This window comes from Leuresthes tenuis, unplaced genomic scaffold (genome assembly GCF_036924035.1).
Source record: "Leuresthes tenuis unplaced genomic scaffold, fLeuTen1.0.hap1 SCAF_1, whole genome shotgun sequence".
NCBI classification, from domain to species: Eukaryota; Metazoa; Chordata; class Actinopteri; order Atheriniformes; family Atherinopsidae; genus Leuresthes; species Leuresthes tenuis.
Genome location: NW_027325355.1, coordinates 41699798 through 41836563, shown reverse-complemented (window position 1 = coordinate 41836563; position 136766 = coordinate 41699798). Strand labels below are relative to the sequence as shown.

Below are 136766 nucleotides of genomic sequence, written 5' to 3'. Positions count from 1 at the left end.
GCACAGAACCCAGGATACCCACCGCAGGGACAACCACGCATCCACCCAGAAGACAGCAGTGGAAGCCCCCGGACAGAGCCCCCATAAGCATAGGGCAGAGGCGCCCGGGAGCCAGGGGCAACAGCCCACCGACCCCACCAGGCCCCAGCAGCCCAGACATGGGCCGTGCACCGGACCCGGCCCCAGGAGCCCGAGCGCCCCAAAACCCCCCGGCAGAGGCCCCACCCAATACCCGGGAGGGCCAAGCGCCCCAGACAGCCATGCAGTGGGTCAGCGCCTGCCTCAGTGCCCCTGGCCAAGAGCCCTGGCAGTCAAGACGTGCCCACAGGTGGGTGAAGTCGCGAGGAGTGGGGAGAGGCAACGCCGCCCCCCCATTGGGAGAAGCACAGGCAGGCCAGGCGACAGCAAGTCCCAGACCCAGGCCCAATCATCACCACACACACTTTCACGTCCCATACATCCACACGTCATCCCTCCCTTGACTCCGCTGGGGTCTAGCACAGTGGGCACACCATGGGGCCAGCAGCCCCCCAGCCACCACAGACCCTGAACCAGCAGAATAATTAATTCCTCCTGGCCACTCCTTCCCGAGCAGCAACCAGGAAGCAGGGGTGTGAGAAGACCCCTCCCCTCACCCTTCTGGCTCTTCAATATTTTCTAATAGTGAGCGATTAAAATTGAGGGGCAGCCAACCTTGTAGAACTGGGAGCGCGGCCCTCTGGGCAGCCTACATACCCAAAGAGCCCCGTCCACCAGATGCCACTCAGTGCAACCACCCCCCAAGACCTAATGTGTGTGTGTGTGTTTGATAAGTAGTGATGTCTAAGGTGTAATTAAAACAGGGGCGGGGAACTGCAGAGTGCAGCCAAGGGGACCACTTACGTGGCCCCATCCACTACACCCCACAGAACACACACGCCCCCCAAAACCCTTCATGTGTGAGTGTGTGCTGTGTACAGGAGCCAAAAGGGAGAGGGTATGGGGATATACACCGGGAGAGCTACTCTCCCCCGGAGAGGGCAGCCAGGGACTGGCAGCAATAGGCACCCCCGCTACCTGGGACCCAGCACAGGGCAGGAGGGCCTGATGTCCACCAGGCTCGGGGCTTGCAGCGACCATATTCCGGGAGCTACTGTACCCCCAGAAGGTACCCACCCCGCCCCACCCCACTCAACCCAACCCCACCCCACCCCGGAGGACCTCTACAAACAAACACACAAACAACAACAAACAAACCACCCGGTCACACCAGACGCAGCAGCCCGGGCCTGAGACCCACCATCACCCTGGCCCCCCCCCCATCAGGGGAAAAGCAACCCCCCCACCGCACGCCCCAACACCCTAAAGAAAACAACCACCTGCGGACACCCTGGAGGTCCCAGAGCAACAAGCCTGGCACCAGGACCTGCACTAACCCACCCATACTGTGGCATGTCCAGGGCAACCCAGCCCCCCCGGGCGCAAGGCAGCGCCCAGCCACCAGGTCCCAGGCCCAGCACTACTACCCACGCCAGAGCGGCCCGGCCACCCGGTACAGAGCCAGCAGCCTACACCCCAAGGCCCCTAAGGGACCCCGCCCCACACAGCAAGACAGCCCCACCCGCAAGCCCCCAAAACTGCCCTCCAAGCCCGACACACAGTCCCCCCCAGCAATGACCAACCCGGTCCCCACGACCCGAGAGACCACCAGACGCCCAAAGCCACACAGCCCCCCCCAGCACACACCCAACCGCCCAGAGCGACGGGACAGCAACCCACCACCACCATTATGTGATAAAGCTAATCAGCGGGGACCAGAGAGAATGAATATCAGCCAATTGATGTTTTGAGGAGGCAGACATTGTTTCCATGCTAATATAATCTAAAATAACATTTCTAAACTGCTTAATACACAGACTGTTTTTCGCTTTCCAGGTCATGAGAATAGTTTTCTTTGCGATACATAACACTGCGAGGACCATGCAAACAAGCAGAGAAAAAACAAACACACAAACAAACAAAAACAAGCACAAGTAGTGGCAATCGCATACAACACAACTGTGCATATAGATGACCTGAGGCGACATGGTAATACATCAACTGCTACTGGACTAATGAATGTGTATTGTGTGTGTGTGTGTGTGTGTGTGAGAACATGCAACACCCATGGCACAGGACCTACATGATAACCGTTCTTACTTATGAGTGTATAAGTGTACACGGCCACAATCCACAGCCCCCCCAAGCAATCAGAAACAGGCAGAGAGGCCCACAAGACCCAGGCCACCAGCAGCCCCCACGGAGCACAGAACCCAGGATACCCACCGCAGGGACAACCACGCATCCACCCAGAAGACAGCAGTGGAAGCCCCCGGACAGAGCCCCCATAAGCATAGGGCAGAGGCGCCCGGGAGCCAGGGGCAACAGCCCACCGACACCACCAGGCCCCAGCCGCCCAGACATGGGCCGTGCACCGGACCCGGCCCCAGGAGCCCGAGCGCCCCAAAACCCCCCGGCAGAGGCCCCACCCAATACCCGGGAGGGCCAAGCGCCCCAGACAGCCATGCAGTGGGTCAGCGCCTGCCTCAGTGCCCCTGGCCAAGAGCCCTGGCAGTCAAGACGTGCCCACAGGTGGGTGAAGTCGCGAGGAGTGGGGAGAGGCAACGCCGCCCCCCCATTGGGAGAAGCACAGGCAGGCCAGGCGACAGCAAGTCCCAGACCCAGGCCCAATCATCACCACACACACTTTCACGTCCCATACATCCACACGTCATCCCTCCCTTGACTCCGCTGGGGTCTAGCACAGTGGGCACACCATGGGGCCAGCAGCCCCCCAGCCACCACAGACCCTGAACCAGCAGAATAATTAATTCCTCCTGGCCACTCCTTCCCGAGCAGCAACCAGGAAGCAGGGGTGTGAGAAGACCCCTCCCCTCACCCTTCTGGCTCTTCAATATTTTCTAATAGTGAGCGATTAAAATTGAGGGGCAGCCAACCTTGTAGAACTGGGAGCGCGGCCCTCTGGGCAGCCTACATACCCAAAGAGCCCCGTCCACCAGATGCCACTCAGTGCAACCACCCCCCAAGACCTAATGTGTGTGTGTGTGTGTGTTTGATAAGTAGTGATGTCTAAGGTGTAATTAAAACAGGGGCGGGGAACTGCAGAGTGCAGCCAAGGGGACCACCTACGTGGTCCCATCCACTACACCCCACAGAACACACACGCCCCCCAAAACCCTTCATGTGTGAGTGTGTGCTGTGTACAGGAGCCAAAAGGGAGAGGGTATGGGGATATACACCGGGGGAGCTACTCTCCCCCGGAGAGGGCTGCCAGGGCCTGGCTAAAATAGGCACCCCCGCTACCTGGGACCCAGCACAGGGCAGGAGGGCCTGATGTCCACCAGGCTCGGGGCTTGCAGCGACCATATTCCGGGAGCTACTGTACCCCCAGAAGGTACCCACCCCGCCCAACCCCACTCAACCCAACCCCATCCCACCCCGGAGGACCTCTACAAAAAAACAAACAAACCACCCGGTCACACCAGACGCAGCAGCCCGGGCCTGAGACCCACCATCACCCAGGCCCCCCCCTCAACAGAGGAAAAGCACCCCCCCACCGCACGCCCCAACACCCTAAAGAAAACAACCACCTGCGGATACCCTGGAGGTCCCAGAGCAACAAGCCTGGCACCAGGACCTGCACCAACCCACCCATACTGTGGCATGTCCAGGGCAACCCAGCCCCCCCGGGCGCAAGGCAGCGCCCAGCCACCAGGGCCCAGGCCCAGCACCACCACCCACGCTAGAGCGGCCCAGCCACCCGGTACAGAGCCAGCAGCCACCACCCCAAGGCCCCTAAGGGACCCCGCCCCACACAGCAAGACATCCCCACCCGCAAGCCCCCAAAACTGCCCTCCAAGCCCGACACACAGTCCCCCCCAGCAATGACCAACCCGGTCCCCACGACCCGAGAGACCACCAGACGCCCAAAGCCACACAGCCCCCCCCAGCACACACCCAACCGCCCAGAGCGACGGGACAGCAACCCACCACCACCACTATGTGATAAAGCTAATCAGCGGGGACCAGAGAGAATGAATATCAGCCAATTGATGTTTTGAGGAGGCAGACATTGTTTCCATGCTAATATAATCTAAAATAACATTTCTAAACTGCTTAATACACAGACTGTTTTTCGCTTTCTAGGTCATGAGAATAGTTTTCTTTGCGATACATAACACTGCGAGGACCATGCAAACAAGCAGAGAAAAAACAAACACACAAACAAACAAAAACAAGCACAAGTAGTGGCAATCGCATACAACACAACTGTGCATATAGATGACCTGAGGCGACATGGTAATACATCAACTGCTACTGGACTAATGAATGTGTATTGTGTGTGTGTGTGTGTGTGTGAGAACATGCAACACCCATGGCACAGGACCTACATGATAACCGTTCTTACTTATGAGTGTATAAGTGTACACGGCCACAATCCACAGCCCCCCCAAGCAATCAGAAACAGGCAGAGAGGCCCACAAGACCCAGGCCACCAGCAGCCCCCACGGAGCACAGAACCCAGGATACCCACCGCAGGGACAACCACGCATCCACCCAGAAGACAGCAGTGGAAGCCCCCGGACAGAGCCCCCATAAGCATAGGGCAGAGGCGCCCGGGAGCCAGGGGCAACAGCCCACCGACCCCACCAGGCCCCAGCCGCCCAGACATGGGCCGTGCACCGGACCCGGCCCCAGGAGCCCGAGCGCCCCAAAACCCCCCGGCAGAGGCCCCACCCAATACCCGGGAGGGCCAAGCGCCCCAGACAGCCATGCAGTGGGTCAGCGCCTGCCTCAGTGCCCCTGGCCAAGAGCCCTGGCAGTCAAGACGTGCCCACAGGTGGGTGAAGTCGCGAGGAGTGGGGAGAGGTAACGCCGCCCCCCCATTGGGAGAAGCACAGGCAGGCCAGGCGACAGCAAGTCCCAGACCCAGGCCCAATCATCACCACACACACTTTCACGTCCCATACATCCACACGTCATCCCTCCCTTGACTCCGCTGGGGTCTAGCACAGTGGGCACACCATGGGGCCAGCAGCCCCCCAGCCACCACAGACCCTGAACCAGCAGAATAATTAATTCCTCCTGGCCACTCCTTCCCGAGCAGCAACCAGGAAGCAGGGGTGTGAGAAGACCCCTCCCCTCACCCTTCTGGCTCTTCAATATTTTCTAATAGTGAGCGATTAAAATTGAGGGGCAGCCAACCTTGTAGAACTGGGAGTGCGGCCCTCTGGGCAGCCTACATACCCAAAGAGCCCCGTCCACCAGATGCCACTCAGTGCAACCACCCCCCAAGACCTAATGTGTGTGTGTGTGTTTGATAAGTAGTGATGTCTAAGGTGTAATTAAAACAGGGGCGGGGAACTGCAGAGTGCAGCCAAGGGGACCACCTACGTGGCCCCATCCACTACACCCCACAGAACACACACGCCCCCCAAAACCCTTCATGTGTGAGTGTGTGCTGTGTACAGGAGCCAAAAGGGAGAGGGTATGGGGATATACACCGGGGGGGCTACTCTCCCCCGGAGAGGGCTGCCAGGGCCTGGCTGCAATAGGCACCCCCGTTACCTGGGACCCAGCACAGGGCAGGAGGGCCTGATGTCCACCAGGCTCGGGGCTTGCAGCGACCATATTCCGGGAGCTACTGTACCCCCAGAAGGTACCCACCCCGCCCAACCCCACTCAACCCAACCCCATCCCACCCCGGAGGACCTCTACAAAAAAACAAACAAACCACCCGGTCACACCAGACGCAGCAGCCCGGGCCTGAGACCCACCATCACCCAGGCCCCCCCCTCAACAGAGGAAAAGCACCCCCCCACCGCACGCCCCAACACCCTAAAGAAAACAACCACCTGCGGATACCCTGGAGGTCCCAGAGCAACAAGCCTGGCACCAGGACCTGCACCAACCCACCCATACTGTGGCATGTCCAGGGCAACCCAGCCCCCCCGGGCGCAAGGCAGCGCCCAGCCACCAGGGCCCAGGCCCAGCACCACCACCCACGCCAGAGCGGCCCAGCCACCCGGTACAGAGCCAGCAGCCACCACCCCAAGGCCCCTAAGGGACCCCGCCCCACACAGCAAGACAGCCCCACCCGCAAGCCCCCAAAACTGCCCTCCAAGCCCGACACACAGTCCCCCCCAGCAATGACCAACCCGGTCCCCACGACCCGAGAGACCACCAGACGCCCAAAGCCACACAGCCCCCCCCAGCACACACCCAACCGCCCAGAGCGACGGGACAGCAACCCACCACCACCACTATGTGATAAAGCTAATCAGCGGGGACCAGAGAGAATGAAATTCAGCCAATTGATGTTTTGAGGAGGCAGACATTGTTTCCATGCTAATATAATCTAAAATAACATTTCTAAACTGCTTAATACACAGACTGTTTTTCGCTTTCCAGGTCATGAGAATAGTTTTCTTTGCGATACATAACACTGCGAGGACCATGCAAACAAGCAGAGAAAAAACAAACACACAAACAAACAAAAACAAGCACAAGTAGTGGCAATCGCATACAACACAACTGTGCATATAGATGACCTGAGGCGACATGGTAATACATCAACTGCTACTGGACTAATGAATGTGTATTGTGTGTGTGTGTGTGAGAACATGCAACACCCATGGCACAGGACCTACATGATAACCGTTCTTACTTATGAGTGTATAAGTGTACACGGCCACAATCCACAGCCCCCCCAAGCAATCAGAAACAGGCAGAGAGGCCCACAAGACCCAGGCCACCAGCAGCCCCCACGGAGCACAGAACCCAGGATACCCACCGCAGGGACAACCACGCATCCACCCAGAAGACAGCAGTGGAAGCCCCCGGACAGAGCCCCCATAAGCATAGGGCAGAGGCGCCCGGGAGCCAGGGGCAACAGCCCACCGACCCCACCAGGCCCCAGCAGCCCAGACATGGGCCGTGCACCGGACCCGGCCCCAGGAGCCCGAGCGCCCCAAAACCCCCCGGCAGAGGCCCCACCCAATACCCGGGAGGGCCAAGCGCCCCAGACAGCCATGCAGTGGGTCAGCGCCTGCCTCAGTGCCCCTGGCCAAGAGCCCTGGCAGTCAAGACGTGCCCACAGGTGGGTGAAGTCGCGAGGAGTGGGGAGAGGCAACGCCGCCCCCCCATTGGGAGAAGCACAGGCAGGCCAGGCGACAGCAAGTCCCAGACCCAGGCCCAATCATCACCACACACACTTTCACGTCCCATACATCCACACGTCATCCCTCCCTTGACTCCGCTGGGGTCTAGCACAGTGGGCACACCATGGGGCCAGCAGCCCCCCAGCCACCACAGACCCTGAACCAGCAGAATAATTAATTCCTGCTGGCCACTCCTTCCCGAGCAGCAACCAGGAAGCAGGGGTGTGAGAAGACCCCTCCCCTCACCCTTCTGGCTCTTCAATATTTTCTAATAGTGAGCGATTAAAATTGAGGGGCAGCCAACCTTGTAGAACTGGGAGCGCGGCCCTCTGGGCAGCCTACATACCCAAAGAGCCCCGTCCACCAGATGCCACTCAGTGCAACCACCCCCCAAGACCTAATGTGTGTGTGTGTGTTTGATAAGTAGTGATGTCTAAGGTGTAATTAAAACAGGGGCGGGGAACTGCAGAGTGCAGCCAAGGGGACCACTTACGTGGCCCCATCCACTACACCCCACAGAACACACACGCCCCCCAAAACCCTTCATGTGTGAGTGTGTGCTGTGTACAGGAGCCAAAAGGGAGAGGGTATGGGGATATACACCGGGGGAGCTACTCTCCCCCGGAGAGGGCAGCCAGGGACTGGCAGCAATAGGCACCCCCGCTACCTGGGACCCAGCACAGGGCAGGAGGGCCTGATGTCCACCAGGCTCGGGGCTTGCAGCGACCATATTCCGGGAGCTACTGTACCCCCAGAAGGTACCCACCCCGCCCAACCCCACTCAACCCAACCCCATCCCACCCCGGAGGACCTCTACAAAAAAACAAACAAACCACCCGGTCACACCAGACGCAGCAGCCCGGGCCTGAGACCCACCATCACCCAGGCCCCCCCCTCAACAGAGGAAAAGCACCCCCCCACCGCACGCCCCAACACCCTAAAGAAAACAACCACCTGCGGATACCCTGGAGGTCCCAGAGCAACAAGCCTGGCACCAGGACCTGCACCAACCCACCCATACTGTGGCATGTCCAGGGCAACCCAGCCCCCCCGGGCGCAAGGCAGCGCCCAGCCACCAGGGCCCAGGCCCAGCACCACCACCCACGCTAGAGCGGCCCAGCCACCCGGTACAGAGCCAGCAGCCACCACCCCAAGGCCCCTAAGGGACCCCGCCCCACACAGCAAGACATCCCCACCCGCAAGCCCCCAAAACTGCCCTCCAAGCCCGACACACAGTCCCCCCCAGCAATGACCAACCCGGTCCCCACGACCCGAGAGACCACCAGACGCCCAAAGCCACACAGCCCCCCCCAGCACACACCCAACCGCCCAGAGCGACGGGACAGCAACCCACCACCACCACTATGTGATAAAGCTAATCAGCGGGGACCAGAGAGAATGAATATCAGCCAATTGATGTTTTGAGGAGGCAGACATTGTTTCCATGCTAATATAATCTAAAATAACATTTCTAAACTGCTTAATACACAGACTGTTTTTCGCTTTCCAGGTCATGAGAATAGTTTTCTTTGCGATACATAACACTGCGAGGACCATGCAAACAAGCAGAGAAAAAACAAACACACAAACAAACAAAAACAAGCACAAGTAGTGGCAATCGCATACAACACAACTGTGCATATAGATGACCTGAGGCGACATGGTAATACATCAACTGCTACTGGACTAATGAATGTGTATTGTGTGTGTGTGTGTGTGTGTGAGAACATGCAACACCCATGGCACAGGACCTACATGATAACCGTTCTTACTTATGAGTGTATAAGTGTACACGGCCACAATCCACAGCCCCCCCAAGCAATCAGAAACAGGCAGAGAGGCCCACAAGACCCAGGCCACCAGCAGCCCCCACGGAGCACAGAACCCAGGATACCCACCGCAGGGACAACCACGCATCCACCCAGAAGACAGCAGTGGAAGCCCCCGGACAGAGCCCCCATAAGCATAGGGCAGAGGCGCCCGGGAGCCAGGGGCAACAGCCCACCGACCCCACCAGGCCCCAGCCGCCCAGACATGGGCCGTGCACCGGACCCGGCCCCAGGAGCCCGAGCGCCCCAAAACCCCCCGGCAGAGGCCCCACCCAATACCCGGGAGGGCCAAGCGCCCCAGACAGCCATGCAGTGGGTCAGCGCCTGCCTCAGTGCCCCTGGCCAAGAGCCCTGGCAGTCAAGACGTGCCCACAGGTGGGTGAAGTCGCGAGGAGTGGGGAGAGGTAACGCCGCCCCCCCATTGGGAGAAGCACAGGCAGGCCAGGCGACAGCAAGTCCCAGACCCAGGCCCAATCATCACCACACACACTTTCACGTCCCATACATCCACACGTCATCCCTCCCTTGACTCCGCTGGGGTCTAGCACAGTGGGCACACCATGGGGCCAGCAGCCCCCCAGCCACCACAGACCCTGAACCAGCAGAATAATTAATTCCTCCTGGCCACTCCTTCCCGAGCAGCAACCAGGAAGCAGGGGTGTGAGAAGACCCCTCCCCTCACCCTTCTGGCTCTTCAATATTTTCTAATAGTGAGCGATTAAAATTGAGGGGCAGCCAACCTTGTAGAACTGGGAGTGCGGCCCTCTGGGCAGCCTACATACCCAAAGAGCCCCGTCCACCAGATGCCACTCAGTGCAACCACCCCCCAAGACCTAATGTGTGTGTGTGTGTTTGATAAGTAGTGATGTCTAAGGTGTAATTAAAACAGGGGCGGGGAACTGCAGAGTGCAGCCAAGGGGACCACCTACGTGGCCCCATCCACTACACCCCACAGAACACACACGCCCCCCAAAACCCTTCATGTGTGAGTGTGTGCTGTGTACAGGAGCCAAAAGGGAGAGGGTATGGGGATATACACCGGGGGGGCTACTCTCCCCCGGAGAGGGCTGCCAGGGCCTGGCTGCAATAGGCACCCCCGTTACCTGGGACCCAGCACAGGGCAGGAGGGCCTGATGTCCACCAGGCTCGGGGCTTGCAGCGACCATATTCCGGGAGCTACTGTACCCCCAGAAGGTACCCACCCCGCCCAACCCCACTCAACCCAACCCCATCCCACCCCGGAGGACCTCTACAAAAAAACAAACAAACCACCCGGTCACACCAGACGCAGCAGCCCGGGCCTGAGACCCACCATCACCCAGGCCCCCCCCTCAACAGAGGAAAAGCACCCCCCCACCGCACGCCCCAACACCCTAAAGAAAACAACCACCTGCGGATACCCTGGAGGTCCCAGAGCAACAAGCCTGGCACCAGGACCTGCACCAACCCACCCATACTGTGGCATGTCCAGGGCAACCCAGCCCCCCCGGGCGCAAGGCAGCGCCCAGCCACCAGGGCCCAGGCCCAGCACCACCACCCACGCCAGAGCGGCCCAGCCACCCGGTACAGAGCCAGCAGCCACCACCCCAAGGCCCCTAAGGGACCCCGCCCCACACAGCAAGACATCCCCACCCGCAAGCCCCCAAAACTGCCCTCCAAGCCCGACACACAGTCCCCCCCAGCAATGACCAACCCGGTCCCCACGACCCGAGAGACCACCAGACGCCCAAAGCCACACAGCCCCCCCCAGCACACACCCAACCGCCCAGAGCGACGGGACAGCAACCCACCACCACCACTATGTGATAAAGCTAATCAGCGGGGACCAGAGAGAATGAAATTCAGCCAATTGATGTTTTGAGGCAGACATTGTTTCCATGCTAATATAATCTAAAATAACATTTCTAAACTGCTTAATACACAGACTGTTTTTCGCTTTCCAGGTCATGAGAATAGTTTTCTTTGCGATACATAACACTGCGAGGACCATGCAAACAAGCAGAGAAAAAACAAACACACAAACAAACAAAAACAAGCACAAGTAGTGGCAATCGCATACAACACAACTGTGCATATAGATGACCTGAGGCGACATGGTAATACATCAACTGCTACTGGACTAATGAATGTGTATTGTGTGTGTGTGTGTGAGAACATGCAACACCCATGGCACAGGACCTACATGATAACCGTTCTTACTTATGAGTGTATAAGTGTACACGGCCACAATCCACAGCCCCCCCAAGCAATCAGAAACAGGCAGAGAGGCCCACAAGACCCAGGCCACCAGCAGCCCCCACGGAGCACAGAACCCAGGATACCCACCGCAGGGACAACCACGCATCCACCCAGAAGACAGCAGTGGAAGCCCCCGGACAGAGCCCCCATAAGCATAGGGCAGAGGCGCCCGGGAGCCAGGGGCAACAGCCCACCGACCCCACCAGGCCCCAGCAGCCCAGACATGGGCCGTGCACCGGACCCGGCCCCAGGAGCCCGAGCGCCCCAAAACCCCCCGGCAGAGGCCCCACCCAATACCCGGGAGGGCCAAGCGCCCCAGACAGCCATGCAGTGGGTCAGCGCCTGCCTCAGTGCCCCTGGCCAAGAGCCCTGGCAGTCAAGACGTGCCCACAGGTGGGTGAAGTCGCGAGGAGTGGGGAGAGGCAACGCCGCCCCCCCATTGGGAGAAGCACAGGCAGGCCAGGCGACAGCAAGTCCCAGACCCAGGCCCAATCATCACCACACACACTTTCACGTCCCATACATCCACACGTCATCCCTCCCTTGACTCCGCTGGGGTCTAGCACAGTGGGCACACCATGGGGCCAGCAGCCCCCCAGCCACCACAGACCCTGAACCAGCAGAATAATTAATTCCTGCTGGCCACTCCTTCCCGAGCAGCAACCAGGAAGCAGGGGTGTGAGAAGACCCCTCCCCTCACCCTTCTGGCTCTTCAATATTTTCTAATAGTGAGCGATTAAAATTGAGGGGCAGCCAACCTTGTAGAACTGGGAGCGCGGCCCTCTGGGCAGCCTACATACCCAAAGAGCCCCGTCCACCAGATGCCACTCAGTGCAACCACCCCCCAAGACCTAATGTGTGTGTGTGTGTTTGATAAGTAGTGATGTCTAAGGTGTAATTAAAACAGGGGCGGGGAACTGCAGAGTGCAGCCAAGGGGACCACTTACGTGGCCCCATCCACTACACCCCACAGAACACACACGCCCCCCAAAACCCTTCATGTGTGAGTGTGTGCTGTGTACAGGAGCCAAAAGGGAGAGGGTATGGGGATATACACCGGGAGAGCTACTCTCCCCCGGAGAGGGCAGCCAGGGACTGGCAGCAATAGGCACCCCCGCTACCTGGGACCCAGCACAGGGCAGGAGGGCCTGATGTCCACCAGGCTCGGGGCTTGCAGCGACCATATTCCGGGAGCTACTGTACCCCCAGAAGGTACCCACCCCGCCCCACCCCACTCAACCCAACCCCACCCCACCCCGGAGGACCTCTACAAACAAACACACAAACAACAACAAACAAACCACCCGGTCACACCAGACGCAGCAGCCCGGGCCTGAGACCCACCATCACCCTGGCCCCCCCCCATCAGGGGAAAAGCAACCCCCCCACCGCACGCCCCAACACCCTAAAGAAAACAACCACCTGCGGACACCCTGGAGGTCCCAGAGCAACAAGCCTGGCACCAGGACCTGCACTAACCCACCCATACTGTGGCATGTCCAGGGCAACCCAGCCCCCCCGGGCGCAAGGCAGCGCCCAGCCACCAGGTCCCAGGCCCAGCACTACTACCCACGCCAGAGCGGCCCGGCCACCCGGTACAGAGCCAGCAGCCACCACCCCAAGGCCCCTAAGGGACCCCGCCCCACACAGCAAGACAGCCCCACCCGCAAGCCCCCAAAACTGCCCTCCAAGCCCGACACACAGTCCCCCCCAGCAATGACCAACCCGGTCCCCACGACCCGAGAGACCACCAGACGCCCAAAGCCACACAGCCCCCCCCAGCACACACCCAACCGCCCAGAGCGACGGGACAGCAACCCACCACCACCACTATGTGATAAAGCTAATCAGCGGGGACCAGAGAGAATGAATATCAGCCAATTGATGTTTTGAGGAGGCAGACATTGTTTCCATGCTAATATAATCTAAAATAACATTTCTAAACTGCTTAATACACAGACTGTTTTTCGCTTTCCAGGTCATGAGAATAGTTTTCTTTGCGATACATAACACTGCGAGGACCATGCAAACAAGCAGAGAAAAAACAAACACACAAACAAACAAAAACAAGCACAAGTAGTGGCAATCGCATACAACACAACTGTGCATATAGATGACCTGAGGCGACATGGTAATACATCAACTGCTACTGGACTAATGAATGTGTATTGTGTGTGTGTGTGTGTGTGTGTGAGAACATGCAACACCCATGGCACAGGACCTACATGATAACCGTTCTTACTTATGAGTGTATAAGTGTACACGGCCACAATCCACAGCCCCCCCAAGCAATCAGAAACAGGCAGAGAGGCCCACAAGACCCAGGCCACCAGCAGCCCCCACGGAGCACAGAACCCAGGATACCCACCGCAGGGACAACCACGCATCCACCCAGAAGACAGCAGTGGAAGCCCCCGGACAGAGCCCCCATAAGCATAGGGCAGAGGCGCCCGGGAGCCAGGGGCAACAGCCCACCGACACCACCAGGCCCCAGCCGCCCAGACATGGGCCGTGCACCGGACCCGGCCCCAGGAGCCCGAGCGCCCCAAAACCCCCCGGCAGAGGCCCCACCCAATACCCGGGAGGGCCAAGCGCCCCAGACAGCCATGCAGTGGGTCAGCGCCTGCCTCAGTGCCCCTGGCCAAGAGCCCTGGCAGTCAAGACGTGCCCACAGGTGGGTGAAGTCGCGAGGAGTGGGGAGAGGCAACGCCGCCCCCCCATTGGGAGAAGCACAGGCAGGCCAGGCGACAGCAAGTCCCAGACCCAGGCCCAATCATCACCACACACACTTTCACGTCCCATACATCCACACGTCATCCCTCCCTTGACTCCGCTGGGGTCTAGCACAGTGGGCACACCATGGGGCCAGCAGCCCCCCAGCCACCACAGACCCTGAACCAGCAGAATAATTAATTCCTCCTGGCCACTCCTTCCCGAGCAGCAACCAGGAAGCAGGGGTGTGAGAAGACCCCTCCCCTCACCCTTCTGGCTCTTCAATATTTTCTAATAGTGAGCGATTAAAATTGAGGGGCAGCCAACCTTGTAGAACTGGGAGCGCGGCCCTCTGGGCAGCCTACATACCCAAAGAGCCCCGTCCACCAGATGCCACTCAGTGCAACCACCCCCCAAGACCTAATGTGTGTGTGTGTGTGTGTTTGATAAGTAGTGATGTCTAAGGTGTAATTAAAACAGGGGCGGGGAACTGCAGAGTGCAGCCAAGGGGACCACCTACGTGGTCCCATCCACTACACCCCACAGAACACACACGCCCCCCAAAACCCTTCATGTGTGAGTGTGTGCTGTGTACAGGAGCCAAAAGGGAGAGGGTATGGGGATATACACCGGGGGAGCTACTCTCCCCCGGAGAGGGCTGCCAGGGCCTGGCTAAAATAGGCACCCCCGCTACCTGGGACCCAGCACAGGGCAGGAGGGCCTGATGTCCACCAGGCTCGGGGCTTGCAGCGACCATATTCCGGGAGCTACTGTACCCCCAGAAGGTACCCACCCCGCCCAACCCCACTCAACCCAACCCCATCCCACCCCGGAGGACCTCTACAAAAAAACAAACAAACCACCCGGTCACACCAGACGCAGCAGCCCGGGCCTGAGACCCACCATCACCCAGGCCCCCCCCTCAACAGAGGAAAAGCACCCCCCCACCGCACGCCCCAACACCCTAAAGAAAACAACCACCTGCGGATACCCTGGAGGTCCCAGAGCAACAAGCCTGGCACCAGGACCTGCACCAACCCACCCATACTGTGGCATGTCCAGGGCAACCCAGCCCCCCCGGGCGCAAGGCAGCGCCCAGCCACCAGGGCCCAGGCCCAGCACCACCACCCACGCTAGAGCGGCCCAGCCACCCGGTACAGAGCCAGCAGCCACCACCCCAAGGCCCCTAAGGGACCCCGCCCCACACAGCAAGACATCCCCACCCGCAAGCCCCCAAAACTGCCCTCCAAGCCCGACACACAGTCCCCCCCAGCAATGACCAACCCGGTCCCCACGACCCGAGAGACCACCAGACGCCCAAAGCCACACAGCCCCCCCCAGCACACACCCAACCGCCCAGAGCGACGGGACAGCAACCCACCACCACCACTATGTGATAAAGCTAATCAGCGGGGACCAGAGAGAATGAATATCAGCCAATTGATGTTTTGAGGAGGCAGACATTGTTTCCATGCTAATATAATCTAAAATAACATTTCTAAACTGCTTAATACACAGACTGTTTTTCGCTTTCCAGGTCATGAGAATAGTTTTCTTTGCGATACATAACACTGCGAGGACCATGCAAACAAGCAGAGAAAAAACAAACACACAAACAAACAAAAACAAGCACAAGTAGTGGCAATCGCATACAACACAACTGTGCATATAGATGACCTGAGGCGACATGGTAATACATCAACTGCTACTGGACTAATGAATGTGTATTGTGTGTGTGTGTGTGTGTGTGAGAACATGCAACACCCATGGCACAGGACCTACATGATAACCGTTCTTACTTATGAGTGTATAAGTGTACACGGCCACAATCCACAGCCCCCCCAAGCAATCAGAAACAGGCAGAGAGGCCCACAAGACCCAGGCCACCAGCAGCCCCCACGGAGCACAGAACCCAGGATACCCACCGCAGGGACAACCACGCATCCACCCAGAAGACAGCAGTGGAAGCCCCCGGACAGAGCCCCCATAAGCATAGGGCAGAGGCGCCCGGGAGCCAGGGGCAACAGCCCACCGACCCCACCAGGCCCCAGCCGCCCAGACATGGGCCGTGCACCGGACCCGGCCCCAGGAGCCCGAGCGCCCCAAAACCCCCCGGCAGAGGCCCCACCCAATACCCGGGAGGGCCAAGCGCCCCAGACAGCCATGCAGTGGGTCAGCGCCTGCCTCAGTGCCCCTGGCCAAGAGCCCTGGCAGTCAAGACGTGCCCACAGGTGGGTGAAGTCGCGAGGAGTGGGGAGAGGTAACGCCGCCCCCCCATTGGGAGAAGCACAGGCAGGCCAGGCGACAGCAAGTCCCAGACCCAGGCCCAATCATCACCACACACACTTTCACGTCCCATACATCCACACGTCATCCCTCCCTTGACTCCGCTGGGGTCTAGCACAGTGGGCACACCATGGGGCCAGCAGCCCCCCAGCCACCACAGACCCTGAACCAGCAGAATAATTAATTCCTCCTGGCCACTCCTTCCCGAGCAGCAACCAGGAAGCAGGGGTGTGAGAAGACCCGTCCCCTCACCCTTCTGGCTCTTCAATATTTTCTAATAGTGAGCGATTAAAATTGAGGGGCAGCCAACCTTGTAGAACTGGGAGTGCGGCCCTCTGGGCAGCCTACATACCCAAAGAGCCCCGTCCACCAGATGCCACTCAGTGCAACCACCCCCCAAGACCTAATGTGTGTGTGTGTGTTTGATAAGTAGTGATGTCTAAGGTGTAATTAAAACAGGGGCGGGGAACTGCAGAGTGCAGCCAAGGGGACCACCTACGTGGCCCCATCCACTACACCCCACAGAACACACACGCCCCCCAAAACCCTTCATGTGTGAGTGTGTGCTGTGTACAGGAGCCAAAAGGGAGAGGGTATGGGGATATACACCGGGGGGGCTACTCTCCCCCGGAGAGGGCTGCCAGGGCCTGGCTGCAATAGGCACCCCCGTTACCTGGGACCCAGCACAGGGCAGGAGGGCCTGATGTCCACCAGGCTCGGGGCTTGCAGCGACCATATTCCGGGAGCTACTGTACCCCCAGAAGGTACCCACCCCGCCCAACCCCACTCAACCCAACCCCATCCCACCCCGGAGGACCTCTACAAAAAAACAAACAAACCACCCGGTCACACCAGACGCAGCAGCCCGGGCCTGAGACCCACCATCACCCAGGCCCCCCCCTCAACAGAGGAAAAGCACCCCCCCACCGCACGCCCCAACACCCTAAAGAAAACAACCACCTGCGGATACCCTGGAGGTCCCAGAGCAACAAGCCTGGCACCAGGACCTGCACCAACCCACCCATACTGTGGCATGTCCAGGGCAACCCAGCCCCCCCGGGCGCAAGGCAGCGCCCAGCCACCAGGGCCCAGGCCCAGCACCACCACCCACGCCAGAGCGGCCCAGCCACCCGGTACAGAGCCAGCAGCCACCACCCCAAGGCCCCTAAGGGACCCCGCCCCACACAGCAAGACAGCCCCACCCGCAAGCCCCCAAAACTGCCCTCCAAGCCCGACACACAGTCCCCCCCAGCAATGACCAACCCGGTCCCCACGACCCGAGAGACCACCAGACGCCCAAAGCCACACAGCCCCCCCCAGCACACACCCAACCGCCCAGAGCGACGGGACAGCAACCCACCACCACCACTATGTGATAAAGCTAATCAGCGGGGACCAGAGAGAATGAAATTCAGCCAATTGATGTTTTGAGGAGGCAGACATTGTTTCCATGCTAATATAATCTAAAATAACATTTCTAAACTGCTTAATACACAGACTGTTTTTCGCTTTCCAGGTCATGAGAATAGTTTTCTTTGCGATACATAACACTGCGAGGACCATGCAAACAAGCAGAGAAAAAACAAACACACAAACAAACAAAAACAAGCACAAGTAGTGGCAATCGCATACAACACAACTGTGCATATAGATGACCTGAGGCGACATGGTAATACATCAACTGCTACTGGACTAATGAATGTGTATTGTGTGTGTGTGTGTGAGAACATGCAACACCCATGGCACAGGACCTACATGATAACCGTTCTTACTTATGAGTGTATAAGTGTACACGGCCACAATCCACAGCCCCCCCAAGCAATCAGAAACAGGCAGAGAGGCCCACAAGACCCAGGCCACCAGCAGCCCCCACGGAGCACAGAACCCAGGATACCCACCGCAGGGACAACCACGCATCCACCCAGAAGACAGCAGTGGAAGCCCCCGGACAGAGCCCCCATAAGCATAGGGCAGAGGCGCCCGGGAGCCAGGGGCAACAGCCCACCGACCCCACCAGGCCCCAGCAGCCCAGACATGGGCCGTGCACCGGACCCGGCCCCAGGAGCCCGAGCGCCCCAAAACCCCCCGGCAGAGGCCCCACCCAATACCCGGGAGGGCCAAGCGCCCCAGACAGCCATGCAGTGGGTCAGCGCCTGCCTCAGTGCCCCTGGCCAAGAGCCCTGGCAGTCAAGACGTGCCCACAGGTGGGTGAAGTCGCGAGGAGTGGGGAGAGGCAACGCCGCCCCCCCATTGGGAGAAGCACAGGCAGGCCAGGCGACAGCAAGTCCCAGACCCAGGCCCAATCATCACCACACACACTTTCACGTCCCATACATCCACACGTCATCCCTCCCTTGACTCCGCTGGGGTCTAGCACAGTGGGCACACCATGGGGCCAGCAGCCCCCCAGCCACCACAGACCCTGAACCAGCAGAATAATTAATTCCTGCTGGCCACTCCTTCCCGAGCAGCAACCAGGAAGCAGGGGTGTGAGAAGACCCCTCCCCTCACCCTTCTGGCTCTTCAATATTTTCTAATAGTGAGCGATTAAAATTGAGGGGCAGCCAACCTTGTAGAACTGGGAGCGCGGCCCTCTGGGCAGCCTACATACCCAAAGAGCCCCGTCCACCAGATGCCACTCAGTGCAACCACCCCCCAAGACCTAATGTGTGTGTGTGTGTTTGATAAGTAGTGATGTCTAAGGTGTAATTAAAACAGGGGCGGGGAACTGCAGAGTGCAGCCAAGGGGACCACTTACGTGGCCCCATCCACTACACCCCACAGAACACACACGCCCCCCAAAACCCTTCATGTGTGAGTGTGTGCTGTGTACAGGAGCCAAAAGGGAGAGGGTATGGGGATATACACCGGGGGAGCTACTCTCCCCCGGAGAGGGCAGCCAGGGACTGGCAGCAATAGGCACCCCCGCTACCTGGGACCCAGCACAGGGCAGGAGGGCCTGATGTCCACCAGGCTCGGGGCTTGCAGCGACCATATTCCGGGAGCTACTGTACCCCCAGAAGGTACCCACCCCGCCCAACCCCACTCAACCCAACCCCATCCCACCCCGGAGGACCTCTACAAAAAAACAAACAAACCACCCGGTCACACCAGACGCAGCAGCCCGGGCCTGAGACCCACCATCACCCAGGCCCCCCCCTCAACAGAGGAAAAGCACCCCCCCACCGCACGCCCCAACACCCTAAAGAAAACAACCACCTGCGGATACCCTGGAGGTCCCAGAGCAACAAGCCTGGCACCAGGACCTGCACCAACCCACCCATACTGTGGCATGTCCAGGGCAACCCAGCCCCCCCGGGCGCAAGGCAGCGCCCAGCCACCAGGGCCCAGGCCCAGCACCACCACCCACGCTAGAGCGGCCCAGCCACCCGGTACAGAGCCAGCAGCCACCACCCCAAGGCCCCTAAGGGACCCCGCCCCACACAGCAAGACATCCCCACCCGCAAGCCCCCAAAACTGCCCTCCAAGCCCGACACACAGTCCCCCCCAGCAATGACCAACCCGGTCCCCACGACCCGAGAGACCACCAGACGCCCAAAGCCACACAGCCCCCCCCAGCACACACCCAACCGCCCAGAGCGACGGGACAGCAACCCACCACCACCACTATGTGATAAAGCTAATCAGCGGGGACCAGAGAGAATGAATATCAGCCAATTGATGTTTTGAGGAGGCAGACATTGTTTCCATGCTAATATAATCTAAAATAACATTTCTAAACTGCTTAATACACAGACTGTTTTTCGCTTTCCAGGTCATGAGAATAGTTTTCTTTGCGATACATAACACTGCGAGGACCATGCAAACAAGCAGAGAAAAAACAAACACACAAACAAACAAAAACAAGCACAAGTAGTGGCAATCGCATACAACACAACTGTGCATATAGATGACCTGAGGCGACATGGTAATACATCAACTGCTACTGGACTAATGAATGTGTATTGTGTGTGTGTGTGTGTGTGTGAGAACATGCAACACCCATGGCACAGGACCTACATGATAACCGTTCTTACTTATGAGTGTATAAGTGTACACGGCCACAATCCACAGCCCCCCCAAGCAATCAGAAACAGGCAGAGAGGCCCACAAGACCCAGGCCACCAGCAGCCCCCACGGAGCACAGAACCCAGGATACCCACCGCAGGGACAACCACGCATCCACCCAGAAGACAGCAGTGGAAGCCCCCGGACAGAGCCCCCATAAGCATAGGGCAGAGGCGCCCGGGAGCCAGGGGCAACAGCCCACCGACCCCACCAGGCCCCAGCCGCCCAGACATGGGCCGTGCACCGGACCCGGCCCCAGGAGCCCGAGCGCCCCAAAACCCCCCGGCAGAGGCCCCACCCAATACCCGGGAGGGCCAAGCGCCCCAGACAGCCATGCAGTGGGTCAGCGCCTGCCTCAGTGCCCCTGGCCAAGAGCCCTGGCAGTCAAGACGTGCCCACAGGTGGGTGAAGTCGCGAGGAGTGGGGAGAGGTAACGCCGCCCCCCCATTGGGAGAAGCACAGGCAGGCCAGGCGACAGCAAGTCCCAGACCCAGGCCCAATCATCACCACACACACTTTCACGTCCCATACATCCACACGTCATCCCTCCCTTGACTCCGCTGGGGTCTAGCACAGTGGGCACACCATGGGGCCAGCAGCCCCCCAGCCACCACAGACCCTGAACCAGCAGAATAATTAATTCCTCCTGGCCACTCCTTCCCGAGCAGCAACCAGGAAGCAGGGGTGTGAGAAGACCCCTCCCCTCACCCTTCTGGCTCTTCAATATTTTCTAATAGTGAGCGATTAAAATTGAGGGGCAGCCAACCTTGTAGAACTGGGAGTGCGGCCCTCTGGGCAGCCTACATACCCAAAGAGCCCCGTCCACCAGATGCCACTCAGTGCAACCACCCCCCAAGACCTAATGTGTGTGTGTGTGTTTGATAAGTAGTGATGTCTAAGGTGTAATTAAAACAGGGGCGGGGAACTGCAGAGTGCAGCCAAGGGGACCACCTACGTGGCCCCATCCACTACACCCCACAGAACACACACGCCCCCCAAAACCCTTCATGTGTGAGTGTGTGCTGTGTACAGGAGCCAAAAGGGAGAGGGTATGGGGATATACACCGGGGGGGCTACTCTCCCCCGGAGAGGGCTGCCAGGGCCTGGCTGCAATAGGCACCCCCGTTACCTGGGACCCAGCACAGGGCAGGAGGGCCTGATGTCCACCAGGCTCGGGGCTTGCAGCGACCATATTCCGGGAGCTACTGTACCCCCAGAAGGTACCCACCCCGCCCAACCCCACTCAACCCAACCCCATCCCACCCCGGAGGACCTCTACAAAAAAACAAACAAACCACCCGGTCACACCAGACGCAGCAGCCCGGGCCTGAGACCCACCATCACCCAGGCCCCCCCCTCAACAGAGGAAAAGCACCCCCCCACCGCACGCCCCAACACCCTAAAGAAAACAACCACCTGCGGATACCCTGGAGGTCCCAGAGCAACAAGCCTGGCACCAGGACCTGCACCAACCCACCCATACTGTGGCATGTCCAGGGCAACCCAGCCCCCCCGGGCGCAAGGCAGCGCCCAGCCACCAGGGCCCAGGCCCAGCACCACCACCCACGCCAGAGCGGCCCAGCCACCCGGTACAGAGCCAGCAGCCACCACCCCAAGGCCCCTAAGGGACCCCGCCCCACACAGCAAGACAGCCCCACCCGCAAGCCCCCAAAACTGCCCTCCAAGCCCGACACACAGTCCCCCCCAGCAATGACCAACCCGGTCCCCACGACCCGAGAGACCACCAGACGCCCAAAGCCACACAGCCCCCCCCAGCACACACCCAACCGCCCAGAGCGACGGGACAGCAACCCACCACCACCACTATGTGATAAAGCTAATCAGCGGGGACCAGAGAGAATGAAATTCAGCCAATTGATGTTTTGAGGAGGCAGACATTGTTTCCATGCTAATATAATCTAAAATAACATTTCTAAACTGCTTAATACACAGACTGTTTTTCGCTTTCCAGGTCATGAGAATAGTTTTCTTTGCGATACATAACACTGCGAGGACCATGCAAACAAGCAGAGAAAAAACAAACACACAAACAAACAAAAACAAGCACAAGTAGTGGCAATCGCATACAACACAACTGTGCATATAGATGACCTGAGGCGACATGGTAATACATCAACTGCTACTGCACTAATGAATGTGTATTGTGTGTGTGTGTGTGTGTGTGAGAACATGCAACACCCATGGCACAGGACCTACATGATAACCGTTCTTACTTATGAGTGTATAAGTGTACACGGCCACAATCCACAGCCCCCCCAAGCAATCAGAAACAGGCAGAGAGGCCCACAAGACTCAGGCCACCAGCAGCCCCCACGGAGCACAGAACCCAGGATACCCACCGCAGGGACAACCACGCATCCACCCAGAAGACAGCAGTGGAAGCCCCCGGACAGAGCCCCCATAAGCATAGGGCAGAGGCGCCCGGGAGCCAGGGGCAACAGCCCACCGACCCCACCAGGCCCCAGCCGCCCAGACATGGGCCGTGCACCGGACCCGGCCCCAGGAGCCCGAGCGCCCCAAAACCCCCCGGCAGAGGCCCCACCCAATACCCGGGAGGGCCAAGCGCCCCAGACAGCCATGCAGTGGGTCAGCGCCTGCCTCAGTGCCCCTGGCCAAGAGCCCTGGCAGTCAAGACGTGCCCACAGGTGGGTGAAGTCGCGAGGAGTGGGGAGAGGCAACGCCGCCCCCCCATTGGGAGAAGCACAGGCAGGCCAGGCGACAGCAAGTCCCAGACCCAGGCCCAATCATCACCACACACACTTTCACGTCCCATACATCCACACGTCATCCCTCCCTTGACTCCGCTGGGGTCTAGCACAGTGGGCACACCATGGGGCCAGCAGCCCCCCAGCCACCACAGACCCTGAACCAGCAGAATAATTAATTCCTCCTGGCCACTCCTTCCCGAGCAGCAACCAGGAAGCAGGGGTGTGAGAAGACCCCTCCCCTCACCCTTCTGGCTCTTCAATATTTTCTAATAGTGAGCGATTAAAATTGAGGGGCAGCCAACCTTGTAGAACTGGGAGCGCGGCCCTCTGGGCAGCCTACATACCCAAAGAGCCCCGTCCACCAGATGCCACTCAGTGCAACCACCCCCCAAGACCTAATGTGTGTGTGTGTGTTTGATAAGTAGTGATGTCTAAGGTGTAATTAAAACAGGGGCGGGGAACTGCAGAGTGCAGCCAAGGGGACCACCTACGTGGCCCCATCCACTACACCCCACAGAACACACACGCCCCCCAAAACCCTTCATGTGTGAGTGTGTGCTGTGTACAGGAGCCAAAAGGGAGAGGGTATGGGGATATACACCGGGGGGGCTACTCTCCCCCGGAGAGGGCTGCCAAGGCCTGGCTGCAATAGGCACCCCCGTTACCTGGGACCCAGCACAGGGCAGGAGGGCCTGATGTCCACCAGGCTCGGGGCTTGCAGCGACCATATTCCGGGAGCTACTGTACCCCCAGAAGGTACCCACCCCGCCCAACCCCACTCAACCCAACCCCATCCCACCCCGGAGGACCTCTACAAAAAAACAAACAAACCACCCGGTCACACCAGACGCAGCAGCCCGGGCCTGAGACCCACCATCACCCAGGCCCCCCCCTCAACAGAGGAAAAGCACCCCCCCACCGCACGCCCCAACACCCTAAAGAAAACAACCACCTGCGGATACCCTGGAGGTCCCAGAGCAACAAGCCTGGCACCAGGACCTGCACCAACCCACCCATACTGTGGCATGTCCAGGGCAACCCAGCCCCCCCGGGCGCAAGGCAGCGCCCAGCCACCAGGGCCCAGGCCCAGCACCACCACCCACGCCAGAGCGGCCCAGCCACCCGCTACAGAGCCAGCAGCCACCACCCCAAGGCCCCTAAGGGACCCCGCCCCACACAGCAAGACATCCCCACCCGCAAGCCCCCAAAACTGCCCTCCAAGCCCGACACACAGTCCCCCCCAGCAATGACCAACCCGGTCCCCACGACCCGAGAGACCACCAGACGCCCAAAGCCACACAGCCCCCCCCAGCACACACCCAACCGCCCAGAGCGACGGGACAGCAACCCACCACCACCACTATGTGATAAAGCTAATCAGCGGGGACCAGAGAGAATGAAATTCAGCCAATTGATGTTTTGAGGAGGCAGACATTGTTTCCATGCTAATATAATCTAAAATAACATTTCTAAACTGCTTAATACACAGACTGTTTTTCGCTTTCCAGGTCATGAGAATAGTTTTCTTTGCGATACATAACACTGCGAGGACCATGCAAACAAGCAGAGAAAAAACAAACACACAAACAAACAAAAACAAGCACAAGTAGTGGCAATCGCATACAACACAACTGTGCATATAGATGACCTGAGGCGACATGGTAATACATCAACTGCTACTGGACTAATGAATGTGTATTGTGTGTGTGTGTGTGTGAGAACATGCAACACCCATGGCACAGGACCTACATGATAACCGTTCTTACTTATGAGTGTATAAGTGTACACGGCCACAATCCACAGCCCCCCCAAGCAATCAGAAACAGGCAGAGAGGCCCACAAGACCCAGGCCACCAGCAGCCCCCACGGAGCACAGAACCCAGGATACCCACCGTAGGGACAACCACGCATCCACCCAGAAGACAGCAGTGGAAGCCCCCGGACAGAGCCCCCATAAGCATAGGGCAGAGGCGCCCGGGAGCCAGGGGCAACAGCCCACCGACCCCACCAGGCCCCAGCAGCCCAGACATGGGCCGTGCACCGGACCCGGCCCCAGGAGCCCGAGCGCCCCAAAACCCCCCGGCAGAGGCCCCACCCAATACCCGGGAGGGCCAAGCGCCCCAGACAGCCATGCAGTGGGTCAGCGCCTGCCTCAGTGCCCCTGGCCAAGAGCCCTGGCAGTCAAGACGTGCCCACAGGTGGGTGAAGTCGCGAGGAGTGGGGAGAGGCAACGCCGCCCCCCCATTGGGAGAAGCACAGGCAGGCCAGGCGACAGCAAGTCCCAGACCCAGGCCCAATCATCACCACACACACTTTCACGTCCCATACATCCACACGTCATCCCTCCCTTGACTCCGCTGGGGTCTAGCACAGTGGGCACACCATGGGGCCAGCAGCCCCCCAGCCACCACAGACCCTGAACCAGCAGAATAATTAATTCCTGCTGGCCACTCCTTCCCGAGCAGCAACCAGGAAGCAGGGGTGTGAGAAGACCCCTCCCCTCACCCTTCTGGCTCTTCAATATTTTCTAATAGTGAGCGATTAAAATTGAGGGGCAGCCAACCTTGTAGAACTGGGAGCGCGGCCCTCTGGGCAGCCTACATACCCAAAGAGCCCCGTCCACCAGATGCCACTCAGTGCAACCACCCCCCAAGACCTAATGTGTGTGTGTGTGTTTGATAAGTAGTGATGTCTAAGGTGTAATTAAAACAGGGGCGGGGAACTGCAGAGTGCAGCCAAGGGGACCACTTACGTGGCCCCATCCACTACACCCCACAGAACACACACGCCCCCCAAAACCCTTCATGTGTGAGTGTGTGCTGTGTACAGGAGCCAAAAGGGAGAGGGTATGGGGATATACACCGGGAGAGCTACTCTCCCCCGGAGAGGGCAGCCAGGGACTGGCAGCAATAGGCACCCCCGCTACCTGGGACCCAGCACAGGGCAGGAGGGCCTGATGTCCACCAGGCTCGGGGCTTGCAGCGACCATATTCCGGGAGCTACTGTACCCCCAGAAGGTACCCACCCCGCCCCACCCCACTCAACCCAACCCCACCCCACCCCGGAGGACCTCTACAAACAAACACACAAACAACAACAAATAAACCACCCGGTCACACCAGACGCAGCAGCCCGGGCCTGAGACCCACCATCACCCTGGCCCCCCCCCATCAGGGGAAAAGCAACCCCCCCACCGCACGCCCCAACACCCTAAAGAAAACAACCACCTGCGGACACCCTGGAGGTCCCAGAGCAACAAGCCTGGCACCAGGACCTGCACTAACCCACCCATACTGTGGCATGTCCAGGGCAACCCAGCCCCCCCGGGCGCAAGGCAGCGCCCAGCCACCAGGTCCCAGGCCCAGCACTACCACCCACGCCAGAGCGGCCCGGCCACCCGGTACAGAGCCAGCAGCCACCACCCCAAGGCCCCTAAGGGACCCCGCCCCACACAGCAAGACAGCCCCACCCGCAAGCCCCCAAAACTGCCCTCCAAGCCCGACACACAGTCCCCCCCAGCAATGACCAACCCGGTCCCCACGACCCGAGAGACCACCAGACGCCCAAAGCCACACAGCCCCCCCCAGCACACACCCAACCGCCCAGAGCGACGGGACAGCAACCCACCACCACCACTATGTGATAAAGCTAATCAGCGGGGACCAGAGAGAATGAAATTCAGCCAATTGATGTTTTGAGGAGGCAGACATTGTTTCCATGCTAATATAATCTAAAATAACATTTCTAAACTGCTTAATACACAGACTGTTTTTCGCTTTCCAGGTCATGAGAATAGTTTTCTTTGCGATACATAACACTGCGAGGACCATGCAAACAAGCAGAGAAAAAACAAACACACAAACAAACAAAAACAAGCACAAGTAGTGGCAATCGCATACAACACAACTGTGCATATAGATGACCTGAGGCGACATGGTAATACATCAACTGCTACTGGACTAATGAATGTGTATTGTGTGTGTGTGTGTGTGTGTGTGAGAACATGCAACACCCATGGCACAGGACCTACATGATAACCGTTCTTACTTATGAGTGTATAAGTGTACACGGCCACAATCCACAGCCCCCCCAAGCAATCAGAAACAGGCAGAGAGGCCCACAAGACCCAGGCCACCAGCAGCCCCCACGGAGCACAGAACCCAGGATACCCACCGCAGGGACAACCACGCATCCACCCAGAAGACAGCAGTGGAAGCCCCCGGACAGAGCCCCCATAAGCATAGGGCAGAGGCGCCCGGGAGCCAGGGGCAACAGCCCACCGACCCCACCAGGCCCCAGCCGCCCAGACATGGGCCGTGCACCGGACCCGGCCCCAGGAGCCCGAGCGCCCCAAAACCCCCCGGCAGAGGCCCCACCCAATACCCGGGAGGGCCAAGCGCCCCAGACAGCCATGCAGTGGGTCAGCGCCTGCCTCAGTGCCCCTGGCCAAGAGCCCTGGCAGTCAAGACGTGCCCACAGGTGGGTGAAGTCGCGAGGAGTGGGGAGAGGCAACGCCGCCCCCCCATTGGGAGAAGCACAGGCAGGCCAGGCGACAGCAAGTCCCAGACCCAGGCCCAATCATCACCACACACACTTTCACGTCCCATACATCCACACGTCATCCCTCCCTTGACTCCGCTGGGGTCTAGCACAGTGGGCACACCATGGGGCCAGCAGCCCCCCAGCCACCACAGACCCTGAACCAGCAGAATAATTAATTCCTCCTGGCCACTCCTTCCCGAGCAGCAACCAGGAAGCAGGGGTGTGAGAAGACCCCTCCCCTCACCCTTCTGGCTCTTCAATATTTTCTAATAGTGAGCGATTAAAATTGAGGGGCAGCCAACCTTGTAGAACTGGGAGCGCGGCCCTCTGGGCAGCCTACATACCCAAAGAGCCCCGTCCACCAGATGCCACTCAGTGCAACCACCCCCCAAGACCTAATGTGTGTGTGTGTGTTTGATAAGTAGTGATGTCTAAGGTGTAATTAAAACAGGGGCGGGGAACTGCAGAGTGCAGCCAAGGGGACCACCTACGTGGCCCCATCCACTACACCCCACAGAACACACACGCCCCCCAAAACCCTTCATGTGTGAGTGTGTGCTGTGTACAGGAGCCAAAAGGGAGAGGGTATGGGGATATACACCGGGGGGGCTACTCTCCCCCGGAGAGGGCTGCCAGGGCCTGGCTGCAATAGGCACCCCCGTTACCTGGGACCCAGCACAGGGCAGGAGGGCCTGATGTCCACCAGGCTCGGGGCTTGCAGCGACCATATTCCGGGAGCTACTGTACCCCCAGAAGGTACCCACCCCGCCCAACCCCACTCAACCCAACCCCATCCCACCCCGGAGGACCTCTACAAAAAAACAAACAAACCACCCGGTCACACCAGACGCAGCAGCCCGGGCCTGAGACCCACCATCACCCAGGCCCCCCCCTCAACAGAGGAAAAGCAACCCCCCCACCGCACGCCCCAACACCCTAAAGAAAACAACCACCTGCGGATACCCTGGAGGTCCCAGAGCAACAAGCCTGGCACCAGGACCTGCACCAACCCACCCATACTGTGGCATGTCCAGGGCAACCCAGCCCCCCCGGGCGCAAGGCAGCGCCCAGCCACCAGGGCCCAGGCCCAGCACCACCACCCACGCCAGAGCGGCCCAGCCACCCGCTACAGAGCCAGCAGCCACCACCCCAAGGCCCCTAAGGGACCCCGCCCCACACAGCAAGACATCCCCACCCGCAAGCCCCCAAAACTGCCCTCCAAGCCCGACACACAGTCCCCCCCAGCAATGACCAACCCGGTCCCCACGACCCGAGAGACCACCAGACGCCCAAAGCCACACAGCCCCCCCCAGCACACACCCAACCGCCCAGAGCGACGGGACAGCAACCCACCACCACCACTATGTGATAAAGCTAATCAGCGGGGACCAGAGAGAATGAAATTCAGCCAATTGATGTTTTGAGGAGGCAGACATTGTTTCCATGCTAATATAATCTAAAATAACATTTCTAAACTGCTTAATACACAGACTGTTTTTCGCTTTCCAGGTCATGAGAATAGTTTTCTTTGCGATACATAACACTGCGAGGACCATGCAAACAAGCAGAGAAAAAACAAACACACAAACAAACAAAAACAAGCACAAGTAGTGGCAATCGCATACAACACAACTGTGCATATAGATGACCTGAGGCGACATGGTAATACATCAACTGCTACTGGACTAATGAATGTGTATTGTGTGTGTGTGTGTGTGAGAACATGCAACACCCATGGCACAGGACCTACATGATAACCGTTCTTACTTATGAGTGTATAAGTGTACACGGCCACAATCCACAGCCCCCCCAAGCAATCAGAAACAGGCAGAGAGGCCCACAAGACCCAGGCCACCAGCAGCCCCCACGGAGCACAGAACCCAGGATACCCACCGTAGGGACAACCACGCATCCACCCAGAAGACAGCAGTGGAAGCCCCCGGACAGAGCCCCCATAAGCATAGGGCAGAGGCGCCCGGGAGCCAGGGGCAACAGCCCACCGACCCCACCAGGCCCCAGCAGCCCAGACATGGGCCGTGCACCGGACCCGGCCCCAGGAGCCCGAGCGCCCCAAAACCCCCCGGCAGAGGCCCCACCCAATACCCGGGAGGGCCAAGCGCCCCAGACAGCCATGCAGTGGGTCAGCGCCTGCCTCAGTGCCCCTGGCCAAGAGCCCTGGCAGTCAAGACGTGCCCACAGGTGGGTGAAGTCGCGAGGAGTGGGGAGAGGCAACGCCGCCCCCCCATTGGGAGAAGCACAGGCAGGCCAGGCGACAGCAAGTCCCAGACCCAGGCCCAATCATCACCACACACACTTTCACGTCCCATACATCCACACGTCATCCCTCCCTTGACTCCGCTGGGGTCTAGCACAGTGGGCACACCATGGGGCCAGCAGCCCCCCAGCCACCACAGACCCTGAACCAGCAGAATAATTAATTCCTGCTGGCCACTCCTTCCCGAGCAGCAACCAGGAAGCAGGGGTGTGAGAAGACCCCTCCCCTCACCCTTCTGGCTCTTCAATATTTTCTAATAGTGAGCGATTAAAATTGAGGGGCAGCCAACCTTGTAGAACTGGGAGCGCGGCCCTCTGGGCAGCCTACATACCCAAAGAGCCCCGTCCACCAGATGCCACTCAGTGCAACCACCCCCCAAGACCTAATGTGTGTGTGTGTGTTTGATAAGTAGTGATGTCTAAGGTGTAATTAAAACAGGGGCGGGGAACTGCAGAGTGCAGCCAAGGGGACCACTTACGTGGCCCCATCCACTACACCCCACAGAACACACACGCCCCCCAAAACCCTTCATGTGTGAGTGTGTGCTGTGTACAGGAGCCAAAAGGGAGAGGGTATGGGGATATACACCGGGAGAGCTACTCTCCCCCGGAGAGGGCAGCCAGGGACTGGCAGCAATAGGCACCCCCGCTACCTGGGACCCAGCACAGGGCAGGAGGGCCTGATGTCCACCAGGCTCGGGGCTTGCAGCGACCATATTCCGGGAGCTACTGTACCCCCAGAAGGTACCCACCCCGCCCCACCCCACTCAACCCAACCCCACCCCACCCCGGAGGACCTCTACAAACAAACACACAAACAACAACAAATAAACCACCCGGTCACACCAGACGCAGCAGCCCGGGCCTGAGACCCACCATCACCCTGGCCCCCCCCCATCAGGGGAAAAGCAACCCCCCCACCGCACGCCCCAACACCCTAAAGAAAACAACCACCTGCGGACACCCTGGAGGTCCCAGAGCAACAAGCCTGGCACCAGGACCTGCACTAACCCACCCATACTGTGGCATGTCCAGGGCAACCCAGCCCCCCCGGGCGCAAGGCAGCGCCCAGCCACCAGGTCCCAGGCCCAGCACTACCACCCACGCCAGAGCGGCCCGGCCACCCGGTACAGAGCCAGCAGCCACCACCCCAAGGCCCCTAAGGGACCCCGCCCCACACAGCAAGACAGCCCCACCCGCAAGCCCCCAAAACTGCCCTCCAAGCCCGACACACAGTCCCCCCCAGCAATGACCAACCCGGTCCCCACGACCCGAGAGACCACCAGACGCCCAAAGCCACACAGCCCCCCCCAGCACACACCCAACCGCCCAGAGCGACGGGACAGCAACCCACCACCACCACTATGTGATAAAGCTAATCAGCGGGGACCAGAGAGAATGAAATTCAGCCAATTGATGTTTTGAGGAGGCAGACATTGTTTCCATGCTAATATAATCTAAAATAACATTTCTAAACTGCTTAATACACAGACTGTTTTTCGCTTTCCAGGTCATGAGAATAGTTTTCTTTGCGATACATAACACTGCGAGGACCATGCAAACAAGCAGAGAAAAAACAAACACACAAACAAACAAAAACAAGCACAAGTAGTGGCAATCGCATACAACACAACTGTGCATATAGATGACCTGAGGCGACATGGTAATACATCAACTGCTACTGGACTAATGAATGTGTATTGTGTGTGTGTGTGTGTGTGTGTGAGAACATGCAACACCCATGGCACAGGACCTACATGATAACCGTTCTTACTTATGAGTGTATAAGTGTACACGGCCACAATCCACAGCCCCCCCAAGCAATCAGAAACAGGCAGAGAGGCCCACAAGACCCAGGCCACCAGCAGCCCCCACGGAGCACAGAACCCAGGATACCCACCGCAGGGACAACCACGCATCCACCCAGAAGACAGCAGTGGAAGCCCCCGGACAGAGCCCCCATAAGCATAGGGCAGAGGCGCCCGGGAGCCAGGGGCAACAGCCCACCGACCCCACCAGGCCCCAGCCGCCCAGACATGGGCCGTGCACCGGACCCGGCCCCAGGAGCCCGAGCGCCCCAAAACCCCCCGGCAGAGGCCCCACCCAATACCCGGGAGGGCCAAGCGCCCCAGACAGCCATGCAGTGGGTCAGCGCCTGCCTCAGTGCCCCTGGCCAAGAGCCCTGGCAGTCAAGACGTGCCCACAGGTGGGTGAAGTCGCGAGGAGTGGGGAGAGGCAACGCCACCCCCCCATTGGGAGAAGCACAGGCAGGCCAGGCGACAGCAAGTCCCAGACCCAGGCCCAATCATCACCACACACACTTTCACGTCCCATACATCCACACGTCATCCCTCCCTTGACTCCGCTGGGGTCTAGCACAGTGGGCACACCATGGGGCCAGCAGCCCCCCAGCCACCACAGACCCTGAACCAGCAGAATAATTAATTCCTGCTGGCCACTCCTTCCCGAGCAGCAACCAGGAAGCAGGGGTGTGAGAAGACCCCTCCCCTCACCCTTCTGGCTCTTCAATATTTTCTAATAGTGAGCGATTAAAATTGAGGGGCAGCCAACCTTGTAGAACTGGGAGCGCGGCCCTCTGGGCAGCCTACATACCCAAAGAGCCCCGTCCACCAGATGCCACTCAGTGCAACCACCCCCCAAGACCTAATGTGTGTGTGTGTGTTTGATAAGTAGTGATGTCTAAGGTGTAATTAAAACAGGGGCGGGGAACTGCAGAGTGCAGCCAAGGGGACCACCTACGTGGCCCCATCCACTACACCCCACAGAACACACACGCCCCCCAAAACCCTTCATGTGTGAGTGTGTGCTGTGTACAGGAGCCAAAAGGGAGAGGGTATGAAGGCAGCCAGGGACTGGCTGCAATAGGCACCCCCGCTACCTGGGACCCAGCACAGGGCAGGAGGGCCTGATGTCCACCAGGCTCGGGGCTTGCAGCGACCATATTCCGGGAGCTACTGTACCCCCAGAAGGTACCCACCCCGCCCAACCCCATCCCACCCCGGAGGACCTCTACAAAAAAACAAACAAACCACCCGGTCACACCAGACGCAGCAGCCCGGGCCGAGACCCACCATCACCCAGGCACCCCCCTCAACAGGGGAAAAGCACCCCCCCCACCGCACGCCCCAACACCCTAAAGAAAACAACCACCTGCGGACACCCTGGAGGTCCCAGAGCAACAAGCCTGGCACCAGGACCTGCACCAACCCACCCATACTGTGGCATGTCCAGGGCAACCCAGCCCCCCCGGGCGCAAGGCAGCGCCCAGCCACCAGGGCCCAGGCCCAGCACCACCACCCACGCCAGAGCGGCCCAGCCACCCGGTACAGAGCCAGCAGCCACCACCCCAAGGCCCCTAAGGGACCCCGCCCCACACAGCAAGACAGCCCCACCCGCAAGCCCCCAAAACTGCCCTCCAAGCCCGACACACAGTCCCCCCCAGCAATGACCAACCCGGTCCCCACGACCCGAGAGACCACCAGACGCCCAAAGCCACACAGCCCCCCCCCAGCACACACCCAACCGCCCAGAGCGACGGGACAGCAACCCACCACCACCACTATGTGATAAAGCTAATCAGCGGGGACCAGAGAGAATGAAATTCAGCCAATTGATGTTTTGAGGAGGCAGACATTGTTTCCATGCTAATATAATCTAAAATAACATTTCTAAACTGCTTAATACACAGACTGTTTTTCGCTTTCCAGGTCATGAGAATAGTTTTCTTTGCGATACATAACACTGCGAGGACCATGCAAACAAGCAGAGAAAAAACAAACACACAAACAAACAAAAACAAGCACAAGTAGTGGCAATCGCATACAACACAACTGTGCATATAGATGACCTGAGGCGACATGGTAATACATCAACTGCTACTGCACTAATGAATGTGTATTGTGTGTGTGTGTGTGTGTGTGAGAACATGCAACACCCATGGCACAGGACCTACATGATAACCGTTCTTACTTATGAGTGTATAAGTGTACACGGCCACAATCCACAGCCCCCCCAAGCAATCAGAAACAGGCAGAGAGGCCCACAAGACCCAGGCCACCAGCAGCCCCCACGGAGCACAGAACCCAGGATACCCACCGCAGGGACAACCACGCATCCACCCAGAAGACAGCAGTGGAAGCCCCCGGACAGAGCCCCCATAAGCATAGGGCAGAGGCGCCCGGGAGCCAGGGGCAACAGCCCACCGACCCCACCAGGCCCCAGCCGCCCAGACATGGGCCGTGCACCGGACCCGGCCCCAGGAGCCCGAGCGCCCCAAAACCCCCCGGCAGAGGCCCCACCCAATACCCGGGAGGGCCAAGCGCCCCAGACAGCCATGCAGTGGGTCAGCGCCTGCCTCAGTGCCCCTGGCCAAGAGCCCTGGCAGTCAAGACGTGCCCACAGGTGGGTGAAGTCGCGAGGAGTGGGGAGAGGCAACGCCGCCCCCCCCATTGGGAGAAGCACAGGCAGGCCAGGCGACAGCAAGTCCCAGACCCAGGCCCAATCATCACCACACACACTTTGACGTCCCATACATCCACACATCCACACGTCCTCCCTCCCTTGACTCCGCTGGGGTGTAGCGCAGCGGGCACACAGCGTGCTGTGTACAGGAGCCAAAAGGGAGAGGGGTATGGGGATATACACTGGGAGAGTTATATTAGCATGGAAACAATGTCTGCCTCCTCAAAACATCAATTGGCTGAATTTCATTCTCTCTGGTCCCCGCTGATTAGCTTTATCACATAGTGGTGGTGGTGGGTTGCTGTCCCATCGCTCTGGGCGGTTGGGTGTGTGCTGGGGGGGGGGCTGTGTGGCTTTGGGCGTCTGGTGGTCTCTCGGGTCGTGGGGACCGGGTTGGTCATTGCTGGGGGGGACTGTGTGTCGGGCTTGGAGGGCAGTTTTGGGGGCTTGCGGGTGGGGCTGTCTTGCTGTGTGGGGCGGGGTCCCTTAGGGGCCTTGGGGTGGTGGCTGCTGGCTCTGTACCGGGTGGCTGGGCCGCTCTGGCGTGGGTGGTGGTGCTGGGCCTGGGCCCTGGTGGCTGGGTTGCCCTGGACATGCCACAGTATGGGTGGGTTGGTGCAGGTCCTGGTGCCAGGCTTGTTGCTCTGGGACCTCCAGGGTGTCCGCAGGTGGTTGTTTTCTTTAGGGTGTTGGGGCGTGCGGTGGGGGGGGTGCTTTTCCCCTGTTGAGGGGGGGGGGCCTGGGTGATGGTGGGTCTCAGGCCCGGGCTGCTGCGTCTGGTGTGACCGGGTGGTTTGTTTGTTGTTGTTTGTTTGTTTTTTTGTAGAGGTCCTCCGGGCTGGGATGGGGTTGGGTTGAGTGGGGTTGGACGGGGTGGGTACTTTCTGGGGGTACAGTAGCTCCCGGAATATGGTCGCTGCAAGCCCCGAGCCTGGTGGACATCAGGCCCTCTTGATGTCTTGATGTGTTGGGTCCGAGGTAGCGGGTGCCTATTGCAGCCAGTCCCTGGCTGCCCTCTCTGGGGGAGACTAGCTCTCCCAGTGTATATCCCCATACCCCTCTCCCTTTTGGCTCCTGTACACAGCACACACTCACACATGAAGAGTTTTGGGGGCGTGTGTGTTCTGTGGGGTGTATTGGATGGGGCCACGTAGGTGGTCCCCTTGGCTGCACTCTGCAGTTCCCCGCCCCTGTTTTAATTACACCTTAGACATCACTACTTATCAAACACACACACACACATTAGGTCTTGGGGGGTGGTTGCACTGAGTGGCATCTGGTGGACGGGGCTCTTTGGGTATGTAGGCTGCCCAGAGGGCCGCACTCCCAGTTCTACAAGGTTGGCTGCCCCTCAATTTTAATCGCTCACTATTAGAAAATATTGAAGAGCCAGAAGGGTGAGGGGAGGGGTCTTCTCACACCCCTGCTTCCTGGTTGCTGCTCGGGAAGGAGTGGCCAGGAGGAATTAATTATTCTGCTGGTTCAGGGTCTGTGGTGGCTGGGGGGCTGCTGGCCCCATGGTGTGCCCACTGTGCTAGACCCCAGCGGAGTCAAGGGAGGGATGACGTGTGGATGTGTGGATGTATGGGACGTGAAAGTGTGTGTGGTGATGATTGGGCCTGGGTCTGGGACTTGCTGTCGCCTGGCCTGCCTGTGCTTCTCCCAATGGGGGGGCGGCGTTGCCTCTCCCCACTCCTCGCGACTTCACCCACCTGTGGGCACGTCTTGACTGCCAGGGCTCTTGGCCAGGGGCACTGGGGCAGGCGCTGACCCACTGCGTGGCTGTCTGGGGCGCTTGGCCCTCCCGGGTATTGGGTGGGGCCTCTGCCGGGGGGTTTTGGGGCGCTCGGGCTCCTGGGGCCGGGTCCGGTGCACGGCCCATGTCTGGGCGGCTGGGGCCTGGTGGGGTCGGTGGGCTGTTGCCCCTGGCTCCCGGGCGCCTCTGCCCTATGCTTATGGGGGCTCTGTCCGGGGGCTTCCACTGCTGTCTTCTGGGTGGATGCGTGGTTGTCCCTGTGGTGGGCATCCTGGGTTCTGTGCTCCGTGGGGGCTGCTGGTGGCCTGGGTCTTGTGGGCCTCTCTGCCTGTTTCTGATTGCTTGGGGGGGCTGTGGATTGTGGCCGTGTACACTTATACACTCATAAGTAAGAACGGTTATCATGTAGGTCCTGTGCCATGGGTGTTGCATGTTCTCACACACACACACACAATACACATTCATTAGTCCAGTAGCAGTTGATGTATTACCATGTCGCCTCAGGTCATCTATATGCACAGTTGTGTTGTATGCGATTGCCACTACTTGTGCTTGTTTTTGTTTGTTTGTGTGTTTGTTTTTTCTCTGCTTGTTTGCATGGTCCTCGCAGTGTTATGTATCGCAAAGAAAACTATTCTCATGAACTGGAAAGCGAAAAACAGTCTGTGTATTAAGCAGTTTAGAAACGTTATTTTAGATTATATTAGCATGGAAACAATGTCTGCCTCCTCAAAACATCAATTGGCTGAATTTCATTCTCTCTGGTCCCCGCTGATTAGCTTTATCACATAGTGGTGGTGGTGGGTTGCTGTCCCGTCGCTCTGGGCGGTTGGGTGTGTGCTGGGGGGGGGGGGCTGTGTGGCTTTGGGTGTCTGGTGGTCTCTCGGGTCGTGGGGACCGGGTTGGTCATTGCTGGGGGGGACTGTGTGTCGGGCTTGGAGGGCAGTTTTGGGGGCTTGCGGGTGGGGCTGTCTTGCTGTGTGGGGCGGGGTCCCTTAGGGGCCTTGGGGTGTGGCTGCTGGCTCTGTACTGGGTGGCTGGGCCGCTCTGGCGTGGGTGGTGGTGCTGGGCCTGGGCCCTGGTGGCTGGGCGCTGCCTTGCGCCCGGGGGGGCTGGGTTGCCCTGGACATGCCACAGTATGGGTGGGTTGGTGCAGGTCCTGGTGCCAGGCTTGTTGCTCTGGGACCTCCAGGGTATCCGCAGGTGGTTGTTTTCTTTAGGGTGTTGGGGCGTGCGGTGGGGGGGGTCCTTTTCCCCTGTTGAGGGGGGGGCCTGGGTGATGGTGGGTCTCAGGCCCGGGCTGCTGCGTCTGGTGTGACCGGGTGGTTTGTTTGTTGTTGTTTGTTTGTTTTTTTGTAGAGGTCCTCCGGGGTGGGATGGTGTTGGGTTGAGTGGGGTTGGACGGGGTGGGTACTTTCTGGGGGTACAGTAGCTCCCGGAATATGGGTCGCTGCAAGCCCCGAGCCTGGTGGACATCAGGCCCTCTTGATGTCCTGATGTGTTGGGTCCGAGGTAGCGGGTGCCTATTGCAGCCAGTCCCTGGCTGCCCTCTCTGGGGGAGACTAGCTCTCCCAGTGTATATCCCCATACCCCCTCTCCCTTTTGGCTCCTGTACACAGCACACACTCACACATGAAGGGTTTTGGGGGCGTGTGTGTTCTGTGGGGTGTAGTGGATGGGGCCACGTAGGCGGTCCCCTTGGCTGCACTCTGCAGTTCCCCACCCCTGTTTTAATTACACCTTAGACATCACTACTTATCAAACACACACACACACACACATTAGGTCTTGGGGGGTGGTTGCACTGAGTGGCATCTGGTGGACGGGGCTCTTTGGGTATGTAGGCTGCCCAGAGGGCCGCCCTCCCAGTTCTACAAGGTTGGCTGCCCCTCAATTTTAATCGCTCACTATTAGAAAATATTGAAGAGCCAGAAGGGTGAGGGGAGGGGTCTTCTCACACCCCTGCTTCCTGGTTGCTGCTCGGGAAGGAGTGGCCAGGAGGAATTAATTATTCTGCTGGTTCAGGGTCTGTGGTGGCTGGGGGGCTGCTGGCCCCATGGTGTGCCCACTGTGCTAGACCCCAGCGGAGTCAAGGGAGGGATGACGTGTGGATGTATGGGACGTGAAAGTGTGTGTGGTGATGATTGGGCCTGGGTCTGGGACTTGCTGTCGCCTGGCCTGCCTGTGCTTCTCCCAATGGGGGGGGCGGCGTTGCCTCTCCCCACTCCTCGCGACTTCACCCACCTGTGGGCACGTCTTGACTGCCAGGGGCTCTTGGCCAGGGGCACTGGGACAGGCGCTGACCCACTGCGTGGCTGTCTGGGGCGCTTGGCCCTCCCGGGTATTGGGTGGGGCCTCTGCCGGGGGGGTTTTGGGGCGCTCGGGCTCCTGGGGCCGGGTCCGGTGCACGGCCCATGTCTGGGCGGCTGGGGCCTGGTGGGGTCGGTGGGCTGTTGCCCCTGGCTCCCGGGCGCCTCTGCCCTATGCTTATGGGGGCTCTGTCCGGGGGCTTCCACTGCTGTCTTCTGGGTGGATGCGTGGTTGTCCCTGCGGTGGGCATCCTGGGTTCTGTGCTCCGTGGGGGCTGCTGGTGGCCTGGGTCTTGTGGGCCTCTCTGCCTGTTTCTGATTGCTTGGGGGGGGCTGTGGATTGTGGCCGTGTACACTTATACACTCATAAGTAAGAACGGTTATCATGTAGGTCCTGTGCCATGGGTGTTGCATGTTCTCACACACACACACACAATACACATTCATTAGTCCAGTAGCAGTTGATGTATTACCATGTCGCCTCAGGTCATCTATATGCACAGTTGTGTTGTATGCGATTGCCACTACTTGTGCTTGTTTTTGTTTGTTTGTGTGGTTGTTTTTTCTCTGCTTGTTTGCATGGTCCTCGCAGTGTATGTATCGCAAAGGAAAACTATTCTCATGAACTGGAAAGCGAAAAATAGTCCTGTGTATTAAGCAGTTTAGAAATGTTATTTTAGATTATATTAGCATGGAAACAATGTCTGCCTCCTCAAAACATCAATTGGCTGAATTTCATTCTCTCTGGTCCCCGTTGATTAGCTTTATCACATAGTGGTGGTGGTGGGTTGCTGTCCCGTCGCTCTGGGCGGTTGGGTGTGTGCTGGGGGGGGGGGCTGTGTGGCTTTGGGTGTCTGGTGGTCTCTCGGGTCGTGGGGACCGGAGGTTGGTCATTGCTGGGGGGGACTGTGTGTCGGGCTTGGGAGGGCAGTTTTGGGGGCTTGCGGGTGGGCTGTCTTGCTGTGTGGGGCGGGGTCCCTTAGGGGCCTTGGGGTGGTGGCTGCTGGCTCTGTACCGGGTGGCTGGGCCGCTCTGGCGTGGGTGGTGGTGCTGGGCCTGGGCCCTGGTGGCTGGGCGCTGCCTTGCGCCGGGGGGGCTGGGTTGCCCTGGACATGCCACAGTATGGGTGGGTTGGTGCAGGTCCTGGTGCCAGGCTTGTTGCTCTGGGACCTCCAGGGTATCCGCAGGTGGTTGTTTTCTTTAGGGTGTTGGGGCGTGCGGTGGGGGGGGGGTGCTTTTCCCCTGTTGAGGGGGGGGCCTGGGTGATGGTGGGTCTCAGGCCCGGGCTGCTGCGTCTGGTGTGACCGGGTGTTTGTTTGTTGTTGTTTGTTTGTTTTTTTGTAGAGGTCCTCCGGGGTGGGATGGTGTTGGGTTGAGTGGGGTTGGACGGGGTGGGTACTTTCTGGGGTACAGTAGCTCCCGGAATATGGTCGCTGCAAGCCCCGAGCCTGGTGGGACATCAGGCCCTTCTTGATGTCCTGATGGAACTCTGCTGGAAAACCATCTGGTGGCCACCCGGGGCTTTGTTACTAGGCATATGTTGAAGGGCTTCATGGAGTTCTCCTATTGAGAGAGGTGAATCCAGAGCCATTGCCTGTTCGGTTTGTAATTTTGGAAGGTTGATATTACTAAGAAACTGATCTATGTTACTGTCTGATGGATCATTTTGTGATGAATATAAGGTTTTATAGAAGTCCCTAAAAGCATTGTTGATTTCATGGGTGACATTTCTTTTTCAGTCTTTAACAGAAGTGATTGTTGTTTTCTCTTTATTTCTCTTTAGAAAATGGATTTTGGTGTCTGAAATATCCCTCATCAAGGAACTGCTAACTATGAATTCCTTCACTTAAACCAAGTTAAAACTGCTTTGTCCTTCATATTTATCCACGTCTACGCTGGTTTCAATGATAAACTTCTTTATATACCTTATATGAGAAAGAACCACACTTGTTCTTCTAGAATCCGAAATTCGCTTTCTTTCAAGGAGATAGTGAAGATTTCAGATATTGCCATAAAATGAATTGCTTCACTCAAACCAAGTTAAAACTGCTTTGTCCTTCATATTTGTCAATGTTTAAGATGGTTTCAAACATAAATTTCTTTTTATAATCTTGTATGAGAAAAAAACACATGTTTGAGCAATACACTCCTTATGAGGAGTAATGCACGTTTCAGGATTTTGCTGTAAAATGAAATCCTTCACTTCAACCAAGTTAAAACTGCTTTGTCCTTCTTATTTATCCATGTCTAAGCTGGTTTCGAGTATAAACTTCTTTATATTACCTTATATGAGAAAGAACCACACTTGTTCTTCTAGAATCCGAAATTCGCTTTCTTTCAAGGAGATAGTGAAGATTTCAGATATTGCCATAAAATGAATTGCCTTCACTCAAACCAGTTAAAACTGCTTTGTCCTTCATATTTGTCAATGTTTAAGATGGTTTCAAACATAAATTTCTTTTTATAATCTTGTATGAGAAAAAAACAACACATGTTTGAGCAATACACTCCTTATGAGGAGTAATGCACGTTTCAGGATTTTGCTGTAAAATGAAATCCTTCACTTCAACCAAGTTAAAACTGCTTTGTCCTTCTTATTTATCCATGTCTAAGCTGGTTTCGAGTATAAACTTCTTTATATTACCTTATATGAGAAAGAACCACACTTGTTCTTCTAGAATCCGAAATTCGCTTTCTTTCAAGGAGATAGTGAAGATTTCAGATATTGCCATAAAATGAATTGCTTCACTCAAACCAAGTTAAAACTGCTTTGTCCTTCATATTTGTCAATGTTTAAGATGGTTTCAAACATAAATTTCTTTTTATAATCTTGTATGAGAAAAAAACACATGTTTGAGCAATACACTCCTTATGAGGAGTAATGCACGTTTCAGGATTTTGCTGTAAAATGAAATCCTTCACTTCAACCAAGTTAAAACTGCTTTGTCCTTCTTATTTATCCATGTCTAAGCTGGTTTCGAGTATAAACTTCTTTATATTACCTTATATGAAAAAGAACCACACTTGTTCTTCTGGAATCCGAAATTCGCTTTCTTTTAAGGAGATAGTCAAGATTTCAGATATTGCCATAAAATGAATCGCTTCACTCAAACCAAGTTAAAACTGCTTTGTCCTTCATATTTGTCCATGTTTAAGCTGGTTTCAAACATAAATTTCTTTTTATAATCTTGTATGAGAAAAAAACACATGTTTGAGCAATACACCTACATGATAACCGTGCTTAGTTATGAGTGCCACAATCCACAGCCCCCCCCAAGCAATCAGAAGCAGGCAGAGAGGCCCACAAGACCCAGGCCACCAGCAGCCCCCACGGAGCACAGAACCCAGGATGCCCACCGCAGGGACAACCACGCATCCACCCAGTAGACAGCAGTGGAAGCCCCCGGACAGAGCCCCCATAAGCATAGGGCAGAGGCCCCCCGGGAGCCAGGGACAACAGCCCACCGACCCCACCAGGCCACGGACCCGGGCCCCAGGAACCCAAAACGCCCCAAAACCCCCCGGCAGAGGCCCCACCCAATACCCGGGAGGGCCAAGCACCACAGACAGCCACGCAGTGGGTCAAGCGCCTGCCCCAGCTTCCCTGGCCAAGTTACTGGGAGTCACGACGTGCCCACAGGTGGGTGAAGTTGCGAGCAGTGGGGAGAGGCAACGCCGCCCCCCTATTGGGAGAAGCACAGGCAGGCTAGGCGATGGCAAGTCCCAGACCCAGGCCCAATCATCACCACACACACTTTGACGTCCCATACATCCACACATCCACACGTCCTCCCTCCCTTGACTCCGCTGGGGTGTAGCGCAGCGGGCACACAGCGTGCTGTGTACAGGAGCCAAAAGGGAGAGGGGTATGGGGATATACACCGGGGGACTGGCTGCAATATGCACCCCCACTACCTGGGACCCAACACAGGGCAGGAGGGCCTGATGTCCACCAGGCTCGGGGCCTGCAGCGACTGTATCCCCAGAAGGTACGCACCCAACCCCACCCCACTCAACCCAACCCCACCCCACTCCGGAGGACCTCTACAAACAAACAAACAAACAACAACAAACAAACCACCCGGTCACACCAGACGCAGCAGCCCGGGCCTGAGATCCACCATCACCCAGGCCACCCCCCCAACAGGGGAAAAGCACAACGCCCACCGCACGCCCCAACACCCTAAAGAAAACAACCACCTGCGGACACCCTGGAGGTCCCAGAGCAACAAGCCTGGCACCAGGACCTGCACCAACCCACCCATACTCCATGAAGCCCTTCAACATATGCCTAGTAACAAAGCCCCGGGTGGCCACCAGATGGTTTTCCAGCAGAGTTCTACAAAGAATTTTGGACTGTTTTGGCACCTGCATTTCACAAAATGGTATTACAAGTTAAGCAGAATGGCAGATTATCCCCACACATGAACTCTGCTAACATTATCCTGCTACAGAAACTAGGAAAAGACCCCATACTTCCATCCAGCTACCGCCCAATAACTCTAATAAATGCAGACCTCAAAATAATTTGTAAAGCCCTCGCCAAAAGAATAGAAAAAATAACTGCACTTATAATACATCCTGACTAGACAGGTTTCATAAAGGGTAGACACTCATCCACTAACACTCACAGGCTAATTAATCTCATAGACGATTCTACCATCGACAACCTGGAAACCACAATAGTCTCTCTAGATGCAGAAAAAGCATTTGATCGAGTGAACTGGAAATTTTTATTCGCAGCATTAAAAAAATTCGGGTTTGGGTCACACTTCATCAACTGGATAAGGATATTATATAGCTCCTCAAATGCAAGTGTCAGGACAAATGATCAAACTTCTCCAAGCTTCAGTCTGCAGAGAGGTACAAGACAGGGTTGCCCACTTTCTCCATCACTTTTTGCTATTTTCATCGAACCTTTAGCAGCTGCTAACAGACAAGATAGAAATATTAAAGGCATCCAACCCCAAAATAATTGAGCATAAAATAAGTCTTTATGCTGATGATGTATTACTTTTCCTCCACAACTCACAGACGTCTCTCACTCACACGATCACACTCATAAATAAATTCTCAGCACTTTCTGACTACTCTATCAATTGGTCTAAGACCACAGTTCTGCCCATTAACTGTAGGGTCCAGAATATACATGCGATCACTTTACAGTCAGGAAATATTAGATATTTAGGCATAAACATTTCCTCCAGGCTCTCAGAGCTAACAAAGCTAAATTATGTGCAATTATTAAAGACAGTAGAGGACGATCTCTCTTGTTGGAAGTTCTTAGCTATATCACTTATGGGGAGAGTTACAACCATTAAAATGATGATACTACCAAAAGTTAACTATTTGTTCTCAATGATCCCCATAAAACCACCTGCTACTTGGTTTAAGTCACTAGATTCATGCATCTCCAAATTTCTGTGGAAAAACAAACCACCACGTATTAGTTTAAAAACGCTACAGAAAACCAAGGAAAGTGGTGGATTAGATTTACCTCATTTTCAGCGCTATTCCTTAGCCAATAGGTTACAGTATATATCAAAATGGTTTAAACCTAGCCCAATAGATGAACCATGGATAAATATAGAACAAGCATTGTGTGATAATCTGGAAATCTCTGACCTGCCACTTATTAGTCAAAACGTAAAAAAATCACAAATGTTTTAAAAGCATTAACATCAGCACCTCTCTGACAGCCTGGTGGGAATTTCTAAAAATAACAAAGTCTTCACTTGTCCCGTGTAAGCTTACACCCATCTGGAACAATCCTGACATCCTGCAAAACAAAAAAATGCTAAACTTTACTCTGTGGAAGATCAAAGGAATCAAACATCTGGAACATATAATCCAAAATGGAAATTTTATTTCATTTGATGAGCTCATATCACAACATGAGATAGGCAGCAATAAATTCCTAGAATATCAACAACTTAAGTCTATAATAAGAAAGAAATATATCCTCCACCAACCAGACTTACAACTCCCGATTAGGGTAGCAGAATTTCTAAGCATCTGCACCCCAAAACTACTATCAAAAATATATAAAGTATTGTGAGGGAGAAAGTGGGCAACCCGGTCTTGTACCTCTCTGCAGACTGAAGCTTGGAGAAGTTTGATCATTTGTCCTGACACTTGCATTTGGGGAGCTATATAATATCCTTATCCAGTTGATGAAGTGTGACCCAAACCCGAACTGGTAGAACTGGGAGCACGGCCCTCTGGGCAGCCTACATACCCAAAGAGCCCCGCCCACCAGATGCAACTCAGTGCAACCACCCCGCAAGACCTAATGTGTATGTGTGTGTTTGATAAGTAGTGATGTCTAAGGTGTAATTAAAACAGGGGTGGGGAACTGCAGAGTGCAGCCAAGGGGACTGATGTCCTGATGTGTTGGGTCCGAGGTAGCGGGGTGCCTATTGCAGCCAGTCCCTGGCTGCCCTCTCTGGGGGAGACTAGCTCTCCCGGTGTATATCCCCATACCCCTCTCCCTTTTGGCTCCTGTACACAGCACACACTCACACATGAAGGGTTTTGGGGGCGTGTGTGTTCTGTGGGGTGTAGTGGATGGGGCCACGTAGGCGGTCCCCTTGGCTGCACTCTGCAGTTCCCCACCCCTGTTTTAATTACACCTTAGACATCACTACTTATCAAACACACACACACACACACATTAGGTCTTGGGGGGTGGTTGCACTGAGTGGCATCTGGTGGACGGGGCTCTTTGGGTATGTAGGCTGCCCAGAGGGCCGCGCTCCCAGTTCTACAAGGTTGGCTGCCCCTCAATTTTAATCGCTCACTATTAGAAAATATTGAAGAGCCAGAAGGGTGAGGGGAGGGGTCTTCTCACACCCCTGCTTCCTGGTTGCTGCTCGGGAAGGAGTGGCCAGGAGGAATTAATTATTCTGCTGGTTCAGGGTCTGTGGTGGCTGGGGGGCTGCTGGCCCCATGGTGTGCCCACTGTGCTAGACCCCAGCGGAGTCAAGGGAGGGATGACGTGTGGATGTGTGGATGTATGGGACGTGAAAGTGTGTGTGGTGATGATTGGGCCTGGGTCTGGGACTTGCTGTCGCCTGGCCTGCCTGTGCTTCTCCCAATGGGGGGGCGGCGTTGCCTCTCCCCACTCCTTGCGACTTCACCCACCTGTGGGCACGTCTTGACTGCCAGGGCTCTTGGCCAGGGGCACTGGGACAGGCGCTGACCCACTGCGTGGCTGTCTGGGGCGCTTGGCCCTCCCGGGTATTGGGTGGGGCCTCTGCCGGGGGGTTTTGGGGCGCTCGGGCTCCTGGGGCCGGGTCCGGTGCACGGCCCATGTCTGGGCGGCTGGGGCCTGGTGGGGTCGGTGGGCTGTTGCCCCTGGCTCCCGGGCGCCTCTGCCCTATGCTTATGGGGGCTCTGTCCGGGGGCTTCCACTGCTGTCTTCTGGGTGGATGCGTGGTTGTCCCTGCGGTGGGCATCCTGGGTTCTGTGCTCCGTGGGGGCTGCTGGTGGCCTGGGTATTGTGGGCCTCTCTGCCTGTTTCTGATTGCTTGGGGGGGCTGTGGATTGTGGCCGTGTACACTTATACACTCATAAGTAAGAACGGTTATCATGTAGGTCCTGTGCCATGGGTGTTGCATGTTCTCACACACACACACACAATACACATTCATTAGTCCAGTAGCAGTTGATGTATTACCATGTCGCCTCAGGTCATCTATATGCACAGTTGTGTTGTATGCGATTGCCACTACTTGTGCTTGTTTTTGTTTGTTTGTGTGTTTGTTTTTTCTCTGCTTGTTTGCATGGTCCTCGCAGTGTTATGTATCGCAAAGAAAACTATTCTCATGAACTGGAAAGCGAAAAACAGTCTGTGTATTAAGCAGTTTAGAAATGTTATTTTAGATTATATTAGCATGGAAACAATGTCTGCCTCCTCAAAACATCAATTGGCTGAATTTCATTCTCTCTGGTCCCCGCTGATTAGCTTTATCACATAGTGGTGGTGGTGGGTTGCTGTCCCGTCGCTCTGGGCGGTTGGGTGTGTGCTGGGGGGGGGCTGTGTGGCTTTGGGCGTCTGGTGGTCTCTCGGGTCGTGGGGACCGGGTTGGTCATTGCTGGGGGGGACTGTGTGTCGGGCTTGGAGGGCAGTTTTGGGGGCTTGCGGGTGGGGCTGTCTTGCTGTGTGGGGCGGGGTCCCTTAGGGGCCTTGGGGTGGTGGCTGCTGGCTCTGTACCGGGTGGCTGGGCCGCTCTGGCGTGGGTGGTGGTGCTGGGCCTGGGCCCTGGTGGCTGGGTTGCCCTGGACATGCCACAGTATGGGTGGGTTGGTGCAGGTCCTGGTGCCAGGCTTGTTGCTCTGGGACCTCCAGGGTGTCCGCAGGTGGTTGTTTTCTTTAGGGTGTTGGGGCGTGCGGTGGGGGGGGTGCTTTTCCCCTGTTGAGGGGGGGGCCTGGGTGATGGTGGGTCTCAGGCCCGGGCTGCTGCGTCTGGTGTGACCGGGTGGTTTGTTTGTTGTTGTTTGTTTGTTTTTTTGTAGAGGTCCTCCGGGCTGGGATGGGGTTGGGTTGAGTGGGGTTGGACGGGGTGGGTACTTTCTGGGGGTACAGTAGCTCCCGGAATATGGTCGCTGCAAGCCCCGAGCCTGGTGGACATCAGGCCCTCTTGATGTCTTGATGTGTTGGGTCCGAGGTAGCGGGTGCCTATTGCAGCCAGTCCCTGGCTGCCCTCTCTGGGGGAGACTAGCTCTCCCAGTGTATATCCCCATACCCCTCTCCCTTTTGGCTCCTGTACACAGCACACACTCACACATGAAGAGTTTTGGGGGCGTGTGTGTTCTGTGGGGTGTATTGGATGGGGCCACGTAGGTGGTCCCCTTGGCTGCACTCTGCAGTTCCCCGCCCCTGTTTTAATTACACCTTAGACATCACTACTTATCAAACACACACACACACACACATTAGGTCTTGGGGGGTGGTTGCACTGAGTGGCATCTGGTGGACGGGGCTCTTTGGGTATGTAGGCTGCCCAGAGGGCCGCGCTCCCAGTTCTACAAGGTTGGCTGCCCCTCAATTTTAATCGCTCACTATTAGAAAATATTGAAGAGCCAGAAGGGTGAGGGGAGGGGTCTTCTCACACCCCTGCTTCCTGGTTGCTGCTCGGGAAGGAGTGGCCAGGAGGAATTAATTATTCTGCTGGTTCAGGGTCTGTGGTGGCTGGGGGGCTGCTGGCCCCATGGTGTGCCCACTGTGCTAGACCCCAGCGGAGTCAAGGGAGGGATGACGTGTGGATGTGTGGATGTATGGGACGTGAAAGTGTGTGTGGTGATGATTGGGCCTGGGTCTGGGACTTGCTGTCGCCTGGCCTGCCTGTGCTTCTCCCAATGGGGGGGCGGCGTTGCCTCTCCCCACTCCTCGCGACTTCACCCACCTGTGGGCACGTCTTGACTGCCAGGGCTCTTGGCCAGGGGCACTGGGGCAGGCGCTGACCCACTGCGTGGCTGTCTGGGGCGCTTGGCCCTCCCGGGTATTGGGTGGGGCCTCTGCCGGGGGGTTTTGGGGCGCTCGGGCTCCTGGGGCCGGGTCCGGTGCACGGCCCATGTCTGGGCGGCTGGGTCCTGGTGGGGTCGGTGGGCTTTTGCCCCTGGCTCCCGGGCGCCTCTGCCCTATGCTTATGGGGGCTCTGTCCGGGGGCTTCCACTGCTGTCTTCTGGGTGGATGTGTGGTTGTCCCTGCGGTGGGCATCCTGGGTTCTGTGCTCCGTGGGGGCTGCTGGTGGCCTGGGTCTTGTGGGCCTCTCTGCCTGTTTCTGATTGCTTGGGGGGGCTGTGGATTGTGGCCGTGTACACTTATACACTCATAAGTAAGAACGGTTATCATGTAGGTCCTGTGCCATGGGTGTTGCATGTTCTCACACACACACACACACACACACACACAATACACATTCATTAGTCCAGTAGCAGTTGATGTATTACCATGTCGCCTCAGGTCATCTATATGCACAGTTGTGTTGTATGCGATTGCCACTACTTGTGCTTGTTTTTGTTTGTTTGTGTGTTTGTTTTTTCTCTGCTTGTTTGCATGGTCCTCGCAGTGTTATGTATCGCAAAGAAAACTATTCTCATGAACTGGAAAGCGAAAAACAGTCTGTGTATTAAGCAGTTTAGAAATGTTGTTTTAGATTATATTAGCATGGAAACAATGTCTGCCTCCTCAAAACATCAATTGGCTGAATTTCATTCTCTCTGGTCCCCGCTGATTAGCTTTATCACATAGTGGTGGTGGTGGGTTGCTGTCCCGTCGCTCTGGGCGGTTGGGTGTGTGCTGGGGGGGGCCTGTGTGGCTTTGGGCGTCTGGTGGTCTCTCGGGTCGTGGGGACCGGGTTGGTCATTGCTGGGGGGGACTGTGTGTCGGGCTTGGAGGGCAGTTTTTGGGGCTTGCGGGTGGGGCTGTCTTGCTGTGTGGGGCGGGGTCCCTTAGGGGCCTTGGGGTGGTGGCTGCTGGCTCTGTACCGGGTGGCCGGGCATTTCTGGCATGGGTGGTAGTGCTGGGCCTGGGCCCTGGTGGCTGGGCGCTGCCTTGCGCCCGGGGGGGCTGGGTTGCCCTGGACATGCCACAGTATGGGTGGGTTAGTGCAGGTCCTGGTGCCAGGCTTGTTGCTCTGGGACCTCCAGGGTGTCCGCAGGTGGTTGTTTCCTTTAGGGTGTTGGGGCGTGCGGTGGGGGGGTTGCTTTTCCCCTGATGGGGGGGGGCCAGGGTGATGGTGGGTGTCAGGCCCGGGCTGCTGCGTCTGGTGTGACCGGGTGGTTTGTTTGTTGTTGTTTGTGTGTTTGTTTGTAGAGGTCCTCCGGGGTGGGGTGGGGTTGGGTTGAGTGGGGTGGGGCGGGATGGGTACCTTCTGGGGGTACAGTAGCTCCCGGAATATGGTCACTGCAGGCCCCGAGCCTGGTGGACATCAGGCCCTCCTGCCCTGTGCTGGGTCCCAGGTAGCGGGGGTGCCTATTGCTGCCAGTCCCTGGCTGCCCTCTCCGGGGGAGAGTAGCTCTCCCGGTGTATATCCCCATACCCTCTCCCTTTTGGCTCCTGTACACAGCACACACTCACACATGAAGGGTTTTGGGGGGCGTGTGTGTTCTGTGGGGTGTAGTGGATGGGGCCACGTAGGTGGTCCCCTTGGCTGCACTCTGCAGTTCCCCGCCCCTGTTTTAATTACACCTTAGACATCACTACTTATCAAACACACACACACACACACACACATTAGGTCTTGGGGGGTGGTTGCACTGAGTGGCATCTGGTGGACGGGGCTCTTTGGGTATGTAGGCTGCCCAGAGGGCCGCCCTCCCAGTTCTACAAGGTTGGCTGCCCCTCAATTTTAATCGCTCACTATTAGAAAATATTGAAGAGCCAGAAGGGTGAGGGGAGGGGTCTTCTCACACCCCTGCTTCCTGGTTGCTGCTCGGGAAGGAGTGGCCAGGAGGAATTAATTATTCTGCTGGTTCAGGGTCTGTGGTGGCTGGGGGGCTGCTGGCCCCATGGTGTGCCCACTGTGCTAGACCCCAGCGGAGTCAAGGGAGGGATGACGTGTGGATGTGTGGATGTATGGGACGTGAAACTGTGTGTGGTGATGATTGGGCCTGGGTCTGGGACCTGCTGTCGCCTGGCCTGCCTGTGCTTCTCCCAATGGGGGGGCGGCGTTGCCTCTCCCCACTCCTCGCGACTTCACCCACCTGTGGGCACGTCTTGACTGCCAGGGCTCTTGGCCAGGGGCACTGGGGCAGGCGCTGACCCACTGCGTGGCTGTCTGGGGCGCTTGGCCCTCCCGGGTATTGGGTGGGGCCTCTGCCGGGGGGTTTTGGGGCGCTCGGGCTCCTGGGGCCGGGTCCGGTGCACGGCCCATGTCTGGGCGGCTGGGGCCTGGTGGGGTCGGTGGGCTGTTGCCCCTGGCTCCCGGGCGCCTCTGCCCTATGCTTATGGGGGCTCTGTCCGGGGGCTTCCACTGCTGTCTTCTGGGTGGATGCGTGGTTGTCCCTGCGGTGGGCATCCTGGGTTCTGTGCTCCGTGGGGGCTGCTGGTGGCCTGGGTCTTGTGGGCCTCTCTGCCTGTTTCTGATTGCTTGGGGGGGCTGTGGATAGTGGCCGTGTACACTTATACACTCATAAGTAAGAACGGTTATCATGTAGGTCCTGTGCCATGGGTGTTGCATGTTCTCACACACACACACACACACACAATACACATTCATTAGTCCAGTAGCAGTTGATGTATTACCATGTCGCCTCAGGTCATCTATATGCACAGTTGTGTTGTATGCGATTGCCACTACTTGTGCTTGTTTTTGTTTGTTTGTGTGTTTGTTTTTTCTCTGCTTGTTTGCATGGTCCTCGCAGTGTTATGTATCGCAAAGAAAACTATTCTCATGAACTGGAAAGCGAAAAACAGTCTGTGTATTAAGCAGTTTAGAAATGTTATTTTAGATTATATTAGCATGGAAACAATGTCTGCCTCCTCAAAACATCAATTGGCTGAATTTCATTCTCTCTGGTCCCCGCTGATTAGCTTTATCACATAGTGGTGGTGGTGGGTTGCTGTCCCGTCGCTCTGGGCGGTTGGGTGTGTGCTGGGGGGGGGCTGTGTGGCTTTGGGCGTCTGGTGGTCTCTCGGGTCGTGGGGACCGGGTTGGTCATTGCTGGGGGGGACTGTGTGTCGGGCTTGGAGGGCAGTTTTGGGGGCTTGCGGGTGGGGCTGTCTTGCTGTGTGGGGCGGGGTCCCTTAGGGGCCTTGGGGTGGTGGCTGCTGGCTCTGTACCGGGTGGCTGGGCCGCTCTGGCGTGGGTGGTGGTGCTGGGCCTGGGCCCTGGTGGCTGGGCGCTGCCTTGCGCCCGGGGGGGCTGGGTTGCCCTGGACATGCCACAGTATGGGTGGGTTGGTGCAGGTCCTGGTGCCATACTTGTTGCTCTGGGACCTCCAGGGTATCCGCAGGTGGTTGTTTTCTTTAGGGTGTTGGGGCGTGCGGTGGGGGGGGGGGTGCTTTTCCCCTGTTGAGGGGGGGGCCTGGGTGATGGTGGGTCTCAGGCCCGGGCTGCTGCGTCTGGTGTGACCGGGTGGTTTGTTTGTTGTTGTTTGTTTGTTTTTTTGTAGAGGTCCTCCGGGGTGGGATGGTGTTGGGTTGAGTGGGGTTGGACGGGGTGGGTACTTTCTGGGGGTACAGTAGCTCCCGGAATATGGTCGCTGCAAGCCCCGAGCCTGGTGGACATCAGGCCCTCTTGATGTCCTGATGTGTTGGGTCCGAGGTAGCGGGTGCCTATTGCAGCCAGTCCCTGGCTGCCCTCTCTGGGGGAGACTAGCTCTCCCAGTGTATATCCCCATACCCCTCTCCCTTTTGGCTCCTGTACACAGCACACACTCACACATGAAGGGTTTTGGGGGCGTGTGTGTTCTGTGGGGTGTAGTGGATGGGGCCACGTAGGCGGTCCCCTTGGCTGCACTCTGCAGTTCCCCACCCCTGTTTTAATTACACCTTAGACATCACTACTTATCAAACACACACATACACATTAGGTCTTGCGGGGTGGTTGCACTGAGTTGCATCTGGTGGGCGGGGCTCTTTGGGTATGTAGGCTGCCCAGAGGGCCGTGCTCCCAGTTCTACCAGTTCGGGTTTGGGTCACACTTCATCAACTGGATAAGGATATTATATAGCTCCCCAAATGCAAGTGTCAGGACAAATGATCAAACTTCTCCAAGCTTCAGTCTGCAGAGAGGTACAAGACCGGGTTGCCCACTTTCTCCCTCACAATACTTTATATATTTTTTATAGTAGTTTTGGGGTGCAGATGCTTAGAAATTCTGCTACCCTAATCGGGAGTTGTAAGTCTGGTTGGTGGAGGATATATTTCTTTCTTATTATAGACTTAAGTTGTTGATATTCTAGGAATTTATTGCTGCCTATCTCATGTTGTGATATGAGCTCATCAAATGAAATAAAATTTCCATTTTGGATTATATGTTCCAGATGTTTGATTCCTTTGATCTTCCACAGAGTAAAGTTTAGCATTTTTTTGTTTTGCAGGATGTCAGGATTGTTCCAGATGGGTGTAAGCTTACACGGGACAAGTGAAGACTTTGTTATTTTTAGAAATTCCCACCAGGCTGTCAGAGAGGTGCTGATGTTAATGCTTTTAAAACATTTGTGATTTTTTTACGTTTTGACTAATAAGTGGCAGGTCAGAGATTTCCAGATTATCACACAATGCTTGTTCTATATTTATCCATGGTTCATCTATTGGGCTAGGTTTAAACCATTTTGATATATACTGTAACCTATTGGCTAAGGAATAGCGCTGAAAATGAGGTAAATCTAATCCACCACTTTCCTTGGTTTTCTGTAGCGTTTTTAAACTAATACGTGATGGTTTGTTTTTCCACAGAAATTTGGAGATGCATGAATCTAGTGACTTAAACCAAGTAGCAGGTGGTTTTATGGGGATCATTGAGAACAAATAGTTAACTTTTGGTAGTATCATCATTTTAATGGTTGTAACTCTCCCCATAAGTGATATAGCTAAGAACTTCCAACAAGAGAGATCGTCCTCTACTGTCTTTAATAATTGCACATAATTTAGCTTTGTTAGCTCTGAGAGCCTGGAGGAAATGTTTATGCCTAAATATCTAATATTTCCTGACTGTAAAGTGATCGCATGTATATTCTGGACCCTACAGTTAATGGGCAGAACTGTGGTCTTAGACCAATTGATAGAGTAGTCAGAAAGTGCTGAGAATTTATTTATGAGTGTGATCGTGTGAGTGAGAGACGTCTGTGAGTTGTGGAGGAAAAGTAATACATCATCAGCATAAAGACTTATTTTATGCTCAATTATTTTGGGGTTGGATGCCTTTAATATTTCTATCTTGTCTGTTAGCAGCTGCTAAAGGTTCGATGAAAATAGCAAAAAGTGATGGAGAAAGTGGGCAACCCTGTCTTGTACCTCTCTGCAGACTGAAGCTTGGAGAAGTTTGATCATTTGTCCTGACACTTGCATTTGAGGAGCTATATAATATCCTTATCCAGTTGATGAAGTGTGACCCAAACCCGAATTTTTTTAATGCTGCGAATAAAAATTTCCAGTTCACTCGATCAAATGCTTTTTCTGCATCTAGAGAGACTATTGTGGTTTCCAGGTTGTCGATGGTAGAATCGTCTATGAGATTAATTAGCCTGCAAGTGTTAGTGGATGATCGTCTACCCTTTATGAAACCTGTCTAGTCAGGATGTATTATAAGTGCAGTTATTTTTTCTATTCTTTTGGCGAGGGCTTTACAAATTATTTTGAGGTCTGCATTTATTAGAGTTATTGGGCGGTAGCTGGATGGAAGTATGGGGTCTTTTCCTAGTTTCTGTAGCAGGATAATGTTAGCAGAGTTCATGTGTGGGGATAATCTGCCATTCTGCTTAACTTGTAATACCATTTTGTGAAATGCAGGTGCCAAAACAGTCCAAAATTCTTTGTAGAACTCTGCTGGAAAACCATCTGGTGGCCACCCGGGGCTTTGTTACTAGGCATATGTTGAAGGGCTTCATGGAGTATGGGTGGGTTGGTGCAGGTCCTGGTGCCAGGCTTGTTGCTCTGGGACCTCCAGGGTGTCCGCAGGTGGTTGTTTTCTTTAGGGTGTTGGGGCGTGCGGTGGGCGTTGTGCTTTTCCCCTGTTGGGGGGGTGGCCTGGGTGATGGTGGATCTCAGGCCCGGGCTGCTGCGTCTGGTGTGACCGGGTGGTTTGTTTGTTGTTGTTTGTTTGTTTGTTTGTAGAGGTCCTCCGGAGTGGGGTGGGGTTGGGTTGAGTGGGGTGGGGTTGGGTGCGTACCTTCTGGGGATACAGTCGCTGCAGGCCCCGAGCCTGGTGGACATCAGGCCCTCCTGCCCTGTGTTGGGTCCCAGGTAGTGGGGGTGCATATTGCAGCCAGTCCCCCGGTGTATATCCCCATACCCCTCTCCCTTTTGGCTCCTGTACACAGCACGCTGTGTGCCCGCTGCGCTACACCCCAGCGGAGTCAAGGGAGGGAGGACGTGTGGATGTGTGGATGTATGGGACGTCAAAGTGTGTGTGGTGATGATTGGGCCTGGGTCTGGGACTTGCCGTCGCCTAGCCTGCCTGTGCTTCTCCCAATAGGGGGGCGGCGTTGCCTCTCCCCACTGCTCGCAACTTCACCCACCTGTGGGCACGTCTTGACTCCCAGTAACTTGGCCAGGGAAGCTGGGGCAGGCGCTTGACCCACTGCGTGGCTGTCTGTGGTGCTTGGCCCTCCCGGGTATTGGGTGGGGCCTCTGCCGGGGGGTTTTGGGGCGTTTTGGGTTCCTGGGGCCCGGGTCCGTGGGGTCGGTGGGGTCGGTGGGCTGTTGTCCCTGGCTCCCGGGGGGCCTCTGCCCTATGCTTATGGAGGCTCTGTCCGGGGGCTTCCACTGCTGTCTACTGGGTGGATGCGTGGTTGTCCCTGCGGTGGGCATCCTGGGTTCTGTGCTCCGTGGGGGCTGCTGGTGGCCTGGGTCTTGTGGGCCTCTCTGCTTGCTTCTGATTGCTTGGGGGGGGCTGTGGATTGTGGCCGTGTACACTTATACACTCATAACTAAGCACGGTTATCATGTAGGTCCTGTGCCATGGGTGTTGCATGTTCCCCCCACACACACACACACAACACACATTCATTAGTCCAGTAGCAGTTGATGTATTACCATGTCGCCTCAGGTCATCTATATGCACAGTTGTGTTGTATGCGATTGCCACTACTTGTGCTTGTTGTTGTTTGTTTGTGTGTTTGTTTGTTCTCTGCTTGTCTGCTTTCAGGTGCTCCTGGTGGCGCAAAGGCTGGATTCGCAACAGAGACCATGGATTATTGTCTGTTTTGTTTTTTTACAGGTGTAGCAGCTGGTTGTCTGGTTTTTGTTTCTTTTTTTTGTTCTGTTTCCTCTTCTTTCCTTTTCCCCCGGTCCGGTTCAGTTCCATTACATGTTATATATAACAAGAAATAAATAAATGGGCATCAAGGGGAGCTTTACATTTATAAAACTTCCCTTGGCAAAGCAAATCAGTTTGGCATAAAAGGTATTCACAATTCTGCTGCCATAATGCTGAACAGAACAAGGGAAAAAAGTGAAGGAATTCATTTTACAGCTAAATCCTCATAAAGAGCGTATTGCTCAACCATAAGTGTGGTTCTTTCTCATACAAGGTTATACAAAGAAGTTTATGTTTGAAACCAGCTTAAACATGGACAAATATGAAGGACAAAGCAGTTTTAACTTGGTTTGAGTGAAGCAATTCATTTTATGGCAATATCTGAAATCTTGACTATCTACTTAAAAGAAAGCGAATTTCGGATTCCAGAAGAACAAGTGTGGTTCTTTCTCATATAAGTTAATATAAAGAAGTTTATACTTGAAACCAGCTTAGACATGGATAAATAAGAAGGACAAAGCAGTTTTAACTTGGTTGAAGTGAAGGAATTCATTTTACAGCAAAATCCTGAATCGTGCATAACTCCTCATAAGGAGTGTATTGCTCAAACGTAAGGGATGCTCTTTCTCATACAAGGTTATAAAAAGAAGTTTATGTTTGAAACCAGCTTAAACATGGACAAATATGAAGGACAAAGCAGTTTTAACTTGGTTTGAGTGAAGCAATTCATTTTATGGCAATATCTGAAATCTTGACTATCTACTTAAAAGAAAGCGAATTTCGGATTCCAGAAGAACAAGTGTGGTTCTTTCTCATATAAGTTAATATAAAGAAGTTTATACTTGAAACCAGCTTAGACATGGATAAATAAGAAGGACAAAGCAGTTTTAACTTGGTTGAAGTGAAGGATTTCATTTTACAGCAAAATCCTGAAACGTGCATTACTCCTCATAAGGAGTGTATTGCTCAAACATGTTTTTTTCTCATACAAGATTATAAAAAGAAATTTATGTTTGAAACCATCTTAAACATTGACAAATATGAAGGACAAAGCAGTTTTAACTTGGTTTGAGTGAAGCAATTCATTTTATGGCAATATCTGAAATCTTGACTATCTCGTTAAAAGAAAGCGAATTTCGGATTCCAGAAGAACAAGTGTGGTTCTTTCTCATATAAGGTAATATAAAGAAGTTTATACTTGAAACCAGCTTAGACATGGATAAATAAGAAGGACAAAGCAGTTTTAACTTGGTTGAAGTGAAGGAATTCATTTTACAGCAAAATCCTGAATCGTGCATAACTCCTCATAAGGAGTGTATTGCTCAAACGTAAGGGATGCTCTTTCTCATACAAGGTTATAAAAAGAAGTTTATGTTTGAAACCAGCTTAAACATGGACAAATATGAAGGACAAAGCAGTTTTAACTTGGTTTGAGTGAAGCAATTCATTTTATGGCAATATCTGAAATCTTGACTATCTCCTTAAAAGAAAGCGAATTTCGGATTCCAGAAGAACAAGTGTGGTTCTTTTTCATATAAGGTAATATAAAGAAGTTTATCATTGAAACCAGCGTAGACGTGGATAAATAAGAAGGACAAAGCAGTTTTAACTTGGTTGAAGTGAAGGATTTCATTTTACAGCAAAATCCTGAAACGTGCATTACTCCTCATAAGGAGTGTATTGCTCAAACATGTGTTTTTTTCTCATACAAGATTATAAAAAGAAATTTATGTTTGAAACCATCTTAAACATTGACAAATATGAAGGACAAAGCAGTTTTAACTTGGTTTGAGTGAAGCAATTCATTTTATGGCAATATCTGAAATCTTCACTATCTCCTTGAAAGAAAGCGAATTTCGGATTCTAGAAGAACAAGTGTGGTTCTTTCTCATATAAGGTAATATAAAGAAGTTTATCATTGAAACCAGCGTAGACGTGGATAAATATGAAGGACAAAGCAGTTTTAACTTGGTTTAAGTGAAGGAATTCATAGTTAGCAGTTCCTTGATGAGGGATATTTCAGACACCAAAATCCATTTTCTAAAGAGAAATAAAGAGAAAACAACAATCACTTCTGTTAAAGACTGAAAAAGAAATGTCACCCATGAAATCAACAATGCTTTTAGGGACTTCTATAAAACCTTATATTCATCACAAAATGATCCATCAGACAGTAACATAGATCAGTTTCTTAGTAATATCAACCTTCCAAAATTACAAACCGAACAGGCAATGGCTCTGGATTCACCTCTCTCAATAGGAGAACTCCATGAAGCCCTTCAACATATGCCTAGTAACAAAGCCCCGGGTGGCCACCAGATGGTTTTCCAGCAGAGTTCTACAAAGAATTGTGGACTGTTTTGGCACTGCATTTCACAAAATGGTATTACAAGTTAAGCGGAATGGCAGATTATCCCCACACATGAACTCTGCTAACATTATCCTGCTACAGAAACCAGGAAAAGACCCCATACTTCCATCCAGCTACCGCCCAATATCTCTAATAAATGCAGACCTCAAAATAATTTGTAAAGCCCTCGCCAAAAGAATAGAAAAAATAACTGCACTTATAATACATCCTGACCAGACAGGTTTCATAAAGGGTTGACGATCATCCACAAACACTCGCAGGCTAATTAATCTCATAGACTATTCTACCATCGACAACCTGGAAACCACAATAGTCTCTCTAGATGCAGAAAAAGCATTTGATCGAGTGAACTGGAAATTTTTATTCGCAGCATTAAAAAAATTCGGGTTTGGGTCACACTTCATCAACTGGATAAGGATATTATAAAGCTCCCCAAATGCAAGTGTCAGGACAAATGATCAAACTTCTCCAAGCTTCAGTCTGCAGAGAGGTACAAGACAGGGTTGCCCACTTTCTTCCATCACTTTTTGCTATTTTCATCGAACCTTTTGCAGCTGCTATCAGACAAGATAGAAATATTAAAGGCATCCAACCCCAAAATATTGAGCATAAAATAAGTCTTTATGCTGATGATGTATTACTTTTCCTCCACAACTCACAGACATCTCTCACTCACACGATCACACTCATAAATAAATTCTCAGCACTTTCTGACTACTCTATCAATTGGTCTAAGACCACAGTTCTGCCCATTAACTGTAGGGTCCAGAATATACCTGCGATCACTTTACAGTCAGGAAATATTAGATATTTAGGCATAAACATTTCCTCCAGGCTCTCAGAGCTAACAAAGCTAAATTATGTGCAATTATTAAAGACAGTAGAGGACGATCTCTCTCGTTGGAAGTCCTTACCTATATCACTTATGGGGAGAGTTACAACCATTAAAATGATGATACTACCAAAAGTTAACTATTTGTTCTCAATGATCCCCATAAAACCATCTGCTACTTGGTTTAAGTCACTAGATTAATGCATCTCCAAATTTCTGTGGAAAAACAAACCACCACGTATTAGTTTAAAAACGCTACAGAAAACCAAGGAAAGTGGTTGATTAGATTTACCTCATTTTCAGCGCTATTCCTTAGCCAATAGGTTACAGTATATATCAAAATGGTTTAAACCTAGCCCAATAGATGAACCACACAGCTTCTGGCCACAAATATGTTTGAACACCTTTAGAATGACTCGAAATCCTAATTTACAGCTCATACAATACAAAATTCTTCATAGAACACACTATACAGGACAAAGGATGTTCAGGATGGGTCTAACACACTCTAACATCTGCTCACATTGCACAGATAACACACCTGATGATTATGCACACGCTTTGTGGTTTTGTGCGCCTGTCCAGAAGTTCTGGTTTGAAGTGTGTACGGACCTATCAACGTGGCTAAAGTGTAGCATTCCTGCATGCTGGGTGACTTAGACAACATCAACATGGAAATTAACTCAGCACACATGGTCCTCACAGTGTTATGTATCGCAAAGAAAACTATTCTCATGAACTGGAAAGTGAAGAATAATCTGTGTATTAACCTGTTTAGAAATGTTCTTTTAGATTATATTAGCATGGAAACAATGTCTGCCTCCTTAAAACATCAATTGGCTGAATTTCATTCTCTCTGGTCCCGGCTGATTAACTGTGTGGCTTCGGGCGTCTGGTGGTCTCTCGGGTCGTGGGGACCGGGTTGGTCATTGCTGGGGGGGACTGTGTGTCGGGCTTGGAGGGCAGTTTTGGGGGCTTGCGGGTGGGGCTGTCTTGCTGTGTGGGGCGGGGTCCCTTAGGGGCCTTGGGGTGGTGGCTGCTGGCTCTATACCGGGTGGCTGGGCCGCTCTGGCGTGGGTGGTGGTGCTGGGCCTGGGCCCTGGTGGCTGGGCGCTGCCTTGCGCCCGGGGGGGCTGGGTTGCCCTGGACATGCCACAGTATGGGTGGGTTAGTGCAGGTCCTGGTGCCAGGCTTGTTGCTCTGGGACCTCCAGGGTGTCCGCAGGTGGTTGTTTTCTTTAGGGTGTTGGGGCGTGCGGTGGGGGGGTTGCTTTTCCCCTGATGGGGGGGGGCCAGGGTGATGGTGGGTCTCAGGCCCGGGCTGCTGCGTCTGGTGTGACCGGGTGGTTTGTTTGTTGTTGTTTGTGTGTTTGTTTGTAGAGGTCCTCCGGGGTGGGGTGGGGTTGGGTTGAGTGGGGTGGGGCGGGGTGGGTACCTTCTGGGGGTACAGTAGCTCCCGGAATATGGTCGCTGCAGGCCCCGAGCCTGGTGGACATCAGGCCCTCCTGCCCTGTGCTGGGTCCCAGGTAGCGGGGGTGCCTATTGCTGCCAGTCCCTGGCTGCCCTCTCCGGGGGAGAGTAGCTCTCCCGGTGTATATCCCCATACCCTCTCCCTTTTGGCTCCTGTACACAGCACACACTCACACATGAAGGGTTTTGGGGGGCGTGTGTGTTCTGTGGGGTGTAGTGGATGGGGCCACGTAGGTGGTCCCCTTGGCTGCACTCTGCAGTTCCCCGCCCCTGTTTTAATTACACCTTAGACATCACTACTTATCAAACACACACACACACACACATTACGTCTTGGGGGGTGGTTGCACTGAGTGGCATCTGGTGGACGGGGCTCTTTGGGTATGTAGGCTGCCCAGAGGGCCGCCCTCCCAGTTCTACAAGGTTGGCTGCCCCTCAATTTTAATCGCTCACTATTAGAAAATATTGAAGAGCCAGAAGGGTGAGGGGAGGGGTCTTCTCACACCCCTGCTTCCTGGTTGCTGCTCGGGAAGGAGTGGCCAGGAGGAATTAATTATTCTGCTGGTTCAGGGTCTGTGGTGGCTGGGGGGCTGCTGGCCCCATGGTGTGCCCACTGTGCTAGACCCCAGCGGAGTCAAGGGAGGGATGACGTGTGGATGTATGGGACGTGAAAGTGTGTGTGGTGATGATTGGGCCTGGGTCTGGGACTTGCTGTCGCCTGGCCTGCCTGTGCTTCTCCCAATGGGGGGGCGGCGTTGCCTCTCCCCACTCCTCGCGACTTCACCCACCTGTGGGCACGTCCTGACTGCCAGGGCTCTTGGCCAGGGGCACTGGGGCAGGCGCTGACCCACTGCGTGGCTGTCTGGGGCGCTTGGCCCTCCCGGGTATTGGGTGGGGCCTCTGCCGGGGGGTTTTGGGGCGCTCGGGCTCCTGGGGCCGGGTCCGGTGCACGGCCCATGTCTGGGCGGCTGGGGCCTGGTGGGGTCGGTGGGCTGTTGCCCCTGGCTCCCGGGCGCCTCTGCCCTATGCTTATGGGGGCTCTGTCCGGGGGCTTCCACTGCTGTCTTCTGGGTGGATGCGTGGTTGTCCCTGCGGTGGGCATCCTGGGTTCTGTGCTCCGTGGGGGCTGCTGGTGGCCTGGGTCTTGTGGGCCTCTCTGCCTGTTTCTGATTGCTTGGGGGGGCTGTGGATTGTGGCCGTGTACACTTATACACTCATAAGTAAGAACGGTTATCATGTAGGTCCTGTGCCATGGGTGTTGCATGTTCTCACACACACACACACACACACACAATACACATTCATTAGTCCAGTAGCAGTTGATGTATTACCATGTCGCCTCAGGTCATCTATATGCACAGTTGTGTTGTATGCGATTGCCACTACTTGTGCTTGTTTTTGTTTGTTTGTGTGTTTGTTTTTTCTCTGCTTGTTTGCATGGTCCTCGCAGTGTTATGTATCGCAAAGAAAACTATTCTCATGAACTGGAAAGCGAAAAACAGTCTGTGTATTAAGCAGTTTAGAAATGTTGTTTTAGATTATATTAGCATGGAAACAATGTCTGCCTCCTCAAAACATCAATTGGCTGAATTTCATTCTCTCTGGTCCCCGCTGATTAGCTTTATCACATAGTGGTGGTGGTGGGTTGCTGTCCCGTCGCTCTGGGCGGTTGGGTGTGTGCTGGGGGGGGGCTGTGTGGCTTTGGGCGTCTGGTGGTCTCACGGGTCGTGGGGACCGGGTTGGTCATTGCTGGGGGGGACTGTGTGTCGGGCTTGGAGGGCAGTTTTGGGGGCTTGCGGGTGGGGCTGTCTTGCTGTGTGGGGCGGGGTCCCTTAGGGGCCTTGGGGTGGTGGCTGCTAAGTACTGGAATCATACACTTCCTCTATGTAACCAGATAATTGCCGAGAAAGGCTGACTTGTAGTGGGCACATCTTCCTCCCTGATGTGATTATTCTCTGCAGCTGAAACTGAGACTCTCAGATCACTTCGTGTCTGCCAACAAAGAAGCAGCAGCTGCTGAAGATGACCAACTTCCTCATGTGTCACAGGATGATCAGACGTTGCAACAAAAGACATGCAGGTGGTCGAGAGAAGAGAAGAAGCTTACAGCACCTGGTATTCCCAAGAGATCTCCCATCCAAGTACTAACCAGGCCCAACACTGCTTGGCTTCCGAGATCAGACGAGGTCAGGCATGTTCAGGGTGGTGTGGCCGTAAGCAACAATGTCTCTGACAAATTTGCATTATATAGGTACTGGAATCATACGGTTCCTCTATGCAACCAGATAATTGCCGAGAAAGGCTGATGTGTAGCGGGCATATCATCTTCTCTGATGTGGTCATTCTCTGCAACTGAAACTGAGACTCTCAGATCACTTCGTGTCTTCCAACAAAGCAGCAGCAGCTGAAGATGACCAACTTCCTCATGTGTCACAGGGTGATCAGACGTTGCAACAAAAGACATGCAGGTGGTAGAGAGAAGAGAAAACGCTTACAGCACCTGGTATTCCCAAGCAGTCTCCCATTAAAGTACTAACCAGGACCAACCCTCCTTGGCTTCCGAGATCAGACGAGGTCGGGCATATTCAGGGTGGTGTGGCCGTAAGGAACAATTTCTGTGACAAATGTGCATTATATAGGTACTGGAATCATACACTTCCTCTATGTAACCAGATAATTGCAGAGAAAGGCTGACTTGTTATGGGCACATCTTCTTCCCTGATGTGATTATTCTCTGCAGCTGAAACTGAGACTCTCAGATCACTTGGTGTCTGCCAACAAAGCAGCAGCAGCTGAAGATGACCAACTTCCTCATGTGTCACAGGGTGATCAGACGTTGCAAAAAAAGACATGCAGGTGGTAGAGAGAAGAGAAAAAGCTTACAGCACCTGGTATTTTCAAGCAGTCTCCCACCCAAGTACTAACCAGGCCCAACTCTGCTTGGCTTCCGAGATCAGACGAGGTCAGGCATATTCAGGGTGGTGTGGCCGTAAGCAACAATGTCTGTGACAAATTTGCATTATATAAGTACAGGAATCATACGGTTCCTCTATGTAACCAGATAATTGCTGAGAAAGGCTGATGTGTAGTGGGCACATCTTCTTCCCTGACGTGATTATTCTCTTCAGCTGAAACTGAGACTCTCAGATCACTTCGTGTCTTCCAACAAAGCAGCAACAGCTGAAGATGACCAACTTCCTCATGTGTCACAGGGTGATCAGACGTTGCAACAAAAGACATGCAGGTTGTAGAGAGAAGAGAAAACGCTTACAGCACCTGGTATTCCCAAGCAGTCTCCCATTAAAGTACTAACCAGGCCCAACCCTGCTTGGCTTCCGAGATCAGACGAGGTCGGGCTTATTCAGGGTGGTGTGGCCGTAAGCAACAATATCGGTGACAAATGTGCATTATATAGGTACTGGAATCATACACTTCCTCTGTGTAACCAGATAATTGCCGAAAAAGGCTGACTTGTAGTGGGCTCATCTTCCTCCTTGATGTGATTATTCTCTTCAGCTGAAACTGAGACTCTCAGATCACCTCGTGTCTATCAACAAAGCAGCAGCAGCTGAAGATGACCAACTTCTTCACGTGTCACAGGGTGATCAGACGTTGCAACAAAACACATGCAGGTGGTAGAGAGAAGAGAAAAAGCTTACAGCACCTGGTACTCCCAAGCTGTCTCCCATCCAAGTACTAACCAGGTACAACCCTGCTTGGCGTCCGAGATCAGACGAGGTCAGGCTTCTTCAGGGTGGTGTGGCCGTAAGCAACAATGTCTCTGACAAATGTGCATTATATAGGTACTGGAATCATACGGTTCCTCTATGCAACCAGATAATTGCCGAGAAAGGCTGATGTGTAGCGGGCAAATAATCTTCTCTGATGTGATCATTCTCTGCAACTGAAACTGAGACTCTCAGATCACTTCGTGTCTGCCAACAAAGCAGCAGCAGCTGCTGAAGATGACCAACTTCCTCATGTGTCATAGGGTGATCAGACGTTGCAACAAAAGACATGCAGGTGGTAGAGAGAAGAGAAAAAGCTTAAAGCACCTGGTATTCCCAAGAGGTCTTCCATCCAAGTACTAACTAGGCCCAACCCTCCTTGGCTTCCGAGATCAGACGAGGTCGGGCATGTTCAGGGTGGTGTGGCCGTAAGCAACAATGTCTCTGACAAATGTGCATTATATAGGTACTGGAATCATACGGTTCCTCTATGCAACCAGATCATTTCCGAGAAAGGCTGATGTGTAGTGGGCACATCTTCTTCCCTGACGTGATTATTCTCTGCAGCTGAAACTGAGACTCTCAGATCACTTCGTGTCTGCCAACTACGGTTCCTCTATGCAACCAGATAATTGCCGAGAAAGGCTGATGTGTAGCGGGCAAATCATCTTCTCTGATGTGATCATTCTCTGCAACTGAAACTGAGACTCTCAGATCACTTCGTGTCAGCCAACAAAGCAGCAGCAGCTGAAGATGACCAACTTCCTCATGTGTCACAGGGTGATCAGACGTTGCAACAAAAGACATGCAGGTGGTAGAGAGAAGAGAAAAAGCTTACAGCACCTGGTATTCCCAAGCTGTCTCCCATCCAAGTACTAAGGAGGCTCAACCCTGCTTGGCTTCCGAGATCAGACGAGGTCGGGCATGTTCAGGGTGGTGTGGCCGTAAGCAACAATGTGCCTGACAAATGTGCATTATATAAGTACAGGAATCATACGGTTCCTCTATGTAACCAGATAATTGCTGAGAAAGGCTGATCTGTAGTGGGCACATCTTCTTCCCTGAAGTGATTATTCTCTTTAGCTGAAACTGAGACTCTCAGATCACTTCGTGTCTTCCAACAAAGCAGCAGCAGCTGAAGATGGCCAACTTCCTCATGTGTCACAGGGTGATCAGACGTTGCAACAAAAGACATGCAGGTGGTAGAGAGAAGAGAAAAAGCTTAAGGCACCTGGTATTCCCAAGCGGTCTCCCATTCAAGTACTAACCAGGCCCAACCCTGCTTGGCGTCCGAGATCAGACGAGGTCGGGCTTATTCAGGGTGGTGTGGCCGTAAGCAACAATGTCTCTGACAAATGTGCATTATATAGGTACTGGAATCATACGGTTCCTCTATGCAACCAGATAATTGCCGAGAAAGGCTGATGTGTAGCGGACAAATCATCTTCTCTGATGTGATCATTCTCTGCAACTGAAACTGAGACTCTCAGATCACCTCGTGTCTATCAACAAAGCAGCAGCAGCTGAAGATGACCAACTTCTTCACGTGTCACAGGGTGATCAGACGTTGCAACAAAAGATATGCAGGTGGTAGAGAGAAGAGAAAAAGCTTACAGCACCTGGTATTCCCAAGCTGTCTCCTATCCAAGTACTAACCAGGTACAACCCTGCTTGGCGTCCGAGATCAGACGAGGTCGGGCTTATTCAGGGTGGTGTGGCCGTAAGCAACAATGTCTCTGACAAATGTGCATTATATAGGTACTGGAATCATACGGTTCCTCTATGCAACCAGATAATTGCCGAGAAAGGCTGATGTGTAGCGGGCAAATCATCTTCTTCCCTGACGTGATAATTTTCTCCAGCTGAACATGAGACTCTCAGATCACTTCGTGTCTGCCAACAAAGCAGCAGAAGCTGAAGATGACCAACTTCCTCATGTGTCACAGGGTGATCAGACGTTGCAACAAAAGACATGCAGGTGGTAGAGAGAAGAGAAAAAGCTTAAGGTACCTGGTATTCCCAAGCGGTCTCCCATTCAAGTACTAACCAGGCCCAACCGTGCTTGGCTTCCGAGATCAGACGAGGTCGGGCTTATTCAGGGTGGTGTGGCCGTAAGCAACAATATCGGTGACAAATGTGCATTATATAGGTACTGGAATCATACACTTCCTCTGTATAACCAGATAATTGCCGAAAAAGGCTGACTTGTAGTGGGTTCATCTTCCTCCTTGATGTGATTATTCTCTGGAGCTGAAACTGAGACTCTCAGATCACCTCGTGTCTATCAACAAAGCAGCAGCAGCTGAAGATGACTAACTTCTTCACGTGTCACAGGGTGATCAGACGTTGCAACAAAAGACATGCAGGTGGTAGAGAGAAGAGAAAAAGCTTACAGCACCTGGTATTCCCAAGCTGTTTCCCATCCAAGTACTAACCAGGTACAACCCTGCTTGGCGTCCGAGATCAGACGAGGTCGGGCTTATTCAGGGTGGTGTGGCCGTAAGCAACAATGTCTCTGACAAATGTGCATTATATAGGTACTGGAATCATACGGTTCCTCTATGTAACCAGATAATTGCTGAGAAAGGCTGATGTGTAGTGGGCACATCTTCTTCCCTGACGTGATTATTCTCTGCAGCTGAAACTGAGACTCTCAGATCACTTCGTGTCTGCCAACTACGGTTCCTCTATGCAACCAGATAATTGCCGAGAAAGGCTGATGTGTAGCGGGCAAATCATCTTCTCTGATGTGATCATTCTCTGCAACTGAAACTGAGACTCTCAGATCACTTCGTGTCAGCCAACAAAGCAGCCGCAGCTGAAGATGACCAACTTCCTCATGTGTCACAGGGTGATCAGAAGTTGCAACAAAAGACATGCAGGTGGTAGAGAGAAGAGAAAAAGCTTACAGCACCTGGTATTCCCAAGCTGTCTCCCATCCAAGTACTAAGGAGGCTCAACCCTGCTTGGCTTCCGAGATCAGACGAGGTCGGGCATGTTCAGGGTGGTGTGGCCGTAAGCAACAATGTGTCTGACAAATGTGCATTATATAAGTACAGGAATCATACGGTTCCTCTATGTAACCAGATAATTGCTGAGAAAGGCTGATCTGTAGTGGGCACATCTTCTTCTCTGATGTGATTATTCTCTCCAGCTGAAACTGAGACTCTCAGATTACCTCATGTCTGCCAACAAAGCAGCAGGAGCTGAAGATGACCAACTTCCTCATGTGTCACAGGGTGATCAGACGTTGCAACAAAAGACATGCAGGTGGTCAAGAGAAGACAAAAAGCTTACAGCACCTGGTAATCCCAAGCAGTCTCCCATCTAAGTACTAACCAGGCCCAACCCTACTTGGCTTCCGAGATAAGACAAGGTGGGGCTTATTCAGGGTGGTGTGGCAGTAAGCAAATATATTTGTTACAAATGTGAATTATATAGGTACTGGAATCATACACTTCCTCTATGAAACCAGATAATTGCCGAGAAAGGCTGATGTGTAGTGGGCATATCATCTTCTCTGATGTGATCATTCTCTTCAGCTGAAACTGAGACTCTCAGATCACTTCGTGTCTGCCAACAAAGCAGCAGCAGCTGAAGATGACCAACTTCCTCATGTGTCACAGGGTGATCAGACGTTGCAACAAAACACATGCAGGTGGTAGAGAGAAGAGAAACAGCTTACAGCACCTGGTATTCCCAAGCAGTCTCCCATTGAAGTACAAACCAGACCCAACCCTGCTTGGCTTCCGAGATAAGACAAGGTGGGGCTTATTCAGGGTGGTGTGGCGGTAAGCGACAATATCTGTTACAAATGTGAATTATATAGGTACTGGAATCATACACTTGCTCTATGAAACCAGATAATTGCCGAGGAAGGCTGACTTGTAGTGGGTTCATCTTCCTCCTTGATGTGATTATTCTCTGCAGCTGAAACTGAGACTCTCAGATCACTTCGTGTCTGCCAACAAAGCAGCAGCTGCTGAAGATGACCAACTTCCTCATGTGTCACAGGGTGATCAGACGTTGCAACAAAAGACATGCAGGTTGTAGAGAGAAGAGAAAACGCTTACAGCCCCTGGTATTCCCAAGCAGTCTCCCATTAAAGTACTAACCAGGCCCAACCCTCCTTGGCTTCCGAGATCAGACGAGGTCGGGCTTATTCAGGGTGGTGTGGCCGTAAGGAACAATTTCTGTGACAAATGTGCATTATATAGGTACTGGAATCATACACTTCCTCTATGTAACCAGATAATTGCCGAGGAAGGCTGACTTGTAGTGGGTTCATCTTCCTCCTTGATGTGATTATTCTCTGCAGCTGAAACTGAGACTCTCAGATCACTTCGTGTCTGCCAACAAAGCAGCAGCTGCTGAAGATGACCAACTTCCTCATGTGTCACAGGGTGATCAGACGTTGCAACAAAAGACATGCAGGTTGTAGAGAGAAGAGAAAACGCTTACAGCCCCTGGTATTCCCAAGCAGTCTCCCATTAAAGTACTAACCAGGCCCAACCCTCCTTGGCTTCCGAGATCAGACGAGGTCGGGCTTATTCAGGGTGGTGTGGCCGTAAGGAACAATTTCTGTGACAAATGTGCATTATATAGGTACTGGAATCATACACTTCCTCTATGTAACCAGATAATTGCAGAGAAAGGCTGACTTGTTATGGAAACATCTTCTTCCCTGATGTGATTATTCTCTGCAGCTGAAACTGAGACTCTCAGATCACTTCGTGTCTGCCAACAAAGCAGCAGCTGCTGAAGATGACCAACTTCCTCACGTGTCACAGGGTGATCAGACGTTGCAACAAAAGACATGCAGGTGGTAGAGAGAAGAGAAAAAGCTTACAGCACCTGGTATTCCCAAGCTGTCTCCCATCCAAGTACTAACCAGGTACAACCCTGCTTGGCGTCCGAGATCAGACGAGGTCGGGCTTATTCAGGGTGGTGTGGCCGTAAGCAACAATGTCTCTGACAAATGTGCATTATATAGGTACTGGAATCATACGGTTCCTCTATGTAACCAGATAATTGCTGAGAAAGGCTGATGTGTAGTGGGCACATCTTCTTCCCTGACGTGATTATTCTCTCCAGCTGAAACTGAGACTCTCAGATCACTTCGTGTCTGCCAACTACGGTTCCTCTATGCAACCAGATAATTGCCGAGAAAGGCTGATGTGTAGCGGGCAAATCATCTTCTCTGATGTGATCATTCTCTGCAACTGAAACTGAGACTCTCAGATCACTTCGTGTCAGCCAACAAAGCAGCCGCAGCTGAAGATGACCAACTTCCTCATGTGTCACAGGGTGATCAGACGTTGCAACAAAAGACATGCAGGTGGTAGAGAGAAGAGAAAAAGCTTACAGCACCTGGTATTCCCAAGCTGTCTCCCATCCAAGTACTAAGGAGGCTCAACCCTGCTTGGCTTCCGAGATCAGACGAGGTCGGGCATGTTCAGGGTGGTGTGGCCGTAAGCAACAATGTGTCTGACAAATGTGCATTATATAAGTACTGGAATCATACGGTTCCTCTATGTAACCAGATAATTGCTGAGAAAGGCTGATCTGTAGTGGGCACATCTTCTTCTCTGATGTGATTATTCTCTCCAGCTGAAACTGAGACTCTCAGATTACCTCATGTCTGCCAACAAAGCAGCAGGAGCTGAAGATGACCAACTTCCTCATGTGTCACAGGGTGATCAGACGTTGCAACAAAAGACATGCAGGTGGTCAAGAGAAGACAAAAAGCTTACAGCACCTGGTAATCCCAAGCAGTCTCCCATCTAAGTACTAACCAGGCCCAACCCTACTTGGCTTCCGAGATAAGACAAGGTGGGGCATATTCAGGGTGGTGTGGCGGTAAGCAAATATATTTGTTACAAATGTGAATTATATAGGTACTGGAATCATACACTTCCTCTATGAAACCAGATAATTGCCGAGAAAGGCTGATGTGTAGTGGGCATATCATCTTCTCTGATGTGATCATTCTCTTCAGCTGAAACTGAGACTCTCAGATCACTTCGTGTCTGCCAACAAAGCAGCAGCAGCTGAAGATGACCAACTTCCTCATGTGTCACAGGGTGATCAGACGTTGCAACAAAACACATGCAGGTGGTAGAGAGAAGAGAAACAGCTTACAGCACCTGGTATTCCCAAGCAGTCTCCCATTGAAGTACAAACCAGACCCAACCCTGCTTGGCTTCCGAGATAAGACAAGGTGGGGCTTATTCAGGGTGGTGTGGCGGTAAGCGACAATATCTGTTACAAATGTGAATTATATAGGTACTGGAATCATACACTTGCTCTATGAAACCAGATAATTGCCGAGAAAGGCTGACTTGTAGTGGGTTCATCTTCCTCCTTGATGTGATTATTCTCTGCAGCTGAAACTGAGACTCTCAGATCACTTCGTGTCTGCCAACAAAGCAGCAGCTGCTGAAGATGACCAACTTCCTCATGTGTCACAGGGTGATCAGAAGTTGCAACAAAAGACATGCAGGTGGTAGAGAGAAGAGAAGAAGCTTAGAGCACCTGGTATTCCCAAGCAGTCTCCCATCCAAGTACTAAGGAGGCCCAACCCTGCTTGGCTTCCGAGATCAGACGAGGTTGGGCTTATTCAGGGTGGTGTGGCCGTAAGCAACAATATCGGTGACAAATGTGCATTATATAGGTACTGGAATCATACACTTCCTCTGTATAACCAGATAATTGCCGAAAAAGGCTGACTTATAGTGGGTTCATCTTCCTCCTTGATGTGATTATTCTCTGGAGCTGAAACTGAGACTCTCAGATCACCTCGTGTCTATCAACAAAGCAGCAGCAGCTGAAGATGACCAGCTTCTTCACGTGTCACAGGGTGATCAGACGTTGCAACAAAAGACATGCAGGTGGTAGAGAGAAGAGAAAAAGCTTACAGCACCTGGTATTCCCAAGCAGTCTCCCATCAAGTACTAAGCAGGCCTAAACCTGCTTGGCTTCCGAGATCAGACGAGGTCGGGCTTATTCAGGGTGGTTTGGCCGTAAGCAACAATGTCTGTGACAAATGTGCATTACATAGGTACTGGAATCATACGGTTCCTCTATGCAACCAAATAATTGCAGAAAAAAGCTGACTTGTAGTGGGCACATCTTCTTCTCTGATGTGATTATTCTCTCCAGCTGAAACTGAGACTCTCAGATTACCTCATGTCTGCCAACAAAGCAGCAGCAGCTGAAGATGACCAACTTCCTCATGTGTCACAGGGTGATCAGACGTTGCAACAAAACACATGCAGGTGGTAGAGAGAAGAGAAACAGCTTACAGCACCTGGTATTCCCAAGCAGTCTCCCATTGAAGTACAAACCAGACCCAACCCTGCTTGGCTTCCGAGATAAGACAAGGTGGGGCTTATTCAGGGTGGTGTGGCGGTAAGCGACAATATCTGTTACAAATGTGAATTATATAGGTACTGGAATCATACACTTGCTCTATGAAACCAGATAATTGCCGAGAAAGGCTGATGTGTAGTGGGCATATCATCTTCTCTGATGTGATCATTCTCTTCAGCTGAAACTGAGACTCTCAGATCACTTCGTGTCTGCCAACAAATTAGCAGCTGCTGAAGATGACCAACTTCCTCATGTGTCACAGGGTGATCAGACGTTGCAACAAAAGACATGCAGGTTGTAGAGAGAAGAGAAAACGCTTACAGCACCTGGTATTCCCAAGCAGTCTCCCATTAAAGTACTAACCAGGCCCAACCCTCCTTGGCTTCCGAGATCAGACGAGGTCGGGCTTATTCAGGGTGGTGTGGCCGTAAGGAACAATTTCTGTGACAAATGTGCATTATATAGGTACTGGAATCATACACTTCCTCTATGTAACCAGATAATTGCAGAGAAAGGCTGACTTGTTATGGAAACATCTTCTTCCCTGATGTGATTATTCTCTGCAGCTGAAACTGAGACTCTCAGATCACTTCGTGTCTGCCAACAAAGCAGCAGCAGCTGAAGATGACCAACTTCCTCATGTGTCACAGGGTGATCAGACGTTGCAACAAAAGACATGCAGGTTGTAGAGAGAAGAGAAAACTCTTACAGAACCTGGTATTCCCAAGCAGTCTCCCATTAAAGTACTAACCAGGCCCAACCCTCCTTGGCTTCCGAGATCAGACGAGGTCGGGCTTATTCAGGGTGGTGTGGCCATAAGGAACAATTTCTGTGACAAATGTTTATTATATAGGTACTGGAATCATACAATTCCTCTATGTAACCAGATAATTGCAGAGAAAGGCTGACTTGTTATGGGCACATCTTCTTCCCTGATGTGATTATTCTCTGCAGCTGAAACTGAGACTCTCAGATCACTTCGTGTCTGCCAACAAAGCAGCAGCAGCTGAAGATGACCAACTTCGTCATGTGTCACAGGGTGATCAGACGTTGCAACAAAAGACATGCAGGTGGTCGAGAGAAGACAAAAAGCTTACAGCTCCTGGTATTCCCAAGCGGTCTCCCATTTAAGTACTGACCAGGCCCAACCCTCCTTGGCTTCCGAGATCAGACGAGGTCGGGCTTATTCAGGGTGGTGTGGCCGTAAGGAACAATTTCTGTGACAAATGTGCATTATATAGGTACTGGAATCATACAATTCCTCTATGTAACCAGATAATTGCAGAGAAAGGCTGACTTGTTATGGGCACATCTTCTTCCCTGATGTGATTATTCTCTGCAGCTGAAACTGAGACTCTCAGATCACTTCGTGTCTGCCAACAAAGCAGCAGCAGCTGAAGATGACCAACTTCGTCATGTGTCACAGGGTGATCAGACGTTGCAACAAAAGACATGCAGGTGGTCGAGAGAAGACAAAAAGCTTACAGCTCCTGGTATTCCCAAGCGGTCTCCCATTTAAGTACTAACCAGGCCCAACCCTCCTTGGCTTCCGAGATCAGACGAGGTCGGGCATGTTCAGGGTGGTGTGGCCGTAAGCAACAATGTCTCTGACAAATGTGCATTATATAGGTACAGGAATCATACGGTTCCTCTATGCAACCAGATAATTGCCGAGAAAGGCTGATGTGTAGCGGGCAAATCATCTTCTCTGATGTGATCATTCTCTGCAACTTAAACTGAGACTCTCAGATCACTTCGTGTCAGCCAACAAAGCAGCAGCAGCTGAAGATGACCAACTTCCTCATGTGTCACAGGGTGATCAGACGTTGCAACAAAAGACATGCAGGTGGTAGAGAGAAGAGAAAAAGCTTACAGCACCTGGTATTCCCAAGCAGTCTCCCATCCAAGTACTAAGGAGGCTCAACCCTGCTTGGCTTACGAGATCAGGCATGTTCAGGGTGGTGTGGCCGTAAGCAACAATGTGTCTGACAAATGTGCATTATATAAGTACAGGAATCATACGGTTCCTCTATGTAACCAGATAATTGCTGAGAAAGGCTGATCTGTAGTGGGCACATCTTCTTCCCTGACGTGATAATTTTCTCCAGCTGAACATGAGACTCTCAGATCACTTCGTGTCTGCCAACAAAGCAGCAGAAGCTGAAGATGACCAACTTCCTCATGTGTCACAGGGTGATCAGACGTTGCAACAAAAGACATGCAGGTGGTAGAGAGAAGAGAAAAAGCTTAAGGTACCTGGTATTCCCAAGCGGTCTCCCATTCAAGTACTAACCAGGCCCAACCGTGCTTGGCTTCCGAGATCAGACGAGGTCGGGCTTATTCAGGGTGGTGTGGCCGTAAGCAAAAATATCGGTGACAATTGTGCATTATATAGGTACTGGAATCATACACTTCCTCTGTGTAACCAGATAATTGCCGAAAAAGGCTGACTTGTAGTGGGTTCATCTTCCTCCTTGATGTGATTATTCTCTTCAGCTGAAACTGAGACTCTCAGATCACTTCGTGTCTGCCAACAAAGCAGCAGAAAATGAAGATGACCAACTTCCTCATGTGTCACAGGGTGATCAGACGTTGCAACAAAAGACATGCAGGTGGTAGAGAGAAGAGAAAAAGCTTAAGGCACCTGGTATTCCCAAGCAGTCTCCCATTCAAGTACTAACCAGGCCCAACCCTGCTTGGCTTCCGAGATCAGACGAGGTTGGGCTTATTCAGGGTGGTGTGGCCATAAGCAACAATTTTGGTGACAAATGTGCATTATATAGGTACTGGAATCATACACTTCCTCTGTATAACCAGATAATTGCCGAAAAAGGCTGACTTGTAGTGGGTTCATCTTCCTCCTTGATGTGATTATTCTCTGCAGCTGAAACTGAGACTCTCAGATCACCTCGTGTCTATCAACAAAGCAGCAGCAGCTGAAGATGACTAACTTCTTCACGTGTCACAGGGTGATCAGACGTTGCAACAAAAGACATGCAGGTGGTAGAGAGTAGAGAGAAAGCTTACAGCACCTGGTATTCCCAAGCTGTCTCCCATCCAAGTACTAACCAGGTACAACCCTGCTTGGCGTCCGAGATCAGACGAGGTCGGGCTTATTCAGGGTGGTGTGGCCGTAAGCAACAATGTCTCTGACAAATGTGCATTATATAGGTACTGGAATCATACGGTTCCTCTATGCAACCAGATAATTGCCGAGAAAGGCTGATGTGTAGCGGGCAAATCATCTTCTCTGATGTGATCATTCTCTGCAACTTAAACTGAGACTCTCAGATCACTTCGTGTCAGCCAACAAAGCAGCAGCAGCTGAAGATGACCAACTTCCTCATGTGTCACAGGGTGATCAGACGTTGCAACAAAAGACATGCAGGTGGTAGAGAGAAGAGAAAAAGCTTACAGAACCTGGTATTCCCAAGCAGTCTCCCATCCAAGTACTAAGGAGGCTCAACCCTGCTTGGCTTACGAGATCAGGCATGTTCAGGGTGGTGTGGCCGTAAGCAACAATGTGTCTGACAAATGTGCATTATATAAGTACAGGAATCATACGGTTCCTCTATGTAACCAGATAATTGCTGAGAAAGGCTGATCTGTAGTGGGCACATCTTCTTCCCTGACGTGATAATTTTCTCCAGCTGAACATGAGACTCTCAGATCACTTCGTGTCTGCCAACAAAGCAGCAGAAGCTGAAGATGACCAACTTCCTCATGTGTCACAGGGTGATCAGACGTTGCAACAAAAGACATGCAGGTGGTAGAGAGAAGAGAAAAAGCTTAAGGTACCTGGTATTCCCAAGCGGTCTCCCATTCAAGTACTAACCAGGCCCAACCGTGCTTGGCTTCCGAGATCAGACGAGGTCGGGCTTATTCAGGGTGGTGTGGCCGTAAGCAAAAATATCGGTGACAATTGTGCATTATATAGGTACTGGAATCATACACTTCCTCTGTGTAACCAGATAATTGCCGAAAAAGGCTGACTTGTAGTGGGTTCATCTTCCTCCTTGATGTGATTATTCTCTTCAGCTGAAACTGAGACTCTCAGATCACTTCGTGTCTGCCAACAAAGCAGCAGAAAATGAAGATGACCAACTTCCTCATGTGTCACAGGGTGATCAGACGTTGCAACAAAAGACATGCAGGTGGTAGAGAGAAGAGAAAAAGCTTACAGCACCTGGTATTCCCAAGCAGTCTACCATTCAAGTACTAACCAGGCCCAACCCTGCTTGGCTTCCGAGATCAGACGAGGTTGGGCTTATTCAGGGTGGTGTGGCCATAAGCAACAATTTTGGTGACAAATGTGCATTATATAGGTACTGGAATCATACACTTCCTCTGTATAACCAGATAATTGCCGAAAAAGGCTGACTTGTAGTGGGTTCATCTTCCTCCTTGATGTGATTATTCTCTGCAGCTGAAACTGAGACTCTCAGATCACCTCGTGTCTATCAACAAAGCAGCAGCAGCTGAAGATGACTAACTTCTTCACGTGTCACAGGGTGATCAGACGTTGCAACAAAAGACATGCAGGTGGTAGAGAGAAGAGAGAAAGCTTACAGCACCTGGTATTCCCAAGCTGTCTCCCATCCAAGTACTAACCAGGTACAACCCTGCTTGGCGTCCGAGATCAGACGAGGTCGGGCTTATTCAGGGTGGTGTGGCCGTAAGCAACAATGTCTCTGACAAATGTGCATTATATAGGTACTGGAATCATACGGTTCCTCTATGCAACCAGATAATTGCCGAGAAAGGCTGATGTGTAGCGGGCAAATCATCTTCTCTGATGTGATCATTATCTGCAACTGAAACTGAGACTCTCAGATCACTTCGTGTCAGCCAACAAAGCAGCAGCAGCTGAAGATGACCAACTTCCTCATGTGTCACAGGGTGATCAGGAGTTGCAACAAAAGACATGCAGGTGGTAGAGAGAAAAGAAGAAGCTTACAGCACCTGGTATTCCCAAGCAGTCTCCCATCCAAGTACTAAGGAGGTTCAGCCCTGCTTGGCTTCCGAGATCAGACGAGGTCGGGCATGTTCAGGGTGGTATGGCCGTAAGCAACAATGTGTCTGACAAATGTGCATTATATAAGTACAGGAATCATACGGTTCCTCTATGTAACCAGATAATTGCTGAGAAAGGCTGATCTGTAGTGGGCACATCTTCTTCCCTGAAGTGATTATTCTCTTTAGCTGAAACTGAGACTCTCAGATCACTTCGTGTCTTCCAACAAAGCAGCAGCAGCTGAAGATGGCCAACTTCCTCATGTGTCACAGGGTGATCAGACGTTGCAACAAAAGACATGCAGGTTGTAGAGAGAAGAGAAAACGCTTACAGCACCTGGTATTCCCAAGCAGTCTCCCATTAAAGTACTAACCAGGCCCAACCCTCCTTGGCTTCCGAGATCAGACGAGGTCGGGCTTATTCAGGGTGGTGTGGCCATAAGGAACAATTTCTGTGACAAATGTGCATTATATAGGTACTGGAATCATACACTTCCTCTATGTAACCAGATAATTGCAGAGAAAGGCTGACGTGTTATGGGCACATCTTCTTCCCTGATGTGATTATTCTCTGCAGCTGAAACTGAGACTCTCAGATCACTTCGTGTCTGCCAACAAAGCAGCAGCAGCTGAAGATGACCAACTTCCTCATGTGTCACAGGGTGATCAGACGTTGCAACAAAAGACATGCAGGTTGTAGAGAGAAGAGAAAACGCTTACAGAACCTGGTATTCCCAAGCAGTCTCCCATTAAAGTACTAACCAGGCCCAACCCTCCTTGGCTTCCGAGATCAGACGAGGTCGGGCTTATTCAGGGTGGTGTGGCCGTAAGGAACAATTTCTGTGACAAATGTGCATTATATAGGTACTGGAATCATACAATTCCTCTATGTAACCAGATAATTGCAGAGAAAGGCTGACTTGTTATGGGCACATCTTCTTCCCTGATGTGATTATTCTCTGCAGCTGAAACTGAGACTCTCAGATCACTTCGTGTCTGCCAACAAAGCAGCAGCAGCTGAAGATGACCAACTTCCTCATGTGTCACAGGGTGATCAGACGTTGCAACAAAAGACATGCAGGTGGTCGAGAGAAGACAAAAAGCTTACAGCTCCTGGTATTCCCAAGCGGTCTCCCATTTAAGTACTAACCAGGCCCAACCCTCCTTGGCTTCCGAGATAAGACGAGGTCGGGCATGTTCAGGGTGGTGTGGCCGTAAGCAACAATGTCTCTGACAAATGTGCATTATATAGGTACTGGAATCATACGGTTCCTCTATGCAACCAGATAATTGCCGAGAAAGGCTGATGTGTAGCGGGCAAATCATCTTCTCTGATGTGATCATTCTCTGCAACTTAAACTGAGACTCTCAGATCACTTCGTGTCAGCCAACGCAGCAGCAGCTGAAGATGACCAACTTCCTCATGTGTCACAGGGTGATCAGACGTTGCAACAAAAGACATGCAGGTGGTAGAGAGAAGAGAAAAAGCTTACAGCACCTGGTATTCCCAAGCAGTCTCCCATTCAAGTACTAAGGAGGCTCAACCCTGCTTGGCTTACGAGATCAGGCATGTTCAGGGTGGTGTGGCCGTAAGCAACAATGTGTCTGACAAATGTGCATTATATAAGTACAGGAATCATACGGTTCCTCTATGTAACCAGATAATTGCTGAGAAAGGCTGATCTGTAGTGGGCACATCTTCTTCCCTGACGTGATAATTTTCTCCAGCTGAACATGAGACTCTCAGATCACTTCGTGTCTGCCAACAAAGCAGCAGAAGCTGAAGATGGCCAACTTCCTCATGTGTCACAGGGTGATCAGACGTTGCAACAAAAGACATGCAGGTTGTAGAGAGAAGAGAAAAAGCTTAAGGTACCTGGTATTCCCAAGCGGTCTCCCATTCAAGTACTAACCAGGCCCAACCGTGCTTGGCTTCCGAGATCAGACGAGGTCGGGCTTGTTCAGGGTGGTGTGGCCGTAAGCAAAAATATCGGTGACAATTATGCATTATATAGGTACTGGAATCATACACTTCCTCTGTGTAACCAGATAATTGCCGAAAAAGGCTGACTTGTAGTGGGTTCATCTTCCTCCTTGATGTGATTATTCTCTTCAGCTGAAACTGAGACTCTCAGATCACTTCGTGTCTGCCAACAAAGCAGCAGAAAATGAAGATGACCAACTTCCTCATGTGTCACAGGGTGATCAGACGTTGCAACAAAAGACATGCAGGTGGTAGAGAGAAGAGAAAAAGCTTAAGGCACCTGGTATTCCCAAGCAGTCTCCCATTCAAGTACTAACCAGGCCCAACCCTGCTTGGCTTCCGAGATCAGACGAGGTTGGGCTTATTCAGGGTGGTGTGGCCATAAGCAACAATATTGGTGACAAATGTGCATTATATAGGTACTGGAATCATACACTTCCTCTGTATAACCAGATAATTGCCGAAAAAGGCTGACTTGTAGTGGGTTCATCTTCCTCCTTGATGTGATTATTCTCTGCAGCTGAAACTGAGACTCTCAGATCACTTCGTGTCTGCCAACAAAGAAGCAGCAGCTGCTGAAGATGACCAACTTCCTCATGTGTCACAGGGTGATCAGACGTTGCAACAAAAGACATGCAGGTGGTAGAGAGAAGAGAAGAAGCTTACAGCACCTGGTATTCCCAAGAGGTCTCCTATCGAAGTACTAACCAGGCCCAAACCTGCTCTGCTTCCGATATCAGACGAGGTCGGGCTTATTCAGGGTGGTGTGGCCGTAAGCAACAATATCTCTGACAAATGTCCATTATATAAGTACTGGAATCATACGGTTCCTCTATGCAACCAGTTAATTGCAGAGAAAGGCTGATGTGTAGCGGGCACATCTTCTTCCCCCATGTGATTATTTTCTGCAGCTGAAACTGAGACTCTCAGATCACTTCGTGTCTGCCAACAAAGAAGCAGCAGCTGCTGAAGATGACCAACTTCCTCATGTGTCACAGGATGATCAGACGTTGCAACAAAATACATGGAGGTGGTAGACAGAAGAGAAGAAGCTTACAGCACCTGGTATTCCCAAGAGGTCTCCCATCGAAGTACTAACCAGGCCCAACCCTGCTTGGGTTCCGAGATCACACGAGGTTGGGCATATTCAGGGTGGTGTGGCCGTAAGTAACAATGTCTGTGACAAATGTGCATTATATAGGTACTGGAATCATACGGTTCCTCTATGCAACCAGATAATTGCCGAGAAAGGCTGATATGTAGTGGGCACATCTTGTTCCCTGACGTGATAATTTTCTCCAGCTGAAAATGAGACTCTCAGATCACTTCGTGTCTGCCAATAAAGCAGCAGCAGCTGAAGATGACCAACTTCCTCATGTGTCACAGGGTGATCAGACGTTGCAACAAAAGACATGCAGGTTGTAGAGAGAAAAGAAAAAACCTACAGCACCTGGTATTCCCAAGCAGTCTCCCATCCAAATACTAACAAGGCCCAACCCTGCTTGGCTTCCGAGATCAGACTTATTCAGGGTGGTGTGGCCGTAAGCAACAATAACTGTGACAAATGTGCATTATATAGGTACGATAGGTGCGACGTTTTAACTGCGGCGTTAAGTTTACGTTAAGTGTCTGTCTGTCTGTCTGTCTGTTCGCAGATGATTGCTCGTCTGTTACTGTGTGATTATTGTTACAATGTTAATAAAGTTTGATAATTTTACTTGAACCAAGAACAGCCTTCACATTTTTATTTAATTTCCCTTTGCAAAACAGGACGACAGTGAGTGTGAGTGACATCCATTTAATGCAATTGTCAAAAGTGAAGCCAGAATTACTTGGAGAATTATTTTACATTTATTAACAAAACCCAACACTCTTTGTCTCAACCAAAGATTTTTTAAAAATACTTTCTTTGCTCAATTTGGAATTTGTTTCATTCACTTGTGTTGCACAAATAGTGATACAGATAGATAGCTAGTCTCTCAAATAATTGAGTGTACCAAAAAAAGAGGGGAAAAATGATGGGAGACTTATTTACATTTACAGTTATACAGATTTTGTGTGCTGCCCCCTACAGTAGGCTTTAGTAAAGTCCAAAGCACTGTGGTATGTTGGGGTGTTGCCACAATACAGGTTCGAATCCCACAAGAAACATGAAAATTAAACAGATGATAAACCTTGCAATAAGTGCAGAGGTGTGTGTAAACAATGTTGAGAAGATAAGAGAATAGAGAAAAGTGGATATAGTGTACGTTTTTTCTCCTTTCCCCCCCCCCCCCCCTTCCTCTTTTTTTCCTTTTCCCCCCTTTCGGGCAGTCCCTTTTGCCCCTTTTTTGGCCGAAAGGTCAGCACTCTGGACTTTGAATCCAGTGATCCGAGTTCAAATCTCGGTGGAACCTACAGGTGTGCTGTCATGTTTGTGTTCTGGAAAGAAAATGAGTGGATGAGGTTAGTCAGTTGTCAAGTCACACCAGAGTGTGTGATTGACCAATTCCAAAGAGAGGGCTTAAATTGTTTAATGTTGAAAAAGTGAAACATTCAGCTGAGAGGGTCTGTGCTATTTGCCTTCTCACCTCCGGGTGTCTCTAATTGAATCTATTTGATTTCTTCTTCCATATAAATTTGCAATGCATATATTTTTCCATGCTCTCCGTTTGGAATTTGGACACAGAAGCCAAAGGAGAAGGAAACAGGAAAAACAATCCCATGGTAACAATCAGCGACAAGGAGAACTACTCAAAAGCCTACATAATTAACCCGGTGCCCAACCATGGGCCAACCAATCATCCAATCAAGGAGCGGCAATTTCTGCCGGCCGGGATCTGAGCGCCAACTCCATGCGGTGCGCACAAGTTGGTACTGATTTAGGAAAAAGAGGATTGTACAATTTTACTCCTTGGTATGGATACTCTTTCAAAAAAGTCCAAAAAATAAAATATGTGGTTGACAAAACTGTGTGACTCAGTCCTTCAACACAAAAGGCAGGCAAAGGAAAATCAGCTGTCCTCTCTATCTAATCATAGGAGGATGGCCTGACTACGATCAGGGACCTGAGCAGCAAAGAATAGATAGACATGATAAATAGTTATATATATATATATATATACATATATATATGTACATACTAGTCTCCAATACTACTATGATAAAAAGAGATCCAATGTACAGGTCTAAGTTGTACAGGAATGTGTTGTAGAAATTTGTTCTATATTTTTGTTGTAAATCCACAACAGGTTTCATCATCTGCTAATCCTGAAGGAGACACTAGTTGTAAAGGAATTTATTAATACATAAAAATGCTTATATTATAAGACTGAAACATTCTTGAACAGCAGATCACTGTAAAGACATACATATAATATTGTGATTATGTCAGTGGGTCAACAATTTTGTAAAGGCAACTTTACATAAAAAAATTTAAAATCTTGTAAAAATATAACAATGTAAACATAAAAACAGCAACCTCAAAACAAAACATAGCATGTTACCTGGATGGAAAACCATGCGTCTCTACAGCCTGAAGGAAGAAATCTTGGGCTGTTGATGCCTTGTTGTTATTGGTAGCATGTCGGTACATGATCTTTGTGAGCATTTGGAAAACATAAAAACCACAGAAACACATTAAACATTAACTACAATAATATAAGAATAATAAATGAATGAAATATTGTTCCATGTGTAATGTTAGACTTAAAGCTATACTTACCTTTCTGGCATGTAGCACGGCACTTATTAAAAATTTAAACTACTTGAACTGTCTCCTCATCTATGTGCTAACAACCAGAACCCACTGATGTGGACTCAGAAATAAAGTTTCCAATGTTTTCCAAACACAAATGAATACATTTCAGAAATGTACTGAGGCCAGATAGAAAAAGTGCACGTGCAGCCGCTTTAAACTGTCAAACAGGCAATGTAACGGCAGTTATATTTATGTTTCGCCACTAGATGCAGCTATGATTTTATGGCCATAGAGAATGTCCGTATAACACGTTTGTTTTAAGTGTTTTGATGTATATATTTAATATTTAGCAATGTTTAAAGGATATAGTTAATAACATTTGGTGTTAGGTAAAAGTTAAAAGTTAAAACTTGATAAGTTTAGTTTAAGGTGACGGTGATGTCACTTCCGGTTTAAAAAAGCGGTCCGGTAAACTGGTATCATTGATATGGATCCAATAAAGAAAGCAATCAACGAAGACCATAAGCGGTTTTAAGTTTACCGGTTTGTCCACTTGCAGGCCAAAGTGGTATGTAAGTTTGTGTTTGTAAATAATATATTTTCTTTTAGTTGAGGCATGTGTAATGTAATATTTGTACATCATTTGTGTTTTATCAGTTCTACGGTGTACTTGTGGTGAAAGCCGACGATGAAGACCACAGTAAAAATCAGTGAAAAGAACACAAGTCTCGTATCTGTGAACAAGCCAGCATATGTTTTTTTCCAAAGACCACGTCCAGCATTTGATTGAAATTGACCTCTCTGCCCCCTGTATTTCCACACTGCTGGTGTATCAGTGAGAACACTGAAACGCAGAATGCGACAGTGGGGCCTCTCAAAAAGGGAAGGCTACAGTAAAATGACAGATGATGAACTTGACAGCTTGGTCTCTGCCATCAAGCAAGACTCCCAGAATTTGGGTTGGTGCTTTTTACAGAAAGTTTTTATTTGAATTATATCATGCACTTGTCCATAGCATTATAAAAAGATTTGTGCCATAAAAGTAACATTTGAAATTGCCGGCCATATAGGCTCCACAACTAAGTCTAGCTGAGGGCCGGCTACTTTAATGACTGCTATTTTTATAGCCTAAAGGCTATCAATATTATTTTTTAAATTTTCTGTGCCTTAGTGGAGAGTCCTGGACATTATCATAGCAACGGTCATCATAGCATGTATACCTGAGAAAAAGTTAAATGCCTAAATTGTTTGTTTACATGATTATCAATCAATATATCTTAAATAAAAGTGGTTTTCACTTCTTTTCCTACAGGTCACAGAATGGTAAAAGGTCGTCTTAGGGCTTTAGGCCACAGAGTTCAGTGGACAGAGTGTGGGATTCGATGCACCGGGTTGATAGGGTAGGAATACTACAGAGAATGACAAGCCTCGGATGTGTTGTGAGAAGGACCTACAATGTCGCAGCTCCTCTGTCACTCGTACATATAGATACCAACCACAAGTTGATCAGGTAAGCTGACAGCAAAGGACATCACATGGACATTATATATCTATATATTGATTTAAAAAATGGTCTATGGCATACATTCTGCAGAGTTCTGGAATCTGGTGTAATGGACCACGATGTAGCTGCGTTAAACAATTGATACATTTTTATTGAACAGATATGGTGTGGTAATGTTTGGAATAGATGTCTCTTCAAGAAAGGTCAGTGTCCCCATGGAGATTATAGTGTGTGATATAATATTCAACTTAATTTATTTAAAGCTATACTTTTCTTTTGTAAGCTTAAAATGCTCCTAATAAGCTTATGGCGCACTAAAATGGAAAAGCAAGCCACCAGGTGTTGAAATTACACGCGAACTACAACGCAGGCCGTTGTAGGTCACAAGTTGTTTATATTCGGACACGGCAAGCACAAGAATAGCCTTGATGGACGTGGTAACTGGACCGCTGATAACTTGACAACATTCTCCGCTCCGACATCCGGGGGAGATGGAACGCACCATCACTTTCTCACCTCACACGTCAGGGAGGAAGGGAGCGTCACAGGTCAGGCAGGGGGAAGAGGGTGAGACTTTGGAGGGAGGGGGAGTTTTTCATGTTTAAATTTGCCGTGCTACATGCCAGAAAGGTAAGTATAGCTTTAAGTCTAACATTACACATGGAACAATATTTCATTCATTTATTATTCTTATATTATTGTAGTTAATGTTTAATGTGTTTCTGTGGTTTTTATGTTTTCCAAATGCTCACAAAGATCATGTACCGACATGCTACCAATAACAACAAGTCATCAACAGCCCAAGATTTCTTCCTTCAGGCTGTAGAGACGCATGGTTTTCCATCCAGGTAACATGCTATGTTTTGTTTTGAGGTTGCTGTTTTTATGTTTACATTGTTATATTTTTACAAGATTTTAAATTTTTTTATGTAAAGTTGCCTTTACAAAATTGTTGACCCACTGACATAATCACAATATTATATGTATGTCTTTACAGTGATCTGCTGTTCAAGGATGTTTCAGTCTTATAATATAAGCATTTTTATGTATTAATAAATTCCTTTACAACTAGTGTCTCCTTCAGGATTAGCAGATGATGAAACCTGTTGTGGATTTACAACAAAAATATAGAACAAATTTCTAGACCTTACATTGGATCTCTTTTTATCATAGTAGTATTGGAGACTAGTATGTACATATATATATGTATATATATATATATATATAACTATTTATCATGTCTATCTATTCTTTGCTGCTCAGGTCCCTGATCGTAGTCAGGCCATCCTCCTATGATTAGATAGAGAGGACAGCTGATTTTCCTTTGCCTGCCTTTTGTGTTGAAGGACTGAGTCACACAGTTTTGTCAACCACATATTTTATTTTTTGGACTTTTTTGAAAGAGTATCCATACCAAGGAGTAAAATTGTACAATCCTCTTTTTCCTAAATCAGTACCAACTTGTGCGCACCGCATGGAGTTGGCGCTCAGATCCCGGCCGGCAGAAATTGCCGCTCCTTGATTGGATGATTGGTTGGCCCATGGTTGGGCACCGGGTTAATTATGTAGGCTTTTGAGTAGTTCTCCTTGTCGCTGATTGTTACCATGGGATTGTTTTTCCTGTTTCCTTCTCCTTTGGCTTCTGTGTCCAAATTCCAAACGGAGAGCATGGAAAAATATATGCATTGCAAATTAATATGGAAGAAGAAATCAAATAGATTCAATTAGTGACACCCGGAGGTGAGAAGGCAAATAGCACAGACCCTCTCAGCTGAATGTTTCACTTTTTCAACATTAAACAATTTAAGCCCTCTCTTTGGAATTGGTCAATCACACACTCTGGTGTGACTTGACAACTGACTAACCTCATCCACTCATTTTCTTTCCAGAACACAAACATGACAGCACACCTGTAGGTTCCACCGAGATTTGAACTCGGATCACTGGATTCAAAGTCCAGAGTGCTAACCTTTTGGCCAAAAAAGGGGCAAAAGGGACTGCCCGAAAGGGGGGAAAAGGAAAAAAAGAGGAAGGAGGGGGGGGGGAGAGAAAAAGAAAAGGAGAAAAAACGTACACTATATCCACTTTTCTCTATTCTCTTATCTTCTCAACATTGTTTACACACACCTCTGCACTTATTGCAAGGTTTATCATCTGTTTAATTTTCATGTTTCTTGTGGGATTCGAACCTGTATTGTGGCAACACCCCAACATACCACAGTGCTTTGGACTTTACTAAAGCCTACTGTAGGGGGCAGCACACAAAATCTGTATAACTGTAAATGTAAATAAGTCTCCCATCATTTTTCCCCTCTTTTTTTGGTACACTCAATTATTTGAGAGACTAGCTATCTATCTGTATCACTATTTGTGCAACACAAGTGAATGAAACAAATTCCAAATTGAGCAAAGAAAGTATTTTTAAAAAATCTTTGGTTGAGACAAAGAGTGTTGGGTTTTGTTAATAAATGTAAAATAATTCTCCAAGTAATTCTGGCTTCACTTTTGACAATTGCATTAAATGGATGTCACTCACACTCACTGTCGTCCTGTTTTGCAAAGGGAAATTAAATAAAAATGTGAAGGCTGTTCTTGGTTCAAGTAAAATTATCAAACTTTATTAACATTGTAACAATAATCACACAGTAACAGACGAGCAATCATCTGCGAACAGACAGACAGACAGACAGACACTTAACGTAAACTTAACGCCGCAGTTAAAACGTCGCATGAAATGGAAGCTGTCCAAGCGCACTGCAGACCTCCATGGGTGGAAGAGTTTGACCACTGAAGACACACCTGTGAAAAACAAAGTCAGCCGCTGCCCAATTGCCAGTACCACTCCTCCCACAAGTGGAGTGGTAACAGTGTGTGTGTGTGTGGCACACAGTTTTTCAAACGTATATTTGATAAAGAATTTGATCATTTTTACCCACCTGACTGGCTGCAGCAGTCCCGGTCAACATAGATGACCTCAGGTTCAGCTTGGCCCGCATTCTTGTATCGAGTGACGATGCCATGGCACAACTCTTCCAACCCTGCACCTTCACCCGTTGTCAGAACAGAGTTCAGAACCTGGCCAAACTCGTTGCCGATGTTTATCATCCATGCAGCACTGTCCCCAATAGCGCCAGCCAGCTTCTTGGTGATCTGTAAAAGAAACACTACTTTCAAACTGTTTGTTGTAATTATACACGTGTGCATGTGTCAAACCGACATTCAAGCACTTGCACCTGTAATCATATTCCTGCACATTTTTCATTTTCCCTCTTTTTTCCCCTCCTCTTTTTTTTGGGGGGGGGGGGGGGGGGGGGCAATAAATATAGCTTTCCCAGTGATAACTACTAATACAACCGATTCTCCGCAACAACCAAAAGATTCATCGCACACAAGGCCTTGAAATTGATTTTGGTCAAGAAAGAGGTTTCAGAATATGAAGATCAAATTCAGAGTCTGACAGTGACTTTTAGAAGAGGATGACATTAATCATCAGCTATCTCCTAAACGGGAATGAACCAGAGCTAGACAGCAGCAGGCCCCAGGACCAAGTAGTCAGCAGCCGAGCTGAGATTGAGATCTTACTTATGTTTTGTAAATGTTCAAAGTTCTAAAAAAGTTCAAATGAATAATACATGATAGTTATACCAAAAAACCTTGCTTCATTTGCACTTTTCTTGAATGTTTTCCATCCTTTTTATTTTTACTACTACTAGTACTTGGATGGTAGACTGCCTGGGAATACCAGGTGCTTTAAGCTTTTTCTCTTCTCTCTACCACCTTTTGTTGCAACGTCTGATCACCCTGTGACACATGAGGAAGGTGGTCATCTTCAGCTGCTGCTTTGTTGGCAGACACGAAGTGATCTGAGAGTCTCAGTTTCAGCTGCAGAGAATGATCACATCAGAGAAGATGATATGCCCGTTACACATCAGCCTTTCTCTGCAATTATCTAGTTGCATAGAGGAACCGTATGATTCCAGTACCTATATGATGCACATTTGTCAGTGACATTGTTGCTTACGGCCACACCACGTTGAACATGCCCGACCTCGTCTGATCTCGGAAGCCAAGCACGGTTGGGCCTGGTTAGTACTTGGATGGAAGACCTCTTGGGAATACCAGGTGCTGTAAGCTTTTTCTCTTCTTTCGACCACCTGCATGTCTTTTGTTGCAACGTCTGATCACCCTGTGACACATGAGGAAGTTGGTCATCTTCAGCAGCTGCTGCTGCTTTGTTGGCAGACACGAAGTGATCTGAGAGTCTCAGTTTCAGCTTCAGAGAATGATCACATGAGGGAAGAAGATTTGCCCACTACAAGTCAGCCTTTCTCGGCAATTATCTGGTTACATAGAGGAACCGTATGATTCCATTACCTATATAATGCACATTTGTCAAAGACATTGTCGCTTACGGCCACACCACCCTGAATATGCCCGACCTCGTCTGATCTCGGAAGCCAAGCAGTGTTGGGCCTGGTTAGTACTTTGTTGGTATACAGCTTGGGAATACCAGGTGCTGTAAGCTTTTTCTCTCCTCTCAACCACCTGCATGTCTTTTGTTGCAACGTCTGATCACCCTGTGACACGTGAAGAAGTTGGTCATCTTCAGCTGCTGCTGCTTTGTTGGCAGACACAAAGTGATCTCAGAGTTTCAGTTTCAGCTGCAGAGAATAATCACATCAGGGAAGAAGATGTGCCCACTACAAGTCAGCCTTTCTCTGCAATTATCTGGTTACATAGAGGAAGTGTATGATTCCAGTCCCTATATAATACACATTTGTAACAGATATCGTTGCTTACCGCCACACCACCCTGAATAAGCTCAACCTCGTCTGATCTCGGAAGCCAAGCAGTTTTGGGCCTGGTTAGTACTTTGATGGTATACAGCTTGGGAATACCAGGTGCTGTAAGCTTTTTCTCTCCTCTCAACCACCTGCATGTCTTTTGTGGCAACGTCTGATCACCCTGTGACACATGAGGAAGTTGGTCATCTTCAGCTGCTGCTGCTTTGTTGGCAGACACGAAGTGATCTGAGAGTCTCATTTTCAGCTAGAGAGAATTATCACGTCAGGGAACAAGATGTGCCCACTACATATCAGCCTTTCTCTGCAATTATCTGGTTATATAGAGGAACCATATGATTCCATTGCCTATATAATGCACATTTGTCACAGAGACTGTTGCTTACGGCCAAACCACCCTGAATATGTCTGATCTCGGAAGCCAAGGAGGGTTGGGCCTGGTTAGTACTTGGATGGGAGACTGCTTGGGAATACCAGGTGCTGTAAGCTTCTTCTCTTCTCTCTACCACCTCCATGTCTTTTGTTGCAACGTCTGATCATCCTGTGACACATGAGGAAGTTGGTCATCTTCAGCTGCTGCTGCTTTGTTGGCAGACATGAAGTGATCTGAGAGTCTCAGTTTCAGTTGCAGAGAATGATCACATCAGAGAAGATGATTTACCCGCTACACATCAGCCTTTCTCGGCAATTATCTGGTTGCATAGAGGAACCGTATGATTCCAGGACCTATATAATGCACATTTGTCAGAGACATTGCTGCTTACGGCCACACCACCCGGAACATGCCCAACCTCGTCTGATCTCGGAAGCCAAGCAGGGTTGGGCCTGGTTAGTACTTGGATGGGAGACCACTTGGTAATACCAGGTGCTGTAAGCTTCTTCTCTACTCTCTACCACCTTCATGTCTTTTGTGGCAACGTCTGATCCTCCTGTGACACATGAGGAAGTTGGTCATCTTCAGCTGCTGCTGCTTCTTTGTTGGCAGACACGAAGTGATCTGAGAGTCTCAATTTCAGCTGCAGAGAATAATCACATCAGGGAAGAACATGTGCCCACTACAAGTCAGCCTTTCTAGGCAATTATCTGGTTACATAGAGGAAGTGTATGATTCCATTGCCTATATAATGCACATTTGTCACGGAGATTGTTACTTACGGCCAAACCACCCTGAATATGTCTGACCTTGTCTGATCTCGGAAGCCAAGGAGGGCTGGGCCTGGTTAGTACTTTGATGGGACACCGCTTGGGAATACCAGGTGCTGTAAGCTTTTTCTCTTCTCTCTACCACCTGCATGTCTTTTGTTGCAATGTCTGATCGCCCTGTGACACATGAGGAAGTTGGTCATCTTCAGCTGCTGCTGCTTTGTTAGCAGACACGAAGTGATCTGAGAGTCTCAGTTTCAGCTGCAGAGAATAATCACATCAAGGAAGAAGATGTGCCCACATCAAGTTAGCCTTTCCCTGCAATTATCTGGTTACATAGAGGAACTGTATTATTCCAGTACCTATATAATGCACATTTTTCACAGACATTGTTACTTACGGCCACACCACCCTGAATATGCCCGACCTCGACTGATCTCGGAACCCAAGCAGGGCTGCCTGGTTAGTACTTGAATGGGAGACCCCTTGGGAATGCCAGGTGCTGTAAGCTTTTTCTCTTCTCTCTACCACCTGCATGTATTTTGTTGCAAGGTCTGATCGCCCTGTGACACATGAGGAAGTTGGTCATCTTCAGCTGCTGCTGCTTTGTTGGCAGACACGAAGTGATCTGATAGTCTCATTTTCAGCTGGAGAGAATAATCACGTCAGGGAAGAAGATGTGCCCACTATTTATCAGCCTTTCTCTGCAATTATCTGGTTATATAGAGAAACCGTATGATTCCAGTACCTATACAATTTACATTTGTCACAGACATTGTTGCTTACGGCCACACCACCCTGAATATAATATGCCCGACCTCGTCTGATCTCGGAAGCCAAGCAGGATTGTGCCTGGTTAGTACTTGGGTGGGAGACTGCTTGGGAATACCAGGTGCTGTAAGCTTTTTCTCTTCTCTCTACCACCTGCATGTCTTTTGTTGCAACGTCTGATCATCCTGTGACACATGAGGAAGTTGGTCATCTTCAGCTGCTGCTGCTTTGTTGGCAGACATGAAGTGATCTGAGAGTCTCAGTTTCAGTTGCAGAGAATGATCACATCAGAGAAGATGATTTACCCGCTACACATCAGCCTTTCTCGGCAATTATCTGGTTGCATAGAGGAACCGTATGATTCCAGGACCTATATAATGCACATTTGTCAGAGACATTGCTGCTTACGGCCACACCACCCGGAACATGCCCAACCTCGTCTGATCTCGGAAGCCAAGCAGGGTTGGGCCTGGTTAGTACTTGGATGGGAGACCACTTGGTAATACCAGGTGCTGTAAGCTTCTTCTCTACTCTCTACCACCTTCATGTCTTTTGTGGCAACGTCTGATCCTCCTGTGACACATGAGGAAGTTGGTCATCTTCAGCTGCTGCTGCTTCTTTGTTGGCAGACACGAAGTGATCTGAGAGTCTCAATTTCAGCTGCAGAGAATAATCACATCAGGGAAGAACATGTGCCCACTACAAGTCAGCCTTTCTAGGCAATTATCTGGTTACATAGAGGAAGTGTATGATTCCATTGCCTATATAATGCACATTTGTCACGGAGATTGTTACTTACGGCCAAACCACCCTGAATATGTCTGACCTTGTCTGATCTCGGAAGCCAAGGAGGGCTGGGCCTGGTTAGTACTTTGATGGGACACCGCTTGGGAATACCAGGTGCTGTAAGCTTTTTCTCTTCTCTCTACCACCTGCATGTCTTTTGTTGCAATGTCTGATCGCCCTGTGACACATGAGGAAGTTGGTCATCTTCAGCTGCTGCTGCTTTGTTAGCAGACACGAAGTGATCTGAGAGTCTCAGTTTCAGCTGCAGAGAATAATCACATCAAGGAAGAAGATGTGCCCACATCAAGTTAGCCTTTCCCTGCAATTATCTGGTTACATAGAGGAACTGTATTATTCCAGTACCTATATAATGCACATTTTTCACAGACATTGTTACTTACGGCCACACCACCCTGAATATGCCCGACCTCGACTGATCTCGGAACCCAAGCAGGGCTGGGCCTGGTTAGTACTTGAATGGGAGACCCCTTGGGAATGCCAGGTGCTGTAAGCTTTTTCTCTTCTCTCTACCACCTGCATGTATTTTGTTGCAAGGTCTGATCGCCCTGTGACACATGAGGAAGTTGGTCATCTTCAGCTGCTGCTGCTTTGTTGGCAGACACGAAGTGATCTGATAGTCTCATTTTCAGCTGGAGAGAATAATCACGTCAGGGAAGAAGATGTGCCCACTATTTATCAGCCTTTCTCTGCAATTATCTGGTTATATAGAGAAACCGTATGATTCCAGTACCTATACAATTTACATTTGTCACAGACATTGTTGCTTACGGCCACACCACCCTGAATATAATATGCCCGACCTCGTCTGATCTCGGAAGCCAAGCAGGATTGTGCCTGGTTAGTACTTGGGTGGGAGACTGCTTGGGAATACCAGGTGCTGTAAGCTTTTTCTCTTCTCTCTACCACCTGCATGTCTTTTGTTGCAACATCTGATCACCCTGTGACACATGAGGAAGTTGGTCATCTTCAGCTGCTGCTGCTTTGTTGGCAGACACGAAGTGATCTGAGAGTCTCAGTTTCAGCTGCAGAGAATGATCACATCAGAGAAGATGATATGCCAGCTACACATCAGCCTTTCTCTGCAATTATCTAGTTGCATAGAGGAACCGTATGATTCCAGTACCTATATGATGCACATTTGTCAGTGACATTGTTGCTTACGGCCACACCACGTTGAACATGCCCGACCTCGTCTGATCTCGGAAGCCAAGCACGGTTGGGCCTGGTTAGTACTTGGATGGAAGACCTCTTGGGAATACCAGGTGCTTTAAGCTTTTTCTCTTCTTTCGACCACCTGCATGTCTTTTGTTGCAACGTCTGATCACCCTGTGACACATGAGGAAGTTGGTCATCTTCAGCTGCTGCTGCTTTGTTGGCAGACACGAAGTGATCTGAGAGTCTCAGTTTCAGCTGCAGAGAATGATCACATGAGGGAAGAAGATTTGCCCACTACAAGTCAGCCTTTCTCGGCAATTATCTGGTTACATAGAGGAACCGTATGATTCCATTACCTATATAATGCACATTTGTCAAAGACATTGTCGCTTACGGCCACACCACCCTGAATATGCCCGACCTCGTCTGATCTCGTAAGCCAAGCAGGGTTGAGCCTCCTTAGTACTTGGATGGGAGACTGCTTGGGAATACCAGGTGCTGTAAGCTTTTTCTCTTCTCTCTACCACCTGCATGTCTTTTGTTGCAACGTCTGATCACCCTGTGACACATGAGGAAGTTGGTCATCTTCAGCTGCTGCTGCTTTGTTGGCTGACACGAAGTGATCTGAGAGTCTCAGTTTAAGTTGCAGAGAATGATCACATCAGAGAAGATGATTTGCCCGCTACACATCAGCCTTTCTCGGCAATTATCTGGTTGCATAGAGGAACCGTATGATTCCTGTACCTATATAATGCACATTTGTCAGAGACATTGTTGCTTACGGCCACACCACCCTGAACATGCCCGACCTCGTCTGATCTCGGAAGCCAAGGAGGGTTGGGCCTGGTTAGTACTTAAATGGGAGACCGCTTGGGAATACCAGGAGCTGTAAGCTTTTTCTCTTCTCTCGACCACCTGCATGTCTTTTGTTGCAACGTCTGATCACCCTGTGACACATGACGAAGTTGGTCATCTTCAGCTGCTGCTGCTTTGTTGGCAGACACGAAGTGATCTGAGAGTCTCAGTTTCAGCTGCAGAGAATAATCACATCAGGGAAGAAGATGTGCCCATAACAAGTCAGCCTTTCTTGCAATTATCTGGTTACATAGAGGAATTGTATGATTCCAGTACCTATATAATGCACATTTGTCACAGAAATTGTTCCTTACGGCCACACCACCCTGAATAAGCCCGACCTCGTCTGATCTCGGAAGCCAAGGAGGGTTGGGCCTGGTCAGTACTTAAATGGGAGACCGCTTGGGAATACCAGGAGCTGTAAGCTTTTTGTCTTCTCTCGACCACCTGCATGTCTTTTGTTGCAACGTCTGATCACCCTGTGACACATGACGAAGTTGGTCATCTTCAGCTGCTGCTGCTTTGTTGGCAGACACGAAGTGATCTGAGAGTCTCAGTTTCAGCTGCAGAGAATAATCACATCAGGGAAGAAGATGTGCCCATAACAAGTCAGCCTTTCTCTGCAATTATCTGGTTACATAGAGGAATTGTATGATTCCAGTACCTATATAATGCACATTTGTCACAGAAATTGTTCCTTATGGCCACACCACCCTGAATAAGCCCGACCTCGTCTGATCTCGGAAGCCAAGGAGGGTTGGGCCTGGTTAGTACTTTAATGGGAGACTGCTTGGGAATACCAGGTTCTGTAAGAGTTTTCTCTTCTCTCTACAACCTGCATGTCTTTTGTTGCAACGTCTGATCACCCTGTGACACATGAGGAAGTTGGTCATCTTCAGCTGCTGCTGCTTTGTTGGCAGACACGAAGTGATCTGAGAGTCTCATTTTCAGCTAGAGAGAATTATCACGTCAGGGAACAAGATGTGCCCACTACATATCAGCCTTTCTCGGCAATTATCTGGTTACATAGAGGAACCATATGATTCCATTGCCTATATAATGCACATTTGTCACAGAGACTGTTGCTTACGGCCAAACCACCCTGAATATGTCTGATCTCGGAAGCCAAGGAGGGTTGGGCCTGGTTAGTACTTGGATGGGAGACTGCTTGGGAATACCAGGTGCTGTAAGCTTCTTCTCTTCTCTCTACCACCTGCATGTCTTTTGTTGCAACGTCTGATCATCCTGTGACACATGAGGAAGTTGGTCATCTTCAGCTGCTGCTGCTTTGTTGGCAGACATGAAGTGATCTGAGAGTCTCAGTTTCAGTTGCAGAGAATGATCACATCAGAGAAGATGATTTACCCGCTACACATCAGCCTTTCTCGGCAATTATCTGGTTGCATAGAGGAACCGTATGATTCCAGGACCTATATAATGCACATTTGTCAGGGACATTGCTGCTTACGGCCACACCACCCAGAACATGCCCAACCTCGTCTGATCTCGGAAGCCAAGCAGGGTTGGGCGTGGTTAGTACTTGGATGGGAGACCACTTGGTAATACCAGGTGCTGTAAGCTTCTTCTCTACTCTCTACCACCTTCATGTCTTTTGTGGCAACGTCTGATCCTCCTGTGACACATGAGGAAGTTGGTCATCTTCAGCTGCTGCTGCTTCTTTGTTGGCAGACACGAAGTGATCTGAGAGTCTCAATTTCAGCTGCAGAGAATAATCACATCAGGGAAGAAGATGTGCCCACTACAAGTCAGCCTTTCTAGGCAATTATCTGGTTACATAGAGGAACTGTATTATTCCAGTACCTATATAATGCACATTTTTCACAGACATTGTTACTTACGGCCACACCACCGTAAATATGCCCGACCTCGACTAATCTCGGAACCCAAGCAGGGTTGGGCCTGGTTAGTACTTGAATGGGAGACCCCTTGGGAATGCCAGGTGCTGTAAGCTTTTTCTCTTCTCTCTACCACCTGCATGTATTTTGTTGCAAGGTCTGATCGCCCTGTGACACATGAGGAAGTTGGTCATCTTCAGCTGCTGCTGCTTTGTTGGCAGACACGAAGTGATCTGAGAGTCTCATTTTCAGCTGGAGAGAATAATCACGTCAGGGAAGAAGATGTGCCCACTATTTATCAGCCTTTCTCTGCAATTATCTGGTTATATAGAGGAACCGTATGATTCCAGTACCTATACAATTTACATTTGTCACAGACATTGTTGCTTACGGCCACACCACCCTGAATATGCCTAACCTAGTCTGATCTCGGAAGCCAAGCAGGGTTGTGCCTGGTTAGTACTTGGATGGGAGACTGCTTGGGAATACCAGGTGCTGTAAGCTTTTTCTCTTCTCTCTACCACCTCCATGTCTTTTGTTGCAACGTCTGATCACCCTGTGACACGCGAAGAAGTTGGTCATCTTCAGCTGCTGCTGCTTTGTTGGCAGACACAAAGTGATCTCAGAGTTTCAGTTTCAGCTGCAGAGAATAATCACATCAGGGAAGAAGATGTGCCCACTACAAGTCAGCCTTTCTCGGCAATTATCTGGTTACATAGAGGAAGTGTATGATTCCAGTACCTATATAATACACATTTGTAACAGATATCGTTGCTTACCGCCACACCACCCTGAATAAGCTCAACCTCGTCTGATCTCGGAAGCCAAGCAGGGTTGGGCCTGGTTAGTTCTTGAATGGGAGACCGCTTGCGAATACCAGGTGCTGTAAGCTTTTTCTATTCTCTCTACCACCTGCATGTCTTTTGTTGCAACGTCTGATCACCCTGTGACACATGAGGAAGGTGGTCATCTTCAGCTGCTGCTGCTTTGTTGGCTGACACGAAGTGATCTGAGAGTCTCAGTTTCAGCTCGAGAGAATAATCACGTCAGGGAAGAAGATGTGCCCACTACTTATCAGCTTTTCTCGGCAATAATCTGGTTACATAGAGGAACTGTATGATTCCAGTACCTATATAATGCACATTTGTCACAGACATTGTTGCTTACGGCCACACCACCCTGAATATGCCCGACCTCGTCTGATCTCGGAAGCCAAGCAGGGTTGTGCCTGGTTAGTACTTGGATGAGAGACCGCTTGGGAATACCAGGTGCTGTAAGCTTTTTCTCTTCTCTCAACCACCTGCATGTCTTTTGTTGCAACGTCTGACCACCCTGTGACACATGAGGAAGTTGGTCATCTTCAGCTGCTGCTGCTTTGTTGGCAGACATGAAGTGATCTGAGAGTCTCAGTTTCAGTTGCAGAGAATGATCACATCAGAGAAGATGATTTACCCGCTACACATCAAACTTTCTCGGCAATTATCTGGTTGCATAGAGGAACCATATGATTCCAGTACCTATATAATGCACATTTGTCAGAGACATTGCTGCTTACGGCCACACCACCCGGAACATGCCTGACCTCATCTGATCTCGGAAGCCAAGCAGGGTTGGGCCTGGTTAGTACTTGGATGGGAGACCACTTGGGAATACCAGGTGCTGTAAGCTTCTTCTCTACTCTCTACCACCTTCATGTCTTTTGTGGCAACGTCTGATCCTCCTGTGACACATGAGGAAGTTGGTCATCTTCAGCTGCTGCTGCTTCTTTGTTGGCAGACACGAAGTGATCTGAGAGTCTCAGTTTCAACTGAAGAGAATAATCACGTCAGGGAAGAAGATGTGCCGACTACACATCAGCCTTTCTCAGCAATTATCTGGTTACATAGAGGAACCGTATGATTCCTGTAGTTATATAATGCACATTTGTCAGACACATTGTTGCTTACGGCCACACCACCCTGAACATGCCCGACCTCGTCTGATCTCGGAAGCCAAGCAGGGTTGAGCCTCCTTAGTACTTGGATGGGAGACTGCTTGGGAATACCAGGTGCTGTAAGCGTTTTCTCTTCTCTCTACCACCTGCATGTCTTTTGTTGCAACGTCTGATCACCCTGTGACACGTGAAGAAGTTGGTCATCTTCAGCTGCTGCTGCTTTGTTGATAGACACGAGGTGATCTGAGAGTCTCAGTTTCAGCTGAAGAGAATAATCACATCAAGGAGGAAGATGAACCCACTACAAGTCAGCCTTTTTCGGCAATTATCTGGTTACACAGAGGAACTGTATGATTCCAGTACCTATATAATGCACATTTGTCACAGTTATGGTTGCTTACGGCCACACCACCCTGAATATGCCCAACCTCATCTGATCTCAGAAGCCAAGCAGGTTTGGGCCTGGTTAGTACTTGGGTGGTAGACATTCTGGGAATACCAGGTGCTGTAAGCTTTTTCTCTTCTCTCTACCACCTGCATGTCTTTTGTTGCAACGTCTGATCACCCTGTGACACATGAGGAAGTTGGTCATCTTCAGCTGCTGCTGCTTTGTTGGCTGACACAAAGTGATCTGAGAGTCTCAGTTTCAGTTGCAGAGAATGATCACATCAGAGAAGATGATTTGCCCGCTACACATCAGCCTTTCTCGGCAATTATCTGGTTGCATAGAGGAACCGTATGATTCCAGTACCTATATAATGCACATTTGTCAGAGACATTGTTGCTTACGGCCACACCACCCTGAATAAGCCCGACCTCGTCTGATCTCGGATGCCAAACAGGGTTGTACTTGGTTAGTACTTGGATGGGAGACAGCTTGGGAACACCAGGTGCTGTAAGCTTTTTCTCTTCTCTCTACCACCTGCATGTCTTTTGTTGCAACGTCTGATCACCCTGTGACACGTGAAGAAGTTGGTCATCTTCAGCTGCTGCTGCTTTGTTGATAGACACGAGGTGATCTGAGAGTCTCATTTTCAGCTGAAGAGAATAATCACATCAAGGAGGAAGATGAACCCACTACAAGTCAGCCTTTTTCGGCAATTATCTGGTTACACAGAGGAAGTGTATGATCCCAGTACCTATATAATGCACACTTGTCACCGATATTGTTGCTTACGTTCACACCACCCTGAATAAGCCCGACCTCGTCTGATCTCGGAAGCCAAGCAGGGTTGGGCCTGGTTAGGACTTGAATGGGAGACCGCTTGGGAATACCAGGTGCTGTAAGCTTTTTCTCTTCTCTATACCACCTGCATGTCTTTTGTTGCAACGTCTGATCACCCTGTTACACATGAGGAAGTTGGTCATCTTCAGCTTCTGCTGCTTTGTTGGCAGACACGAAGTGATCTGAGAGTCTCATTTTCAGCTGAAGAGAATAATCACATCAGGGAAGAAGATGTGCCCACTACAAGTCAGCCTTTCTCTGCAATTATCTGGTTACATAGAAGAAGTGTATGATTCCAGTACCTATATAATGCACATTTGTCACAGCTATTGTTTCTTACGGCCGCACCACCCTGAATATGCCTGACCTCGTCTGATCTTGGAAGAAAAGCAGGGTTGGGCCTGGTTAGTACTTGGATGGGAGACCACTTCGGAATACCAGGTAATGTAAGCTTCTTCTCTTCTCTCTACCACCTGCATGTCTTTTGTTGCAACGTCTGATCACCCTGTGACACATGAGGAAGTTGGTCATCTTCAGCTTCTGCTGCTTTGTTGGCAGACACGAAGTGATCTGAGAGTCTCAGTTTCAGCTGAAGAGAATGATCACATCAGAGAAGATGATATGCCCGCTACACATCAGCCTTTCTCGGCAATTATCTGGTTGCATAGAGGAACCGTATGATTCCAGTACCTATATAATGCACATTTGTCAGAGACATTGTTGCTTACGGCCACACCACCCTGAACATGCCCGACCTCGTATGATCTCGGAAGCCAAGCAGGGTTGAGCCTGCTTAGTGCTTAGATGGGAGACTGCTTGGGAATACCAGGTGCTGTAAGCTTCTTCTCTTCTCTCTACCACCTGCATGTCTTTTGTTGCAACGTCTGATCACCCTGTGACACATGAGGAAGTTGGTCATCTTCAGCTGCTGCTGCTTTGTTGGCAGACACAAAGTGATCTGAGAGTCTCAGTTTCAGCTACAGAGAATAATCACGTCAGGGAAGAAGATGTGCCCACTACAAGTCAGCCTTTCTCTGCAATTATCTGGTTACATAGAAGAAGTGTATGATTCCAGTACCTATATAATGCACATTTGTCACAGCTATTGTTGCTTACGGCCGCACCACCCTGAATATGCCTGACCTCGTCTGATCTTGGAAGAAAAGCAGGGTTGGGCCTGGTTAGTACTTGGATGGTGGACTATCTGGGAATACCAGGTGCTGTAAGCTGATTCTCTTCTCTCTACCACCTGTATGTCTTTTGTTGCAACGTCTGATCACCTTGTGACACATGAGGAAGTTGGTCATCTTCAGCTGCTGCTGCTTTGTTGGCAGACACAAAGTGATCTGAGAGTCTCAGTTTCAGCTGCAGAGAATAATCACGTCAGGGAAGAAGATGTGCCCACTACACATCAGCCTTTCTCGGAAATGATCTGGTTGCATAGAGGAACCGTATGATTCCAGTACCTATATAATGCACATTTGTCAGAGACATTGTTGCTTACGGCCACACCACCCTGAACATACCCGACCTCGTCTGATCTCGGAAGCCAAGGAGGGTTGGGCGTGGTTAGTACTTGGATGGAAGACCTCTTGGGAATACCAGGTGCTGTAAGCTTTTTCTTTTCTCTCGACCACCTGCATGTCTTTTGTTGCAACGTCTGATCACCCTGTGACACATGAGGAAGGTGGTCATCTTCAGCTGCTGCTGCTTTGTTGGCAGACACGAAGTGATCTGAGAGTCTCAGTTTCAGCTGCAGAGAATGATCACATGAGGGAAGAAGATGAACCCACTACAAGTCAGCCTTTCTCGGCAATTATCTGGTTACATAGAGGAACCGTATGATTCCAGTACCTATATAATGCACATTTGTCACAGACATTGTTGCTTACGGCCACACCACCCTGAACATGCCCGACCTCGTCTGATCTCGGTAGCCAAGGAGGGTTGGGCCTGGTTAGTACTTAAATCGGAGACCGCTTGGGAATACCAGGAGCTGTAAGCTTTTTGTCTTCTCTCGACCACCTGCATGTCTTTTGTTGCAACGTCTGATCACCCTGTGACACATGAGGAAGTTGGTCATCTTCAGCTGCTGCTGCTTTGTTGGCAGACACGAAGTGATCTGAGAGTCTCAGTTTCAGCTGCAGAGAATGATCACATCAGAGAAGATGATTTGCCCGCTACACATCAGCCTTTCTCGGCAATTATCTGGTTGCATAGAGGAACCGTATGATTCCAGTACCTATATAATGCACATTTGTCAGAGACATTGTTGCTTACGGCCACACCACCCTGAATAAGCCCGACCTCGTCTGATCTCGGACGCCAAACAGGGTTGTACCTGGTTAGTACTTGGATGGGAGACCGCTTGGGAATACCAGGTGCTGTAAGCTTCTTCTCTACTCTGTACCACCTGCATGTATTTTGTTGCAAGGTCTGATCGCCCTGTGACACATGAGGAAGTTGGTCATCTTCAGCTTCTGCTGCTTTGTTGGCAGACACAAAGTGATCTGAGAGTCTGACTTTCAGCTCAAGAGAATAATCACGTCAGGGAAGAAGATGTGCCCACTACTTATCAGCTTTTCTCGGCAATTATCTGGTTACATAGAGGAACTGTATGATTCCAGTACCTATATAATGCACATTTGTCACAGTTATGGTTGCTTACGGCCACACCACCCTGAACATGCCCGACCTCGTCTGATCTCGGAAGCCAAGGAGGGTTGGGCCTGGTTAGTACTTAAATGGGAGACGGCTTGGGAATACCAGGTGCTGTAAGCTTCTTCTCTTCTCTCTACCACCTGCATGTCTTTTGTTGCAACGTCTGATCACCCTGTGACACATGAGGAAGTTGGTCATCTTCAGCTGCTGCTGCTTTGTTGGCAGACACAAAGTGATCTGAGAGTCTCAGTTTCAGCTGCAGAGAATAATCACATCAGGGAAGAAGATGTGCCCACTACAAGTCAGCCTTTCTCGGCAATTATCTGGTTACATAGAGGAACCGTATGATTCCAGTACCTATATAATGCACATTTGTCACAGACCATGTTGCTTACGGCCACACCACCCTGAACATGCCCGACCTCGTCTGATCTCGGAAGCCAAGGAGGGTTGGGCTTGGTTAGTACTTAAATGGGAGACTGCTTGGGAATACCAGGTGCTGTAAGCTTTATCTCTTCTCTGGACCACCTGAATGTCTTTTGTGGCAACGTCTGATCCTCCTGTGACACATGAGGAAGTTGGTCATCTTCAGCTGCTGCTGCTTCTTTGTTGGCAGACACGAAGTGATCTGATAGTCTCAATTTCAGCTGCAGAGAATAATCACATCAGGGAAGAAGATGTGCCCACTACAAGTCAGCCTTTCTCGGCAATTATCTGGTTACATAGAGGAAGTGTATGATTCCAGTACCTATATAATGCACATTTGTCACAGATATTGTTGCTTACGGCCACACCACCCTGAATAAGCCCGACCTCGTCTGATCTTGGAAGTCAAGCAGGTTTGGGCCTGGTTAGTACTTGGATGGGAGACAGCTTGGGAATACCAGGTGCTGTAAGCTTTTTCTCTTCTCTCTACCACCTGCATGTCTTTTGTTGCAACGTCTGATCACCCTGTGACACATGAGGAAGTTGGTCATCTTCAGCTGCTGCTGCTTTGTTGGCAGACACAAAGTGATCTGAGAGTCTCATTTTCAGCTGGAGAGAATTATCATGTCAGGGAAGAAGATGTGCCCACTACATATCAGCCTTTCTCGGCAATTATCTGGTTACATAGAGGTAGTGTATGATTCCATTGCCTATATAATGCACATTTGTCACGGAGATTTTTACTTATGGCCAAACCACCCTGAATATGTCTGACCTTGTCTGATCTCGGAAGCCAAGGGGGGCTGGGCCTGGTTAGTACTTTGATGGGACACCGCTTGGGAATACCAGGTGCTGTAAGCTTTTTCTCTTCTCTCTACCACCTACATGTCTTTTGTTGCAATGTCTGATCGCCCTGTGACACATGAGGAAGTTGGTCATCTTCAGCTGCTGCTGCTTTGTTAGCAGACACGAAGTGATCTGAGAGTCTCAGTTTCAGCTGCAGAGAATAATAACATCAAGGAAGAAGATGTGCCCACAACAAGTTAGCCTTTCTCTGCAATTATCTGGTTACATAGAGGAACTGTATTATTCCAGTACCTATATAATGCACATTTTTCACAGACATTGTTACTTACGGCCACACCACCCTGAATATGCCCGACCTCGACTGATCTCGGAACCCAAGCAGGGTTGGGCCTGGTTAGTACTTGAATGGGAGACCCCTTGGGAATGCCAGGTGCTGTAAGCTTTTTCTCTTCTCTCTACCACCTGCATGTATTTTGTTGCAAGGTCTGATCGCCCTCTGACACATGAGGAAGTTGGTCATCTTCAGCTGCTGCTGCTTTGTTGGCAGACACGAAGTGATCTGAGAGTCTCATTTTCAGCTGGAGAGAATAATCACGTCAGGGAAGAAGATGTGCCCACTATTTATCAGCCTTTCTCTGCAATTATCTGGTTATATAGAGGAAACGTATGATTCCAGTACCTATACAATTTACATTTGTCACAGACATTGTTGCTTACGGCCACACCACCCTGAATATGCCCGACCTTGTCTGATCTCGGAAGCCAAGCAGGGTTGTGCCTGTTTAGTACTTGGATGGGAGACCGCTTGGGATTATCAGGTGCTGTAAGCTTTTTCTCTTCTCTCAACCACCTGCATGTCTTTTGTTGCAACGTCTGATCACCCTGTGACACATGAGGAAGTTGGTCATCTTCATTTTCTGCTGCTTTGTTGGCAGACACGAAGTGATCTTAGAGTCTCATTTTCAGCTGGAGAAAATTATCACGTCAGGGAACAAGATGTGCCCACTATATATCAGACTTTTTCGGCAATTATCTTGTTACATAGAGGAACCATATGATTCCATTGCCTATATAATGCACATTTGTCACAGAGATTGTTGCTTACGGCCAAACCACCCTGAATATGCCCAATCTCGTGTGATCTCAGAAGCCAAGGAGGGTTGGGCCTGGTTAGTACTTTGATGAGAGACCGCTTGGGAATACCAGGTGCTGTAAGCTTTTTCTCTTCTCTCTACCACCTGCATGTGTTTTGTTGCAACGTCTGATCGCCCTCTGACACATGAGGAAGTTGGTCATCTTCAGCTGCTGCTGCTTTGTTGGCAGACACGAAGTGATCTGAGAGTCTCAGTTTCAGCTGAAGAGAATAATCACGTCAAGGAAGAAGATTTGCCCACTACACATCAGCCTTTCTCAGCAATTATCTGGGTGCATAGAGGAACCATATGATTCCAGTACCTATATAATGCACATTTGTCAGAGACATTGTTGCTTACGGCCACACAACCCTGAACATGCCTGACCTCGTCTGATCTCGGAAGCCAAGCACAGTTGGGCCTGGTTTGTACTTGGATGGAAGACCTCTTGGGAATACGAGGTGCTGTAAGCTTTTTCTCTTCTCTCTACCACCTGCATGTCTTTTGTTGCAACGTCTGATCACCCTGTGACACATGAGGAAGTTGGTCATCTTCAGCTTCTGCTGCTTTGTTGGCAGACACGAAGTGATCTGAGAGTCTCAGTTTCAGCTCGAGAGAATAATCACGTCAGGGAAGAAGATGTGCCCACTACTTATCAGCTTTTCTCGGCAATTATCTGGTTACATAGAGGAACTGTATGATTCCAGTACCTTTATAATGCACATTTGTCACAGTTGTGGTTAATTACGGCCACACCACCCTGAAAATGCCTGACCACGTCTGATCTCGGAAGCCAAGCAGGTTTTGGCCTGGTTAGTACTTGGATGGTAGACTCTCTGGGAATACCAGGTGCTGTAAGCTTTTTCTCTTCTCTCTACCACCTGCATGTCTTTTGTTGCAACGTCTGATCACCCTGTGACACATGAGGAAGTTGGTCATCTTCAGCTACTGCTGCTTTGTTGGCAGACACAAAGTGATCTGAGAGTCTCAGTTTCAGCTGCAGAGAATAATCACGTCAGGGAAGAAGATGTGCCCACTACAAGTCAGCCTTTCTCGGAAATGATCTGGTTGCATAGAGGAACCGTATGATTCCAGTACCTATATAATGCACATTTGTCAGAGACATTGTTGCTTACGGCCACACCACCCTGAACATGCCCGACCTCGTCTGATCTCGGAAGCCAAGGAGGGTTGGGCGTGGTTAGTACTTGGATGGAAGACCTCTTGGGAATACCAGGTGCTGTAAGCTTTTTCTCTTCTCTCGACCACCTGCATGTCTTTTGTTGCAACGTCTGATCACCCTGTGACACATGAGGAAGTTGGTCATTTTCAGCTGCTGCTGCTTTGTTGGCAGACGCGAAGTGATCTGAGAGTCTCAGTTTCAGCTGCAGAGAATGATCACATGAGGGAAGAAGATTTGCCCACTACAAGTTTGCCTTTCTCGGCAATTATCTGGTTACATAGAGGAACCGTATGATTCCAGTACCTATATAATGCACATTTGTCACAGACATTGTTGCTTACGGCCACACCACCCTGAACATGCCCGACCTCGTCTGATCTCGGTAGCTAAGGAGGGTTGGGCCTGGTTAGTACTTAAATGGGAGACCGCTTGGGAATACCAGGAGCTGTAAGCTTTTTGTCTTCTCTCGACCACCTGCATGTCTTTTGTTGCAACGTCTGATCACCCTGTGACACATGAGGAAGTTGGTCATCTTCAGCTGCTGCTGCTTCTTTGTTGGCAGACACGAAGTGATCTGAGAGTCTCAATTTCAGCTGCAGAGAATAATCACATCAGGGAAGAAGATGTGCCCACTACAAGTCAGCCTTTCTCGGCAATTATCTGGTTACATAGAGGAAGTGTATGATTCCAGTACCTATATAATGCACATTTGTCACAGATATTCTTGCTTACGGCCACACCACCCTGAATAAGCTCGACCTCGTCTGATCTTGGAAGTCAAGCAGGTTTGGGCCTGGTTAGTACTTGGATGGGAGACTGCTTGGGAATACCAGGTGCTGTAAGCTTTTTCTCTTCTCTCTACCACCTGCATGTCTTTTGTTGCAACGTCTGATCACCCTTTGACACATAAGGAAGTTGGTCATCTTCAGCTGCTGCTGCTTTGTTGGCAGACACAAAGTGATCTGAGAGTCTAATTTTCAGCTGGAGAGAATTATCACGTCAGGGAAGAAGATGTGCCCACTACATATCAGCCTTTCTCGGCAATTATCTGGTTACATAGAGGAAGTGTATGATTCCATTGCCTATATAATGCACATTTGTCACGGAGATTGTTACTTACGGCCAAACCACCCTGAATATGTCTGACCTTGTCTGATCTTGGAACCCAAGCAGGGTTGGACCTGGTTAGTACTTGAATGGGAGACCCCTTGGGAATGCCAGGTGCTTTAAGCTTTTTCTCTTCTCTCTACCACCTGCATGTATTTTGTTGCAAGGTCTGATCGCCCTGTGACACATGAGGAAGTTGGTCATCTTCAGCTGCTGCTGCTTTGTTGGCAGACACGAAGTGATCTGAGAGTCTCAATTTCAGCTGCAGAGAATAATCACGTCAGGGAAGAAGATGTGCCCACTACAAGTCAGCCTTTCTCGGCAATTATCTGGTTACATAGAGGAAGTGTATGATTCCAGTACCTATATAATGCACATTTGTCACAGTTATGGTTGCTTACGGCCACACCACCCTGAACATGCCCGACCTCGTCTGATCTCGGAAGCCAAGGAGGGTTGGGCCTGGTTAGTACTTAAATGGGAGACGGCTTGGGAATACCAGGTGCTGTAAGCTTTTTCTCTTCTCTCTACCACCTGCATGTCTTTTGTTGCAACGTCTGATCACCCTGTGACACATGAGGAAGTTGGTCATCTTCAGCTGCTGCTGCTTTGTTGGCAGACACAAAGTGATCTGAGAGTCTCAGTTTCAGCTGCAGAGAATAATCACATCAGGGAAGAAGATGTGCCCACTACAAGTCAGCCTTTCTCGGCAATTATCTGGTTACATAGAGGAACCGTATGATTCCAGTACCTATATAATGCACATTTGTCAGAGACATTGTTGCTTACGGCCACACCACCCTGAACATGCCCGACCTCGTCTGATCTCGGAAGCCAAGGAGGGTTGGGCTTGGTTAGTACTTAAATGGGAGACTGCTTGGGAATACCAGGTGCTGTAAGCTTTATCTCTTCTCTGGACCACCTGAATGTCTTTTGTGGCAACGTCTGATCCTCCTGTGACACATGAGGAAGTTGGTCATCTTCAGCTGCTGCTGCTTCTTTGTTGGCAGACACGAAGTGATCTGATAGTCTCAATTTCAGCTGCAGAGAATAATCACATCAGGGAAGAAGATGTGCCCACTACAAGTCAGCCTTTTTCGGCAATTGTCTGGTTACACAGAGGAAGTGTATGATTCCAGTACCTATATAATGCACATTTGTCACCGATATTGTTGCTTACGGCCACACCACCCTGAATAAGCCCGACCTCGTCTGATCTCGGAAGCCAAGCAGGGTTGGGCCTGGTTAGTACTTGAATGGTAGACCGCTTGGGAATACCAGGTGCTGTAAGCTTTTTCTCTTCTCTCGACCACCTGCATGTCTTTTGTTGCAACGTCTGATCACCCTGTGACACATGAGGAAGTTGGTCATCTTCAGCTTCTGCTGCTTTGTTGGCAGACACGAAGTGATCTGAGAGTCTCAGTTTCAGCTGAAGAGAATGATCACATCAGAGAAGATGATATGCCCGCTACACATCAGCCTTTCTCGGCAATTATCTGGTTGCATAGAGGAATTGTATGATTCCAGTACCTATATAATGCACATTTGTCAGAGACATTGTTGCTTACGGCCACACCACCCTGAACATGCCCGACCTCGTCTGATCTCGGAAGCTAAGCAGGGTTGAGCCTGCTTAGTGCTTGGATGGGAGACTGCTTGGGAATACCAGGTGCTGTAAGCTTCTTCTCTTCTCTCTACCACCTGCATGTCTTTTGTTGCAACGTCTGATCACCCTGTGACACATGAGGAAGTTGGTCATCTTCAGCTGCTGCTGCTTTGTTGGCAGACACAAAGTGATCTGAGAGTCTCAGTTTCAGTTGCAGAGAATAATCACGTCAGGGAAGAAGATGTGCCCACTACAAGTCAGCCTTTCTCTGCAATTATCTGGTTACATAGAAGAAGTGTATGATTCCAGTACCTATATAATGCACATTTGTCACAGCTATTGTTGCTTACGGCCGCACCACCCTGAATATGCCTGACCTCGTCTGATCTTGGAAGAAAAGCAGGGTTGGGCCTGGTTAGTACTTGGATGGGAGACCACTTCGGAATACCAGGTGCTGTAAGCTTTTTCTCTTCTCTCTACCACCTGCATGTCTTTTGTTGCAACGTCTGATCACCCTGTGACACATGAGGAAGTTGGTCATCTTCAGCTGCTGCTGCTTTGTTGGCTGACACGAAGTGATCTGAGAGTCTCAGTTTCAGTTGCAGAGAATGATCACATCAGAGAAGATGATATGCCCGCTACACATCAGCCTTTCTCGGCAATTATCTGGTTGCATAGAGGAACCGTATGATTCCAGTACCTATATAATGCACATTTGTCAGAGACATTGTTGCTTACGGCCACACAACCCTGAACATGCCTGACCTCGTCTGATCTCGGAAGCCAAGCACAGTTTGGCCTGGTTTGTACTTGGATGGAAGACCTCTTGGGAATACGAGGTGCTGTAAGCTTTTTCTCTTCTCTGTACCACCTGCATGTCTTTTGTTGCAACGTCTGATCACCCTGTGACACATGAGGAAGTTGGTCATCTTCAGCTTCTGCTGCTTTGTTGGCAGACACAAAGTGATCTGAGAGTCTCAGTTTCAGCTCGAGAGAATAATCACGTCAGGGAAGAAGATGTGCCCACTACTTATCAGCTTTTCTTGGCAATTATCTGGTTACATAGAGGAACTGTATGATTCCAGTACCTATATAATGCACATTTGTCACAGTTATGCTTGCTTACGGCCACACCACCCTGAACATACCCGACCTCGTCTGATCTCGGAAGCCAAGGAGGGTTGGGCGTGGTTAATACTTGGATGGAAGACCTCTTGGGAATACCAGGTGCTGTAAGCTTTTTCTCTTCTCTCGACCACCTGCATGTCTTTTAGAAGATTTGCCCACTACAAGTCAGCCTTTCTCGGCAATTATCTGGTTACATAGAGGAACCGTATGATTCCAGTACCTATATAATGCACATTTGTCACAGACATAGTTGCTTACGGCCACACCACCCTGAACATGCCCGACCTCGTCTGATCTCGGTAGCCAAGGAGGGTTGGGCCTGGTTAGTACTTAAATGGGAGACCGCTTGGGAATACCAGGAGCTTTAAGCTTTTTGTCTTCTCTCGACCACCTGCATGTCTTTTGTTGCAACGTCTGATCACCCTGTGACACATGAGGAAGTTGGTCATCTTCAGCTGCTGCTGCTTTGTTGGCAGACACGAAGTGATCTGAGAGTCTCAGTTTCAGCTGCAGAGAATAATCACATCAGGGAAGAAGATGTGCCCATAACAAGTCAGCCTTTCTCTGCAATTATCTGGTTACATAGAGGAATTGTATGATTCCAGTACCTATATAATGCACATTTGTCACAGAAATTGTTCCTTACGGCCACACCACCCTGAATAAGCCCGACCTCGTCTGATCTCGGAAGCCAAGGAGGGTTGGGCCTGGTTAGTACTTTAATGGGAGTCTGCTTGGGAATACCAGGTGCTGTAAGCTTTATCTCTTCTCTGGACCACCTGAATGTCTTTTGTTGCAACGTCTGATCACCCTGTGACACATGAGGAAGTTGGTCATCTTCAGCTTCTGCTGCTTTGTTGGCAGACACGAAGTGATCTGAGAGTCTCAGTTTCAGCTGAAGAGAATGATCACATCAGAGAAGATGATATGCCCGCTACACATCAGCCTTTCTCGGCAATTATCTGGTTGCATAGAGGAATTGTATGATTCCAGTACCTATATAATGCACATTTGTCAGAGACATTGTTGCTTACGGCCACACCACCCTGAACATGCCCGACCTCGTCTGATCTCGGAAGCTAAGCAGGGTTGAGCCTGCTTAGTGCTTGGATGGGAGACTGCTTGGGAATACCAGGTGCTGTAAGCTTCTTCTCTTCTCTCTACCACCTGCATGTCTTTTGTTGCAACGTCTGATCACCCTGTGACACATGAGGAAGTTGGTCATCTTCAGCTGCTGCTGCTTTGTTGGCAGACACAAAGTGATCTGAGAGTCTCAGTTTCAGTTGCAGAGAATAATCACGTCAGGGAAGAAGATGTGCCCACTACAAGTCAGCCTTTCTCTGCAATTATCTGGTTACATAGAAGAAGTGTATGATTCCAGTACCTATATAATGCACATTTGTCACAGCTATTGTTGCTTACGGCCGCACCACCCTGAATATGCCTGACCTCGTCTGATCTTGGAAGAAAAGCAGGGTTGGGCCTGGTTAGTACTTGGATGGGAGACCACTTCGGAATACCAGGTGCTGTAAGCTTTTTCTCTTCTCTCTACCACCTGCATGTCTTTTGTTGCAACGTCTGATCACCCTGTGACACATGAGGAAGTTGGTCATCTTCAGCTGCTGCTGCTTTGTTGGCTGACACGAAGTGATCTGAGAGTCTCAGTTTCAGTTGCAGAGAATGATCACATCAGAGAAGATGATATGCCCGCTACACATCAGCCTTTCTCGGCAATTATCTGGTTGCATAGAGGAACCGTATGATTCCAGTACCTATATAATGCACATTTGTCAGAGACATTGTTGCTTACGGCCACACAACCCTGAACATGCCTGACCTCGTCTGATCTTGGAAGAAAAGCAGGGTTGGGCCTGGTTAGTACTTGGATGGAAGACCTCTTGGGAATACGAGGTGCTGTAAGCTTTTTCTCTTCTCTGTACCACCTGCATGTCTTTTGTTGCAACGTCTGATCACCCTGTGACACATGAGGAAGTTGGTCATCTTCAGCTTCTGCTGCTTTGTTGGCAGACACAAAGTGATCTGAGAGTCTCAGTTTCAGCTCGAGAGAATAATCACGTCAGGGAAGAAGATGTGCCCACTACTTATCAGCTTTTCTTGGCAATTATCTGGTTACATAGAGGAACTGTATGATTCCAGTACCTATATAATGCACATTTGTCACAGTTATGCTTGCTTACGGCCACACCACCCTGAACATACCCGACCTCGTCTGATCTCGGAAGCCAAGGAGGGTTGGGCGTGGTTAATACTTGGATGGAAGACCTCTTGGGAATACCAGGTGCTGTAAGCTTTTTCTCTTCTCTCGACCACCTGCATGTCTTTTAGAAGATTTGCCCACTACAAGTCAGCCTTTCTCGGCAATTATCTGGTTACATAGAGGAACCGTATGATTCCAGTACCTATATAATGCACATTTGTCACAGACATAGTTGCTTACGGCCACACCACCCTGAACATGCCCGACCTCGTCTGATCTCGGTAGCCAAGGAGGGTTGGGCCTGGTTAGTACTTAAATGGGAGACCGCTTGGGAATACCAGGAGCTTTAAGCTTTTTGTCTTCTCTCGACCACCTGCATGTCTTTTGTTGCAACGTCTGATCACCCTGTGACACATGAGGAAGTTGGTCATCTTCAGCTGCTGCTGCTTTGTTGGCAGACACGAAGTGATCTGAGAGTCTCAGTTTCAGCTGCAGAGAATAATCACATCAGGGAAGAAGATGTGCCCATAACAAGTCAGCCTTTCTCTGCAATTATCTGGTTACATAGAGGAATTGTATGATTCCAGTACCTATATAATGCACATTTGTCACAGAAATTGTTCCTTACGGCCACACCACCCTGAATAAGCCCGACCTCGTCTGATCTCGGAAGCCAAGGAGGGTTGGGCCTGGTTAGTACTTTAATGGGAGTCTGCTTGGGAATACCAGGTGCTGTAAGCGTTTTCTCTTCTCTCTACAACCTGCATGTCTTTTGTTGCAACGTCTGATCACCCTGTGACACATGAGGAAGTTGGTCATCTTCAGCTGCTGCTGCTTTGTTGGCAGACACAAAGTGATCTGAGAGTCTCAGTTTCAGTTGCAGAGAATGATCACATCAGAGAAGATGATTTGCCCGCTACACATCAGCCTTTCTCGGCAATTATCTGGTTGCATAGAGGAACCGTATGATTCCAGTACCTATATAATGCACATTTGTCAGAGACATTGTTGCTTACGGCCACACCACCCTGAATAAGCCCAACCTCGTCTGATCTCGTACACCAAGAAGGTTGTACCTGGTTAGTACTTGGATGGGAGACAGCTTGGGAATACCAGGTGCTGTAAGCTTTTTCTCTTCTCTCTACCACCTGCATGTCTTTTGTTGCAACGTCTGATCATCCTGTGACACGTGAAGAAGTTGGTCATCTTCAGCTGCTGCTGCTTTGTTGATAGACACGAGGTGATCTTAGAGTCTCAGTTTCAGCTGCAGAGAATAATCACATCAGGGAAGAAGATGTGCCCACTACAAGTTAGCCTTTCTTGGCAATTATCTGGTTGCATAGAGGAACCGTATGATTCCAGTACCTATATAATGCACATTTGTCACAGACATTGTTACTTACGGCCACACCACCCTGAATATGCCCGACCTCGTCTGATCTCAGAACCCAAGCAGGGTTGGGCCTTGTTAGTACTATAATGGGAGACTGCTTGGGAATACCAGGTGCTGTAAGCTTTTTCTCTTCTCTCTACCACCTGCATGTCTTTTGTTTTAATGTCTGATCGCCCTGTGACACATGAGGAAGTTGGTCATCTTCAGCTGCTGCTGCTTTGTTGGCAGACACGAAGTGATATGAGAGTCTCAGTTTCAGCTGGAGAGAATAATCACGACAGGGAAGATGTTTCCACTACTTATCAGCCTTTCTTGGCAATTATCTGGTTGCATAGAGGAACCGTATGATTCCAGTACCTATACAGTTTATATTTGTCACAGACATTGTTGCTTACGGCCACACCACCCTGAATATGCCCGACCTCGTCTGATCTTGGAAGCCAAGCAGGGTTGGGCCTGGTTAGTACTTGGATGGGAGACTGCTTGGGAATACCAGGTGCTGTAAGCTTTTTCTCTTCTCTCAACCACCTGCATGTCTTTTGTTGCAACGTCTGATCACCCTGTGACACATGAGGAAGTTGGTCATCTTCAGCTGCTGCTGCTTTGTTGGCAGACACGAAGTGATCTTAGAGTCTCATTTTCAAATGGAGAAAATTATCACGTCAGGGAACAAGATGTGCCCACTACATATCAGCCTTTCTCGGCAATTATCTTGTTACATAGAGGAACCATATGATTCCATTGCCTATATAATGCACATTTGTCACAGAGATTGTTGCTTACGGCCAAACCACCCTGAATATGTCTGACCTCGTCTGCTCTCAGAAGCCAAGGAGGGTTCGGCCTGGTTAGTACTTGGGTGGGAGACTGCTTGGGAATACCAGGTGCTGTAAGCTTTATCTCTTCTCTGGACCACCTGAATGTCTTTTGTTGCAACGTCTGATCACCCTGTGACACATGAGGAAGTTGGTCATCTTCAGCTTCTGCTGCTTTGTTGGCAGACATGAAGTGATCTGAGAGTCTCAGTTTCAGCTGAAGAGAATGATCACATCAGAGAAGATGATATGCCCACTACACATCAGCCTTTCTCGGCAATTATCTGGTTTCATAGAGGAAGTGTATGATTCCAGTACCTATATAATTCACATTTCTAACAAATATTGTTGCTTACCGCCACACCACCCTGAATAAGCCCCACCTTGTCTTATCCTGGAAGCCAAGCGGGGTTGGGTCTGGTTCGTACTTCAATGGGAGACTGCTTGGGAATACCAGGTGCTGTAAGCTTTTTCTCTTCTCTCTACCACCTGCATGTGTTTTGTTGCAACGTCTGATCACCCTGTGACACATGAGGAAGTTTGTCATCTTCAGCTGCTGCTGCTTTGTTGGCAGACACGAAGTGATCTGAGAGTCTCAGTTTCAACTGAAGAGAATAATAACGTCAGGGAAGAAGATGTGCCCACTACACATCAGCCTTTCTCGGCAATTATCTGGTTACATAGAGGAACTGTATGATTCCAGTACCTATATAATGCACATTTGTCACAGACATTGTTGCTTACGGCCACACCACCCTCAATATGCCTGACCTCGTCTGATCTCGGAAGCCAAGCACGGTTGGCCTGGTTAGTACTTGGGTGGGAGACTGCTTGGGAATACCAGGTGCTGTAAGCTTTATCTCTTCTCTGGACCACCTGAATGTCTTTTGTTGCAACGTCTGATCACCCTGTGACACATGAGGAAGTTGGTCATCTTCAGCTTCTGCTGCTTTGTTGGCAGACACAAAGTGATCTGAGAGTCTCAGTTTCAGCTGCAGAGAATAATAACGTCAGGGAAGAAGATGTGCCCACTACACATCAGCCTTTCTCGGCAATTATCTGGTTACATAGAAGAAGTGTATGATTCCAGTACCTATATAATGCACATTTGTCACAGACATTGTTGCTTACGGCCACACCACCCTCAATATGCCTGACCTCGTCTGATCTCGGAAGCCAAGCACGGTTGGCCTGGTTAGTACTTGGGTGGGAGACTGCTTGGGAATACCAGGTGCTGTAAGCTTTATCTCTTCTCTGGACCACCTGAATGTCTTTTGTTGCAACGTCTGATCACCCTGTGACACATGAGGAAGTTGGTCATCTTCAGCTTCTGCTGCTTTGTTGGCAGACATGAAGTGATCTGAGAGTCTCAGTTTCAGCTGCAGAGAATAATCACGTCAGGGAAGAAGATGTGCCCACTACACATAAGCCTTTCTCTGCAATTATCTGGTTACATAGAGGAACCATATGATTCCAGTACCTATATAATGCACATTTGTCACAGACATTGTCGCTTACGGCCACACCACCCTGAACATGCCTGACCTCGTCTGATCTCGGAAGCCAAGCAAGGTTGGCCTGGTTAGTACTTGGGTGGGAGACTGCTTGGGAATACCAGGTGCTGTAAGCTTTATCTCTTCTCTGGACCACCTGAATGTCTTTTGTTGCAACGTCTGATCACCCTGTGACACATGAGGAAGTTGGTCATCTTCAGCTGCTGCTGCTTTGTTGGCAGACACGAAGTGATCTGAGAGTCTCAGTTTCAGCTGCAGAGAATAATCACGTCAGGGAAGAAGATGTGCCCACTACACATAAGCCTTTCTCTGCAATTATCTGGTTACATAGAGGAACCGTATGATTCCAGTACCTATATAATGCACATTTGTCACAGAGATTGTCGCTTACGGCCACACCACCCTGAATATAATATGCCCGACCTCGTCCGATCTCGGAAGCCAAGCGGGGTTGTGCCTGGTTAGTACTTGGGTGGGAGACTGCTTGGGAATACCAGGTGCTGTAAGCTTTTTCTCTTCTCTCTACCACCTGCATGTCTTTTGTTGCAACGTCTGATCACCCTGTGACACATGAGGAAGTTGGTCATCTTCAGCTGCTGCTGCTTTGTTGGCAGACACAAAGTGATCTGAGAGTCTCAGTTTCAGCTGCAGAGAATAATCACATCAGGCAAGAAGATGTGCCCACTACAAGTCAGCCTTTCTCGGCAATTATCTGGTTACATAGAGGAACCGTATGATTCCAGTACCTATATAATGCACATTTGTCACAGACCATGTTGCTTACGGCCACACCACCCTGAACATGCCCGACCTCGTCTGATCTCGGAAGCCAAGTAGGGTTGGGCATGGTTAGTACTTAAATGGGAGACTGCTTGGGAATACCAGGTGCTGTAAGCTTTTTGTCTTCTCTCTACCACCTGCATGTCTTTTGTTGCAACGTCTGATCACCCTGTGACACATGAGGAAGTTGGTCATCTTCAGCTCCTGCTGCTTTGTTGGCAGACATGAGGTAATCTGAGAGTCTCAGTTTCAGCTGCAGAGAATAATCACGTCAGGGAAGAAGATGTGCCCACTACAAGTCAGCTTTTCTCTGCAATTATCTGGTTACATAGAGGAACCGTATGATTCCAGTACCTATATAATGCACATTTGTCACAGACATTGTTGCTTACGGCCACACCACCCTGAACATGACAGACCTCGTCTGATCTCGGAAGCCAAGTAGGGTTGGGCCTGGTTAGTACTTAAATGGGAGACTGCTTGGGAATACCAGGTGCTGTAAGCTTTTTGTCTTCTCTCTACCACCTGCATGTCTTTTGTTGCAACGTCTGATCACCCTGTGACACATGAGGAAGTTGGTCATCTTCAGCTCCTGCTGCTTTGTTGGCAGACATGAGGTAATCTGAGAGTCTCAGTTTAAGTTGCAGAGAATGACCACATCAGAGAAGATGATATGCCCACTACACATCAGCCTTTCTCAGCAATTATTTGGTTACATAGAGGAACCGTATGATTCCTGTTCTTATATAATGCACATTTGTCACAGACATTGTTGTTTACGGCCACACCACCCTGAATTTGCCTGACCTCGTCTGATCTCGGAAGCCAAGCAGGGTTGGGCCTGGTTAGTACTTGGGTGGGAGACCGCTTGGGAATACCAGGTGCTGTAAGCTTTTTCTCTTTTCTCTACCACCTGCATGTCTTTTGTTGCAACGTCTGATCACTCTGTGACACATGAAGAAGTTGGTCATCTTCAGCTGCTGCTGCTTTGTTGGCAGACACGAAGTGATCTGAGAGTCTCAGTTTCAGCTGCAGAGAATAATCACATCAGCGAAGAATGGTAAATGGTAAATGGACTTGTACTTGTATAGCGCTTTTCTAGTCTAGCTGACCACTCAAAGCGCTTCACTACATGCCGCATTCACCCCACTCACACACATTCATACAGCACGTCTTAGGATATAACTACGTGCTTTCTAAGCATTCACACACATTCATACCCCCAATGATACACTGGGGGAGCAACGTGGGGTTCAGTGTCTTGCCCAAGGACGCTTCGACATGTATCCTGGGGAAGCCAGAGTCGAACCACCGACCTTCCTCCTGAGCTACAAGATGTGCCCACTACAAGTCAGCCTTTCTCTGCAATTATCTGGTTACATAGAGGAACTGTATGATTCCAGTACCTATATAATGCACATTTGTCACAGTTATGGTTGCTTACGGCCACACCACCCTGAATATGCCCAACCTCGTCTGATCTCGGAAATCAAGCAGGTTTTGGCCTGGTTAGTACTTGGATGGTAGACTGTCTGGGAATACCAGGTGCTGTAAGCTTTTTCTCTTCTCTCTACCACCTGCATGTCTTTTGTTGCAACGTCTGATCACCCTGTGACACATGAGGAAGTTGGTCATCTTCAGCTGCTGCTGCTGCTGCTTTGTTGGCAGACACGAAGTGATCTGAGAGTCTCAGTTTCAGCTGCAGAGAATAATCACGTCAGGGAAGAAGATGTGCCCACTACAAGTCAGCTTTTTTCTGCAATTATCTGGTTACATAGAGGGACCGTATGATTCCAGTACCTATATAATGCACATTTGTCACAGAGATTGTTGCTTACGGCCAAACCACCCTGAATATGTCTGACCTCGTCTGATCTCAGAAGCCAAGCAGTGTTGGGCCTGGTTAGTACTTAAATGGGAGACCGCTTGGGAATACCAGGTGCTGTAAGCTTTTTGTCTTCTCTTGACCACCTGCATGTCTTTTGTTGCAACGTCTGATCACCCTGTGACACATGAGGAAGTTGGTCATCTTCAGCTGCTGCTGCTTTGTTGGCAGACACGAAGTGATCTGAGAGTCTCAGTTTCAGCTGGAGAGAATGATCACATCAGAGAAGATGATATGCCCACTACACATCAGCCTTTCTCTGCAATTATCTGGTTACATAGAGGAAGTGTATGATTCCAGTACTTAGCAGCCACCACCCCAAGGCCCCTAAGGGACCCCGCCCCACACCGCAAGACAGCCCCACCTGCAAGCCCCCAAAACTGCCCTCCAAGCCCGACACACAGTCCCCCCCAGCAATGACCAACCCGGTCCCCACGACCCGAGAGACCACCAGACGCCCGAAGCCACACAGTTAATCAGCGGGGACCAGAGAGAATGAAATTCAGCCAATTGATGTTTTAAGGAGGCAGACATTGTTCCCATGCTAATATAATCTAAAAGAACATTTCTAAACAGGTTAATACACAGACTGTTTTTCGCTTTCCAGTTCATGAGAATAGTTTTCTTTGCGATACATAACACTGCGAGGACCATGCAAACAAGCAGAGAAAAAACAAACACACAAACAAACAAAAACAAGCACAAGTAGTGGCAATCGCATACAACACAACTGTGCATATAGATGACCTGAGGCGACATGGTAATACATCAACTGCTACTGGACTAATGAATGTGTATTGTGTGTGTGTGTGTGTGTGTGTGTGTGAGAACATGCAACACCCATGGCACAGGACCTACATGATAACCGTTCTTACTTATGAGTGTATAAGTGTACACGGCCACAATCCACAGCCCCCCCAAGCAATCAGAAACAGGCAGAGAGGCCCACAAGACCCAGGCCACCAGCAGCCCCCACGGAGCACAGAACCCAGGATGCCCACCGCAGGGACAACCACGCATCCACCCAGAAGACAGCAGTGGAAGCCCCCGGACAGAGCCCCCATAAGCATAGGGCAGAGGCGCCCGGGAGCCAGGGGCAACAGCCCACCGACCCCACCAGGCCCCAGCCGCCCAGACATGGGCCGTGCACCGGACCCGGCCCCAGGAGCCCGAGCGCCCCAAAACCCCCCGGCAGAGGCCCCACCCAATACCCGGGAGGGCCAAGCGCCCCAGACAGCCACGCAGTGGGTCAGCGCCTGCCCCAGTGCCCCTGGCCAAGAGCCCTGGCAGTCAAGACGTGCCCACAGGTGGGTGAAGTCGCGAGGAGTGGGGAGAGGCAACGCCGCCCCCCCATTGGGAGAAGCACAGGCAGGCCAGGCGACAGCAAGTCCCAGACCCAGGCCCAATCATCACCACACACACTTTCACGTCCCATACATCCACACGTCATCCCTCCCTTGACTCCGCTGGGGTCTAGCACAGTGGGCACACCATGGGGCCAGCAGCCCCCCAGCCACCACAGACCCTGAACCAGCAGAATAATTAATTCCTGCTGGCCACTCCTTCCCGAGCAGCAACCAGGAAGCAGGGGTGTGAGAAGACCCCTCCCCTCACCCTTCTGGCTCTTCAATATTTTCTAATAGTGAGCGATTAAAATTGAGGGGCAGCCAACCTTGTAGAACTGGGAGCGCGGCCCTCTGGGCAGCCTACATACCCAAAGAGCCCCGTCCACCAGATGCCACTCAGTGCAACCACCCCCCAAGACCTAATGTGTGTGTGTGTGTTTGATAAGTAGTGATGTCTAAGGTGTAATTAAAACAGGGGCGGGGAACTGCAGAGTGCAGCCAAGGGGACCACCTACGTGGCCCCATCCACTACACCCCACAGAACACACACGCCCCCCAAAACCCTTCATGTGTGAGTGTGTGCTGTGTACAGGAGCCAAAAGGGAGAGGGTATGGGGATATACACCGGGAGAGCTACTCTCCCCCGGAGAGGGCAGCCAGGGACTGGCAGCAATAGGCACCCCCGCTACCTGGGACCCAGCACAGGGCAGGAGGGCCTGATGTCCACCAGGCTCGGGGCTTGCAGCGACCATATTCCGGGAGCTACTGTACCCCCAGAAGGTACCCACCCCGCCCCACCCCACTCAACCCAACCCCACCCCACCCCGGAGGACCTCTACAAACAAACACACAAATAACAACAAACAAACCACCCGGTCACACCAGACGCAGCAGCCCGGGCCTGAGACCCACCATCACCCAGGCCCCCCCCCATCAGGGGAAAAGCAACCCCCCCACCGCACGCCCCAACACCCTAAAGAAAACAACCACCTGCGGACACCCTGGAGGTCCCAGAGCAACAAGCCTGGCACCAGGACCTGCACTAACCCACCCATACTGTGGCATGTCCAGGGCAACCCAGCCCCCCCGGGCGCAAGGCAGCGCCCAGCCACCAGGTCCCAGGCCCAGCACTACTACCCACGCCAGAGCGGCCCGGCCACCCGGTACAGAGCCAGCAGCCACCACCCCAAGGCCCCTAAGGGACCCCGCCCCACACAGCAAGACAGCCCCACCCGCAAGCCCCCAAAACTGCCCTCCAAGCCCGACACACAGTCCCCCCCAGCAATGACCAACCCGGTCCCCACGACCCGAGAGACCACCAGACGCCCAAAGCCACACAGCCCCCCCCAGCACACACCCAACCGCCCAGAGCGACGGGACAGCAACCCACCACCACCACTATGTGATAAAGCTAATCAGCGGGGACCAGAGAGAATGAAATTCAGCCAATTGATGTTTTGAGGAGGCAGACATTGTTTCCATGCTAATATAATCTAAAATAACATTTCTAAACTGCTTAATACACAGACTGTTTTTCGCTTTCCAGGTCATGAGAATAGTTTTCTTTGCGATACATAACACTGCGAGGACCATGCAAACAAGCAGAGAAAAAACAAACACACAAACAAACAAAAACAAGCACAAGTAGTGGCAATCGCATACAACACAACTGTGCATATAGATGACCTGAGGCGACATGGTAATACATCAACTGCTACTGGACTAATGAATGTGTATTGTGTGTGTGTGTGTGTGTGTGTGAGAACATGCAACACCCATGGCACAGGACCTACATGATAACCGTTCTTACTTATGAGTGTATAAGTGTACACGGCCACAATCCACAGCCCCCCCAAGCAATCAGAAACAGGCAGAGAGGCCCACAAGACCCAGGCCACCAGCAGCCCCCACGGAGCACAGAACCCAGGATACCCACCGCAGGGACAACCACGCATCCACCCAGAAGACAGCAGTGGAAGCCCCCGGACAGAGCCCCCATAAGCATAGGGCAGAGGCGCCCGGGAGCCAGGGGCAACAGCCCACCGACACCACCAGGCCGCAGCCGCCCAGACATGGGCCGTGCACCGGACCCGGCCCCAGGAGCCCGAGCGCCCCAAAACCCCCCGGCAGAGGCCCCACCCAATACCCGGGAGGGCCAAGCGCCCCAGACAGCCATGCAGTGGGTCAGCGCCTGCCTCAGTGCCCCTGGCCAAGAGCCCTGGCAGTCAAGACGTGCCCACAGGTGGGTGAAGTCGCGAGGAGTGGGGAGAGGCAACGCCGCCCCCCCATTGGGAGAAGCACAGGCAGGCCAGGCGACAGCAAGTCCCAGACCCAGGCCCAATCATCACCACACACACTTTCACGTCCCATACATCCACACGTCATCCCTCCCTTGACTCCGCTGGGGTCTAGCACAGTGGGCACACCATGGGGCCAGCAGCCCCCCAGCCACCACAGACCCTGAACCAGCAGAATAATTAATTCCTCCTGGCCACTCCTTCCCGAGCAGCAACCAGGAAGCAGGGGTGTGAGAAGACCCCTCCCCTCACCCTTCTGGCTCTTCAATATTTTCTAATAGTGAGCGATTAAAATTGAGGGGCAGCCAACCTTGTAGAACTGGGAGCGCGGCCCTCTGGGCAGCCTACATACCCAAAGAGCCCCGTCCACCAGATGCCACTCAGTGCAACCACCCCCCAAGACCTAATGTGTGTGTGTGTTTGATAAGTAGTGATGTCTAAGGTGTAATTAAAACAGGGGCGGGGAACTGCAGAGTGCAGCCAAGGGGACCACCTACGTGGCCCCATCCACTACACCCCACAGAACACACACGCCCCCCAAAACCCTTCATGTGTGAGTGTGTGCTGTGTACAGGAGCCAAAAGGGAGAGGGTATGGGGATATACACCGGGGGAGCTACTCTCCCCCGGAGAGGGCTGCCAGGGCCTGGCTGCAATAGGCACCCCCGCTACCTGGGACCCAGCACAGGGCAGGAGGGCCTGATGTCCACCAGGCTCGGGGCTTGCAGCGACCATATTCCGGGAGCTACTGTACCCCCAGAAGGTACCCACCCCGCCCAACCCCACTCAACCCAACCCCATCCCACCCCGGAGGACCTCTACAAAAAAACAAACAAACCACCCGGTCACACCAGACGCAGCAGCCCGGGCCTGAGACCCACCATCACCCAGGCCCCCCCCTCAACAGAGGAAAAGCACCCCCCCCACCGCACGCCCCAACACCCTAAAGAAAACAACCACCTGCGGACACCCTGGAGGTCCCAGAGCAACAAGCCTGGCACCAGGACCTGCACTAACCCACCCATACTGTGGCATGTCCAGGGCAACCCAGCCCCCCCGGGCGCAAGGCAGCGCCCAGCCACCAGGTCCCAGGCCCAGCACTACCACCCACGCCAGAGCGGCCCGGCCACCCGGTACAGAGCCAGCAGCCACCACCCCAAGGCCCCTAAGGGACCCCGCCCCACACAGCAAGACAGCCCCACCCGCAAGCCCCCAAAACTGCCCTCCAAGCCCGACACACAGTCCCCCCCAGCAATGACCAACCCGGTCCCCACGACCCGAGAAATCCACCAGACGCCCAAAGCCACACAGCCCCCCCCAGCACACACCCAACCGCCCAGAGCGACGGGACAGCAACCCACCACCACCACTATGTGATAAAGCTAATCAGCGGGGACCAGAGAGAATGAAATTCAGCCAATTGATGTTTTGAGGAGGCAGACATTGTTTCCATGCTAATATAATCTAAAATAACATTTCTAAACTGCTTAATACACAGACTGTTTTTCGCTTTCCAGGTCATGAGAATAGTTTTCTTTGCGATACATAACACTGCGAGGACCATGCAAACAAGCAGAGAAAAAACAAACACACAAACAAACAAAAACAAGCACAAGTAGTGGCAATCGCATACAACACAACTGTGCATATAGATGACCTGAGGCGACATGGTAATACATCAACTGCTACTAGACTAATGAATGTGTATTGTGTGTGTGTGTGTGAGAACATGCAACACCCATGGCACAGGACCTACATGATAACCGTTCTTACTTATGAGTGTATAAGTGTACACGGCCACAATCCACAGCCCCCCCAAGCAATCAGAAACAGGCAGAGAGGCCCACAAGACCCAGGCCACCAGCAGCCCCCACGGAGCACAGAACCCAGGATACCCACCGCAGGGACAACCACGCATCCACCCAGAAGACAGCAGTGGAAGCCCCCGGACAGAGCCCCCATAAGCATAGGGCAGAGGCGCCCGGGAGCCAGGGGCAACAGCCCACCGACCCCACCAGGCCCCAGCAGCCCAGACATGGGCCGTGCACCGGACCCGGCCCCAGGAGCCCGAGCGCCCCAAAACCCCCCGGCAGAGGCCCCACCCAATACCCGGGAGGGCCAAGCGCCCCAGACAGCCATGCAGTGGGTCAGCGCCTGCCTCAGTGCCCCTGGCCAAGAGCCCTGGCAGTCAAGACGTGCCCACAGGTGGGTGAAGTCGCGAGGAGTGGGGAGAGGCAACGCCGCCCCCCCATTGGGAGAAGCACAGGCAGGCCAGGCGACAGCAAGTCCCAGACCCAGGCCCAATCATCACCACACACACTTTCACGTCCCATACATCCACACGTCATCCCTCCCTTGACTCCGCTGGGGTCTAGCACATTGGGCACACCATGGGGCCAGCAGCCCCCCAGCCACCACAGACCCTGAACCAGCAGAATAATTAATTCCTGCTGGCCACTCCTTCCCGAGCAGCAACCAGGAAGCAGGGGTGTGAGAAGACCCCTCCCCTCACCCTTCTGGCTCTTCAATATTTTCTAATAGTGAGCGATTAAAATTGAGGGGCAGCCAACCTTGTAGAACTGGGAGCGCGGCCCTCTGGGCAGCCTACATACCCAAAGAGCCCCGTCCACCAGATGCCACTCAGTGCAACCACCCCCCAAGACCTAATGTGTGTGTGTGTGTTTGATAAGTAGTGATGTCTAAGGTGTAATTAAAACAGGGGCGGGGAACTGCAGAGTGCAGCCAAGGGGACCACCTACGTGGCCCCATCCACTACACCCCACAGAACACACACGCCCCCCAAAACCCTTCATGTGTGAGTGTGTGCTGTGTACAGGAGCCAAAAGGGAGAGGGTATGGGGATATACACCGGGAGAGCTACTCTCCCCCGGAGAGGGCAGCCAGGGACTGGCAGCAATAGGCACCCCCGCTACCTGGGACCCAGCACAGGGCAGGAGGGCCTGATGTCCACCAGGCTCGGGGCTTGCAGCGACCATATTCCGGGAGCTACTGTACCCCCAGAAGGTACCCACCCCGCCCAACCCCACTCAACCCAACCCCATCCCACCCCGGAGGACCTCTACAAAAAAACAAACAAACCACCCGGTTACACCAGACGCAGCAGCCCGGGCCTGAGACCCACCATCACCCAGGCCCCCCCCTCAACAGAGGAAAAGCACCCCCCCACCGCACGCCCCAACACCCTAAAGAAAACAACCACCTGCGGATACCCTGGAGGTCCCAGAGCAACAAGCCTGGCACCAGGACCTGCACCAACCCACCCATACTGTGGCATGTCCAGGGCAACCCAGCCCCCCCGGGCGCAAGGCAGCGCCCAGCCACCAGGGCCCAGGCCCAGCACCACCACCCACGCCAGAGCGGCCCAGCCACCCGGTACAGAGCCAGCAGCCACCACCCCAAGGCCCCTAAGGGACCCCGCCCCACACAGCAAGACATCCCCACCCGCAAGCCCCCAAAACTGCCCTCCAAGCCCGACACACAGTCCCCCCCAGCAATGACCAACCCGGTCCCCACGACCCGAGAGACCACCAGACGCCCAAAGCCACACAGCCCCCCCCAGCACACACCCAACCGCCCAGAGCGACAGGACAGCAACCCACCACCACCACTATGTGATAAAGCTAATCAGCGGGGACCAGAGAGAATGAAATTCAGCCAATTGATGTTTTGAGGAGGCAGACATTGTTTCCATGCTAATATAATCTAAAATAACATTTCTAAACTGCTTAATACACAGACTGTTTTTCGCTTTCCAGGTCATGAGAATAGTTTTCTTTGCGATACATAACACTGCGAGGACCATGCAAACAAGCAGAGAAAAAACAAACACACAAACAAACAAAAACAAGCACAAGTAGTGGCAATCGCATACAACACAACTGTGCATATAGATGACCTGAGGCGACATGGTAATACATCAACTGCTACTGGACTAATGAATGTGTATTGTGTGTGTGTGTGTGTGTGTGAGAACATGCAACACCCATGGCACAGGACCTACATGATAACCGTTCTTACTTATGAGTGTATAAGTGTACACGGCCACAATCCACAGCCCCCCCAAGCAATCAGAAACAGGCAGAGAGGCCCACAAGACCCAGGCCACCAGCAGCCCCCACGGAGCACAGAACCCAGGATACCCACCGCAGGGACAACCACGCATCCACCCAGAAGACAGCAGTGGAAGCCCCCGGACAGAGCCCCCATAAGCATAGGGCAGAGGCGCCCGGGAGCCAGGGGCAACAGCCCACCGACCCCACCAGGCCCCAGCCGCCCAGACATGGGCCGTGCACCGGACCCGGCCCCAGGAGCCCGAGCGCCCCAAAACCCCCCGGCAGAGGCCCCACCCAATACCCGGGAGGGCCAAGCGCCCCAGACAGCCATGCAGTGGGTCAGCGCCTGCCTCAGTGCCCCTGGCCAAGAGCCCTGGCAGTCAAGACGTGCCCACAGGTGGGTGAAGTCGCGAGGAGTGGGGAGAGGCAACGCCGCCCCCCCATTGGGAGAAGCACAGGCAGGCCAGGCGACAGCAAGTCCCAGACCCAGGCCCAATCATCACCACACACACTTTCACGTCCCATACATCCACACGTCATCCCTCCCTTGACTCCGCTGGGGTCTAGCACAGTGGGCATACCATGGGGCCAGCAGCCCCCCAGCCACCACAGACCCTGAACCAGCAGAATAATTAATTCCTCCTGGCCACTCCTTCCCGAGCAGCAACCAGGAAGCAGGGGTGTGAGAAGACCCCTCCCCTCACCCTTCTGGCTCTTCAATATTTTCTAATAGTGAGCGATTAAAATTGAGGGGCAGCCAACCTTGTAGAACTGGGAGCGCGGCCCTCTGGGCAGCCTACATACCCAAAGAGCCCCGTCCACCAGATGCCACTCAGTGCAACCACCCCCCAAGACCTAATGTGTGTGTGTGTGTTTGATAAGTAGTGATGTCTAAGGTGTAATTAAAACAGGGGCGGGGAACTGCAGAGTGCAGCCAAGGGGACCACCTACGTGGCCCCATCCACTACACCCCACAGAACACACACGCCCCCCAAAACCCTTCATGTGTGAGTGTGTGCTGTGTACAGGAGCCAAAAGGGAGAGGGTATGAAGGCAGCCAGGGACTGGCTGCAATAGGCACCCCCGCTACCTGGGACCCAGCACAGGGCAGGAGGGCCTGATGTCCACCAGGCTCTGGGCTTGCAGCGACCATATTCCGGGAGCTACTGTACCCCCAGAAGGTACCCACCCCGCCCAACCCCATCCCACCCCGGAGGACCTCTACAAAAAAACAAACAAACCACCCGGTCACACCAGACGCAGCAGCCCGGGCCTGAGACCCACCATCACCCAGGCACCCCCCTCAACAGGGGAAAAGCACCCCCCCCACCGCACGCCCCAACACCCTAAAGAAAACAACCACCTGCGGACACCCTGGAGGTCCCAGAGCAACAAGCCTGGCACCAGGACCTGCACCAACCCACCCATACTGTGGCATGTCCAGGGCAACCCAGCCCCCCCGGGCGCAAGGCAGCGCCCAGCCACCAGGGCCCAGGCCCAGCACCACCACCCACGCCAGAGCGGCCCAGCCACCCGGTACAGAGCCAGCAGCCACCACCCCAAGGCCCCTAAGGGACCCCGCCCCACACAGCAAGACAGCCCCACCCGCAAGCCCCCAAAACTGCCCTCCAAGCCCGACACACAGTCCCCCCCAGCAATGACCAACCCGGTCCCCACGACCCGAGAGACCACCAGACGCCCAAAGCCACACAGCCCCCCCCCAGCACACACCCAACCGCCCAGAGCGACGGGACAGCAACCCACCACCACCACTATGTGATAAAGCTAATCAGCGGGGACCAGAGAGAATGAAATTCAGCCAATTGATGTTTTGAGGAGGCAGACATTGTTTCCATGCTAATATAATCTAAAATAACATTTCTAAACTGCTTAATACACAGACTGTTTTTCGCTTTCCAGTTCATGAGAATAGTTTTCTTTGCGATACATAACACTGCGAGGACCATGCAAACAAGCAGAGAAAAAACAAACACACAAACAAACAAAAACAAGCACAAGTAGTGGCAATCGCATACAACACAACTGTGCATATAGATGACCTGAGGCGACATGGTAATACATTAACTGCTACTGGACTAATGAATGTGTATTGTGTGTGTGTGTGTGTGTGTGTGAGAACATGCAACACCCATGGCACAGGACCTACATGATAACCGTGCTTAGTTATGAGTGTATAAGTGTACACGGCCACAATCCACAGCCCCCCCAAGCAATCAGAAACAGGCAGAGAGGCCCATAAGACCCAGGCCACCAGCAGCCCCCACGGAGCACAGAACCCAGGATGCCCACCGCAGGGACAACCACGCATCCACCCAGAAGACAGCAGTGGAAGCCCCCGGACTGAGCCCCCATAAGCATAGGGCAGAGGCGCCCGGGAGCCAAGGGCAACAGCCCACCGACCGCACCAGGCCCCAGCCGCCCAGACATGGGCCGTGCACCGGACCCGGCCCCAGGAGCCCGAGCGCCCCAAAACCCCCCGGCAGAGGCCCCACCCAATACCCGGGAGGGCCAAGCGCCCCAGACAGCCACGCAGTGGGTCAGCGCCTGCCCCAGTGCCCCTGGCCAAGAGCCCTGGCAGTCAAGACGTGCCCACAGGTGGGTGAAGTCGCGAGGAGTGGGGAGAGGCAACGCCGCCCCCCCATTGGGAGAAGCACAGGCAGGCCAGGCGACAGCAAGTCCCAGACCCAGGCCCAATCATCACCACACACACTTTCACGTCCCATACATCCACACATCCACACGTCATCCCTCCCTTGACTCTGCTGGGGTCTAGCACAGTGGGCACACCATGGGGCCAGCAGCCCCCCAGCCACCACAGACCCTGAACCAGCAGAATATTTAATTCCTCCTGGCCACTCCTTCCCGAGCAGCAACCAGGAAGCAGGGGTGTGAGAAGACCCCTCCCCTCACACTTCTGGCTCTTCAATATTTTCTAATAGTGAGCGATTAAAATTGAGGGGCAGCCAACCTTGTAGAACTGGGAGCGCAGCCCTCTGGGCAGCCTACATACCCAAAGAGCCCCGTCCACCAGATGCCACTCAGTGCAACCACCCCCCAAGACCTAATGTGTGTGTGTGTGTGTGTTTGATAAGTAGTGATGTCTAAGGTGTAATTAAAACAGGGGCGGGGAACTGCAGAGTGCAGCCAAGGGGACCACCTACGTGGCCCCATCCACTACACCCCACAGAACACACACGCCCCCCAAAACCCTTCATGTGTGAGTGTGTGCTGTGTACAGGAGCCAAAAGGGAGAGGGGTATGGGGATATACACCGGGAGAGCTAGTCTCCCCCAGAGAGGGCAGCCAGGGACTGGCTGCAATAGGCACCCCCGCTACCTGGGACCCAGCACAGGGCAGGAGGGCCTGATGTCCACCAGGCTCGGGGCTTGCAGCGACCATATTCCGGGAGCTACTGTACCCCCAGAAGGTACCCACCCCGCCCAACCCCACTCAACCCAACCCCATCCCACCCCGGAGGACCTCTACAAAAAAACAAACAAACCACCCGGTCACACCAGACGCAGCAGCCCGGGCCTGAGACCCACCATCACCCAGGCCCCCCCCTCAACAGGGGAAAAGCACCCCCCCCACCGCACGCCCCAACACCCTAAAGAAAACAACCACCTGCGGACACCCTGGAGGTCCCAGAGCAACAAGCCTGGCACCAGGACCTGCACCAACCCACCCATACTGTGGCATGTCCAGGGCAACCCAGCCCCCCCGGGCGCAAGGCAGCGCCCAGCCACCAGGGCCCAGGCCCAGCACCACCACCCACGCCAGAGCGGCCCAGCCACCCGGTACAGAGCCAGCAGCCACCACCCCAAGGCCCCTAAGGGACCCCGCCCCACACAGCAAGACAGCCCCACCCGCAAGCCCCCAAAACTGCCCTCCAAGCCCGACACACAGTCCACCCCAGCAATGACCAACCCGGTCCCCACGACCCGAGAGACCACCAGACGCCCAAAGCCACACAGCCCCCCCCCCCAGCACACACCCAACCGCCCAGAGCGATGGGACAGCAACCCACCACCACCACTATGTGATAAAGCTAATCAGCGGGGACCAGAGAGAATGAAATTCAGCCAATTGATGTTTTGAGGAGGCAGACATTGTTTCCATGCTAATATAACTCTCTCAGTGTATATCCCCATACCCCTCTCCCTTTTGGCTCCTGTACACAGCACGCTGTGTGCCCGCTGCGCTACACCCCAGCGGAGTCAAGGGAGGGAGGACGTGTGGATGTGTGGATGTATGGGACGTCAAAGTGTGTGTGGTGATGATTGGGTCTGGGACTTGCCGTCGCCTAGTCTGCCTGTGCTTCTCCCAATAGGGGGGCGGCGTTGCCTCTCCCCACTGCTCGCAACTTCACCCACCTGTGGGCACGTCGTGACTCCCAGTAACTTGGCCAGGGAAGCTGGGGCAGGCGCTTGACCCACTGCGTGGCTGTCTGTGGTGCTTGGCCCTCCCGGGTATTGGGTGGGGCCTCTGCCGGGGGGTTTTGGGTTCCTGGGGCCCGGGTCCGTGGCCTGGTGGGGTCGGTGGGCTGTTGTCCCTGGCTCCCGGGGGGCCTCTGCCCTATGCTTATGGGGGCTCTGTCCGGGGGCTTCCACTGCTGTCTACTGGGTGGATGCGTGGTTGTCCCTGCGGTGGGCATCCTGGGTTCTGTGCTCCGTGGGGGCTGCTGGTGGCCTCTCTGCCTGCTTCTGATTGCTTGGGGGGGGGCTGTGGATTGTGGCACTCATAACTAAGCACGGTTATCATGTAGGTCCTGTGCCATGGGTGTTGCATGTTCCCCCCACACACACACACACACAATACACATTCATTAGTCCAGTAGCAGTTGATGTATTACCATGTCGCCTCAGGTCATCTATATCCACAGTTGTGTTGTATGCGATTGCCACTACTTGTGCTTGTTGTTGTTTGTTTGTGTGTTTGTTTGTTCTCTGCTTGTCTGCTTTCAGGTGCTCCTGGTGGCGCAAAGGCTGGATTCGCAACAGAGACCATGGATTATTGTCTGTTTTGTTTTTTTACAGGTGTAGCAGCTGGTTGTCTGGTTTTTGTTTCTTTTTTTGTTCTGTTTCCTCTTCTTTCCTTTTCCCCCGGTCCGGTTCAGTTCCATTACATGTTATATATAACAAGAAATAAATAAATGGGCATCAAGGGGAGCTTTACATTTATAAAACTTCCCTTGGCAAAGCAAATCAGTTTGGCATAAAAGGTATTCACAATTCTGCTGCCATAATGCTGAACAGAACAAGGGAAAAAAGTGAAGGAATTCATTTTACAGCTAAATCCTCATAAAGAGCGTATTGCTCAACCATAAGTGTGGTTCTTTCTCATACAAGGTTATACAAAGAAGTTTATGTTTGAAACCAGCTTAAACATGGACAAATATGAAGGACAAAGCAGTTTTAACTTGGTTTGAGTGAAGCAATTAATTTTATGGCAATATCTGAAATCTTGACTATCTACTTAAAAGAAAGCGAATTTCGGATTCTAGAAGAACAAGTGTGGTTCTTTCTCATATAAGGTAATATAAAGAAGTTTATACTCGAAACCAGCTTAGACATGGATAAATAAGAAGGACAAAGCAGTTTTAACTTGGTTGAAGTGAAGGATTTCATTTTACAGCAAAATCCTGAAACGTGCATTACTCCTCATAAGGAGTGTATTGCTCAAACATGTGTTTTTTTCTCATACAAGATTATAAAAAGAAATTTATGTTTGAAACCATCTTAAACATTGACAAATATGAAGGACAAAGCAGTTTTAACTTGGTTTGAGTGAAGCAATTCATTTTATGGCAATATCTGAAATCTTCACTATCTCCTTGAAAGAAAGCGAATTTCGGATTCTAGAAGAACAAGTGTGGTTCTTTCTCATATAAGGTAATATAAAGAAGTTTATACTCGAAACCAGCTTAGACATGGATAAATAAGAAGGACAAAGCAGTTTTAACTTGGTTGAAGTGAAGGATTTCATTTTACAGCAAAATCCTGAAACGTGCATTACTCCTCATAAGGAGTGTATTGCTCAAACGTGTTTTTTTCTCATACAAGATTATAAAAAGAAATTTATGTTTGAAACCATCTTAAACATTGACAAATATGAAGGACAAAGCAGTTTTAACTTGGTTTGAGTGAAGCAATTCATTTTATGGCAATATCTGAAATCTTCACTATCTCCTTGAAAGAAAGCGAATTTCGGATTCTAGAAGAACAAGTGTGGTTCTTTCTCATATAAGGTAATATAAAGAAGTTTATACTCGAAACCAGCTTAGACATGGATAAATAAGAAGGACAAAGCAGTTTTAACTTGGTTGAAGTGAAGGATTTCATTTTACAGCAAAATCCTGAAACGTGCATTACTCCTCATAAGGAGTGTATTGCTCAAACATGTGTTTTTTTCTCATACAAGATTATAAAAAGAAATTTATGTTTGAAACCATCTTAAACATTGACAAATATGAAGGACAAAGCAGTTTTAACTTGGTTTGAGTGAAGCAATTCATTTTATGGCAATATCTGAAATCTTCACTATCTCCTTGAAAGAAAGCGAATTTCGGATTCTAGAAGAACAAGTGTGGTTCTTTCTCATATAAGGTAATATAAAGAAGTTTATACTCGAAACCAGCTTAGACATGGATAAATAAGAAGGACAAAGCAGTTTTAACTTGGTTGAAGTGAAGGATTTCATTTTACAGCAAAATCCTGAAACGTGCATTACTCCTCATAAGGAGTGTATTGCTCAAACATGTGTTTTTTTCTCATACAAGATTATAAAAAGAAATTTATGTTTGAAACCATCTTAAACATTGACAAATATGAAGGACAAAGCAGTTTTAACTTGGTTTGAGTGAAGCAATTCATTTTATGGCAATATCTGAAATCTTCACTATCTCCTTGAAAGAAAGCGAATTTCGGATTCTAGAAGAACAAGTGTGGTTCTTTCTCATATAAGGTAATATAAAGAAGTTTATACTCGAAACCAGCTTAGACATGGATAAATAAGAAGGACAAAGCAGTTTTAACTTGGTTGAAGTGAAGGATTTCATTTTACAGCAAAATCCTGAAACGTGCATTACTCCTCATAAGGAGTGTATTGCTCAAACATGTGTTTTTTTCTCATACAAGATTATAAAAAGAAATTTATGTTTGAAACCATCTTAAACATTGACAAATATGAAGGACAAAGCAGTTTTAACTTGGTTTGAGTGAAGCAATTCATTTTATGGCAATATCTGAAATCTTCACTATCTCCTTGAAAGAAAGCGAATTTCGGATTCTAGAAGAACAAGTGTGGTTCTTTCTCATATAAGGTAATATAAAGAAGTTTATACTCGAAACCAGCTTAGACATGGATAAATAAGAAGGACAAAGCAGTTTTAACTTGGTTGAAGTGAAGGATTTCATAGTTAGCAGTTCCTTGATGAGGGATATTTCAGACACCAAAATCCATTTTCTAAAGAGAAATAAAGAGAAAACAACAATCACTTCTGTTAAAGACTGAAAAAGAAATGTCACCCATGAAATCAACAATGCTTTTAGGGACTTCTATAAAACCTTATATTCATCACAAAATGATCCATCAGACAGTAACATAGATCAGTTTCTTAGTAATATCAACCTTCCAAAATTACAAACCGAACAGGCAATGGCTCTGGATTCACCTCTCTCAATAGGAGAACTCCATGAAGCCCTTCAACATATGCCTAGTAACAAAGCCCCGGGTGGCCACCAGATGGTTTTCCAGCAGAGTTCTACAAAGAATTGTGGACTGTTTTGGCACTGCATTTCACAAAATGGTATTACAAGTTAAGCAGAATGGCAGATTATCCCCACACATGAACTCTGCTAACATTATCCTGCTACAGAAACCAGGAAAAGACCCCATACTTCCATCCAGCTACCGCCCAATATCTCTAATAAATGCAGACCTCAAAATAATTTGTAAAGTCCTCGCCAAAAGAATAGAAAAAATAACTCCACTTATAATACATCCTGACTAGACAGGTTTCATAAAGGGTAGACGATCATCCACTAACACTCGCAGGCTAATTAATCTCATAGACTATTCTACCATCGACAACCTGGAAACCACAATAGTCTCTCTAGATGCAGAAAAAGCATTTGATCGAGTGAACTGGAAATTTTTATTCGCAGCATTAAAAAAATTCGGGTTTGGGTCACACTTCATCAACTGGATAAGGATATTATAAAGCTCCCCAAATGCAAGTGTCAGGACAAATGATCAAACTTCTCCAAGCTTCAGTCTGCAGAGAGGTACAAGACAGGGTTGCCCACTTTCTCCATCACTTTTTGCTATTTTCATCGAACCTTTTGCAGCTGCTATCAGACAAGATAGAAATATTAAAGGCATCCAACCCCAAAATATTGAGCATAAAATAAGTCTTTATGCTGATGATGTATTACTTTTCCTCCACAACTCACAGACATCTCTCACTCACACGATCACACTCATAAATAAATTCTCAGCACTTTCTGACTACTCTATCAATTGGTCTAAGACCACAGTTCTGCCCATTAACTGTAGGGTCCAGAATATACCTGCGATCACTTTACAGTCAGGAAATATTAGATATTTAGGCATAAACATTTCCTCCAGGCTCTCAGAGCTAACAAAGCTAAATTATGTGCAATTATTAAAGACAGTAGAGGACGATCTCTCTCGTTGGAAGTCCTTACCTATATCACTTATGGGGAGAGTTACAACCATTAAAATGATGATACTACCAAAAGTTAACTATTTGTTCTCAATGATCCCCATAAAACCATCTGCTACTTGGTTTAAGTCACTAGATTAATGCATCTCCAAATTTCTGTGGAAAAACAAACCACCACGTATTAGTTTAAAAACGCTACAGAAAACCAAGGAAAGTGGTTGATTAGATTTACCTCATTTTCAGCGCTATTCCTTAGCCAATAGGTTACAGTATATATCAAAATGGTTTAAACCTAGCCCAATAGATGAACCACACAGCTTCTGGCCACAAATATGTTTGAACACCTTTAGAATGACTCGAAATCCTAATTTACAGCTCATACAATACAAAATTCTTCATAGAACACACTATACAGGACAAAGGATGTTCAGGATGGGTCTAACACACTCTAACATCTGCTCACATTGCACAGATAACACACCTGATGATTATGCACACGCTTTGTGGTTTTGTGCGCCTGTCCAGAAGTTCTGGTTTGAAGTGTGTACGGACCTATCAACATGGCTAAAGTGTAGCATTCCTGCATGCTGGGTGACTTAGACAACATCAACATGGAAATTAACTCAGCACACATGGTCCTCACAGTGTTATGTATCGCAAAGAAAACTATTCTCATGAACTGGAAAGTGAAGAATAATCTGTGTATTAACCTGTTTAGAAATGTTCTTTTAGATTATATTAGCATGGAAACAATGTCTGCCTCCTTAAAACATCAATTGGCTGAATTTCATTCTCTCTGGTCCCCGCTGATTAACTGTGTGGCTTCGGGCGTCTGGTGGTCTCTCGGGTCGTGGGGACCGGGTTGGTCATTGCTGGGGGGGACTGTGTGTCGGGCTTGGAGGGCAGTTTTGGGGGCTTGCGGGTGGGGCTGTCTTGCTGTGTGGGGCGGGGTCCCTTAGGGGCCTTGGGGTGGTGGCTGCTGGCTCTGTACCGGGTGGCCGGGCCGCTCTGGCGTGGGTGGTAGTGCTGGGCCTGGGCCCTGGTGGCTGGGCGCTGCCTTGCGCCCGGGGGGGCTGGGTTGCCCTGGACATGCCACAGTATGGGTGGGTTAGTGCAGGTCCTGGTGCCAGGCTTGTTGCTCTGGGACCTCCAGGGTGTCCGCAGGTGGTTGTTTTCTTTAGGGTGTTGGGGCCTGGGTGATGGTGGATCTCAGGCCCGGGCTGCTGCGTCTGGTGTGACCGGGTGGTTTGTTTGTTGTTGTTTGTTTGTTTTTTTGTAGAGGTCCTCCGGGGTGGGATGGGGTTGGTTGAGTGGGGTTGGACGGGGTGGGTACTTTCTGGGGGTACAGTAGCTCCCGGAATATGGTCGCTGCAAGCCCCGAGCCTGGTGGACATCAGGCCCTCTTGATGTCCTGATGTGTTGGGTCCGAGGTAGCGGGTGCCTATTGCAGCCAGTCCCTGGCTGCCCTCTCTGGGGGAGACTAGCTCTCCCAGTGTATATCCCCATACCCCTCTCCCTTTTGGCTCCTGTACACAGCACACACTCACACATGAAGAGTTTTGGGGGCGTGTGTGTTCTGTGGGGTGTAGTGGATGGGGCCACGTAGGCGGTCCCCTTGGCTGCACTCTGCAGTTCCCCACCCCTGTTTTAATTACACCTTAGACATCACTACTTATCAAACACACACACACACACACATTAGGTCTTGGGGGGTGGTTGCACTGAGTGGCATCTGGTGGACGGGGCTCTTTGGGTATGTAGGCTGCCCAGAGGGCCGCGCTCCCAGTTCTACAAGGTTGGCTGCCCCTCAATTTTAATCGCTCACTATTAGAAAATATTGAAGAGCCAGAAGGGTGAGGGGAGGGGTCTTCTCACACCCCTGCTTCCTGGTTGCTGCTCCGGAAGGAATGGCCAGGAGGAATGAATTATTCTGCTGGTTCAGGGTCTGTGGTGGCTGGGGGGCTGCTGGCCCCATGGTGTGCCCACTGTGCTAGACCCCAGCAGAGTCAAGGGAGGGATGACGTGTGGATGTGTGGATGTATGGGACGTGAAAGTGTGTGTGGTGATGATTGGGCCTGGGTCTGGGACTTGCTGTCGCCTGGCCTGCCTGTGCTTCTCCCAATGGGGGGGCGGCGTTGCCTCTCCCCACTCCTCGCGACTTCACCCACCTGTGGGCACGTCTTGACTGCCAGGGCTCTTGGCCAGGGGCACTGGGGCAGGCGCTGACCCACTGCGTGGCTGTCTGGGGCGCTTGGCCCTCCCGGGTATTGGGTGGGGCCTCTGCCGGGGGGTTTTGGGGCGCTCGGGCTCCTGGGGCCGGGTCCGGTGCACGGCCCATGTCTGGGCGGCTGGGGCCTGGTGGGGTCGGTGGGCTGTTGCCCCTGGCTCCCGGGCGCCTCTGCCCTATGCTTATGGGGGCTCTGTCCGGGGGCTTCCACTGCTGTCTTCTGGGTGGATGCGTGGTTGTCCCTGCGGTGGGCATCCTGGGTTCTGTGCTCCGTGGGGGCTGCTGGTGGCCTGGGTCTTGTGGGCCTCTCTGCCTGTTTCTGATTGCTTGGGGGGGCTGTGGATTGTGGCCGTGTACACTTATACACTCATAAGTATGAACGGTTATCATGTAGGTCCTGTGCCATGGGTGTTGCATGTTCTCACACACACACACACACACACACAATACACATTCATTAGTCCAGTAGCAGTTGATGTATTACCATGTCGCCTCAGGTCATCTATATGCACAGTTGTGTTGTATGCGATTGCCACTACTTGTGCTTGTTTTTGTTTGTTTGTGTGTTTGTTTTTTCTCTGCTTGTTTGCATGGTCCTCGCAGTGTTATGTATCGCAAAGAAAACTATTCTCATGAATTGGAAAGCGAAAAACAGTCTGTGTATTAAGCAGTTTAGAAATGTTGTTTTAGATTATATTAGCATGGAAACAATGTCTGCCTCCTCAAAACATCAATTGGCTGAATTTCATTCTCTCTGGTCCCCGCTGATTAGCTTTATCACATAGTGGTGGTGGTGGGTTGCTGTCCCGTCGCTCTGGGCGGTTGGGTGTGTGCTGGGGGGGGGCTGTGTGGCTTTGGGCGTCTGGTGGTCTCTCGGGTCGTGGGGACCGGGTTGGTCATTGCTGGGGGGGACTGTGTGTCGGGCTTGGAGGGCAGTTTTGGGGGCTTGCGGGTGGGGCTGTCTTGCTGTGTGGGGCGGGGTCCCTTAGGGGCCTTGGGGTGGTGGCTGCTGGCTCTGTACCGGGTGGCTGGGCCGCTCTGGCGTGGGTTGTGGTGCTGGGCCTGGGCCCTGGTGGCTGGGTTGCCCTGGACATGCCACAGTATGGGTGGGTTGGTGCAGGTCCTGGTGCCAGGCTTGTTGCTCTGGGACCTCCAGGGTGTCCGCAGGTGGTTGTTTTCTTTAGGGTGTTGGGGCGTGCGGTGGGGGGGGTGCTTTTCCCCTGTTGAGGGGGGGGGCCTGGGTGATGGTGGGTCTCAGGCCCGGGCTGCTGCGTCTGGTGTGACCGGGTGGTTTGTTTGTTGTTGTTTGTTTGTTTTTTTGTAGAGGTCCTCCGGGGTGGGATGGGGTTGGGCGGGGTGGGTACCTTCTGGGGGTACAGTAGCTCCCGGAATATGGTCGCTGCAAGCCCAGAGCCTGGTGGACATCAGGCCCTCCTGCCCTGTGCTGGGTCCCAGGTAGCGGGGGTGCCTATTGCAGCCAGTCCCTGGCTGCCTTCATACCCTCTCCCTTTTGGCTCCTGTACACAGCACACACTCACACATGAAGAGTTTTGGGGGCGTGTGTGTTCTGTGGGGTGTAGTGGATGGGGCCACGTAGGCGGTCCCCTTGGC

The 136766-nt window shown here is 51.2% G+C and overlaps 4 non-coding genes and 105 pseudogenes across 4 annotated transcripts; 73 read left to right on the top strand and 36 right to left on the bottom strand.

The window, feature by feature from the left end:
- Positions 1 to 62124: 62124 nt before the first annotated feature.
- LOC140299356 (5S ribosomal RNA) lies at positions 62125 to 62243 on the bottom strand (annotated as a pseudogene).
- Positions 62244 to 62512: 269 nt separating this feature from the next.
- On the bottom strand, positions 62513 to 62631 carry LOC140291003 (5S ribosomal RNA; annotated as a pseudogene).
- Positions 62632 to 62900: 269 nt separating this feature from the next.
- LOC140317645 (5S ribosomal RNA) lies at positions 62901 to 63019 on the bottom strand (annotated as a pseudogene).
- A 269-nt stretch (positions 63020 to 63288) lies between these two features.
- LOC140299171 (5S ribosomal RNA) lies at positions 63289 to 63407 on the bottom strand (annotated as a pseudogene).
- Positions 63408 to 63676: 269 nt separating this feature from the next.
- Positions 63677 to 63795, bottom strand: LOC140295052 (5S ribosomal RNA; annotated as a pseudogene).
- A 272-nt stretch (positions 63796 to 64067) lies between these two features.
- LOC140282224 (5S ribosomal RNA) lies at positions 64068 to 64186 on the bottom strand (annotated as a pseudogene).
- Positions 64187 to 64583: 397 nt separating this feature from the next.
- LOC140292975 (5S ribosomal RNA) lies at positions 64584 to 64702 on the bottom strand (annotated as a pseudogene).
- A 269-nt stretch (positions 64703 to 64971) lies between these two features.
- On the bottom strand, positions 64972 to 65090 carry LOC140300846 (5S ribosomal RNA; annotated as a pseudogene).
- A 269-nt stretch (positions 65091 to 65359) lies between these two features.
- LOC140290004 (5S ribosomal RNA) lies at positions 65360 to 65478 on the bottom strand (annotated as a pseudogene).
- Positions 65479 to 65750: 272 nt separating this feature from the next.
- LOC140266328 (5S ribosomal RNA) lies at positions 65751 to 65869 on the bottom strand (annotated as a pseudogene).
- Positions 65870 to 66138: 269 nt separating this feature from the next.
- LOC140291953 (5S ribosomal RNA) lies at positions 66139 to 66257 on the bottom strand (annotated as a pseudogene).
- A 397-nt stretch (positions 66258 to 66654) lies between these two features.
- LOC140292974 (5S ribosomal RNA) lies at positions 66655 to 66773 on the bottom strand (annotated as a pseudogene).
- A 1045-nt stretch (positions 66774 to 67818) lies between these two features.
- Positions 67819 to 67937, bottom strand: LOC140291867 (5S ribosomal RNA; annotated as a pseudogene).
- Positions 67938 to 68206: 269 nt separating this feature from the next.
- On the bottom strand, positions 68207 to 68325 carry LOC140291866 (5S ribosomal RNA; annotated as a pseudogene).
- Positions 68326 to 68594: 269 nt separating this feature from the next.
- LOC140290509 (5S ribosomal RNA) lies at positions 68595 to 68713 on the bottom strand (annotated as a pseudogene).
- A 397-nt stretch (positions 68714 to 69110) lies between these two features.
- On the bottom strand, positions 69111 to 69229 carry LOC140292973 (5S ribosomal RNA; annotated as a pseudogene).
- A 1045-nt stretch (positions 69230 to 70274) lies between these two features.
- Positions 70275 to 70393, bottom strand: LOC140296203 (5S ribosomal RNA; annotated as a pseudogene).
- Positions 70394 to 70662: 269 nt separating this feature from the next.
- LOC140294426 (5S ribosomal RNA) lies at positions 70663 to 70780 on the bottom strand (annotated as a pseudogene).
- Positions 70781 to 71437: 657 nt separating this feature from the next.
- Positions 71438 to 71556, bottom strand: LOC140288528 (5S ribosomal RNA; annotated as a pseudogene).
- A 269-nt stretch (positions 71557 to 71825) lies between these two features.
- LOC140294444 (5S ribosomal RNA) lies at positions 71826 to 71944 on the bottom strand (annotated as a pseudogene).
- A 269-nt stretch (positions 71945 to 72213) lies between these two features.
- LOC140289260 (5S ribosomal RNA) lies at positions 72214 to 72332 on the bottom strand (annotated as a pseudogene).
- A 269-nt stretch (positions 72333 to 72601) lies between these two features.
- On the bottom strand, positions 72602 to 72720 carry LOC140300656 (5S ribosomal RNA; annotated as a pseudogene).
- A 647-nt stretch (positions 72721 to 73367) lies between these two features.
- On the bottom strand, positions 73368 to 73486 carry LOC140266317 (5S ribosomal RNA; annotated as a pseudogene).
- Positions 73487 to 73755: 269 nt separating this feature from the next.
- Positions 73756 to 73874, bottom strand: LOC140274862 (5S ribosomal RNA; annotated as a pseudogene).
- A 269-nt stretch (positions 73875 to 74143) lies between these two features.
- On the bottom strand, positions 74144 to 74262 carry LOC140290508 (5S ribosomal RNA; annotated as a pseudogene).
- Positions 74263 to 74909: 647 nt separating this feature from the next.
- Positions 74910 to 75028, bottom strand: LOC140266295 (5S ribosomal RNA; annotated as a pseudogene).
- A 269-nt stretch (positions 75029 to 75297) lies between these two features.
- Positions 75298 to 75416, bottom strand: LOC140279801 (5S ribosomal RNA; annotated as a pseudogene).
- Positions 75417 to 75685: 269 nt separating this feature from the next.
- On the bottom strand, positions 75686 to 75804 carry LOC140290507 (5S ribosomal RNA; annotated as a pseudogene).
- A 269-nt stretch (positions 75805 to 76073) lies between these two features.
- Positions 76074 to 76192, bottom strand: LOC140290076 (5S ribosomal RNA; annotated as a pseudogene).
- A 269-nt stretch (positions 76193 to 76461) lies between these two features.
- LOC140290933 (5S ribosomal RNA) lies at positions 76462 to 76580 on the bottom strand (annotated as a pseudogene).
- A 269-nt stretch (positions 76581 to 76849) lies between these two features.
- Positions 76850 to 76968, bottom strand: LOC140293759 (5S ribosomal RNA; annotated as a pseudogene).
- Positions 76969 to 77237: 269 nt separating this feature from the next.
- LOC140288902 (5S ribosomal RNA) lies at positions 77238 to 77356 on the bottom strand (annotated as a pseudogene).
- A 644-nt stretch (positions 77357 to 78000) lies between these two features.
- LOC140269255 (5S ribosomal RNA) lies at positions 78001 to 78119 on the bottom strand (annotated as a pseudogene).
- A 269-nt stretch (positions 78120 to 78388) lies between these two features.
- Positions 78389 to 78507, bottom strand: LOC140274856 (5S ribosomal RNA; annotated as a pseudogene).
- A 272-nt stretch (positions 78508 to 78779) lies between these two features.
- Positions 78780 to 78898, bottom strand: LOC140291345 (5S ribosomal RNA; annotated as a pseudogene).
- Positions 78899 to 79170: 272 nt separating this feature from the next.
- LOC140316016 (5S ribosomal RNA) lies at positions 79171 to 79289 on the bottom strand (annotated as a pseudogene).
- Positions 79290 to 87318: 8029 nt separating this feature from the next.
- LOC140299606 (5S ribosomal RNA) lies at positions 87319 to 87437 on the top strand (annotated as a pseudogene).
- A 272-nt stretch (positions 87438 to 87709) lies between these two features.
- On the top strand, positions 87710 to 87828 carry LOC140288699 (5S ribosomal RNA; annotated as a pseudogene).
- Positions 87829 to 88485: 657 nt separating this feature from the next.
- Positions 88486 to 88594, top strand: LOC140295828 (5S ribosomal RNA; annotated as a pseudogene).
- Positions 88595 to 88863: 269 nt separating this feature from the next.
- LOC140316898 (5S ribosomal RNA) lies at positions 88864 to 88982 on the top strand (annotated as a pseudogene).
- A 272-nt stretch (positions 88983 to 89254) lies between these two features.
- LOC140293059 (5S ribosomal RNA) lies at positions 89255 to 89373 on the top strand (annotated as a pseudogene).
- Positions 89374 to 89642: 269 nt separating this feature from the next.
- Positions 89643 to 89759, top strand: LOC140296568 (5S ribosomal RNA; annotated as a pseudogene).
- Positions 89760 to 90028: 269 nt separating this feature from the next.
- Positions 90029 to 90152, top strand: LOC140289812 (5S ribosomal RNA; annotated as a pseudogene).
- A 269-nt stretch (positions 90153 to 90421) lies between these two features.
- Positions 90422 to 90540, top strand: LOC140316894 (5S ribosomal RNA; annotated as a pseudogene).
- Positions 90541 to 90812: 272 nt separating this feature from the next.
- LOC140293058 (5S ribosomal RNA) lies at positions 90813 to 90931 on the top strand (annotated as a pseudogene).
- A 269-nt stretch (positions 90932 to 91200) lies between these two features.
- Positions 91201 to 91319, top strand: LOC140314031 (5S ribosomal RNA; annotated as a pseudogene).
- Positions 91320 to 91588: 269 nt separating this feature from the next.
- Positions 91589 to 91712, top strand: LOC140289811 (5S ribosomal RNA; annotated as a pseudogene).
- Positions 91713 to 91981: 269 nt separating this feature from the next.
- LOC140269702 (5S ribosomal RNA) lies at positions 91982 to 92100 on the top strand (annotated as a pseudogene).
- A 269-nt stretch (positions 92101 to 92369) lies between these two features.
- LOC140294078 (5S ribosomal RNA) lies at positions 92370 to 92488 on the top strand (annotated as a pseudogene).
- A 269-nt stretch (positions 92489 to 92757) lies between these two features.
- Positions 92758 to 92876, top strand: LOC140300655 (5S ribosomal RNA; annotated as a pseudogene).
- Positions 92877 to 93144: 268 nt separating this feature from the next.
- On the top strand, positions 93145 to 93263 carry LOC140289258 (5S ribosomal RNA; annotated as a pseudogene).
- Positions 93264 to 93532: 269 nt separating this feature from the next.
- LOC140294443 (5S ribosomal RNA) lies at positions 93533 to 93651 on the top strand (annotated as a pseudogene).
- A 269-nt stretch (positions 93652 to 93920) lies between these two features.
- Positions 93921 to 94029, top strand: LOC140295827 (5S ribosomal RNA; annotated as a pseudogene).
- Positions 94030 to 94298: 269 nt separating this feature from the next.
- LOC140290836 (5S ribosomal RNA) lies at positions 94299 to 94417 on the top strand (annotated as a pseudogene).
- Positions 94418 to 94689: 272 nt separating this feature from the next.
- Positions 94690 to 94808, top strand: LOC140295944 (5S ribosomal RNA; annotated as a pseudogene).
- A 269-nt stretch (positions 94809 to 95077) lies between these two features.
- Positions 95078 to 95196, top strand: LOC140291870 (5S ribosomal RNA; annotated as a pseudogene).
- A 269-nt stretch (positions 95197 to 95465) lies between these two features.
- Positions 95466 to 95584, top strand: LOC140293916 (5S ribosomal RNA; annotated as a pseudogene).
- Positions 95585 to 95853: 269 nt separating this feature from the next.
- LOC140300012 (5S ribosomal RNA) lies at positions 95854 to 95972 on the top strand (annotated as a pseudogene).
- A 269-nt stretch (positions 95973 to 96241) lies between these two features.
- LOC140293845 (5S ribosomal RNA) lies at positions 96242 to 96360 on the top strand. The gene has a single exon (XR_011912715.1). It is a non-coding gene; the product is annotated as a 5S ribosomal RNA (ribosomal RNA).
- A 272-nt stretch (positions 96361 to 96632) lies between these two features.
- LOC140291145 (5S ribosomal RNA) lies at positions 96633 to 96751 on the top strand (annotated as a pseudogene).
- Positions 96752 to 97020: 269 nt separating this feature from the next.
- On the top strand, positions 97021 to 97139 carry LOC140293877 (5S ribosomal RNA; annotated as a pseudogene).
- A 269-nt stretch (positions 97140 to 97408) lies between these two features.
- LOC140294727 (5S ribosomal RNA) lies at positions 97409 to 97527 on the top strand (annotated as a pseudogene).
- Positions 97528 to 97796: 269 nt separating this feature from the next.
- LOC140276823 (5S ribosomal RNA) lies at positions 97797 to 97915 on the top strand (annotated as a pseudogene).
- Positions 97916 to 98184: 269 nt separating this feature from the next.
- LOC140293259 (5S ribosomal RNA) lies at positions 98185 to 98303 on the top strand (annotated as a pseudogene).
- Positions 98304 to 98572: 269 nt separating this feature from the next.
- On the top strand, positions 98573 to 98691 carry LOC140290901 (5S ribosomal RNA; annotated as a pseudogene).
- Positions 98692 to 98960: 269 nt separating this feature from the next.
- On the top strand, positions 98961 to 99079 carry LOC140278822 (5S ribosomal RNA; annotated as a pseudogene).
- Positions 99080 to 99348: 269 nt separating this feature from the next.
- LOC140300477 (5S ribosomal RNA) lies at positions 99349 to 99467 on the top strand (annotated as a pseudogene).
- A 269-nt stretch (positions 99468 to 99736) lies between these two features.
- Positions 99737 to 99855, top strand: LOC140290963 (5S ribosomal RNA; annotated as a pseudogene).
- A 269-nt stretch (positions 99856 to 100124) lies between these two features.
- On the top strand, positions 100125 to 100243 carry LOC140316073 (5S ribosomal RNA; annotated as a pseudogene).
- Positions 100244 to 100512: 269 nt separating this feature from the next.
- On the top strand, positions 100513 to 100631 carry LOC140312743 (5S ribosomal RNA; annotated as a pseudogene).
- A 269-nt stretch (positions 100632 to 100900) lies between these two features.
- LOC140310035 (5S ribosomal RNA) lies at positions 100901 to 101019 on the top strand (annotated as a pseudogene).
- Positions 101020 to 101291: 272 nt separating this feature from the next.
- LOC140269487 (5S ribosomal RNA) lies at positions 101292 to 101410 on the top strand (annotated as a pseudogene).
- Positions 101411 to 101679: 269 nt separating this feature from the next.
- Positions 101680 to 101798, top strand: LOC140295150 (5S ribosomal RNA; annotated as a pseudogene).
- Positions 101799 to 102067: 269 nt separating this feature from the next.
- LOC140307546 (5S ribosomal RNA) lies at positions 102068 to 102186 on the top strand (annotated as a pseudogene).
- Positions 102187 to 102455: 269 nt separating this feature from the next.
- LOC140284271 (5S ribosomal RNA) lies at positions 102456 to 102574 on the top strand (annotated as a pseudogene).
- A 269-nt stretch (positions 102575 to 102843) lies between these two features.
- On the top strand, positions 102844 to 102962 carry LOC140290788 (5S ribosomal RNA; annotated as a pseudogene).
- A 269-nt stretch (positions 102963 to 103231) lies between these two features.
- Positions 103232 to 103350, top strand: LOC140295620 (5S ribosomal RNA; annotated as a pseudogene).
- Positions 103351 to 103619: 269 nt separating this feature from the next.
- Positions 103620 to 103738, top strand: LOC140295212 (5S ribosomal RNA; annotated as a pseudogene).
- A 269-nt stretch (positions 103739 to 104007) lies between these two features.
- On the top strand, positions 104008 to 104126 carry LOC140305517 (5S ribosomal RNA; annotated as a pseudogene).
- A 269-nt stretch (positions 104127 to 104395) lies between these two features.
- Positions 104396 to 104514, top strand: LOC140300071 (5S ribosomal RNA; annotated as a pseudogene).
- Positions 104515 to 104786: 272 nt separating this feature from the next.
- Positions 104787 to 104905, top strand: LOC140313088 (5S ribosomal RNA; annotated as a pseudogene).
- Positions 104906 to 105174: 269 nt separating this feature from the next.
- LOC140297119 (5S ribosomal RNA) lies at positions 105175 to 105293 on the top strand (annotated as a pseudogene).
- A 269-nt stretch (positions 105294 to 105562) lies between these two features.
- LOC140312737 (5S ribosomal RNA) lies at positions 105563 to 105681 on the top strand (annotated as a pseudogene).
- A 269-nt stretch (positions 105682 to 105950) lies between these two features.
- On the top strand, positions 105951 to 106069 carry LOC140310031 (5S ribosomal RNA; annotated as a pseudogene).
- A 272-nt stretch (positions 106070 to 106341) lies between these two features.
- LOC140297892 (5S ribosomal RNA) lies at positions 106342 to 106460 on the top strand. The gene has a single exon (XR_011913588.1). It is a non-coding gene; the product is annotated as a 5S ribosomal RNA (ribosomal RNA).
- Positions 106461 to 106729: 269 nt separating this feature from the next.
- LOC140314313 (5S ribosomal RNA) lies at positions 106730 to 106848 on the top strand (annotated as a pseudogene).
- Positions 106849 to 107117: 269 nt separating this feature from the next.
- LOC140304978 (5S ribosomal RNA) lies at positions 107118 to 107236 on the top strand (annotated as a pseudogene).
- A 269-nt stretch (positions 107237 to 107505) lies between these two features.
- LOC140292847 (5S ribosomal RNA) lies at positions 107506 to 107624 on the top strand (annotated as a pseudogene).
- A 269-nt stretch (positions 107625 to 107893) lies between these two features.
- On the top strand, positions 107894 to 108012 carry LOC140268865 (5S ribosomal RNA; annotated as a pseudogene).
- Positions 108013 to 108153: 141 nt separating this feature from the next.
- On the top strand, positions 108154 to 108272 carry LOC140288976 (5S ribosomal RNA; annotated as a pseudogene).
- Positions 108273 to 108541: 269 nt separating this feature from the next.
- Positions 108542 to 108660, top strand: LOC140289777 (5S ribosomal RNA; annotated as a pseudogene).
- Positions 108661 to 108929: 269 nt separating this feature from the next.
- On the top strand, positions 108930 to 109048 carry LOC140314309 (5S ribosomal RNA; annotated as a pseudogene).
- Positions 109049 to 109317: 269 nt separating this feature from the next.
- On the top strand, positions 109318 to 109436 carry LOC140304963 (5S ribosomal RNA; annotated as a pseudogene).
- A 269-nt stretch (positions 109437 to 109705) lies between these two features.
- LOC140291171 (5S ribosomal RNA) lies at positions 109706 to 109824 on the top strand (annotated as a pseudogene).
- A 269-nt stretch (positions 109825 to 110093) lies between these two features.
- LOC140268860 (5S ribosomal RNA) lies at positions 110094 to 110212 on the top strand (annotated as a pseudogene).
- A 141-nt stretch (positions 110213 to 110353) lies between these two features.
- Positions 110354 to 110472, top strand: LOC140288975 (5S ribosomal RNA; annotated as a pseudogene).
- A 269-nt stretch (positions 110473 to 110741) lies between these two features.
- On the top strand, positions 110742 to 110860 carry LOC140291372 (5S ribosomal RNA; annotated as a pseudogene).
- A 656-nt stretch (positions 110861 to 111516) lies between these two features.
- On the top strand, positions 111517 to 111635 carry LOC140291730 (5S ribosomal RNA; annotated as a pseudogene).
- A 266-nt stretch (positions 111636 to 111901) lies between these two features.
- On the top strand, positions 111902 to 112020 carry LOC140297666 (5S ribosomal RNA). The gene has a single exon (XR_011913381.1). It is a non-coding gene; the product is annotated as a 5S ribosomal RNA (ribosomal RNA).
- Positions 112021 to 112289: 269 nt separating this feature from the next.
- LOC140291417 (5S ribosomal RNA) lies at positions 112290 to 112408 on the top strand (annotated as a pseudogene).
- Positions 112409 to 113065: 657 nt separating this feature from the next.
- Positions 113066 to 113183, top strand: LOC140293420 (5S ribosomal RNA; annotated as a pseudogene).
- Positions 113184 to 113452: 269 nt separating this feature from the next.
- LOC140293418 (5S ribosomal RNA) lies at positions 113453 to 113570 on the top strand (annotated as a pseudogene).
- Positions 113571 to 113839: 269 nt separating this feature from the next.
- Positions 113840 to 113957, top strand: LOC140289362 (5S ribosomal RNA; annotated as a pseudogene).
- Positions 113958 to 114226: 269 nt separating this feature from the next.
- Positions 114227 to 114350, top strand: LOC140270863 (5S ribosomal RNA; annotated as a pseudogene).
- A 269-nt stretch (positions 114351 to 114619) lies between these two features.
- On the top strand, positions 114620 to 114738 carry LOC140310495 (5S ribosomal RNA; annotated as a pseudogene).
- Positions 114739 to 115007: 269 nt separating this feature from the next.
- LOC140283873 (5S ribosomal RNA) lies at positions 115008 to 115126 on the top strand (annotated as a pseudogene).
- Positions 115127 to 115395: 269 nt separating this feature from the next.
- LOC140297734 (5S ribosomal RNA) lies at positions 115396 to 115514 on the top strand. The gene has a single exon (XR_011913444.1). It is a non-coding gene; the product is annotated as a 5S ribosomal RNA (ribosomal RNA).
- Positions 115515 to 116059: 545 nt separating this feature from the next.
- On the top strand, positions 116060 to 116178 carry LOC140291091 (5S ribosomal RNA; annotated as a pseudogene).
- A 275-nt stretch (positions 116179 to 116453) lies between these two features.
- On the top strand, positions 116454 to 116572 carry LOC140300424 (5S ribosomal RNA; annotated as a pseudogene).
- Positions 116573 to 136766: the final 20194 nt, after the last annotated feature.